Source organism: Hypanus sabinus, unplaced genomic scaffold (assembly GCF_030144855.1).
Source record: "Hypanus sabinus isolate sHypSab1 unplaced genomic scaffold, sHypSab1.hap1 scaffold_377, whole genome shotgun sequence".
NCBI lineage: Eukaryota > Metazoa > Chordata > Chondrichthyes > Myliobatiformes > Dasyatidae > Hypanus > Hypanus sabinus.
In genome coordinates, this window is record NW_026781269.1 from 1564 (window position 1) to 113310 (window position 111747).

Here is a 111747-nt window from a genome sequence, read left to right on the forward strand (position 1 = left end):
CAAAAGTCGGGAAGTTGTGTTGCGACTGTTACTGTGACTGTTTCTTTAAGAGCGCCGGCGTGAGGAGGAGGGACTATGACGTCAGTCACAGGCTGGCAGCGCTGACTGTGGACTGAACAAGAGAGAGAGAGCGATCTGCAGACAGGCAGTCGGCTAGTCTAAAGAGAGAGAGAGAGAGAGAGAGAAAGAGAGAGAGAGAGAGAGAGAGAGAGAGAGAGAGAGAGAGAGAGAGAGAGAGAGAGAGAGAGAGAGAGAGAGAGAGAGAGAGAGAGAGAGAGAGAGAGAGAGAGGAGAGAGAGAGAGAAAGAGAGAGAGAGAGAGAGACTGGAAAAGCTGATCGCTTCAGTTAGTCGCAGCTGAGGCTTGGAACTCTCCTATGCCCACAAGAGTGGGTTGATCACCGGTACACGGAAACACAACGAATGTGTGTGGCTGTCACTTCGTATAATCCATAGGAGTGGGTTGTGGAATACCTTGTGTTAACCCTTGCCTGGGTATGTTGTGTGGTAACCCCTGGAAAACGGTATTCCTGTGACAGGTCACTTTCGCTGATAACTCGTATGTGGACGGATTCAACGGATAAGAACTTCATCGACGATTATTTTGAAGTAACGGCCGTTTCTCTACGTTTCACCCTGGATCACAAATATCTCTCTCCCATCATTTACTAGGTTACTGAACTTACCTACTTTTTTGTTCCCTCAGGCTCGATAGTCTGGGAATTATATTTACACATAACACTGCTAACTTTCCTTTATTTCATTAAGTTACTATATTATAAGTAGACACTAATAAAGAGAATGGTTTTAACATCAAAACCAGACTCCAGTGTGAACTCTATTCCTGCTGGTTCGTTTCTGAAACGTTACAGTTCGTAACACAGTTTTATAAAACTAGTTAGACCACATCTGGAGTGTTTCATACAGTTCTGGTCGCCCCCATTCTCGGAAAGATGTCGGGGCTTTGGACAGGGCGCAGAAGAGGTTTACCAGGACACTGCCTGGATTAGACGGCATGAACTATAACGAGAGGCTGGACAAACTTGTGTTGTTTTCTCCAGAGCGGAGCAAGCTGGGGTGAGATTGGATGGCCGTTTATAAGATTACGAGAGGAATAGATAGAGTGGACAGACGATATATTTTCCTGGGAGTTGAAATGTGTAACACATTTAAGTTGGAAGCAGTTGAGAGCGGCAAGTTTTTTTTGTTTCCACAGAGTGGTGGGCAGCTGGGGTCACTGTCTGGGGTGGGAGACCCTCCACCGTCACGTGATCCGTCTCCTGTTCACGTTTTTCTGCAGATCTGTAGCGGGTCACTGCTCTACGTGTCCGTGTAGCTTCATCTTTCCCCGTTCAGACAAGTCAGTGAGATCCTCTGTCACGTCCTCTCATTGTGGGTGGACAGTATATTTTTTTTCTGCAATATTTTCAGCATGTTTCATTCCACTGTTTTTATCTGCTGAAGTGCAGCCAATGTTTCTGGGTGTCTGATCCGTTTATGTGAGAATTTAGCCTGTTCTATTTATCTGAGTTTCTCATAAATGTGTACAGTTCAGTTAAGCTTCACTCCACTACTTCCAAAGCAACAACCCGGTCAGTCAAATCGTTCCACACAATTAAAATAGCTTATTACATTTCTTATTTTTTTAATTTTTGTCCTATTTATATAATTTAACAATGTAATATTTATATTCTTATTTTAAATCACAATTGTGAAAACCTGTTCTTATGAATTAGATTCTACTGCTGCCGCAGAGACAACGAATTTCATGACATATGCCGGTCCTATTAAACCTGATTCTGATATTGATATGGGAGACCCACCACCAGTCACCTGATTCCAGTTACCGCAGATCGTAATGTGAGATTGAAGCCTTTTCCATATATTTGCTTTCCACAGAAATGACAACAGTTCAGTTTCCTTCTGAGGTTCCAGAGCAGAAGCTCAGTCTGTCTAATATGTCCACGTAATTAAAATGGGAAATTTGTTTATTCTCATAACATACTGAGCTACAGTGTAAATCTTGCCTGCCGTACCATCCACACCGATCGATATATTTCAATAGTACATTAAATAGGTTATGTTCGTCCTGTTATTTCTTCCTTTATTTGGAACAATAAGATTTAATAAGTATCACTTAGAAAAATCCAAAAAAGATGGTGGACTTGCACTTCCTAATTTAAGACTGTATTATTGGGTGGTGAAAATTAGACAATTATGTTTTTGGTTATATTGGCTTGATAAGAACTAAAAATCATTATGGGTTGATTTGGAATTAAAAGCTGTTAAACAATTTTATTTAAATTCAATTTTAGGAGCTCCATTACCTTAACAGCTCTTTAAAATTCCAAATTTAAATCTTTACCCGGTTATTAAACAATTCCTACGGATTTGGGTTCAGATCCGTAAATTTTTAAAATTTTAAACAATTTAAGTTGTCTAGTTTTTTTCATCGAAACTTTCCATTTAAACCTTCAACAACTGACTCTATTTTTCTCCCATGGAAAAATAAAGGATCCATTCTTTTACAGATTTATTTTGTAATGGTCTATTGATGACCTTTGAAGAGTTAATTAACAAATTTTCTCTGGCTCATACACATTTTTTGCAATATGTTCAGGTGAAATATTTTTTACACAATGTTTACCTAAGATTCCATATTTACAAGAATCTGATTTGTTGGAAACCATTTTGAAATTGAATCACGTAGTGTAAGTTTCCATTAGCAGAATTTATTATTTATTTTTGTTACACAAAAAGGACCTATCACTAAAGAATAAACAAGATTGGGAGAGAAAACGTAATATGACCTTTGTTAATGAAGTTTGGCTTCGAGTTTCGAGAAAACGTAAATTCTTCTTCTGTATGTGCCAACTATTGTTTATTTCAATTTAAAGTCGTTCACCGTTATTATTTAACAAAGGAGAGACTATCTAGAATATTTCCTAATATAGACAAATGCTGTGTTAGATGTAAAACTGAAGTAGCTACTTTGTCACATAAGTTCTGTTCATATTTTTCATTAAAATCGTTTTGGAAATCTTTATTTTCTGCAATTCCTAAAGCTCTGAAAATTAATTTACAACCTAATAGATGGACTGTTCTATTTGGAATAGTTCCACATCATATTCAGGGTATTTCATCCTCAGATCAAAATGTAATTGCATTTGTTACACTACTGACAAGAAGGGTTATTTTCTTAAAATGGAATGATATTTCTTCCCCTACATTAACTGAATGTTTATCTCAAGTGATGTTATGACTTAGTTTGGAAAACAAAATGGAAGTAGAACTTTTTGATCCTCGATTCAATTTTGAGAGAAGATGGGGTTCTTTTGCCAAATATTTTCATTTAATTTGTATTATGCTATATGGTTTCCGTCCGGGTTGTTGGTTCCTAATGGTTTTTCCCCTTTTGTTGTAGTTAGTGGGTTTTTTTTCCTAATTAGATGGGGTTCTTCTTTTCCTTTTTTATATTTTACGATCAGTTTTTTCAGCTTTGTTAATTGTATACATATTAATCTATAGGTTTTGTCTCATTTTATAGCTGTAGAAGATTATGTACCAATAAGAACGATTCTAAAAATGAAAAATGAAAATGATAAAACAATCACTGTAACAAAGCATTATAGCTGCAGAGAAAGTGCAGTGCAGATATACATATGGTGCAGGGTCACGTCGAGTTACATTGTGAGGCCGAGTCCATTTTATCATTCATTTGGTTTATAGACACAGACAGGAGCCGACCTTGAGCCGGGTGTTACCCGCTTTAAGGCTTTTGTATCTCTTCCCCGATGTGGGAGCAGGTTTGCAGCAAGAATGTCCAGGTTATGAGGTTTTTGTGTACATGGACTGCTTTTCCGAGGCAGGGGAAGTGTAGGGAGAGTACATGGAGTGGAGGCTTGTTTCTCTGATGTTCTCTGCTCTCCAAAGTTCTCTGCAGTTCCTTGCAGTCATGGGCAGAGCAGTACCCATACGAAGGCGTGAAGTATCGACAAGAAGCTCAGAGACCTCGGCCTTCACCCTGCCTTGTGTAGCTGGATCCTGGACTTCCTGTCAGATCGCCGGCAGGTGGTAAGAGTGGGCTCCATCTCCTCTGTCTCGCTGACCCTCAGCACACATACCCCACAGGGTTGTCTCTTTGGCCCTGGCATTTACTTTCTGTGCACCCATGACTTGTGTTGCCACCCACAGCTCCAATCTGCTAATTAAATTTGCTGACGACACTACACTGACTGGCCTAATCTCAAATAATAACGAGGCAGCCTACAAAGAAGAAGTCATCACCCCGACACAGTGGTGTCAAGAAAACAACTTCTACATCATTGTGACAAAAACAATGGAGCTGGTTGTGAATTACAGGAGGAATGGAGACAGGAGCACATTCAACATTTCCAAGTCTGTTATTGACACGAAAAGCACATTTAATATTATTCATGACACAATGCATTTTATATATTGTTAATGACATAAACATATTTATAGATTGTTACTGACACAGAATCATATATGGACAGGAAAGGAATGGAGGGTTATGGGCTGAGTGCAGGTCAGGGGAATTAGGTGAGAGTAAGCGTTCGGCATGGACTAGAAGGGCCGAGATGGTCTGTTTCTGTGCTGTAATTGTTATATGGCTATAATTTGTGTTTCGTGTGTTATCTGAACGTAATTGCCCGTGATGCTGCCTCAAGTAAGTGTTTCTCTGTACTTGTACCTTCCCGTACTTGTGCACTTGGCAATAAATTCAACAGGACCTGAGAAATCTCAGTGAGATTTGATTAGTGATGATCATCTTGGCAGCTCGGTAGGTCGAATGTATGCGACAGTACACTGTTAAATGAAAAAACTCTGAACAGTGTCGATGATCAGAGGGATCTCAGACTCCAAGTCCATCGCACCCTGGAAGAGACTGCACAGATTGATCGGGTGGTTAAGAAGGCAAATGACATGGTTGTCTTTATTAGTTGAATCATTGAGTTCAAAAGTCGGGAAGTTGTGTTGCGGCTGTTACGAGCCTGCGGTCGTACTGTGACTGTTTCTTTAAGAGCGCCGGCGAGAGAGAGAGAGAGAGAGAGAGAGAGAGAGAGAGAGAGAGAGAGAGAGAGAGAGAGAGAGAGAGAGAGAGAGAGAGAGAGAGAGAGAGAGAGAGAGAGAGAGAGAGAGAGAGATGTTTGAGGCTGTCACTTCGTATAATCCATAGGAGTGGAGTTTGGAATATATTGTGTTAACCCTTGCCTGGGTATGTTGTGTGGTGTCCTCCGAAAGACGGTATTCCTGTGACAGGTCACTTTCGCTGATAACTCGTATGTGGACGGATTCAGCGGATAAGAACTTCGACGGTGGTTGTTTTGATGTAACGGCCTTTTCTCAATGTTTCATCCCGGATTAAAAATATCTCTCTCCCATCATTTATTCCGTGGATTACTGAATTTTCCTACTTTACCATTCAAGACTCTAAGCTTTGTTCCCTCAGGCTCGATAGTCTGGGAATTACATTTACACACATATACACTTAACATTGTTAACTTTCCTTTATTTCGTTAAGTTACTATATTAGAAGTAGATACTAATAAACAGAGTGTTTTAACCATCAAAACCAGACTCCAGTGTGAACTCTATTGCTGCTGGTTCGTTTCTAAACCGTCTCAGTTCGGAACACAGTTTTATAGAACTAGTTAGAGCACATCTGGAGTGTTTCATACAGTTCTGGTCGCCCCCATTCTCGGAAGGATGTCGGGGCTTTGGACATGGCGCAGAAGAGGTTTACCAGGACACTGTCTGGATTAGAGGGCAAGAGCTATAACGAGAGGCTGGACAAACTTGTGTTGTTTTCTCCAGAGCGGCGCAGGCTGGGGTGAGACTGGATGGACGTTTATAAGATTACGAGAGGAATAGTTAGAGTGGACAAACGATATATTTTTCCTGGGGGTTGAAATGTCTAATACATTTAAGGCGAGATGAGATGTGAGCGGCAAGTTCGCTTCTTTCCACAGACTAATGTGTAGTTGGAGTCTCTGCCTGGGGGGAGGGGGGGGAGGTGTCACCAATCCTGACACGTGACCCCGTTTGCCCCTCCCATTTAACCGCAGATGGGCAGCATCTGCGCGTCTGTTTCCGAGGCCCCGCCTCCCGATGATGTAACAATCTCTTCGCGCATGTTCACCGTCCCCGGGTGGACGGTGTTATCCTCTCCGCTCAGAGCTGAAGTGGGTCGGCTGTGTGTTCGGGAAAGACTTTCGTCTCTTCCGTCGGGATCACTGTCTGCGGGCCGAAGATATCACTTTCCCATCGGTGAGTACTGAGACCGATCCCGAGCGGGGAGACCCGATGTTGGCCGTGAGCCCCGAACTGAGGGCCAGGAACTCATTTTTTTCCCAACTATCTGGGCTCGTCAGAAATGTGTCGACTTCACTTAATCTGCATTGAACGATCCAAACCAGGAGCCCAGGCTGTCTGTTTCCGCAGAATTGAAATGTAAGTCCCGCCGACAGGTCACGTGAGGCTGTGTTCCGCATATTCGCCCCGCCCTCCGCTTTGTGACGCCGAATCACGTGGTGTGATTTTAGCCACTGAGTCCTATTAACTTTCCCGAACTTGCTTCCTGAGGCTCCTCACATTTGTCCTGGAGCTCTATGGCTGTTGTGTCTTCTCCCGGGTGGGTGAGAAAGGAGAACGTCCTCGGTTGTGGGAATCTTTAATTTCACTGCCTGCTTTACCGAGGGACTGGGAAGTCCAGAGGGAGAATGGTTCGAGCCTCAGCTCCACGCAGCAGAGCTGAGCCACACGTTACTCCTGCAAGTTTATAGTCCAGTGACGGCGGTCGGTCCAGTATAGACAAGACAAGATCTGTATCCTAGGATCTGTAATACAAATTTCCTGAAATGGCCCTTATTTCACCTGGAAATGGAGTGATAGTATAACAGTAAAGGAAGCACAACTTTTCCTTGTAAATTATCCTGGAACCATTTTGTCTGTGTCAGAAACACACTGAGTCTCAGCAATTTGCAGAACGGTAAACTTTATTTTTCGAGTTTGCAGAGTCGGACCCAACCAGCTCCTGCTAGATTGAGTGCCGAATTACACTTTGCACAGTTTTTTATACCCTACTTGTTTACTTTGTGAGTTGCACCCATGTGAGGTGCAGACATTCTTCCTTAATCTCATTACAAAATTACAAATGTGATAACCCTTTGGCCCACTTATCAGCCTCAGCGCATTAACACCGTTATTGTTCAACCGTTAAGCATGTCTTCCCGTTACCCGTATCGCTTCTTTAATCAGCAAGCTATTGTTTCATCCTGATTTTGCAAATTGGTTTATACGTTGCCCTGCAAGTTGCTTTGCACGTTCTTTCTGTGTCAGCACATTCTAAATGGACTCCTTAAGAATCATTTCTCTCAGTCTGTTATTCCTGGAAATGTGTCCGGTACAGTTGTTGCTAATGAGGTTCACATGAATAATCTCAGGAATGATCGGCTTTATGTGTGAGGAGCATTTGATGGTTCTGGACCTGGGCTCAGTGGGGTTCAGAGGGACGGTGGGGGTGGTTGAGGGATGTATGGTTAAGTAAACCTACCGAATGCTAAAAAGTCTGGATACAGTGGACATGGAGAGGATGTTTCCATTAGACCAGGGGGTCAGCAACCTTTACCACTGAAAGAGCCACTTGGACCCGTTTCCCACAGAAAAGAAAACACTGGGAGCCGCAAAACCCGTTTGACATTTAAAATGAAATAACACTGCATACAACGTTTTTTTTTTGCCTTTATGCTATGTATAAACAAACTATAATGTGTTGCATTTATGAAATTGATGAACTCCTGCAGAGAAAACGAAATTACATTTCTGCATGCAACAAAAACATTTTGAACTCCGAAAAAAAGACGTTGGGTTGAAAGTTACTTTTAAGTAAAATACTCAATGTCTATTTGAGTCCTTCTTGTATTTATGAAAAACGCCGAACTTAAATTTTCCGCCAGCAGCAAACCAAAAATAACATCAGCCAGCTGTCAGCCTGAAAAATAAAAGGACTATTTCACTGAACAATGAAAAAATATGAATATACATAAAATAATAGGCAATTAAAATATTTATCATACTTGGTTAATGGGATTTCTGCTCCTGGACCTCAGCGCACAGCGTCTGCACATCAGGGCTGTATGACGTCACCTTCATCTTTACACAGGATCGCAAGCTGTCATCTGTGAGGCGTGCGCGATGTTTGTTTTTAATAAAGTTCATGTTGGAGAACACCTGCTCACATACATATGTGGATCCAAAGATCGACAGGACTCAAAGCGCATACTTTTTAATGTTTACATAAATGTCGGGCATAGCATTCCATGTTTCGAACACAAGTTTGTCCGGTTTTGGAAGGTTTTCAATATCACTCCATTTGTGTTTCTGAGCAAGAACGGCCTTCTGACGGGCAACATCTTCAAGGTCTGCTGTCAAGCGTCTAAACTTGGACACCCATATGTCTTTGTCGGCTATGTCGGCCAGTTCCATCTCAAGATCAGGTTGACTCACACCTGCCAATGCAGTCGTATTCAGTAGGGAAGGATCGATGCTTAAGGGAGTGACCGGGAAGGATAATGTGTTTTTTTTTCCTCTCTGAACTCACAGAAGCGTTTCCCAAACGATGTTTGCATTGCGATGATTGCAGAATGTAAATACTCCGAAATTATCATGTCGTGACCTTGTTTGAACTCTCTCAAATTGGGGAAGTGAGACAAAGTGCCTTTCTGTAAATCTCTGGCAAGCACTGTCAACTTGCGCTCGAATGCCAAAACATCCTCCAACATGTGCAGGGCTGTGCGTCCTTTCCCCTGAAGAGCTGTGTTCAGCGTGTTCAGGTGCACTGTCATGTCTACCATGAAGTGTAGCTTTTCCAGCCACTCTGGCTGTTCCAGCTCAGGAAAGGTGAGCCCTTTGCTGCCCAGGAAAGTTTTCACTTCTTCCAGACACGCGACAAAGCGTTTCAGCACCTTCCGTCTGGACAGCCAGCGATAAAAACACGTTGTAGCGGTGTCAGTAAACTGCAGTCAAAGATAGCTTTATTCGAACTAAACAGCCTTGCTTTTAAGCCTCCCTCAACCCAGCCCCCATGGACGCAGATGCTGCAAAAGACGCGTACTCACAAACCCCCGTAGGCTATCTCCCTTAGCCGGAATGCTGGCTAATTGTGAGCCGTTTCGGATGTGCCAAGAAATGTGTCGCCACACTTAGATTGTACAAGATCACCATAATCTTCAAATTTAGAATTACATTTCAAAAGCTAACAAACTAACATAAAATACATTTTAATTAAATACTGACCAATTATTTCCCAAAGCCACAGGGAGCCGCAGCACAGAGGTGAAAGAGCCACAAATGACTCGGGAGCCGCAGGTTGCCGACCCCCGCATTAGACAGAGAGTCTGTGATCTGACAGCACAGTCTCAAAATAAAGATGCTTCCCTTTAAAACTGAGATAAATTTTTTTTTTGGCTAAAAGATGTCTGATATGTGGAATTTGTTGCCACAGAATTTGTTTGAGGCTGCCATTTGGGTATATTTGTGAAGATTAATATATTGATGATTTGCTGAGTAGCTTCAGGGTTACAAGAGGAAGGCAGGAATATGGTGTTGGAATAAAAATCAGCCCTGGTTGAATGGTGGGCAGACCAGATGGATTGAATCACCTAATTCTGTTCCTGTGTCTTATGTCTTACCGTGAGTGAATGATGGATCCTTCTAATCCCGTATCGTCTGTGACACGTGAGGGACAATAAAAGATTGTTCACTGAGATCATTATATTTGCCTTCAATGTTTAAATTTCAGTGAGTTTTGTTCCTAGTAACATTAAACTGATATGTTTGGTCCTCCTTTTCATTGTTAACGTGCTTCATTATCTTTTATGTTAAAGTTAGACCTGCAGTGAGAGATTTATTGGAAACAAACCACAACTGAAGACGTGGGAACAGCAACAAGTGAACCAGCCCGAGGACTGAGAGCACCGACTGGAGAGAACCCATCTGACTCGGAGATTCCAGTGATTCAGTCAGGAGAAAGTTGGTGAGTGTCATTACTCAAACACTGGTCCTTTACACATTACATACCTGTGCAAAGGAAGGTACAAAATAGTTGGGAGTGAGACAGAATGTGCCCAGAAGAACCAGTTATGCTTCTGTCAGACCCAGTTGTGAAGAAGCCCCCCCCCCCCCCCCAATATTCCCTTTAAACTTTTCGCCCTTAACCCATGTCGTCTGGGTTTTTTTCTCCCCTAGCCTCAGTGGAAAAAGCCTGCTTACATTCACTCTATCTATATCCATCATAATTTTATACACCTTTATCAAATCACCCCTCATACCCCTATGCTGCAGGGAATAAAGTCCTTTCTCTGTATCTCAGTTTCCCAAGTCCCGGCAACATCCTTGTAAACCTTCTCTGCACTCTTTTGACCTTATTAATATTCTTCCTGTAATTCGGTGACCAAAACTGCACACAATACTCCAAATTCCCCCTCACTAATGCAATATACAACATCACCATTACAGCCCAACTCATATACTCAGTACTTTTATTTATAAAGGCTAATATACCAAAAGTTCTCTTTACTACCCTATCTACATGTGATGCCACTTTTAGGGAATTTTGTATCAGTATTCCTAGATCCCTCTGTTCTAGTGCACTCCTCAGTGCCCTACCATTTATCTTGCATATTCTGCCTTGGTTTGACCTTCCGAAGTGCAATACCTCACACTTGTCTGTATTAAACTCCATCTACCATTTTTCCAGCTGGTTCAGATCCCTCTGCAAGCTTTGAAAACCTTCCTCACTGTGCACTACACCTCCAATCTTTGTATCATCAACAAATTTGCTAAACCAATTTAACAAATTATTATCCAGATCATTGATACAGTTGACAAATAACAATGGACCCAGCACTGATCCATGTGGCACATCATCAGTCACAGGCCTCCACTCAGAGTAGCAATCCTCCACTACCACTCTCTGACTTCTCCCATTCTCAATTCCCATTCAAATTTACTACCTCACCATGTATACCTCGTGGCTGAATCTTCCTAACTAACCTCCCATGCAGGACCTTGTCAAAGGCCTTACTGAGGTCCATGAAGACAACATCCACTGCCTTCCCTTCATCCACTTTCCTTGTAACCACCTCGAAAATGTCTAATATATTTGTTAAAGTAGACCTACCATGCACAAAGCCGTGTTGACTCTCCCTAATACGTCCCTGTCTATGTAAATAATTGTCGATCCTATCTCTTAGTACTCCTTCCAATAATTTACCCATGACTGACATCAAACTTACCAGCCTATAATTTCCCAGTTTACTTTTAGAGCATGCTTTAAACAACAGAACAACATGACATTTAAATATATCTGTTAGGGTCCCTGCAATTTCAACATTAGTCTCCTTCAGGGTCCAAGGGAATACCCTGTCAGGTCCTGTTGATTTATCTACTCGCCTCAAGGTAGCAAGCACCTCCTCCTCTTCTATCTGTATAGATTCCATGACTTCAATACTTGTTTGCCTTATTTCCATTGATTCCAAGCCAGTTTTCTTAGTAAATTCAGACACAAAAAAACCATTTAACATCTCCCCAATTTCTTTTGGTTCCATGCATAGTCGACCACTCTGATCTTCAAGAGGACCAATTTTATCCCTTAACTATCCTTTTGCTATTAATATACCTGTGGATGCTCTTACTATCTTTCACCTTGAATGCCAACGCTACCTCATGTCTTCTTTCAGCCCTCCTGATTCCTTACGTAAGTATTTTTTTGCACCTTTTATACTACTCAAGTACCTTCTTTGCTCCCTGTTTCTCATATATGCCATACATCTCTCTCTTCTTTATCAGAGTTCCAATATCCATCAAGAATCAAGGTTCCTTATTCTTATTCACCTTGCCTTTAATCCTCAGACTTTGTTCCTAGTGTGTCCTGATGGGCCATCCGGAAATGATTTAAGCTGGTGACAACCCTGTTTTCCCCTGTGGGGTAACTCTCATGTGGAATCGGGCTAATGGTCGGACCTTCAACCAAGTGAGTCCAGTCTCTGCTGTTAGTCTGGCCAGTTTACTCTTCAGAGTGCTATTGGCTCTTTCCACTCTGCCAGCCTGTGGGTGGTGTACACAGTGGAATTGTTGCTTGATAGCTAGTTTGTTACATACCCCTTCATTTACTTTCACCATAAAGTGTGGGCCATTGTTGAACTCAGCATCTCTGGCTTGCACCTGGGAATTATTTCCCGTAATAATACCTTCACAACAGTCACAGCAGTATTAATGGTAGTTGCTATAGCTTCAATCCATCAACTGAACAAATCTATAATAACTAAGCAGTATCTATCGCAATGTACTCTAGGCACCCCATATGGGACCACAGTTTTCACTCCTCCTCAGAGGCATCCCCCTGAGAAGAACAAAACTCGAGGTAGCTGTAGAGCGGTGGGTAAGTTGTTTACAAAGGTGGCATTACTAATGGGGTGGCAGGAGGAAGTCAGGAATCCCCACATTCCCAGAGAGCCCTGTAGTCATGTACCATTCCAAATGCATAACGGGAGTCTGTGTGAACGTTCCCACTTTAGTCTGTTGCTGGGATACAGGCACGAGTCAGAGCAAACAGCTCAGCCTTCTGGGCGGAGACAGCTGCTTCAAAAGAGGCCTGTTCAGTTACTTCACTGTCCGTCACTATCGCATCGTTTCCCTGCTGGATCCACAAAAGACATTCCATCCTCATAAAAAGATTCCTCAGGCTAGAGGGGGTATTGCAGAATGGATGGGAGAGTCTGTTCTTCTTTCACAGTGATCCGGACGGGCTAGAGGGGGTATTGCAGAATGGATGGGAGAATCTGTCCTTCTTTCCCAGTGATCCGGACGGGCTAGAGGGGGTATTGCAGAATGGCTGGGAGAGTGTGTCCTTCTTTCACTGTGATCCAGATGGGCTAGAGGGGGTATTGCAGAATGGATGGGAGAGTCTGTCCTTCTTTCACTGTGATCCAGATGGGCTAGAGGGGGTATTGCAGAATGGATGGGAGAGTCTGTCTTTCTTTCACTGTGATCCAGACGGGCTAGAGGTGGTATTGCAGAATGTCTGGGAGAGACTGTCCTTCTTTCACTGTGATCCAGACGGGCTAGAGGGGGTATTGCAGAATGGATGGGAGAGTCTGTCCTTCTTTCACTGTGATCCAGATGGGCTAGAGGGGGTATTGCAGAATGGATGGGAGAGTCTGTCCTTCTTTCACTGTGATCCAGATGGGCTAGAGGGGGTATTGCAGAATGGATGGGAGAGTCTGTCTTTCTTTCCCAGTGATCCTGACGGGCTAGTGGGGATATTGCAGAATGGATGGGAGAGTCTGTCCTTTCACAGTGATCCAGACGGGCCAGAGGGGGTATTGTAGAATGGATGTGAGAGTCTGTCCTTTCACAGTGATCCGGATGGGCTAGAGGGGGTATTGCAGAATGGATGGGAGAGTCTGTCCTTCTTTCACTGTGATCCAGACAGGAGGGCTGACTTCATGGACTGCAATTGCCCAGAGATGGGGTACAACGTCTTGGGTTTGGTCAATATTAAAAGGATGTCTTACCAGATGTCCCGTTTTCACCTCAGACTCCTTCCCGTATCGGAGTTGGCCCGCGGCCAAGTCTTGCCAGTCTCCCTCGGCTCTGGAGGCTTGTTTCGTCAGGGTACAGGCAAGGAACCCTTAGCTCTTTGGCTTGAACCCAGGGCAAACCCACTGGTGGTATTGGGAACCACCAGTCCTGTCTGTCACCAAAAGAAATCTGGAACTTCGGCCGGAAATGCAGTACTGTCTCTTCCTTTAACCTCTCCTATCACCGTGACTGGGAACTTCTGTCCCTCGAGCTGGCCACTGGCAGAAGGGGTTTAAATGTACTGGAGTCCAGATAAAGTGCCCACCACTGGGTGGTCACGGGAAGCTATCAGTTGTTCACAGTTCCAGCGTGATATCCTTGTCCATGTATAGAATCTTGACTTCCAACGGACAGAGCAAGTCTCTCCCTACAAGATTTCACCCCCCGTCTGGTAATGACTGTAAATGAAACCTCACACTGGTTCCCCTGGAATTCCACCTGCAGTGGCTGGGTACGTGAATACGTACGTTCCATGCCTTCGAACCCAGACAGAGTGATTGTAGCGTCTGATAGTTGGAATCCCTTTTGATAGTATTTCCTGATCGAGAGTGGTTTTGGTTGCCCCATATCAATCATAAACGGAATTGAAATTCCAGCAACTGTCAATATTACATTGGGCTCTTCCTGAGGGATGATACTCACAGTAGGAAACATGTTTGCTTGTGAATTTCTAAACGGGTTGTTGCCCCCACCTGTCCCTTGGTAGGTTTTTGATCCCATTTCTGATCCCAAGATATAGCCCGTTCGCATCCTTCTTCCCGCTGAACATGTTCACTTTAAATATTAGTTCATTTCGGGGTTGATCAGGAATCGAAAATCAAGTTCCAATAATATGTCAAAGCTCGTCGCATCCGATTTCGGTCATTGTCAGGCCAATCCATATTATCTGTTTTAATCATGTTGGCTTAGTTGGTAAGTTTTGGAGCAGTAGGGCATTAAACTGCGGGGACAGATTCCCATTAATAAAAGGCTTGGTCTCCTGTGAAAGTGCCATAGCAGGCCACAAATCACTGCCAATAGTCTAGTCCTGATTCCCCAGGGTTAGGTTTGCATTCAGGTACTTTAGTGATGATTACAGGTTGCTGGAGAGCCCTTTCCAAGGCTTGAATAATCTGGTCTGTCCATTCATTCTCAGTATGGTTTCCAGCCTGTAACTCCTGATAGGATTGGTATCGCAATTCTGCCTTCCATTTCCACCCCTCATCAGCTGAGAGAATCATGCAGCAGAGACTGAATAAATCTTGCGGAGTCGCATTAGACATTTGTGTAGTACTGTGGACACACTGAGCAAACTGTGCTGGTTTTTCTTTTCTATCTGGGGCCTGATTCATGATCATTACCGTTTCTTGAGGCTTCCAGGGAGCATACACAGGAATCACTGAGGGCTGTCCCTCCTCCTCCTCATGGATTGGGCAGCATTTGGGTGGGCAGTTGTCTTTGTGGAGCCACTAACTCTGGGGATTTATTGGATTCTTCCCTCCCTGTCTCGGAATAATCCTCGGTATTCCCTTTTGGGATCTCAGGGTGTTGAGACATCCCCTTCCCTGTGCCACTGTTTTACCTGAGCGGCCACCGTATCTGGGTCCTGGGAGGATTGGGGTTCGGGGGCACTGGGTGAACTTGGCCGCTGGTAAGGTAGGAGAGGTACGGTGGGTGCCCACTCCTCATCACGGTCACTGTCCTCAAACAGGGTCGGTATGACAGACATGTGTTTGGGATCCCTTCTTTCCCTGTAAGTTCGAACTTTAGACTGATATTCCTGCCCTTCTCTCCTATCTGGACCAACCTCGGTTTGCTTACGTTGTTTCTCCTGCTCTTGATTTTGGTGCCCATCCACCCATTCACGCTCCACTTTTAGCATCTCCAACCTTTGGCGTTCCTTCTGCAGTACATACCTCTATCCCTTTCTCACATGCATTATTCCTCCAACTTGCTGATAATATACTGTTCCACTTTACATCTTCATTCAGCCCATCTGCTCAGCACTCCCTGTATTGGGATCGTGTTTGTGACTCCAAATGTTGAAGTTGAATAAAACTCGGCAGACCAGCTTCTTATCATCACCACAGTTCATTTTCCAGCAGGAGTTTGAGACCATGTTGTTAAAGGGAAGGCACATAAGCACTGCCACCATCTGACAAGTGGACTGACTTAGTCAGGTTACAGCCATATTATTTATACATAGTAAGCCCCATACATTCCTATTGCAAGATGTTATTTGAACTGGTATGCCCACCAAGTCTGTTGGCTCCAAACTTAATTAGATAAGAGAGTTTGCTAAATGAAGGTTTTAATTACAGATGGATATACTGTCCAGTCCTTATCAGTTACTCCCTTTGCAAGGCCCTGACTTAATTACAAACAGATGTTTATTCCTGTCCTTATCAGTGAGTCCTCCTCCCTTTACTCAAAAGAGGGTACAATGTATAATGTTATCAACTAACGAGTGTACTGTGTATAATGGTATCATCTCTCAGTGTGTCACTCTGCAAGCCACAGAGAACTGGTTATGAACCTGTCCTGGCTAACCACTGAAGACAGTGTTTGCTTCGGTTCAAATTTTCCTATTCAAACCCAATTATTCCTTTAGCCAGAGGTTACATAGGTTCAAAATGATTGTTTTTATATATATCCTTAATTCAGTAGGAGGGTTCAGGGGAAATGTTTTTGTCCAATATAGAAACTGGTGACACCTGTGTGTATTGTGGCGATGAAAAGTTGCTGTAGAATTTACAAGTGGGAAGAAGTGGAGTGATATTTGGAAATCTGACTTTTTGAAGCGTAATTGAGCAAGCAAACCACTTATGGACAATGTGCAAAAGCTCTGGTAAGAAAGTCCTTCAGTACCTGTTACAAGCCTGCTGCATAGGTTGTGTGAGAGTGCAGATGAACTCGATTGAGCCCAGAGAACATCATAGTTCTTACTGACAGTGATTTGCTAGCTGTTAAAATGAGTACCTCACTATATAAAAATCACTGTGCACATGTTGTCACTTGGTAAAATTAAGCACAGTACATGATTTATGTGCACACTGGTCATTAGAAATTAGAGGGGGTATTGGAGGGAAGGTGCAGAGACCGCCAGTGTCCCTGATGCTCTCACCTACAAGCTGTGCATCCAGCTGCAGCTTGTAGCCCTGAACTTGAAGGAGCTGGGACTTGAAATTGATGAATTCTCGATCAGCTGGGAGTCAGAGGGGGTGATAGATGTGACATGAAGAGAGGTGAGTTACACCCAAGGTGCAGGACACAGGAAACTGGGTGGCAGTCGGGCAGGTGAATGAGGTTAAAAGGCCATCGAAGAGTACTCTTGTTGCTATCCAACACAACAGCAGGTGGATGACTTTAGAAACTGTTGGGGTGATTACCTGGCAGTGGAAAGTCAAATAAGTGATAGGGAATTCATTAGTTATGGGAATTGAACAAGAAGGGGTCTAATATCCTAGTATTAAGGCTTGCTCGAGCTAGTGTGGTCAGAGGGTGAAGTGGATAAAATAAGTTGTTGGGGGAATGGGAGCCAGAGTGACAGAACGGATAGTGGAGAGGCTGAATTGTGTCGAATTGAATTGACTTTATTACATACATACTTCATACACGTGAAGAGTAAATATCTTTACGTTACTCTCCATCTAAATGTGCAATGTGTAATTTATAGTAACTTATAATATATTGTTTATACATAGAACAGTCAATATAAAATCAACATGCAATTGTATCGGCATGAATTAATCATTCTGATGCCCTGGTGGAAAATGACGTCACAAAGCCTATTAGTCCTTTTGTTGTGGTATTGTTTCTTGGATGGTGGCAGTAGGAACAGTTTGTGGTTGTGGTGAATTGGGTCCCCAATATCCTTTGGGCCCTCTTTACACACCTGTCTCTGTAAATCTGAATAGTGGGAAGTTCACATCTACAGATGCACTGGGCTGTCTGCACCACTCTCTGCAGGGTCCTGCGATTGAGGGAAGTACAGTTCCCATACCAGGCAGTGCTGCACCCAGTCAGGATGCTCTCTATTGTCTCTCTGAAGAAAGTTCTTAGGATTTGGGGCCCATACCAAGCAACTTCAACCATCTGAGGAGAAAGAGGTGCTGCTGTGCTCTTTTCAAAACACAGCCGGTATGTACAGAGCATTTGAGATCCTTGGTGATGTTTATGCTGAGGATCTTAAAGCTGTTCACCCTCTCAACCCCAGATCTATTGATATCAATAGGGGTTAGCCTGTCTCCATTCCTCCTGTAGTACACAATCAGCTCCTTTGTTTTTGTGACAACGAGGGAGAGTTTGTTTTCTTGACACCAGTCAGATGTTGTTCACACCTCAGATATCGATCACTCAGCTCCTGAATTGCTCCCAGAAACTCCAGCCATTGCTGCTCTGTTGTCACTCCTATCTTTTCCCTTCCAAACAAGTTTGGCCTGCTTCTCTGTCACAGAAACATGGGGGAGTTCAGTACGGAAACAGGCTATTTGGCCCAGCTAGTCAATGTTAAAAAAACATTTAAGGTATCTATTGCAACTACCTGACTGGGACCATCGCCCCCCATACCCCTACCATCCAGGCTCCCATCCAAACTTCTTTCAAATGGTGAAACTGAGCTCACATGCACCCCTTGTGCTGACATCTCATGCCACGCGCTCACGACCAATTCAGTGAAGAGCTTTTCCATGTGCTCCCATTAAATGTTCACCTTCCCCGCTTACCCATGCCCTCTAGTTGTCATCCCACCCAACCTCAGTGGAAAAAGCTGCTTGCATTTACCCTATCTATACCCTCATAATTCTGTATACTTCCAACAAATCCTCAAAGCAATGTGTAATTACCTTGTTTATGTTTAGTTCATTTTTTAGGTGTATAAGAATATGAGGGGCATTGATCGTGTAGATAGCCAGAGGTTTTATTCCCAGGACTGAAATGGCTAACATGAGGGGGCATAGATTTAAGGTGCTTGGAAATAAATACTGAGGGGATGCCAAGGGTACGTTTGTTACACAGGTAGTGGTGGGTTCGTGCAATACACTGCCGGCTATTTGTGTGAGAGTGTTTCAGTTACTGTGGGGCCAGGAACCCATGCAGCTCAGTGGGAACAGGGAATAATAACAATGGAGAGAGAGTCAAACTGAGGCAGGTCACAGATTGGAGGTGGCAGAAATGCCCCATTCTTTTACAGACAGGTCGAGCATCAGAGAGTTTGATGGTCATTCCAGCACTGTGCCCAGTTAGATGATTTCTCTCTCCAACTTGGGTTGAACTTCACTGTAACTGTGTGATTCCAGATCACATCTTGACAACTCATGTAATTTCATCTGAAATGTTGTTCTACACCCACTGATGGATTTTGTAAATCTTTTTACAGGTTAAAAAATGACAAGGAATTTGTCTACAGGAATCTCAAACAGAACATACCAGTTTTGCTGTCTCTATCCAGATATTTAAGAAGTGGAGCAAGGGATTCACTCGATCATCCTTCCCGCTCAGACTGTGGGGAGGGATTCACTCGATTATCATTCCCGCTCAGACTGTGGGGAGGGATTCACTCGGTCATCCTTCCCACTCAGACTGTGGGGAGGGATTCACTCGATCATCTGACCAACTGGCATGCCCGTTAATTTGCAGAGGGTAGATGCCATTCATCTGCTCAGACAGTGGCAATGGATTCACGTGGACATTTCAACTGAAGGTGCATCAGCAAGTTCACACTAGGACAAGGCCATTCACCTATTCTGTGTGTGAGAAGGGATTTAGTCAGCGTTCCCACCTGTGGACACACCAGTCAGTTCACACTGGGCAGAAGTTGCTCATCTGTTGAATTTGTGGGGAAAGATTCACTCGGTCATCTGACATAATGGCTCAACAGCGAGTTGACACTGGGGAGCAGCCGTTCACCTGCTCAGACTGTGGGAAGGGATTCACGTTGTCAGCTCATCTGCAAGCACACCAGTCATTTCACACTGGGGAGAGGTCACTCACCTGCTCAGACTGTGGGAAAAGATTCACTTCATCATCTCAACTTAAGATACATCAGCGAGTTCACACTGGGGAGAGGCCGTTCACTTGCTCAGTCTGTGGGAAGAGATTCACTCGGTCATCTGACCTAATGTCTCACCAGCGAGTTCACACTGGGGAGAGGCCGTTCACCTGCTTGGACTGTGGGAAAGGATTCACTCAGTCATCAGCACTGAAGGTACACCAGCGAGTTCACACTGGGGAGACGCCATTCACGTGCTCAGACTGTGGGAAGCGATTCACTCGGTCATCTCACCTAATGTCTCACCTGCGAGTTCACACTGGGGAGAGGCCATTCACCTGCTCATACTGTGGGGAATCATTCACTTGGTCATCTGACCTAATGACTCACCAGCGAGTTCACACTGGAGAGAGGCCGTTCACTTGCTCAGACTGTGGGAAGGGATTCACTCGGTCATCTGAACTGAAGATACATCAGAGAGTTCACACTGGAGAGAGGCCATTCACCTGTTCAGACTGTGGGAAAGGATTCACTCGGTCATCTAAACTGAAGGTACATCAGAGAGTTCACACTGGAGAGAGGCCGTACACATGCTCAGACTGTGGGAAAGGATTCACACAGTCATCCTCCCTAATTGCACACCAGCGAGTACACACTGGAGAGCGGCCGTTCACCTGCTTGGACTGTGGGAAGAGATTCACTCAGTCATCCCATCTGAAGATACATCAGCGAGTTCACACTGGAGAGAGGCCGTTCACCTGCTCAGACTGTGGGAAGGGATTCACTCTGTCATCCACCCTAATGACACACCAGGCAGTTCACACTGGGGAGCGGCCGTTCACTTGCTTGGACTGTGGGAAGGGATTCACTCGGTCATCTGAACTGAAGATACATCAGCGAGTTCACACTGGAGAGAGGCCGTTCACCTGCTCAGACTGTGGGAAGGGATTCACTCGGTCATCTCAACTACGGAGACACCAGCGAGTTCACACTGGGTAGAGTCTGATCACCTGCACAGACTTTGGGAAGAGATTCTCTCAGCCAGATCAACCAACTGTGCATCATTGAGTTCACACTGGGGAGAGGCTGTTCACTTGCTGTTAATGTGGGAAGCGATTCACTCAGCCAGCTAACCTTATGTTAACTCACTTTGGCTGGCAACTTAAGTTTGGAGTTGATAGTCCCCAGCCCGGCCAAACTTAAGAAATCTTGTTTGGGTGGATGCTGTGTGACATGTCCCCTGTTACAGATCAGTACACTGAAATTACAAACAGTACACAATATGTGATTAAACAATTGAGCTTTATAATTCTTACTTTGACTGTAGGGTTAGTAAAATAAACAAACAAAAAAAAAGGAAAAGGGCCCACTCTCTCCATTCACGTCTTCTCATCTCTCCCCAGCAAATGACCACAAAATCTCTCCTCCAGACTCACAAGAAAGAAGATTTCTCTCATCGGATAGCCCTGCACTCCAAAACCCTGTTTTCTCTGGTCTTAACCTAAACATTGCTGCTTACAGAGAAACCATTGCCTCTGCAGTGAAACCTTACAGCATATTATACTTGTGACACACTGCCTTGTTCACACAGGGGAGAAAGTTTCAATAATCTGCATGCTGGATATTTGTCCATCACCATTGCTGAATGCAATTTCGAGAGTGACTGTTGGAGCTGACTTACTGCTGCTCACTATATCCAGTTCTGCACCCTGGTCTCTGGGCATGGGAGGAGTTTCTTCTGCTGCACATACACCTTTAATGGGACTGGAGTTTAATATTCTGGATCTGAGACAAATAAATAAGTTTATTTTAAACTCTGTCTTTGGTACTTAAGTGAATTTGTAACACACCTAGTGTACAGTAGAGAGTCGACCCTGGCCAGCTGGACCCTGCCAGTGATTCTGTTCCATTAGATTATGAGGACACTCAGTCCTCGTTTATTGTCATTTAGAAATGCATGCGGGCATTATGAAATAATACAATGTTCCTCCAGAGTGATATCACACAAAAAACAGGACAAACCAAAGACTCACACTGACAAAAAAAACACATAATTATAACATATCGTTACAGCAGTGCAAATCAATGCCATCATTTGATAAAAGTAGAGCATGGGCACGGTTTAAGAGAAAGTCTCAAGTCCCGATCGACTCCAATAGTCCCGATATCAGGCAGAAAAAGGGAGAAACTCTCCCTGCTATAAACTCTCAGGCACCGACAAACTGATGCCTTGGAAGCACCCGACCACAGCAGACTCTGAGTCCGTCCGAAAACTTCAAGCCTGCAATACAGGCTCCGAGCGCCATCGACATCGTCCTGGCCACCGAACCAAGCAAAGCCGAGGTCTCGGAGGCCTTTTCATCCGGAGATTCCGGACCGCACCGCACAGTAGCAGCGGCGGCGAAGCGGTCATTTCAGAAGTTTCTCCCGAAGTTCCTCCGCACACTCACGTGTATCTCCATCAAATCAGGGTACTTATTATACAATAATATTATACTTAATGTACAGATACAAATCTGTACTTAACAAGTAACAGATAACATTCTCCAGAGAGGCCGTGAGCGCTGCGTTGTGCCGCCATCTTATTCCCCATCTACATGACAGTTCGCTTGAATCCTCCCCTGTATGGCCAAAGTCGGCATGGTTTTCTTCAGTAGAAATCTTCCCAGACAAATCTGTTGGAATCCTTTGTGGAAATAAGAAAGGCGGTGGGTGTTGTTTGTTTGGATTTTCAGATGGTCTTGAACCAGGTGCTGCAGCTGAAACTGCTAAACAAGACCACAGCTCATGGTATTTGATGTCTCTGTGCCTGTTCCCGCTGGAGTTTAGAATTATGGGGGGGGGGATGTGTTGGTGTTGCGGGGTGGGGTTCCTGAATACTGAAAAACCGAGGTATGGAGGTTAGGAGATGGTGTTTCCCATAATGCGGAGCCCAAGACCAGGGATAAACCCTCAAGACTCCAGGGAAATCAATTCAGAAGAGAGATGAGGAGGAAGTCTTATGATATTATGTTCATTCAACACGGCCGTGTCTGATCTATGCTTTTGTTCCCATCCCCGTCTATCTCCTCCTCAAATGTGCCCACCCACCCGCCTACACTCAGATAGATAGATGGACACTTCACTGATCCTGAAGGAATTCACATGGAAGATTTAGAATTTTAGAGATTTCTATATGTCTCCATTTAAAATGAGTGGCCCTTTTTGATCCTTGTCTGTTTCTCTCTCACTGATGTTACGTACTCTTGACACATGACAGTGGTGCCCTTGTCATGTGACTGGGGTTGAAGCTGTACTGGACTTGAGGTGATGGTCTTGTGATGGTGGAATGACGTCATTTTCCCGCCAGTAGAGATCATGTGACGGGTTTTTTTTACAGGTTATAAAAGGTAGACCCCACCCTGTGAGGAGGGGCAGTTCGTGGCTGGATTTGCCAAGTTGACTTCATGCCACTGCGTGTTTGAAGTGATGACGCAGTTTAGTTGAAGGATGAAGTTTTTATTTAATGCCTAAAGTTTAAAAGGTCATTGCCAGCAGGTTCTTTATGATTCTGTTAGTTTGAGAATTAAAGGAGAGTGAAGATTCAAGGTTGGAAGTTAAAGATCGAGGAGAATCGCTTTCTACGGTGAAACGGGGGCGACCTTTGTTTGATCCTTATTTGGAAGGATTTCGTTGACTATCTTCGTGTTAATCCCTAGGACGTTTACCTAGAAAGGATTGAAGGTAGTGGAGAAGGAAAGGTCAGTGCCTTTAAGCCGTTCTGTTTCGTAAATTCTTCGTGGGAATTTCGACGTCGGGGATCGAAGCAAGCGACGTGAAAGAGAACTTAAATCGTCCTGTAAAGTCTCTCCTTTGAAGTGGACTGTGAGCATATCGAACTTTTGGCAATATCACTTTAAGAACTGTTTTGGAATATCACTTTAAAGAACTGTTTTGGAATATCACTTTACGAACTGTTTGAACAGCCGCTCAGCTGCTGTTTCCGGTTACGGTAGTGTTTGTTTACTTTTGGGGGGTTTGTTTTCTGTGTTTAATAAACGTATTGTTTGTTATAAGAAACCCTTGCCGAACTCATATATTTATTGTTGTCTGAATACGTAACATTAAATATGGGGGCTGCGTCGGGATTGAATTTTTTGAGTTTACATGCTTGCTAACTTTTAAATCGGTGTTTTGGAAACGGGGATTACTCGGTTCTTTTGTTTGGCTTGTTGTGGTATTCGGCAGCAATGAATATTGATGAGTTTCTGGCTTCGCTAGCTGCAGAGGTGTTGGCGAAGGCGAAAAAAACTGAGGTGTTTGAGCTAGCTAGTAGATTGCAACTTAAAGGTATTTTGCAGACTACTTCTAAGGCTGTAATACAGAGGAAAATCGCGTCACACTATGTGGATTCGGGTGTTTTTGATGAATCGATTTTAGAGTCGTTTCAAATATGTAAACTGGAGATGCAGTTGCAAATCGAACAAATGAAATTGGAACAAAGTAAAGCTGATTTGGAGAGGTGTAAATTGGAGGCAGAACAAAAGAAGAGAGAATTTGCATATGCAATGGAGGAATTAATGTTTGGAAATCAGTCTTCTGGTTCTAAAAAAACGTTTGTTGCTAGTCAAGAAATTAAATTGGTCCCTCCATTTAGTGAAACAGAAGTGGAAAGGTATTTTCAACATTTTGAAACTATTTCTCTGATGTCAGAGTGGCCGAAAGATAAATGGTCAGTGTTGTTACAGAGTGTAATTAAAGGCAAAGCACAACAAGTTTACACAGCTTTAACAGCTGCAGAAGCTCTTGATTATGATATTGTAAAGAGTAATATTTTAAACGCATATGAGTTAGTCCCAGAAGCATATAGGGAAAGATTCAGAAGTTTGAAAAAGTCTGTGGAAAAAACTTATGTGGAATTTGCCTATGATAAAGCTATGTGTTTTGAGAGATGGGTTTCTTCTAAAAATGTAAATGGGGACTATGATACATTGAGAGAGCTGATTTTAATGGAGGAATTTAAAAGAAGCATTCCTGTTGAAGTAAGGACCTACTTAAATGAGAAGGATGCTGATAAATTGCAGGACTGTGCTAGATTAGCTGATGAGTATGTTTTGATCCATAAGAACAAATTTCCTCAAGGCAGAATTTTTAAGAGGAAAAATAACATGGAGACTCCAGATAAATTTGAAATTAAATCGGGGGTTAATGAGAAAGTTGATGAGAAAGGAAAGCCAGTGAAGGAAAGACAGTTTGGTCTTACTTGTAACTATTGTAAGAAGCCTGGCCATGTAATAGCTAACTGTTTCAAATTGAAAAAAGAAAGAGAAGGAAGCAGTTCCAGATGCTTGTGTGCAACATACTGAAGCACCTGTAAAGTTACAGGGTTTGATAAAAACAAATGAGGCTTTGTTAGAGTCTGACCAAGTTAGAAAGGGATATGATCATTTTATAACTGAAGGGTTTGTATCCTTGAAGGAAGGATCTACTCTGGTGCCAATAAAAATCCTTAGGGATACTGGTGCTTCTCAATCATTGATGTTAGACAGTGTGTTGAAGTTTAATGAAGAGTCTGATACTGGTGAGGTAAATTACATAAGAGGTGTTGGAAGTGATTTTATGCCTGTACATTTACATAAAGTAAATTTAAAGTCAGGGTTAGTTACAGGATTTGTTAAAGTAGGATTACAGCATAGCTTACCTGTGAATGGTATTTCTTTATTGTTAGGTAATGACTTGGCAGGTGGACAAGTTTTTCCTGAAGTGCATTTGACAATGGAGTCAGAGGAACCAGAGTTGAATTCTAACACAGATTCTTCCTGTGTTGTGACTAGAGCTATGGCTAAAAAGATTGATGCGCAGAATGAGGTTGTTATTCAGGACTGTTCAACTCAGGATTCGAGTTTTGAGGATGTGTCAGAGACTTTCTTATCTTCGTTGTTTGAACAAGATTCTGGGAGTAAGTCTGACTATAAAGATTTATCTTTGTCTAGGAAGGAGATGATAGCAGAGCAGAATAGAGACTCTGAGATTATAAAATTAAAAGAGCAGGTTTTACTCGATAGTGAAATTGATAAAGACGCTAGGATGAGGATGTTTAAGCCTGGAGATAAGGTGTTGGTTCTTTTCCCAGTGCAGACAAATCCTTTACAAGCTAGATTTCATGGTCCTTATGAAATTGTGTCTAAAATTAATGATGTGGATTACGTGGTAAAAACTCCAGATCGTAGAAGGTCAACACAACTTTGCCATATAAATATGTTGAAACCATATTTTGAGAAACAATCTGATGCTGTGACTGTTGTGGTTAGTGAGAATGAGTTTGATTTTACTAGGAACATGATGGATGATTCATCTGACTTTCATTCTAAATCCAACATTGTTTCTGTTAGGTTACCAAATTCAACCATTCTGGAAAATATTGATGAAAAATTAGCACATTTACAGTTAGAGCAGAGACAACAGATGAAGGAGTTGATTTTTAAATATAGGGAGTTGTTTCCAGATGTTCCGAGAAGGACTTCTATAGCTTCACATGATGTAGATGTTGGGGATGCCAAACCTATTAAACAACATCCATATAGGATGAACATGGAAAAATGTGAACTTGCTGAGAAAGAAATTGAATATATGTTAGAGAATAATATCATTAGACATTCTAACTCGAATTGGAGTTCACCATGTGTTATGGTGCCAAAGCCAGATGGTAGTATTAGGTTTTGTACGGATTATAGGAAGGTGAATGCTGTAACGAAAACAGATGCATATCCAATTCCTAGAGTAGATGATTGTGTAGATAAAGTTGGAAAGGCAAAGTTCCTTACAAAGATTGATTTATTGAAAGGGTATTGGTGTGTTCCATTAACGGACAGAGGTAGAGAGATTTCTGCATTTGTAACTCCATCTGGATTATATGAATATAATGTTCTTCCATTTGGGATGAAGAATGCCCCAGGTACTTTCCAGAGGATGATTAACTTTGTGATTCAGGGATTGAAAGATACTGATGCTTATATTGATGATTTAGTGACAGGAAATGATACTTGGGAAGCACACATTATTGCGATGGAGAAATTGTTTGAAAGGCTTTCAAAAGCTAACTTAACTATTAATTTAGCTAAGAGTGAATTTGGACATGCCACTGTGACTTACCTTGGTTATGTTGTGGGTCAAGGTAAGGTAGCTCCTGTTCAGGCAAAAGTTCAGGCAATTTTAGAGATTCCCACTCCAACGGGGAAAAAACCTCTCAGAAGGTTTTTGGGAATGGTAGGATATTATCGGAAATTTTGTAAGAATTTTGCTAATGTTGCCCTTCCATTAACTAACCTTCTGCGGGAGAATGAGAAGTTTGTATGGACGGTGCCTTGTCAAGAAGCATTTGAAAAATTGAAAACAATGATATGTCAACAACCTGTGCTTAAGGCACCTGACTTTGGAAAACCTTTTTCATTGGCTGTGGATGCTAGTGATGAGGCTGCAGGAGCAGTATTATTGCAAAGGAATGAGGGTGATGAGGTTGATCATCCAGTAGCTTACTTTTCTAAGAAATTTAATAAGCATCAAAGAAATTATTCGACAATAGAGAAAGAATTGTTAACTCTTGTTTTAGCTTTGGAATATTTTGAGGTATATGTTAGTGCAACTCAGAAACCACTTATTGTTTACACTGATCATAATCCGTTAGTTTTTCTGAGTAAGATGAAAAACAAAAACAGAAGGTTATTAAATTGGAGTTTGATGTTACAAGAGTACAATATTGTGATAACTCATATTAAAGGTAAAGATAATGTGGTTGCTGATTGTCTATCTCGATGTTGAATGTACACTGTAATTTTTTTTTATGGAGTGTTTTTTTTTCAATTGTAACACTCCTACTGTATTGTGACTTATAAGCTGTTATATGATGGTGTTGTGTATTGTATATGTTATAAAATTTATACCTTTGTTTTTCTTGTAAGCAATTGTTAAAAATTTTTGTTCTTGTCAGACCAAAAATGTTTTTTTTGGAGGGAGGTGTTACGTACTCTTGACACATGACAGTGGTGCCCTTGTCATGTGACTGGGGTTGAAGCTGTACTGGACTTGAGGTGATGGTCTTGTGATGGTGGAATGACGTCATTTTCCCGCCAGTAGAGATCATGTGACGGGTTTTTTTTACAGTTTATAAAAGGTAGACCCCACCCTGTGAGGAGGGGCAGTTCGTGGCTGGATTTGCCAAGTTGACTTCATGCCACTGCATGTTTGAAGTAATGACGCAGTTTAGTTGAAGGATGAAGTTTTTATTTAATGCCTAAAGTTTAAAAGGTCATTGCCAGCAGGTTCTTTATGATTCTGTTAGTTTGAGAATTAAAGGAGAGTGAAGATTCAAGGTTGGAAGTTAAAGATCGAGGAGAATCGCTTTCTACGGTGAAACGGGGGCGACCTTTGTTTGATCCTTATTTGGAAGGATTTCGTTGACTATCTTCGTGTTAATCCCTAGGTTTACCTAGAAAGGATTGAAGGTAGTGGAGAAGGAAAGGTCAGTGCCTTTAAGCCGTTCTGTTTCGTAAATTCTTCGTGGGAATTTCGACGTCGGGGATCGAAGAAAGCGACGTGAAAGAGAACTTAAATCGTCCTGTAAAGTCTCTCCTTTGAAGTGGACTGTGAGCATATCGAACTTTTGGCAATATCACTTTAAGAACTGTTTTGGAATATCAATTTAAAGAACTCTTTTGGAATATCACTTTACGAACTGTTTGAACAGCCGCTCAGCAGCTGTTTCCGGTTACGGGAGTGTTTGTTTACTTTTGGGGGGTTTGTTTTCTGTGTTTAATAAACGTGTTGTTTGTTATAAGAAACCCTTGCCGAACTCATATATTTATTGTTGCCTGAATACGTAACACTGATCAACAGAGATATCAAAGAGCCTGTCACTTTCCCTCGTATATCTCCCCCGTCTCGATCCTTGGTTTCTATCCCAGTTTAACTCCCCATCTCTCTTCCTTCCCCATTCGATCCAATCTCTCTCCTCCGTTATTCTCTCCCACGCCTCTTTCTGCCCCCTCACTCGCTCCCCTTTTATTTCTCACCCACATCCATCCCCCTTTCCGCCATCCCTCACTGATTGTCGCCCCCCGTCTCTCCCCTCTGTTTCTTGCCTCCGCCACTTCCCTCCTATCCCTCCTCAGTCTGTCTCGCTAACACTCCAGCAGCCTCTTGTTGCTCTCTCTAACTCAGTTTGTCTCTCTCAATACCATTAAAAGCCTGTCTCTCTCTGTCTCTCTCTCCCACCCCCTCTTTCTCCCACTTCCCTTCTCTCCTTCTCCCTCTTCCTCTATGTTTCTGTCTCTTTCCCTCCTCTGCTTCCTCCAACTCTAAATGCCAGCAAGTTCCGATGTGCAAACAACACCAAGGCTACTTATCTTGTCGATGTCACCGTCGCACATTGAAACGGACGGGATGCTATCCTGGAGTGAACACGGGCTGAGATTCAGTGTCGGGGTGGGGGTGTGGTTTGTAGACAGAAAGGGGAGAAGAGAGGTGAGAGTGAGAGAAAGTTGGGTTGAGCAGAGTAAGAGAGGAGGCGTGGAAGTGGGAGAGGGTGTATTAGGATAAGAGGGGAGAGGAGGAAAGGGAGAGTGAGAAGATGGAGGAAAGAGAAGCAGTGTTTTGAGGAGTGAGGAGGGTGAAGGGTGGGGAGAAAGGGAGTGACAGATCATGTGAGCGCACTGTGGAGAGAGGAGGGTGCAGGATTTTGAGGGAGCTGCACACACTCAGTGTTGAGGGAGTTCCATTCCCTGTGTCCCACTCACAGAAACTCTTCTAAGGATTTACTTTATACTTTATTTTACTTTTTTAAAAATTTACTTTTGACGTTGATGTATTTCCATCAACGAAAACCGGGTTCAACACACTGCATGTGCTATTTTGAACTGAAATGAAACCCTAACCCAGAAAGATGAAGAAAATATCGCAATGGAACAGTGATGCCCTCTGGGGGCAGTAACGTGTCCTCAGATGGCTTTAGAAACAACAACACTCGCCGGGGGTGGGGGGGGGGGGCGTTCAGTATTCTTGGTGGGGCGGTAAGCTGCCTCTAACCAAAGAAGGACGTGGCACTGGGACGCGGTAAGAAGCCAAGCACTGCAGCCTTGAACATTCGTCATCACAACGCGTCTGACACTCGGCAATCTTACTAACCTAACAGTCGTTGTTGGGGATGCATAAATTAGCAACCAGGGTGTTCGATATTTCCACTTGTTTCGCGGCACGAAAAGGTCTAGAATAGGTTGGGAAGCACTGCTGTAGAAGAAAGAGTTAACCTGGATGAGCATAATTGTCCTGGGATGAGATCCCCACCACCTGAGCAGACCAGGTGTCAACTAGAAGCTTCTGACGCCAGGCTAAAAGTTGGAGATCTCTTCCCAGAAACTGAGTTGTTCCTTGTGGCAATACAGGACCAGGTAGCTGAAAAAAAGGTAACAGAAATGCTCGTTAAAAAATCTGACAAATTCAAGACAAAGTGTATTTTCCTGTGTTGTGCCTCTCTCGGGTTGTAAAACAGAATACAGTATGTTGTTTCAAACTATCCAACGCATTACATGATACAAGAACGATTTACTTCAATCTGTTTCCTTACACAGTGGGAAGCATCATTCACCAGAATCTCGCTTGAAGATGCAGATTTTGGCAAGATCCTATAGATTAGTATAAGTATGCGCGTAATGCCGTTTTAAGGCGGAATCTGACGATTATATTATGATCGATCCATTGTTTGGCAAGCAGTAAGTACATGATACACCGTCCGGATATAATATCACAGGATAAGCATGCAAAGATAATTTACTTGATTGGAATAGTCATTCCGACACATACAACACACAAACATCAGTGTGAATAACATATGAAATATGCCGACTTGAAAAGGAAAATGAAAGTCTGCGATATTGTCCCAATTGTAATATATACAGCAGGTATAATCCCAAAGTCAGTACACTGAAACATTAGACAATTAGAGCTGCAGGACAATAATAAACACCGCTAGAACAGGCAGAAAATCCGTCGCAATTGAGAAATGAGATTTTTGTCTATGTCCAGACCTCACGTTTTACCAGTTTTAACTGAGAGAAAGGGAGGCAAAATAGACGTTTGGTTACTCCATGGAAATTCGCACAATTATGGACCATATCCAGGAGCTCTGTAGCGTTAATCATTTCTCCATGACAGGTTTATTTAAAATGAAGGACAAGTGCAAGGTTTACTGTGAGTTCGTGCAGACTGTTGACTCGCTTTCTCATTTCATTCTGATGCAAAAGGCTAACGTAACAAATGAGATGCAATTTTGCCGACTAGGACTTGAATGCCCCCGGATCCTCTCCCGCTCCATCATTACCGAAAGGGTTGTGGCGGTGACAGGAGCCGGAATATGGTGGGGAATAAACAAAAGGTAAGGTGAGTTCAGTAATTGACAGGAGGTGGACGTCGCTGGTTGAAGGTGTGAATGTGTATTTTCCCGTGTTGTGCCTCTCTCGGCACTAAAGCAGTTTTATTCTCCCCGCTGCCATGTTCTCCGATGTTAGTTCTGCAGTGTTAAGATGAAATCACCATAACCCCCTCTGAGAAGAGCTTAGATACTTTGTTTATTGATTAGATGAATAATTGACGAGAGTGGATATTTCGCTGCGCTGATGAACTGCTCTCTGAACTTGGACTGAGTTACCCCATAAATAAACGTGTTTGTGCAGCAACTTAATAACATCAGCATGTATCCGGTATGTTGAAAAATGTATTCCGACACATTGTAATTATTTTTATCCAATCCAGAAAGGGATTCAGAAACTTTTACCGACCACAGGATGATGAAGCTTCCGGAGATGGTGAGAAGTAAGATCACAGACCTCCTCCTGCTCTCCATCTCCGGGTCACTGCGGTTCTTCACCTTGTTCCGACCCCTCAGCCCCTTACGGACGCGACTAGTCACTAAAATATGTCTGACTGTCAGAGCGTTGAACAGGAGTATTAACACGAACGGAAGTAATGGCGATAGAGCAGTAGTAAAACAGTCATATCCCAACCACCCGGCATCCGTATAGTAGCTCGGCTTTGGAATGCAGTCCCAGGGTATATTGTCAATCACTTTCACAGGTTGCAATATGAAGAAGTAGGGCACATTATTCAAACACAACACAACACCGGTTGTTGTCAGAACCACAGCCGCAGTTTTCCCGGTGCAATACTTTGCTCTCCATTTCTGACAACAGATGGCGACAAACCGATCAAACGTAAAGCTGACGGTGAACCAGACAGAACAGTCTGTGGCTGCCTCTCCCAGGACAGAGATCGTACTGCACACGGGGGTGATGTCCAGGAAAGTCCCGGGGAAGTAATAATAACTGACCCGCCACAATATCACCGCAAACACAATGGTCAGTAGATCCGCCGTTGCCATGGCCACCAGGTAGCGAGTGGTGCAGGTGGATAGGCCGCACTTTCCCCGGGACAGAATCACTATCGCCACTAAATTCACTGGGGGGGGGGGGGAGGTGGGGGAGAAGGAAAGCAGAAAGATTGAATGAATTACTCTCTCTGGGTCTTTGTGCCGAGATAAGCTGAAAAGAGAGAAAAATCAAACTTTGCGGCTGCTCATTACCGGGGTTTAAATGTTGTAAATCAGATTTTGCAGACGCCTCAAGCAGGGAGAAAGGTCACGGCACTCGGTACCGAAAGAGAAGCAGGATTTGGGAAGGAGGCATTGCCAACTAATCGCAAAGGGCTCTTTTCGGCCGATATGTAAAGTTTGAATACCTTGGCAACTTTCACGGCCATTGTGATTCCCGCGACCCCATCATCTATCTTTTGTCTGGCTTGGCATATCACCCAGCCCCGCTGCCTGACTTTGTCCATTTACAATGTTCAAAGTTTGAAGCATATTTACTTCCTCTGTTCGCAGGCATTCATCTCCTCCTCGACTTCCCGTTTGTCACCCGTCCGCACGGGCCCAGCCTGGCTCGCTGTTGTTAAATTCCGCAGCTACCATTGGCCGCAGTTCCTTCACACTCTCTGATGGGATCGGATCTGGAAGTTCCCATTTTCATTTTTTGTTTTGCATATTCTTCCTGACCTGCTCCAAATTACAGAAGCATTATTCCAAATGGATCAATGTCCATTGTTCCAGAGCGGAGTATCCCATGTATCACACCGTCAGGCATCTAACGGACTCCTCTGGGTTGGCTAACCCCCACTTCACTGATAATATGGCGTGGAGACAAACCCTTGTAAATTGAAACGCACACCGACACTATTTCAATTTTCGAAACTCACGATGTTCCGAGATCGAACACACAAGTGAATCTCACCTGGGTTTCGCTTACCGCGTTCCCTTCAAACTCGCAGTATTTTTTTTCAAACAAATCCCTTAAATTTTAAATTAAAGCATCTTGAACTATTAATGCTGAAAAAAAATCAAGTAGTCCTTAAAGGTGCCGAGCGCGCTGAATTATCGGAGTTTACTTCGAAAGCGTGTTTCTATTGATAAATCAAAACAGCTTGCCATGGACCCACGATATATATCCATCGCCCCGATCTTACACTCTGCATCTGTTTCAATCTTTTCTTTTGTTGTTTTTTTTCCCGCGCGCATTGAACAGCAAATGTTCGTTCGCGTCTGTTCTTACCAGGGACACCAATAACGGCAACAATCAAGTAATATATCTTCCTCACGCGGTAAATAATTTCAAGCATGTTGTGTGAGACTCAGCCTGTATTCCAGCTGCCCGCGATCACGCTTCAGATACTCTGAGCTAATGAATCTCCACGGCCATTCATTTATACCCGCTCCAGAACGCTAAATATACTAGGCTGACGTGTTTTCCAACAGCTGGGGTAAAAATAAGCATGATTTCATTCAAATAAAATCCCAAATGTGATGAGGTATGGAGAGCTTCACAGGAAATTGCAAAATCACACAGATGAAGAAATGACGATTGGAGAAGTCAGTGAATGTTGTTGTGAGACACTCTCAAGCTCGCCTCTCTGTTTCAAGATTCTCCTTGTTGATCTTGTCCATTCCCAGACTCGATAGACTTTGTCATCGCAGACCAATTCGATACTGACACTGGGTTGCTCTGTTCCACTCTGGAAATTGTCTCCGTTATAGATCTTTCAAAGGAAATATACAAAAGAATATGTTGTCTGTGCGTTCCTGTAATATAGTGAACAGCCATAAGCTGATATCGCATCCAGGCTTACAAGGCAGGGAACGCACGCGAACTGTTAATCACAATAATCACAACACGTACAAAAAGCTGGAAGAACTCAACAGATAAGGCAGCATCTACGGAGAAGAATAAAGGGTCGACGTTTCATGCCGCGACGCCTTCTTCAAATTAATTAACTCTTCGTCGAGGACCTCAGCTCCAACAACAAAAAGCCCAATTTCCCAGTGGCCAACCATTTCAATTCTAATCCCCATCCCCAGTCCGAAATGTCGGCCCATGCCACACGAGCCCACCCTCAGGTTGGAGGAGTAACCTACAAATATATTCTCTCTGTGGAACCTCCAATCTGATGACATGAACACAGATATCTGAAACTTCCTGTGTTTACCCTCTCCCCCGTCCCTCTTCATTTCACTACTCTGGCCTGCTGCTCTTCTCCTCACCTGCCAGTCACCTCTCTCCGGACCCCGCTACTTCCCTTTCTCCCGTGATCCACTCTGTCCTATCAGATTCCTTCTTCTCCAGCTCTTTGTTTTTTCCCATTATCAGCCCAAGCCACATTTCGCTCCCTATCCAACTTATCTGGCTTCACCTATTAGCTTCTAGCTTGTTTTCTTTCCAGCTACTCCCAACGTTCTTATTTTGGCATCTTCCCCCTTTTTACTCCATCCCGAAACTGGGTCGCAGCCCGAAAAGTCAACTGTTTATTCATTTTGATGCATGCTGCCTGACCTGGTGAATTCCTCCAATATTTTGTGTCAGCATAACATTGATTGCAGACCATCACGTGGTAAACCAGGAACAGGCAATGTTTGTACCGATATGAAGCAAATAATTCAATCACCCTCAAATTGGTGTAACTGCTTAAATTGACAGAGTTTCTGCATTCATTACATTTGTCCCAACAATGACAATTGTTTTGCAGATGCACTGAATTGGTAGCGCTGTTAACAGTGAGGTAGAAAGTCGTAAGAGCACAAGATTATAGGGGCAGTAGTAGGCCATTCAACTTCGAGTCTGCTCCACCTTTCAATCATCGGCTGATCCAGTTCTTCCTGTCATCGTCACTCCCCTGCCTTCTCCCCATACCCACTGATGCTCTGCCTAATCAAGAACCTATCATCTCTGCCCTAAATACACCCAATGACTGGGACTCCACAGCCGCTCCTGGCAACAAATTCCACAGATTTACCAGCCGCTGACTAAAGTGATTTTTCCGCATCTCTGTTCTAAATGGACGCCCTTCCATCCTGAAGTTGTTCCCATTTCTCCTAGACTCCCCTACCAAGGGAAATAATTTCGCCACGTCTAATCTGTTCAGACCTTATTAAGATATGGAATGTTTCTATGAGATCCCCCTCATTCTCCTGAAATCCAGGGAATAAAGCGGGAGAGACTTTATATGCCAGACTTCCCTCATATATTGCATTCGCCTTCTTCACAACCGACTCAACCTGGAGGTTAACCTTTAGAGTAGCTTGCACAAGGACGTCCATGTCCCTTTGCATCTCTACATTTTGAATTATTTCCCAATCTAAATAATAGTCTGCCCATGTATATCTTCCAGCAAAGTGCTTGACCAGGCATTTTTCAAAATTGTATTTCATTTGTCACTTCTTTGCCCATTCCCCTAAACTGTTTAAGTCTCTATGCAGTCTCTCTGTTTCCTCAACTCTGCACGCACCTCCACCTATCTTTGTATCATCCACAAATTTAGCCAAAAATCCGTTAATCCCATGGTCTAAATCATTGACATACATAACGGTCCCAACACCGACCCCTGTGGAACTCCACTGGTAACGGTCTGCCAGCCAGAATAGAATCCCTTTATTTCCTCTCTCTGTTTTCTGCAAACCAGCCAATGCTCCACCCATGCTGGTAACTTCCCTGCAATTCCATGAGCCCTTAACTTGCTAAGCAGCCTCATGTGTGGCACCTTGTCAAAAGGATTTCTGAAAATCCAAGTACACCATATCTACTGCATGCCCTTTGTCTACCCTGCTTGTAATTTCCTCAAAAAAGTGTAATAGATTAGTCCAGTAGGATTTTCCATTCAGGAATCCATGCTGGCTTTGGCTTGTCTTGTCATGTGCCCACAGGTATTCTGTAATCTAATCCCTAACAATCGATTCTAACAACTTCCCAAACACTGACGTCAGGCTAACAGGTCTATAGTTTCCTTTCAGCTGCCTCCCACCCTTCGTAAATAGCGGAGTAACATTTGCAATTTTCCAGAAATCCGATTTTTGAAAGATGATTGTTAATGCGTCCACAATCTCTCCACTTATTTCCTTCAGAACCAGACGGTGAATTCTATCAGGTCCAGGAGATTTGTCCAGCGTCAGAACATTATGCTCCCTGAGCACCTTCTCTGTCGTAATTTCCACTGCACATACTTCACTTCCCTGATACTATTCAATGTCCGGTGTACTGCATACATCTTCCATTGTGAAGACTGATACAAAATTCGCATTCAGTTCCTTTGCCATCTCTGCGTCTCTCCGTCTCTCGTCACAATACCTCCAGCGTCATGTTCTATTAGTCCTCTATCTACCCTCAATTCACTTTTCCTCTTTATATAGTTAAAAACGTTTTCGTCTCTTCATTGATATTAGTCACCAGCTTCCTTTCATAATTCATCTTTTCCTTCCTAACGACATTTTTGGTTTCCTTCTACAAGTTTTAAAGTTTCCCAATTGACTATCTTCCACTGGATTTGGCTTCCTTGTATGCCCTCTCTTTTGCTTTTGTTTTATCTCTGAATTTACTTGTCAGCCACGGTAGTGTCCTTCTTCCATTGGAAAATTTCTTATTTCGAATATATCTGACTTACACTTTCCTCATTTTTCGCGGAATCTCCACTGCTGTCCTTCCTGCTAGTGTCCCTTTCCAGTCCATCTCGGCCAGTTCCCCTCTCATGCCATTGAAATTTCATTTATTCCTCTGAAGTACCGACACGTTAGCATTTAGTTCCTGCTTCTCAAATTTCACAGTGAACTCGATCTTACCGTGATCAATTTTCCCTAATGGTTCCTTAACCTTAAGCTCTTTTATCACCTCCCCATCATTGCACAACACCCAATCCAGCACAGCCGAGCCTGTTTTGGGTCCAACAACAAGCTGTTCTGAAGAGCCATCTCTTAGACATTCTTTAGTTTCTGTTTCCTGTGGTCCAGTGATGGCCTGGTTTTTCCAAATCACTTTCATGTTAAAATCCCCAACGATTATCATGACATTGCCCTTCTGACTCGCCTTTTCCATGTCCTGCTGTAATTTGTATTCCACATCCCGGCTGCTGTTTGGAGGCCTGTATGGAACTGCCATTAGGGTACTTTTACCATTGCCATTTCATAACTCAACCCATAAAGTTTCTAAACCTTCTGATCATGTGTCATTCCTTTCGAATACACAGAGCCACACCAAACATTCTGCCTACTAACCTATCTTTCCGATATCGTATATCCTGGGACTTTCTTCTCCCAATGGCAGCCATCTTTTTTCCAAGTTTCAGAGATGGCCACAACGATGTACTTGCCAATATGTAGTTGAATTTAAATATCATCCGTTTTATTTCTTATTCTGCGTGTATTCAACTGCAACACTTTCAGTCTATTATTTGTTGCTTTCTGTTTCAACTGCACCACGACTCCATCGCCCTATAACTCAACCCACTGGTTGTGATTATGCCTCATCTGCTGTCTTTCCTTTCTATGATATCTGTTGCAATCTATCTGTGATTTATTTCTGTTTTCCCCTTCCTAATGCAGATCACTCCTGTTACCATCTACCTGCCAATCAGTTTAAACCCTCCCTTATGTCTCTATTAAGTGTGCCCGCTAGGCTATTGGACCCCTTTGGGTTCAGGTGTAATTCGTACTTTTCGTACAGGTTGTACCTCCCCTGGAAGATGTCCTAATGATCCAGGAACTCGAAGACCTGCCCCCTACACCAGTCTCAGATACTCATCAATATGCCCGATCGTGCTATTCTTGCCCTCGTTAGCACGAGGAACAGGCAGCAGTCTCGAGGTTACTACCCTGAAGGTCCCGCTTTTCAACTTCCTACCCAATTCCTTGAATTCTTTCGTCAGGACCTCCTCCCTGTTTCTACCTAGAGTATGTCATTAGTACCAGCGTGTACCAAGAATTCTGGCTGTTCACTCTCTCCCTTCAGAATACTCTGCACCCGATCCGAGACATCCCGTACCCTGGCACCTGGGAGGCAGCACACTATGCGGGTCTCTCTAATCAGGCTGACAGAACCTCCTGTCTGTTCCCCTCACTACAGATCCGCTATGAATGCCGCATTCCTCATTTTCCTCTTTTCCTTCTGCTCCACGGAACCAGACTCAGTGCCAGAGACCGGATCGCCGTCCTTTGTTAGGTTATCCCCCTCAACTGCATCCAAAACGAGATAACGGAGGGGGATGATCACAAGGGAGCTCTCGACTATGTGAGCTCTTTCCCTCTGTCCCCTAACCATCACCCACTTATCTAACTCCTGCGGCCTCGGGGTGACTAATTCCCTGTAGCTATTCTCCATCTCCTGTTTCCTCTTTTAAGTAAACTGTAGTCATCATCCCCAACAGGGTCTCTCAGGAGCTGCATCTCGGTGCACCTGGCGGAGATATAGCCATAGGGGCCACTGGAAGATTCCCAGGATTCCCACCTGGAGCAAAAGTACTACCCTACCAGCATGCTCGCTATCCCTCAAAACGATCATGTCTGGGTAAGTCTGTACCCTCTTCACGCTACGACTCTGATACTCCTTCTATGACGTCTGTTCCACGCACATCCTGCGGTTCTCCACACTAAGCATTCCCAGAGTCCTTTGCTGTCGCCAGTTTCAATGGATCACTATTACAGACACGTCTGCCACCCTGCCGTCGGATCCGAGATGGAAATTAAACCCATGAAACTATCTCATTTTAAAAATATACATTATTTCTATTTTTGCACTTTTTTATCTATTCAATACCCATATACTGTAAGTGATTTATTTATTGAATTTTATTTCACTTTTTCTTCTATATTATCTATTGCATTGAACTGCTGCTTCTAAGTTAACAAATTTCACCACACATGCCGGTGTTAATAAATCGGATTCTGATTCTGATATTTAATGGAATTTATGTTCGGCGGTGTTTGTATTTGACGTACCACAGACCACTTTTCCCTCACCACTTACGAAATTGCCTAATCATCAGTGATTTTAATCAGAGTTATTCACTGCTAGCTAATTCGCAGATGAAAACCGGACACAAGCTGTTGTCCCGGGTATCGTTGTGACTATATTAAGGATTCCAGAAGCAGCTAGAAATCTCAGTATGAACGAGTTGCAAATTCGATGTTCGTGCTGTGGATATGAGAATGCCAATCCAGAATATAAGTTGCAGTTGCTTTAGGATTTTTTTTTTTTGCCTCAACTTGGCCTGAAGTGAACTCCAAGGGCAGGATGTCTCGGGATTTGCATGTGACGGAGTGTCTCACACGGCACGGCTATTTGAAGGCCCTGCTGATGGTTAAGGGAAGAGGTGTTTTCACAGCTGTTTCACTTTTATTTGTCTTTTCCAGCTATATTTCCCCCGGCCTCACCCTCGTGCCTTGTATATGCTGAATTTCAAGCGTGGACGTTATCAGGTTTTATCCAATGCGTAGTCAGTTAATAACAGCCGAATCTTGTCCGTTATTGGTTAAAACAAGATAAATAAATAACAATAACAAAGTGTAACATTAACAGAGCAGGTAATTAGCATGTAAACAAGTCGGTGCAAGTCCATAAGGAGGGAGATTGTGTGGCGAAGATTTAATCTGATTGGACTATGGAACAACTTAGTTCTCTTAACAGAAGTGACAGAATTTTTTACTGAACCTGGTGCCGGGGCATTCATGGTTCTGTGGACAGTGACAGTGGTCAGCTGGTTAAGAAACTGTTACTGGTATTTTCTTTTCTGAAAAGTATTGTACAATGATATTTACTCCATTTCTTTGTTTGCCTTCTGTATATTATTTGTCCTTATCTTTCGCGATTCCAATGAACTTATTTAATTGCATCTTCACCCCTGTAATCCCATTCCTGTTGGTTCTCCTGACGAATGGATTAACCGCCGGACACGTTTTAGTCACCAGCAGAGGGCGGAGGAGACTCCGGTGTGCTGACAAGGGGCAGGGTGTCAGGGGCTCGGAGATGGAGAATCCCTCGTGCAACGAGATGCATAATCAACGTAAGAAATGCAAGATTACTCTTACGACAGAAAGCTGAAGAGTCAAAAGAAGGCACACGATGATGCCGTAGCAGACAATCTGAAGAAGATTCCTCGGGGTGCTGCTGATATGTTAAGAGCTACGGGATTGCAAGAGACTGACTTGGTCCTCTGGGAGGACAGAATGGTAAACCGTGTGTGCGGCCAGAGAGATGCATTCAACGTGCATCTGTATTTACTTGGGAGACGGAGAGAGAGTCTACAGAGGTAAGGCAAAACGGCATCAAGTCCATGGACTATGCAAATTAAAGAGGAGTTGTTTGCTGCCTTGATTACGGGGTTAAACTAGGGATCGTCCCCAGCTGTTTTCATCGATATGCACGATCTGAATGATTATGTGGTTAAACGCATCTGGACAGTTTCGGATGACGCCAAACGTAGAAGTGCGTTCGGCGGCGGGAATACGACAGCGGCTTGCAGCGGAACGTGGGCCAGCTGGCAAAATGACGTCACAGATCAGAAGCAAGCTGCCGGTACACAGGCCAAAGTACCGAGTACACGGGACGGGATGGTAAGCTGAGGTTGTACAGGACTCTGTCGGTGTCTAATCTGAAGGGTTGAGCACAGCTTTGGCCAGCTCCCCTCAGAGAAAACGTGAGTCAGGTGGAAAGAAGGCAGAGGAAGTTTACAAGGATTTGGCCGGGTCTGGAAAACGTGAGTTATAAGGATGGACTGAATAGATTAAAACTGGTTCTTTAGAACATAGAAGATTGAGAGGAGATTTCATAGTGGTATACAACGTTATGAAAGACATAGATAAGGTAAATGCAAGCAGGCTTCTCCACCAATGTTGGTAGGACCACAACCGGTGCTTCCCAGAACCGGTGAAGGGTGAAAGGTGAAGAAATTAAGAGGGACATGAGGTAAAACCTCTTCACTCAGCAGGTTTGAGAGCGTGGAACGAGCTACCAGCACCAGTGGCGCATGCGAACTGGATTTCAACGTTTAGGAGATAGTTTAGAAGGTAGAGCTAGGGTAGATACCGCTCCTGTGCAGGTTGGTGGGAGAAGGCAGTTTAAATAGGCCTGTTCCTGTGCTTTACTTCTCCCTGACACTTTAACTCTGTGACTCTGTGGCTCCTTGGTGGCTGATTCACAACAGTCCACGGGTTGATTACACAAAGATCGGAAGTAAATATCAGAAGTTGTATTATTCACTCCTAAATTCACCAAGTATATTCGCCGATATTCGTGGATATTTTTTCAGGTAGTTAAAACTGCCCCGCCCACGACACCAAACGCTCCCTCTCGCCAGTCTGGGAAGAGGCCGGGTTACTGATTGATTCGGAAGGTTCGGATTGTTATTCTGAGAAACTTGGGGCTCAGGTCTGTGTGACAGCAGCGGTCTGTCCGCCCACATTCCTCAGAACAGGGAGCGGCCTTTCTGCTGAAATCAGATCCTACCGATTCGACGATTCACTCTCATTCAGGTGTGAACAACGCCACTTTAATATTGTATAATTTCTGCTGCAGGAAAGAGTGATAGGATGATTAACGTGATTCAAGGAAATCTACCTGGGGTCTTCAACTCGCAACTTTACCAGTCACTCTACCCCGTTCGCAGCGAGTTTCCAGCATTTTATTTTTACTCCAGACTCGCGTCATCTGCATTATTTTAAAATATTTTTAATTATAACAAACAACAAATTTTAGAAAAATGAGTTGTAAGGAAAGATCAAGTAGGTTCGAACTTTATTCCTTTGAACGAAGAAGATCGAGAGGAGATATAACAGAGGTAGAGAGAATTATGAGGGGGATTGAGAGGGATTGAAGGGTTGAAGATGAAAAGTTTCAGGGGATCATGAGGGGACTCATCTTCACTCAAAAGGTCCAGATAGTGCGGAACGTACTGCTGGCTACACATGTTACAAGCCAGTTCGATTTCAACCATTAAGAGACAGTTTGGATGGGAGGGGTGTGGAGGGGTCTGGAGGGTTTTGGCCCCGGTACAGCTCGAAGGGATTAGGCAGTTTAAATGGCTCAGCCGAAAGACCTGTTTTTGTGTTGTACGTTTCTATGTTACCTTGATCTCTGATTCAAAACAGAGAACGGGTTAACTAAACAAAGATCAGAAATAATTACCAGAAATTTAATTTTTCACAGCTTAATTCCCCAAGAATATTCTAACAAGGAGGACATGTTCTGAGGAATTTTCAAGCTGCCCCCTTCTCTCTGCCCCACCCGCTGATCTTTCGTAACCATGGCAACGCACAAAATGCTGGAGGAACCCAGCAGGACCGGTAACATCTTTGGAACGGAGAAATAAGTCGAGCTTCCGGGCCAAGACCCTTCAGTGGAACTGAAAAGGAGGGTAAAAGAGGGCAGACCATGGATGCGGGTGGTTGTTCTGTGAAACTCGGAGCTCAGGGTCTGTGTGGAAGCATCGGCTGGAGCCCACATTCCTCGGAACAGGGAACGGCCTTTCTGCTGGAATCAAATCCGACCGGTTCGACAATTCACTGTCATTCAGGTGTGTAATCATTCAGTTTTATAATGTATTTGACCATTTCTGCTACAGGGAAGACCGATAGAACCATTAATATGTCTTTAAGAAATTTACCTGGGGTCTCGAACCCGCAACAATACCCTTTACAGGGCTGCGAGTTTCCAGCATTTTATATTCCCCGAGGACTCGCATCATCTGCAATTATTCTACAAGTATTTTCTGGATTCCTTCAAATAATCAGTCCGTGGCATTCCTAACCGCATCATTAACCTGGCTATGTTCCCAGTTCCGGCTGCCAGTAATTTTTAAATGTTTCCTGTAACCGCGAGGGTGAGGGGGAGGGAGAGGCTGATGGAAAGGAGGAGAGTGCGGGTTTAAGGGGTGAGCAGGCGGAGGAGGGGCAGGATGAGTGTGTGGAAGTTGGAGAGGGGTAAGATGAATTTGTATCAGGAGCAGGAAGAGTGGGAGTGTGTTAAAGAGACGGGAGACATGGAGAGGGCGAGAGAGAAGGGGGAGACAGAGAAAGAGGGGACATTGAAACAGATGGGTGGAAAGGAGAGAGAAAGGAAGGGACAGAGAGAGGGCGGAGAGAGAGGGAGAGTTTGAGAGAAAGGGTATGAGGCATAGGGAGAGTGTGTGAGAGGGGCAGCAAGCGCGACTAGGAGAGAAGAGAAAGAGATGGAGAGAGGGTGAGTCACGTGTAAGGAGGGGAATAGGATATGAGAGAGTAAGGTGGTAAAAAGGAGGAGAAGGGAGAGTGGAGGGAGAGGGTTCAGCAGAATGGGAGAGACGATGATAGAGAGGGCTGGGTGAGAGAACGGAACGGGTGTGGAGGAGGAGGCGAGTGGGAGGAGTGAGAGACAAGCGCAGTGAGCAAGGAGGGTGAGTGACCGGGAAGTTTCGGAAAGAGGAATGAGCGAGATGGGCGTCAAGGAGTGTAGGGGAACTCTTTGCATGTCGTGACCACAATGACACCAGATTCAAAGGAAATATGGAAAAGGGTATCCGGGTTGAGATTAAAGTATGGAAATGACAATTTTGATAGTATCAGAAAACACCTGGCTTTTTTTTTTGGCAAAGTCATTCTAATAGGCGGGAGACCTTCAAAGGTCACCAGATTCAAAGGAAATATAGAAAAGTGTATCTGCATGGTTTGAGATTAACATTTGGAAAACACAATCTTGTTGGTGTCAGGAATGTCCTGGCCACTATGGAGTGGGGCAGGCTGTTTTCTGGCAAAGCCGTTCTTATAAGGAGGGGACCTTTAAGTGTGAAATTTTGAGCATGAAGTTTCTATGAGCCTATCAGAATAAAATGCAAAGACAAATGGTTTAGGGAACCTTGTTTTTTTGAGAGATGTTGAGGCTCTGTTTACGAGATAAAAGGAGTCCCACGGTAGGTATAGGCAGATAGGTTATTATCGAGTATACGAAATGCAAGGTAACACTTAGAAAAGGATCGAGTGTGCTAATTGAACGCTTTGGGTGAAGGCCAGTACTAACGGACTATACAGATCAGACAAAAGGACCGCAAGGGATAACACTGGTCCTCTGAAAGATCTGAACAATAAACCATACATTGAGCCAAAGGAGATGGGGAGATGACGAGATGGAACAGACGGATATTCTGCATTTGAATTTACTCCGGAGATGGATACAGAGTCTGTATAAGTACTGAGGTCCTGGATCTGTGGATTAGAGAGGATCCTCTGTTTCAGAAAAAGTTTAAAACTCTGTGAGAATGTTATAGGCAGGTGAGTCTGATATCAACAGTGTGAAATATATTAGGAACTATTCTAATCGATAGGATATGTGAATTATTTGATGGACATTGACTGATTATGGATAGTCAGCATGGCGTCGTACGTAGTTCGTCTCGTCTCAGAAAACTTATAGATATTTTTGAGAGTGTTACCACGAAAGTTGATGAAGATAAGGCAGTGGATATAGTCTTCATGGTCTTTGGAAGAGAATTGCCAAGATCTCGCATGGGAGGATAGTCAAGAAGGTTCAGTCACACGGCATTCAATACACTGGATAAAACATTGCCCTGGTGGGTGAAATCAGAAAGTATCAGTCGATAGTCACCACTCTGACTGGAGGCCTGGGACTAGTGAAATGCTGCAGAGATCAGCGCTGGCTCCGTTGTTCTTTGTCATCGAAGACAACAATCTACATTATAATGTCGTTAACTGGGTCAGCAAATTTGTAGAGAACGCCAAGATTATGGGTGTAGTGGATAGCGAGGAAGGTTATCATGACTCTCAGCGGGAATTGGACCAGCTGCAAAAGTGGGCTAAAAAACGTCAAAGGAAATTTAACGCGGACAAGTGCGAGGTGTTACCCTTCGGTAGGAACAGCCAGGGTACGACTTTAGCAGTGAAGGGTAGGGTACTGTGGAAGAACGAAGGGATCTGGGGTGACAGGTCCATAATTCATTGAAATTAACGTGACAGTTAGATAGGGTTATAAAGAAAACATTATCAAACATTCGCCTTCATAAATCTATGTATTGAGTACAGGAGATGGGATGTTATGTTGAACTTGTATAAGACTTTGGAGTACAGTGTGAAGGATTGGTCACCGACCTGCAGTAAAGATGTGAATAGGGTTGTAGGATACTGAAAAATTGTAGAAGGGTGTTGCCGGGTCTGGATGACTTGAGTTATAAGGACAGGTTTATGAGGTTGGAAGATTGAGAGGAGATTTGATCGAGGTATACAAGATTATGAAGCATATGGGTAGGGTAAGTGCAAGCAAGCTTTTTTCACTCAGGGTGAGTGGGACTGCAACCAGAGGGCATGGGGGAAGGGTGAAAGATGAAAAGTTTAAGAGGAAGATGAGCGGAAACTTCGTCACTAAGAGAGTCGTGGAATAAGCGGCCAGAAAAATCAGTGCATGCGCACATGGCCTCACTGTTTAACTGGTCGTTTATGGTAGGGGTATGGTGGACTATGTCCCCGGGGCGGGTCGATGGGATTAATCATTTGGATGGTAGGGATATGGTGGACTATGGACCCGTCGCGTGTCTATGAGATTAATCATTTGGATGCTAGGGGTATGGTGGACTATGGCCCCGGCGGGGGTCGATGAGATTAATCATTTGGATGGTAGGGGTATGGTGGACAATGGACCCGGCGCGGGTCGATGAGTTTAATCATTTGGATGGTAGGGGTATGGTGGACTATGTCCCCGTGGCGTGTCGATGGGATTAATCATTTGGATGGTAGGTGTATGGTGGACTATGGATCCGGGGTGGGTCGATGGGATTAATCATTTGGATGGTAGGGGTATGGTGGACTATGGACCCGGCGCGGGTCGATGAGATTAATCATTTGGATGGTAGGGGTTTGGTGGACTATGGACCCGAGGTGGGACGATGGGATTAATCATTTGGATGGTAGGGGTATGGTGGACTATGTCCCCGGGGCGGGACGATGGGATTAATCATTTGGATGGTAGGGGTATGGTGGACTATGGACCCGGCGCGGGACTATGAGATTAATCTTTTGGATGCTAGGGGTACGGTGGACTATGGCCCCGACGCGGGTCGATGAGATTAATCATTTGGATGCTAGGGGTATGGTGGACTACGGACCCGGCGCGGGTCAATGACATTAATCATTTGGATGGTAGGGGTATGGTGGGTTATGGCCCCGGCGCGGGTCGATGGGATTAATCATTTGGATGGTAGGGATATGGTGGACTATGGACCCGGCGCGGGTCTATGAGATTAATCATTTGGATGCTAGGGGTATGGTGGACTATGGACCCGGCGCGGGACGATGAGATTTATCATTTGGATGGTAGGGGTTTGGTGGACTATGGACCCGGGGGGGGGGACGATGGGATTAATCATTTGGATGGTAGGGGTTTGGTGGACTACGGACTCGGCGCGGGTCAATGAGATTAATCATTTGGATGGTAGGGGTTTGGTGGACTATGGACCCGGCGCGGGTCAATGAGATTAATCATTTAGTTGGTAGGGGTATGGTGGACTATGTACCAGGCGCGGGTCGATGAGATTAATCATTTGGATGCTAGTGGTATGGTGGGCTATGGCCCCGGCGCTGGTCGGTGGGATTAATCATTTGGATGCTAGGGGTATGGTGGACTATGGACCCGGCGGGGGTCGATGAGATTAATCATTTGGATGGTAGGGGTATGGTGGACTATGTCCCCGGGGCGGGTCGATGGGATTAATCATTTGGATGGTAGGGATATGGTGGACTATGGACCCGGCGCGTGTCTATGAGATTAATCATTTGGATGCTAGGGGTATGGTGGACTATGGCCCGGCGGGGGTCGATGAGATTAATCATTTGGATGGTAGGGGTATGGTGGACAATGGACCCGGCGCGGGTCGATGAGTTTAATCATTTGGATGGTAGGGGTATGGTGGACTATGTCCCCGGGGCGGGTCGATGGGATTAATCATTTGGATGGTAGGTGTATGGTGGACTATGGATCCGGGGTGGGTCGATTGGATTAATCATTTGGATGGTAGGGGTATGGTGGACTATGGACCCGGGGCGGGTCGATGGGATTAATCATTTGGATGGTTGGGGTATGGTGGACTATGGACCCGGCGCGGGTCTATGAGATTAATCTTTTGGATGCTAGGGGTATGGTGGACTATGGCCCCGGCGCGGGTCGATGAGATTAATCATTTGGATGCTAGGGGTATGGTGGACTATGGACCCGGAGCGGGTCAATGAGATTAATCATTTGGATGGTAGGGGTATGGTGGGTTATGGCCCCGGGCCGGGTCGATGGGATTAATCATTTGGATGGTAGGGGTATGGTGGACTATGTCCCCGGGGCGGGTCGATGGGATTAATCATTTGGATGGTAGGGGTATGGTGGACTATGTACCCGGCGCGGGTCTATGAGATTAATCTTTTGGATGCTTGGGGTATGGTGGACTATGGCCCCGGCGCGGGTCGATGAGATTAATCATTTGGATGCTAGGGGTATGGTGGACTATGGACCCGGCGCGGGTCAATGAGATTAATCATTTGGATGGTAGGGGTATGGTGGGTTATGGCCCCGGCGCGGGTCGATGGGATTAATCATTTGGATGGTAGGGATATGGTGGACTATGGACCAGGCGCGGGTCTATGAGATTAATCATTTGGATGGTAGGGGTATGGTGGACAATGGACCCGGCGCGGGTCGATGAGTTTAATCATTTGGATGGTAGGGGTATGGTGGACTATGTCCCCGGGGCGTGTCGATGGGATTAATCATTTGGATGGTAGGTGTATGGTGGACTATGGATCCAGGGTGGGTCGATGGGATTAATCATTTGGATGGTAGGGGTATGGTGGACTATGTACCCGGCGCGGGTCGATGAGATTAATCATTTGGATGGTAGGGGTCTGGTGGACTATGGACCCGAGGTGGGACGATGGGATTAATCATTTGGATGGTAGGGGTATGGAGGACTATGTCCCCGGGGCGGGACGATGGGATTAATCATTTGGATGGTAGGGGTATGGTGGACTATGGACCCGGCGCGGGTCTATGAGATTAATCTTTTGGATGCTAGGGGTATGGTGGACTATGGCCCCGGCGCGGGTCGATGAGATTAATCATTTGGATGCTAGGGGTATGGTGGGTTATGGCCCCGGCGCGGGTCGATGGGATTAATCATTTGGATGGTAGGGATATGGTGGACTATGGACCCGGCGCGGGTCTATGAGATTAATCATTTGGATGCTAGGGGTATGGAGGACTATGGCCCCGGCGCGGGTCGATGAGATTAATCATTTGGATGCTAGGGGTATGGTGGACTATGGACCCGGCGCGGGTCAATGAGATTAATCATTTGGATGGTAGGGGTATGGTGGGTTATGTCCCCGGCGCGGGTCGATGGGATTAATCATTTGGATGGTAGGGATATGGTGGACTATGGACCCGGCGCGGGTCTATGAGATTAATCTTTTGGATGCTAGGGATATGGTGGACTATGGCCCCGGCGCGGGTCGATGAGATTAATCATTTGGATGCTAGGGGTATGGTGGACTATGGACCCGGCGCGGGTCAATGAGATTAATCATTTGGATGGTAGGGGTATGGTGGGTTATGTCCCCGGCGCGGGTCGATGGGATTAATCATTTGGATGGTAGGGATATGGTGGACTATGGACCCGGCGCGGGTCTATGAGATTAATCATTTGGATGCTAGGGGTATGGTGGACTATGGACCCGGCGCGGGTCGATGAGATTAATCATTTGGATGGTAGGGGTATGGTGGACAATGGACCCAGCGCGGGTCAATGAGATTAATCATTTGGATGGTAGGGGTACGGTGGACTATGGACCCGGTGCGGGTCAATGAGATTAATCATTTGGATGGTAGGGGTTTGGTGGACTATGGACCCGGCGCGGGTCAATGAGATTAATCATTTGGTTGGTAGGGGTATGGTGGACTATGTACCAGGCGCGGGTCGATGAGATTAATCATTTGGATGCAAGTGGTATGGTGGGCTATGGCCCCGGCGCTGGTCGGTGGGATTAATCATTTGGATGCTAGGGGTATGGTGGACTATGGACCCGGCGGGGGTCGATGAGATTAATCATTTGGATGGTAGGGGTATGGTGGACTATGTCCCCGGGGCGGGTCGATGGGATTAATCATTTGGATGGTAGGGATATGGTGGACTATGGACCCGGCGCGTGTCTATGAGATTAATCATTTGGATGCTAGGGGTATGGTGGACTATGGCCCCGGCGGGGGTCGATGAGATTAATCATTTGGATGGTAGGGGTATGGTGGACTATGTCCCCGGGGCGGGTCGATGGGATTAATCATTTGGATGGTAGGTGTATGGTGGACTATGGATCCGGGGTGGGTCGATGGGATTAATCATTTGGAAGGTAGGGGTATGGTGGACTATGGACCCGGCGCGGGTCGATGAGATTAATCATTTGGATGGTAGGGGTTTGGTGGACTATGGACCCGGGGAGGGACGATGTGATTAATCATTTGGATGGTAGGGGTATGGTGGACTATGTCCCCGGGGCGGGTCGATGGGATTAATCATTTGGATGGTAGGGGTATGGTGGACTATGGACCAGGCGCGGGTCTATGAGATTAATCTTTTGGATGCTAGGGGTATGGTGGACTATGGCCCCGGCGCTGGTCGATGAGATTAATCATTTGGATGCTAGGGGTATGGTGGACTATGGACCCGGCGCGGGTCAATGAGATTAATCATTTGGATCGTAGGGGTATGGTGGGTTATGGCCCCGGCGCGGGTCGATGGGATTAATCATTTGGATGGTAGGGATATGGTGGACTATGGACCCGGCGCGGGTCAATGAGATTAATCATTTGGATGGTAGGGGTACGGTGGACTATGGACCCGGCGCGGGTCAATGAGATTAATCATTTGGATGGTAGGGGTTTGGTGGACTATGGACCCGGCGCGGGTCAATGAGATTAATCATTTGGTTGGTAGGGGTATGGTGGACTATGTACCAGGCGCGGGTCGATGAGATTAATCATTTGGATGCTAGTGGTATGGTGGGCTATGGCCCCGGCGCTGGTCGGTGGGATTAATCATTTGGATGCTAGGGGTATGGTGGACTATGGACCCGGCGGGGGTCGATGAGATTAATCATTTGGATGGTAGGGGTATGGTGGACTATGTCCCCGGGGCGGGTCGATGGGATTAATCATTTGGATGGTAGGGATATGGTGGACTATGGACCCGGCGCGTGTCTATGAGATTAATCATTTGGATGCTAGGGGTATGGTGGACTATGGCCCCGGCGGGGGTCGATGAGATTAATCATTTGGATGGTAGGGGTATGGTGGACAATGGACCCGGCGCGGGTCGATGAGTTTAATCATTTGGATGGTAGGGGTATGGTGGACTATGGATCCGGGGTGGGTCGATGGGATTAATCATTTGGATGGTAGGGGTATGGTGGACTATGGACCCGGCGCGGGTCGATGAGATTAATCATTTGGATGGTAGGGGTTTGGTGGACTATGGACCCGGGGTGGGACGATGTGATTAATCATTTGGATGGTAGGGGTATGGTGGACTATGTCCCCGGGGCGGGTCGATGGGATTAATCATTTGGATGGTAGGGGTATGGTGGACTATGGACCCGGCGCGGGTCTATGAGATTAATCTTTTGGATGCTAGGGGTATGGTGGACTATGGCCCCGGCGCGGGTCGATGAGATTAATCATTTGGATGCTAGGGGTATGGTGGACTATGGACCCGGCGCGGGTCAATGAGATTAATCATTTGGATCGTAGGGGTATGGTGGGTTATGGCCCCGGCGCGGGTCGATGGGATTAATCATTTGGATGGTAGGGATATGGTGGACTATGGACCCGGCGCGGGTCTATGAGATTAATCATTTGGATGCTAGGGGTATGGTGGACTATGGACCCGGCGCGGGTCGATGAGATTAATCATTTGGATGGTAGGGGTATGGTGGACAATGGACCCGGCGCGGGTCAATGAGATTAATCATTTGGATGGTAGGGGTACGGTGGACTATGGACCCGGCGCGGGTCAATGAGATTAATCATTTGGATGGTAGGGGTTTGGTGGACTATGGACCCGGCGCGGGTCAATGAGATTAATCATTTGGTTGGTAGGGGTATGGTGGACTATGTACCAGGCGCGGGTCGATAAGATTAATCATTTGGATGCTAGTGGTATGGTGGGCTATGGCCCCGGCGCTGGTCGGTGGGATTAATCATTTGGATGCTAGGGGTATGGTGGACTATGGACCCGGCGGGGGTCGATGAGATTAATCATTTGGATGCTAGGGGTATGGTGGACTATGTCCCCGGGTCGGGTCGATGGGATTAATCATTTGGATGGTAGGGATATGGTGGACTATGGACCCGGCGCGTGTCTATGAGATTAATCATTTGGATGCTAGGGGTATGGTGGACTATGGCCCCGGCGGGGGTCGATGAGATTAATCATTTGGATGTTAGGGGTATGGTGGACAATGGACCCGGCGCGGGTCGATGAGTTTAATCATTTGGATGGTAGGGGTATGGTGGACTATGTCCCCGGGGCGGGTCGATGGGATTAATCATTTGGATGGTAGGTGTATGGTGGACTATGGATCCGGGGTGGGTCGATGGGATTAATCATTTGGATGGTAGGGGTATGGTGGACTATGGACCCGGCGCGGGTCGATGAGATTAATCATTTGGATGGAAGGGGGTTGGTGGACTATGGACCCGGGGTGGGACGATGGGATTAATCATTTGGATGGTAGGGGTATGGTGGACTATGTCCCCGGGGCGGGTCGATGTGATTAATCATTTGGATGGTAGGGGTATGGTGGACTATGGACCCGGCGCGGGTCTATGAGATTAATCTTTTGGATGCTAGGGGTATGGTGGACTATGGCCCCGGCGCGGGTCGATGAGATTAATCATTTGGATGCTAGGGGTATGGTGGACTATGGACCCGGAGCGGGTCAGTGAGAATAATCATTTGGATGGTAGGGGTATGGTGGGTTATGGCCCCGGCGCGGGTCGATGGGATTAATCATTTGGATGGTAGGGATATGGTGGACTATGGACCCGGCGCGGGTCTATGAGATTAATCATTTGGATGCTACGGGTATGGTGGACTGTCGACCCGGCGCGGGTCGATGAGATTAATCATTTGGATGGTAGGGGTTTGGTGGACTATGGACCCGGGGTGGGACGATGGGATTAATCATTTGGATGGTAGGGGTATGGTGGACTATGGCCCCGGCGCGGGTCGATGGGATTAATCATTTGGATGGTAGGGATATGGTGGACTATGGACCCGGCGCGGGTCTATGAGATTAATCTTTTGGATGCTAGGGGTATGGTGGACTATGGCCCCGGCGCGGGTCGATGAGATTAATCATTTGGATGCTAGGGGTATGGTGGACTATGGACCCGGCGCGGGTCGATGAGATTAATCATTTGGATGGTAGGGGTACGGTGGACTATGGACCTGGCGCGGGTCAATGAGATTAATCATTTGGATGGTAGGTGTATGGTGGACTATGGATCCGGGGTGTGTCGATGGGATTAATCATTTGGATGGTAGGGGTATGGTGGACTATGGACCCGGCGCGGGTCGATGAGATTAATCATTTGGATGGTAGGGGTTTGGTGGACTATGGACCCGGCGCTGGTCGGTGGGATTAATCATTTGGATGCTAGGGGTATGGTGGACTATGCACCCGGCGGGGGTCGATGAGATTAATCATTTGGATGGTAGGGGTATGGTGGACTATGGACCCGGCGCGGGTCTATGAGATTAATCTTTTGGATGCTAGGGGTATGGTGGACTATGGCCCCGGCGCGGGTCGATGAGATTAATCATTTGGATGCTAGGGGTATGGTGGACTATGGACCCGGCGCGGGTCAATGAGATTAATAATTTGGATGGTAGGGGTATGGTGGGTTATGGCCCCGGCGCGGGTCGATGGGATTAATCATTTGGATGGTAGGGATATGCTGGACTATGGACCCGGCGCGGGTCTATGAGATTAATCATTTGGATGCTAGGGGAATGGTGGACTATGGACCCGGCTCGGGTCGATGAGATTAATCATTTGGATGGTAGGGGTATGGTGGACTATGGACCCGGCGCGGGTCAATGAGATTAATGATTTGGATGGTAGGGGTACGGTGGACTATGGCCCCGGCGCGGGTCAATGAGATTAATCATTTGGATGGTAGGGGTTTTGTGGACTATGGACCCGGCGCGGGTCAATGAGATTAATCATTTGGATGGTAGGGGTATGGTGGACTATGTACCAGGCGCGGGTCGATGAGATTAATCATTTGGATGGTAGGGGTATGGTGGACAATGGACCCGGCGCGGGTCAATGAGATTAATCATTTGGATGGTAGGGGTACGGTGGACTATGGACCCGGCGCGGGACAATGAGATTAATCATTTGGATGGTAGGGGTTTGGTGGACTATGGACCCGGCGCGGGTCAATGAGATTAATCATTTGGTTGGAAGGGGTATGGTGGACTATGTACCAGGCGTGGGTCGATGAGATTAATCATTTGGATGCTAGTGGTATGGTGGGCTATGGCCCCGGCGCTGGTCGGTGGGATTAATCATTTGGATGCTAGGGGTATGGTGGACTATGGACCCGGCGGGGGTCGATGAGATTAATCATTTGGATGGTAGGGGTATGGTGGACAATGGACCCGGCGCGGGTCGATGAGTTTAATCATTTGGATGGTAGGGGTATGGTGGACTATGTCCCCGGCGCGGGTCGATGGGATGAATCATTTGGATGGTAGGTGTATGGTGGACTATGGACCCGGCGCGGGTCTATGAGATTAATCATTTGGATGCTAGGGGTATGGTGGACTATGGACCCTGCGCGGGTCGATGAGATTAATCATTTGGATGCTAGGGGTATGGTGGACTATGGACCCGGCGCGGGTCAATGAGATTAATCATTTGGATGGTAGGGGTATGGTGGGTTATGGCCCCGGCGCGGGTCGATGGGATTAATCATTTGGATGGTAGGGATATGGTGGACTATGGACCCGGCGCGGGTCTATGAGATTAATCATTTGGATGCTAGGGGTATGGTGGACTATGGACCCGGCGCGGGTCGATGAGATTAATCATTTGGATGGTAGGGGTATGGTGGACAATGGACCCGGCGCGGGTCAATGAGATTAATCATTTGGATGGTAGGGGTACGGTGGACTATGGCCCCGGCGCGGGTCAATGAGATTAATCATTTGGATGGTAGGGGTTTGGTGGACTATGGACCCGGCGCGGGTCAATGAGATTAATCATTTGGTTGTTAGGGGTATGGTGGACTATGTACCAGGCGCGGGTCGATGAGATTAATCATTTGGATGCAAGTGGTATGGTGGGCTATGGCCCCGGCGCTGGTCGGTGGGATTAATCATTTGGATGCTAGGGGTATGGTGGACTATGGACCCGGCGGGGGTCGATGAGATTAATCATTTGGATGGTAGGGGTATGGTGGACTATGTCCCCGGGGCGGGTCGATGGGATTAATCTTTTGGATGGTAGGGATATGGTGGACTATGGACCCGGCGCGTGTCTATGAGATTAATCATTTGGATGCTAGGGGTATGGTGGACTATGGCCCCGGCGGGGGTCGATGAGATTAATCATTTGGATGGTAGGGGTATGGTGGACAATGGACCCGGGGCGGGTCGGTGGGATTAATCATTTGGATGGTAGGTGTATGGTGGACTATGGATCCGGGGTGGGTCGATGGGATTAATCATTTGGATGGTAGGGGTATGGTGGACTATGGACCCGGCGCGGGTCGATGAGATTAATCATTTGGATGGTAGGGGTTTGGTGGACTATGGACCCGGGGTGGGACGATGTGATTAATCATTTGGATGGTAGGGGTATGGTGGACTATGTCCCCGGGGCGGGTCGATGGGATTAATCATTTGGATGGTAGGGGTATGGTGGACTATGGACCCGGCGCGGGTCTATGAGATTAATCTTTTGGATGTTAGGGGTATGGTGGACTATGGCCCCGGCGCGGGTCGATGAGATTAATCATTTGGATGCTAGGGGTATGGTGGACTATGGACCCGGCGCGGGTCAATGAGATTAATCATTTGGATCGTAGGGGTATGGTGGGTTATGGCCCCGGCGCGGGTCGATGGGATTAATCATTTGGATGGTAGGGATATGGTGGACTATGGACCCGGCGCGGGTCTATGAGATTAATCATTTGGATGCTAGGGGTATGGTGGACTATGGACCCGGCGCGGGTCGATGAGATTAATCATTTGGATGGTAGGGGTATGGTGGACAATGGACCCGGCGCGGGTCAATGAGATTAATCATTTGGATGGTAGGGGTACGGTGGACTATGGACCCGGCGCGGGTCAATGAGATTAATCATTTGGATGGTAGGGGTTTGGTGGACTATGGACCCGGCGCGGGTCAATGAGATTAATCATTTGGTTGGTAGGGGTATGGTGGACTATGTACCAGGCGCGGGTCGATGAGATTAATCATTTGGATGCTAGTGGTATGGTGGGCTATGGCCCCGGCGCTGGTCGGTGGGATTAATCATTTGGATGCTAGGGGTATGGTGGACTATGGACCCGGCGGGGGTCGATGAGATTAATCATTTGGATGGTAGGGGTATGGTGGACTATGTCCCCGGGCGGGTCGATGGGATTAATCATTTGGATGCTAGGGGTATGGTGGACTATGGCCCCGGCGGGGGTCGATGAGATTAATCATTTTGATGGTAGGGGTATGGTGGACAATGGACCCGGCGCGGGTCGATGAGTTTAATCATTTGGATGGTAGGGGTATGGTGGACTATGTCCCCGGGGCGGGTCGATGGGATTAATCATTTGGATGGTAGGTGTATGGTGGACTATGGATCCGGGGTGGATCGATGGGATTAATCATTTGGATGGTAGGGGTATGGTGGACTATGGACCCGGCGCGGGTCGATGAGATTAATCATTTGGATGGTAGGGGTTTGGTGGACTATGGACCCGGGGTGGGACGATGGGATTAATCATTTGGATGGTAGGGGTATGGTGGACTATGGCCCCGGCGCGGGTCGATGGGATTAATCATTTGGATGGTAGGGCTATGGAGGACTATGGACCCGGCGCGGGTCTATGAGATTAATCTTTTGGATGCTAGGGGTATGGTGGACTATGGCCCCGGCGCGGGACGATGAGATTAATCATTTGGATGCTAGGGGTATGGTGGACTATGGACCCGGAGCGGGTCAGTGAGAATAATCATTTGGATGGTAGGGGTATGGTGGGTTATGGCCCCGGCGCGGGTCGATGGGATTAATCATTTGGAAGGTAGGGATATGGTGGACTATGGACCCGGCGCGGGTCTATGAGATTAATCATTTGGATGCTAGGGGTATGGTGGACTGTGGACCAGGCGCGGGTCGATGAGATTAATCATTTGGATGGTAGGGGTTTGGTGGACTATGGACCCGGGGTGGGACGATGGGATTAATCATTTGGATGGTAGGGGTATGGTGGACTATGGCCCCGGCGCGGGTCGATGGGATTAATCATTTGGATGGTAGGGATATGGAGGACTATGGACCCGGCGCGGGTCTATGAGATTAATCTTTTGGATGCTAGGGGTATGGTGGACTATGGCCCCGGCGCGGGTCGATGAGATTAATCATTTGGTTGCTAGGGGTATGGTGGACTATGGACCCGGCGCGGGTCGATGAGAGTAATCATTTGGATGGTAGGGGTACGGTGGACTATGGACCTGGCGCGGGTCAATGAGATTAATCATTTGGATGGTAGGTGTATGGTGGACTATGGATCCGGTGTGGGTCGATGGGATTAATCATTTGGATGGTAGGGGTATGGTGGACTATGGACCCGGCGCGGGTCGATGAGTTTAATCATTTGGATGGTAGGGGTTTGGAGGACTATGGACCCGGCGCTGGTCGGTGGGATTAATCATTTGGATGCTAGGGGTATGGTGGACTATGGACCCGGCGGGGGTCGATGAGATTAATCATTTGGATGGTAGGGGTATGGTGGACTATGGACCCGGCGCGGGTCTATGAGATTAATCTTTTGGATGCTAGGGGTATGGTGGACTATGGCCCCGGCGCGGGTCGATGAGATTAATCATTTGGATGCTAGGGGTATGGTGGACTATGGACCCGGCGCGGGTCAATGAGATTAATCATTTGGATGGTAGGGGTATGGTGGGTTATGGCCCCGGCGCGGGTCGATGGGATTAATCATTTGGATGGTAGGGATATGCTGGACTATGGACCCGGCGCGGGTCTATGAGATTTATCATTTGGATGCTAGGGGTATGGTGGACTATGGACCCGGCTCGGGTCGATGAGATTAATCATTTGGATGGTAGGGGTATGGTGGACTATGGACCCGGCGCGGGTCAATGAGATTAATCATTTGGATGGTAGGGGTACGGTGGACTATGGCCCCGGCGCGGTTCAATGAGATTAATCATTTGGATGGTAGGGGTTTGGTGGACTATGGACCCGGCGCGGGTCAATGAGATTAATCATTTGGATGGTAGGGGTATGGTGGACTATGTACCAGGCGCGGGTCGATGAGATTAATCATTTGGATGGTAGGGGTATGGTGGACTATGGACCCGGCGCGGGTCAATGAGATTAATCATTTGGATGGTAGGGGTACGGTGGACTATGGACCCGGCGCGGGTCAATGAGATTAATCATTTGGATGGTAGGGGTTTGGTGGACTATGGAGCCGGCGCGGGTCAATGAGATTAATCATTTGGTTGGTAGGGGTATGGTGGACTATGTACCAGGCGCGGGTCGATGAGATTAATCATTTGGATGCTAGTGGTATGGTGGGCTATGGCCCCGGCGCTGGTCGGTGGGATTAATCATTTGGATGCTAGGGGTATGGTGGACTATGGACCCGGCGGGGGTCGATGAGATTAATCATTTGGATGGTAGGGGTATGGTGGACAATGGACCCGGCGCGGGTCGATGAGTTTAATCATTTGGATGGTAGGGGTATGGTGGACTATGGACCCGGCGCGGGTCGATGGGATGAATCATTTGGATGGTAGGTGTATGGTGGACTATGGACCCGGCGCGGGTCTATGAGATTAATCATTTGGATGCTAGGGGTATGGTGGACTATGGACCCGGCGCGGGTCGATGAGATTAATCATTTGGATGGTAGGGGTTTGGTGGACTATGGACCCGGGATGGGACGATGGGATTAATCATTTGGATGGTAGGGGTATGGTGGACTATGTCCCCGGGGCGGGTCGATGGGATTAATCATTTGGATGGTAGGGGTATGGTGGACTATGGACCCGGCGCGGGTCTATGAGATTAATCTTTTGGATGCTAGGGGTATGGTGGACTATGTACCAGGCGCGGGTCGATGAGATTAATCATTTGGATGCTAGTGGTATGGTGGGCTATGGCCCCGGCGCTGGTCGGTGGGATTAATCATTTGGATGGTAGGGGTATGGTGGACTATGGCCCCAGCGCAGGCCGATGAGATTAATCATTTGGATGGTAGGGGTATGGTGGACTATGTACCAGGCGCGGGTCGATGAGATTAATCATTTGGATGCTAGTGGTATGGTGGGCTATGGCCCCGGCGCTGGTCGGTGGGATTAATCATTTGGATGGTAGGGGTATGGTGGACTATGGCCCCAGCGCATGCCGATGAGATTAATCATTTGGATGGTAGGGGTGTTGTCGGCTATGGCCCCAGTCCAGGTCGATGAGATTAGGCAGTTTAAATTTCTCTGCCTACAACGGGCTGATTAAATGATGGTCCAAAATAAATATCAGAAGTTGAATTATTCACACCTAATCACGCCCCCCAAATAAAATCCAAAAGCGTGGATGTGTTTTGAAGTAGTTTCACACTGCCTCGCCCACTGCCCCACACGCTCCCACTCGCCGATCTCTCGTAACCATGGTAGCTCAAAAAATGCTGCAGGATCTCAGCAGGTCTGGCAGCATCTGTGGAACTGAATCATTAATCGATGTTTCGCACCAAGACCCCTCAGTGGAATTGTAAAGGAATGAGGAAGAGCACAGATCATTGATTTGGAAGATGCGGGTTGTTGTTCTGTTTGACTCTGAGTTCAGGGCCTGTGTGTAAGCAGCTTCCTGTCCGGGCGCATTCTTCAGAACAGGGAGCGGCCTTTCTGCTGAAATCAAATCGGACCAGTTTGATAATTCACCCTCATGCGGGTATGAAAAAAGTCGCTTCAATGTTGTATTTAACAATTTCTGCTGCAGAATAATACGATTAAAAACTGCAACGTGATTTATAGTAAATTGCCTACAGTCGTGAACGCGCCACGCTACCAGTTACAGTTGCTGCCCCGTTTTCTGCGAGTTTACAGCATTTTATGTTCACCTAAGACTCACATAATCTGCTGCTGTTTTAAAAACTATTTTTCATGATGCCTTTAAATAAATCAACCCTTGGCATTCCCAACCTCGACATTCCGCAATATAAAGAACATTATCATGTATCTTGAACATGGTTCAGTCCCAGTTAGAGTTACCAGTAAACTTTTAAATGGGTTTGGTGCACAGCTGAGAGAGAGGAGAAGGGACACGCTGATGTGGATGGTCAGAGGGTGATCAGGGCAGGGGAAGGGTAGGATGTGGGTGTGGAAGTTGGAGAGGGGAAAGCTGAAGATGTGTTTCACTGTTTGGGGCAGGTAGAGGAGGAGAGAAGGAGGAACGAAAGAGAGCTAGGGAAAGAGATGGAGAGAGAGGAGAGAGGAAGGTGAGGAGAGGGAGAGCGGAAGACAGAGAAGGGAGTGAGGGTGAGTTAGCGGAGGAGATTGTGAGAAAGGATTTACAGGATGGTGAGAGAGTGAGTGAGAGGTAGAGAGCGTGTGAGTGGGATAAGAGAGAGAGGTGGAGTAATAGGGGGATAGGGGAGGGAGTACTGAGTGGGGAGAGAATGAGGAATCAAATTTTTAAGTATGATATGATAATGTCCTGATAGTGATATAACTAATATTTCAGTGTAATAATTATTGTCGGACAGGCAGATCAGCTACTGTAGCCATTATGCGTGTTTACAGGACGGCAGGCCTGGCAGCTCAGAATTTCGGGGTTCCGTTGCTTTAGACGCAATAATGTGGACGGGATTAAAGGGGGGTTGCGGCGTTACTAGTCAGGGAAAATGTCACGCCATTGCTCAGTCAGGACAGACTGGAGAACTCTTCCACAGAGAACACAGAACAGCACATCACAGGAACTGACCATGTGACCCACAATGTAGTGCCGAAGCACCTGAGAAGCAAATCAAAGCACACCGACACTAATCCCTCCCACCAACACCATGTCCATATCCCAGTATTCCTTACATCAATGTGCCTATCCAAACGTCTCTTAAACACCTCTAATATCTTTGCCTCTCCCTCCAAACCAGGCAGCACATTCTCTGAACACGACTCTGAATAAAGAAGCTTACCCCTCAAAACCCCTTTGAAGCTACCCCCTCCTGCCTTCAATGCATGCACTCTGGTATCAGACATGCAACCCTGGGAAACCGATAACCCCTGCCCACTCCATTTAAGCCTCTCGTAATAGTTTAACCCTCTATCAGATCTCTGCTCAACGTTGTTGCCCATTTATCCAGCTTCTCATGATAACTCATACCCTCTGTACAGGGCAGCATCCCTGGAAGCCTCTTCTGCACCCTCTCCAAAGCCTCGACATCCTTTCAACGTGGAATGAAAGGAAATATAACTTTTCACCAGATGTGGCCTTACTAGAGTTTTAATAAAATTGCAATACTATCTCCTAACTTTTGAGCTCAATGTCTCGACTAATATAGACAGGCATTCCATAAGCCTTCTTAACCACCTGATCGACCAGTGTAGCCAATTTCACTGAATTATGAATCTGAATTACAGATCTCTGCTCAACAATACTGTTAAGGATCTTGATTCTAACAGTGTACTGTCTCCTTGCATTTTGCCCTACCGACGTGCAACACCTCATATTTAACTGGGTTAAACTCCATCTGCTATTTCTCAGCTACATCTGTGACTGTTCTACATCACGTTGTATTTATTGCCAGTCTTCTACACGATTGACGATTCCACCCGCCTTGGTATGATCCACAAATGTACTAATCGATTTCTATGCATTTTCATGCAAATCGCCCAGATACAGCAGAAACAGAAAAAAGGTCTCAAATGCAGACGCCTGCGGACCTCCACTAATTACAGCCCACCAGCTCGAATCACTCTCTTCAGCACTACCACCTGTCGTCCATGCACAAACCAGTTCTGAATTCAAACAGCGAATCTACTGCGGATCCCGTGCATCCTCCTCTTCTGGATTAGCCTCCCACGACGGACTGTCAAATGGCTTACTAATATCCATGTAGACACCGTTCAGTGTCTCACCCTCATCAATCTTTCTCATCGTCTTGTCAAAACGCTTAATTTGGTAAGACTCGTACTAATAAACACATAGCCAAAATGGCTCTCCGTACTTAGGCCATGGTTTCCCAATGCTCAAAAATCCTAACCCGAATAATGTCCTTCAGCAACTTCACTCCACCTGACGTGAGACCCATCGGTCTACAGTTCCCAGGACTTCTCCTTACCCCTTTCATAAAGAGCGTTGCAAAATTATCGGCTTGCCTGTTCTCCGGGACCTCGCCGGTGGCTGGAGAGGACAGAAACATACTGAGCAAGGGGCCGGCGATCTCATCTCTTACCTCCTTCAGTGAAATGGAGTAAGCCCCATAAAGCTCTGGGGACAAATCCACCTATCAAATGTTATGAGGAGCAGGCCAGGGAGTGGGATTGAGGAGGGGTTAAAAAGGACCAGACATGAGTAAATGGCGGAGCAGACATGATGGGCCGAAAGGCCTAATTCTACTATGTCTTATGGTCTTATAGTCTTAATACGCGTTAGGAGGCCCAACATCCCCTCGTGTGTTCTTGTGTGATCAAAATTTCTGGAGATTAACTTTTCCTTCCTGACTATTTTTGACCAGATTTATTCCAGTTGAGTGTGAATACATATAGCCGAACGTGTTTGGTTTAATTTCAGAAGAAAGACAGCTCCCTGTACCTGAACAGGTAAGGAACGTTTGAACTGAACCTCTACCTACTCCAGGCAGTCCAGTTTACAAACGGGGCGGAGCTCAGATTCTCCAAGAACCCGGGCTTGATCAAATCCGCAGTCCGGGGCTCGCTGAGTTAAACATAGAAACTCCGCCCCACTGGTTGCTATGAAAGAAAAAGAAGGGAACTACACGGAAATCCGGACAGAAAGCAGGTGCAGTAGCATTGTCGCTCAGCCGGGATGTCAGACAGTGATTTCCCGGGACCACACTGAACACCGTCCGGTTACAATACCAGAGGTAAGTGTTGTCTATGATTCTGTACAATTATTCATCTTTTACAGCGAGGCTCAGCTTTGGGTCGGTATCGGGAGAGAATTGCGTGGGAGAAGGAAGTCCTGACATGTTCATGCTAACGAGTCAATTACTATCCAAATGGATTAAGAGAAACGAGAGTGGTTGCTACTGAGTGCGAGCAGAAAAAAAATCTTTCCCACTGGTAGTAACATGAGAAATATCCCGCGGGGCAGTGACCCCGTCGCCGATCTCTCTGAAACAAGAGAAAACGGAAAATGCTGGAAATCCGAGCAACGCACACAAAATGCTGGAGGAACTCTGCAGGCCGGGCAGCGTCTATGGAAAAGAGCACAGTCGACGTTCGAGATCCCAGTAATGTTCTTTACATTGTGCCTTTGGTTCTACTGCTCTTCCCTGTAGCAGAAAGGGTTAAATACGATAATAAACTCTCTTCACACTTGAATGACAGTTTGGATTTGATTTCAGTGGAGCGGCCGCTCCCTGTTCAGAGGAATGTTCTGACACGCACGCAGACCCTGAGCACCGAGTCTCCCAGAACAACAAACCGCACCTTCCAGATCAGTCAATCGTCTGCCCTGCTCCCCTTTCCAGTCCAGTCCTGATGAAGGGACTCGGTTCGCAAAGCCGACTGTTGACGCCGATCAGTAAATGCTGCCTAACCTGCTGAGTTCCCCCAGCACTCTGTGTGTTGCCCTGGTTACGTGAGATCCGCCTGGGGCAGTGGGCGAGGCTATTTGTCAGAAACGACACACGGTATCCACACTCTCAGAAAACCTTGGGAATTGAGTTGAGAATAATTCAGCTTCTGATATTTATTTCGGATCTTTATTTCCAAACAACCAGTTGTCTCTGCATTGAATCAGCGATCAAGGAGATATTTTGTTTTTGAACCACTTCTCGCGGCTGTGCTTTTTGTGTTCCTACTGTTAGAATTATTTGAGGATGTGACTAAACACATTGATGAAGGATGCAGTGTATATGGATTTCAGCAAGGCATTTGATAAGTTACGCCATACAAGGCTTATTGAGAAAGTAAGGATGTTTGGGATCCAAGGGGACATTGCCTTGGGAACTGTCTTGCCCACAGAAGGCAAAGACTGTTTGTAGCCGGGTCATATTCTGCATGGTGACCAGTAGTGTGTTTCAGGGATCTGTTCTGGGACTCTTGCTCTTTGTGATTTTTATAATTGACCTGGATGAGGAAGTGGAGGGATGGGTTAGTAAGTTTGCTGATGACACAAATGTTGGTGGTGTTGTGAATAGCGTAGTGGTCTGTCAGAGGTTACAGCGGGACTTAGATAGGATGCAAAACTGGGCTGAGAAGTGGCAGTTGGAGTTTAACCCAGATAAGCGTGAAGTAGTTCATTTTGGTAGGTCAAATATGATAGCTGAATGTAGTATTAATGGTAAGATCCCTCGCAGCGTGGAGAATCAGAGGGATCTGTGGTCCGAGTCCAAAAAACGCTCAAAGCAGCTGCGCAGGTTGACTCTGTGCTTAAGAAGGCGTACGGTGTATTGGCCTTCATCAATCGTGGAAACGAATTTAGTAGCCACGAGGTAATGTTGCAGCTATATAGGACCCTGTGCTCAGTTCCGGTCGCCTTACAACAGGAAGGATGTGGAAACCATAGGAACGGTGAAGAGGAGATATTCAAGGATGTTGCCTGGTTTGGGGAGCATGCCTTATGAAAACAGTTTGAGTGAACTCCGCCTTTCCTCCTTGGAGCGACGGAGGATGAGAGTTGACCTGATAGAGGTGCATAAGATGATGAGAGGCATTGATCGTGTGGATAGTCGGAGGCTTTTTCCCAGGGCTGAATGACTGGCACGAGAAACCACAAGTTTATGGTGCTGGAGAGTAGGTACAGAGGAGATGTCAGGGGTAAGTTCTTACGCAGAAAGTGGTGAGTGCGTGAAATGGGCTGCCAGCAATGATGGTGGAGGCAGATACGCTAGGCTGTTTTAAGATACTCCTGGACAGGTACATGGAGTTTAGAAAAATAGAGGTCTATGTGTAACCCTGGTAATTTCTAAGATAGGGATATATTCGGCACAACGTTGTTTACCGAAGGGCCTGTATTGTGCTGCAGGTTTTCTATGTTCCATGTCTTTCTATGTTACCTGTTTGCACGATTGACATTTTCCACAGGCTTAGTAAAGATTAAGAACAGCTCCAGAACAATGGCCACCTGCTTCAAAGCGAAGGTGCGGGATCTGTACAGCAAACATCCGTTCCCTTTTCAGAATTTCTAATTTCAGACGGATACATCTACTGTTCCTGTGTTGACTGAGGGTGTTTTGAACTCTTCTCCTCAATGGCCAGTGGAAGCAAAGCATGTGATTCTGTGAAAGGCCGAGATTCCTGATAAACAGTGGGTTACAGGGATGGACATGGGGGAATACGGAATGAAATTTCAGATCAGATCAGCCATGATTTCATTATCTGCAGCATCAGTTTTGAGGGACGTGTAGTCCAGTTTTGGGTACAGTATTGGTAATTTGACTGGAAAAGCTCTGACAATTTAAATAATGTAACCTTGTATAATGACTGCATTCGAAGAGAGATATAATTTTATTTATATGGTGAGCTGAAAAAAATCATTAAATTGATGAACGATTTACATCCAACTTTGTGCTTTACGTATGTGCCCCAGCTACGTCAGGGGATGGAATTTATGAGTAACTCGGTGAGCTGGACATCACAGTGTTGGACCGAGAGACAAGCTCCCGATTCCATATTAATCCTGCTGCAGACTCCATGTGTCTTTCCACGACCCCAACACAGACCCCTCAGCACCACGAGTGGTCAGGGGACCTCGGGTGGCCCCGAGTGGCCGGAGATCCCCGCAGACCCACCATTTGTCGGCAGCCGGATGGACAATGGAGAGGGATCGTCTGTCCAGTCCTTTCTCTGTGACACTCCCGATCTCCACATCAACTCCATCCATCCGACTCTGGGCGAATTTTACCAGTTAACAAACATAATTCCTCTCAGCGACCAGCTGTCCGAATGATCCCCTGGCTCCTAGAGGAAGGATACCTATTGTTCACATTGTCAGGGTGTTGAGATTATCAGGAGACAAAGTCTACAGGGACGAGAGGGTTTCTGTTGTCTAATACACTGTGTGGGGACCCAGCTGGCAATTCTGGTTTACATTTGTAAAACAGATGTTCTTTTTTCCAAAATACTGAACAGCAAAACTCTGCATTGATTAATTTACTCGAAACCAGATCAGCCTCGATAGTTCTCCCAAATCAGTCGGGACTTTGTGACCAAACTCGAGAAAAAAAGCACGCTGCCTACCCCAACAACGGCACAGCCGGGCGAATCCCATGGTTGATTTTTTTGTAGCTCTGAAACCAGAATAAACGGCCACCAGGACCTAACGATACGTGTGCGGTACTTTTACGTCACACACACAGAAACATAGTAAGCCTACAGCACAATGCAGGCCCTCCGGCCCACAGAGCTGTGCCGAACATGTCCTTACCGTAGAGCTACCTGGGGTTGCCAATAATCCTCCATCTTTTTGAGCTCCGTACCTATCCAGGAGTCTCTTAAACAACTGTCTCGTATGCGCCTCCACCACCGTCGCCAGTAGCCCATTCCACGCAATCACCCTTCTATGTGCAAAAAACTTACCCCTGACATCTTCTCTGTACCGACTTCAAAGCACCTTAAAACTATGCCCTCTCGTTGTAGCCACTTCAGCCCTGGGGAAAAAAAGCCTCTTACTATCAACAGGATCAATGCCTCTCATCACCTTATACACCTCTATCACTTAACTTATCCTCCGTCGCTGCAAGGAGAAAAGGCCGAGTTCACTCAACCGCGCGGCGAGGCTCGCATTGAGACGGGTTAACGGCTGAGGGTCCAATCACGACCCCACCCCCCGACCCCCACCACCGGCGCTTTCAACAGAGTATTTACAAGCTACGTTATTCTCATTGATGCGAAGAGATGTCAATTACTGGTTACACCCAATAGTAGAGGAGGGCCAGTCGAGAGGGTGGTACCACCACAGACCGGTCTCCCGCTCGCGTTCCGAACTCTCTGTCAAAGCGGAACAAACCTCAAACTAAATGTCCCCCTTTTTTATTTATCTCCATTTCCGTCCGAGGGAAGTTGGGGGCGTTTGTGAACCGTCTTCTGCAGCAGGTGTCTGATGTATGGCTGAAAAGCAGGGGGAGACCGCTTGGTCCATCGGCTTGTTGCCGGCTCCTCGAGGTGGGAGCGATCCCGCCTGAAGAAGTGGGGGGAGTTTAATTGAAATGATAAAGATGGTGTGAGACGGGTCGGACAGGATGTTTGTCTCGGTGGGGACAGGAGGGACATGTCTGTGGAAATGTCTGAGCCCAAGGTGGTGGTGAGCAGAGGATTTCAGCATATTGGTGGACATACATGGGCAGACTGTTGACCTGTAAGTGGGGCTAATGATCCGGGCAAAGTAAGGATATGAGTGGTGTTGAGGGGGTGCAAGAATGGACAGGTATGGGGTCTTATTGAATGACAGGACCGGCTCGAGGGGTCGAGGGGCCTGCTCCTGTTCCTGTTGTCTGTATGTTTAAAGAGAAGGAATAACCAGACTGCTCTTGGGCCTGCAGGAATTCCCAGTCGGTGTTATAGGGACAGCTGCTTATAGTCCAGTAGATCACAAACTGTGTCAACAATTTGACTGACAGATCAAGTTCAACATTTCTAAATTTTCTATCAATACATACCGTATATTTATAAATTGGTCACTTCACAAAACTCTATATATTGTTAATGACATTAAAACAATATTTTATATTGTTACTGACATAGATTTTGTATAATTTATGTTTGTGTGCCATCTGGATGTACTTACCTGTGATGCTGCCAGATGTCAATGTTTCTCTGTTCCTGTACCTTCCCGTACTTGTGCACATGGAAATAAATTCAACAGGACCTGAGAAAACTCAGGGAGATTTGATTGTGATTATCATCTTGGCACCTCGGTAGGTGGAATGTAAAGAGACAGTACGCTGTTAAGTGTAAGACCCTTATCAGTGTCGATGAACACAGGGATCTTGGAGTCCAAGTTCATCGCTCCCTGAAAGTAGCTACACAGATTGACAGGTGGTTAAGAAGGCAAATGGCATGTTTGCCTTTATTAGTCAAGATATTGCATTCAAAATTTATAAAACTCGATTAGACCACATCTGGAGTGTTTCATACAGTTCTGGTCGCTCCCATTCTCGGAAGGATGTCGGGGCTTTGGAGAGGGCGCAGAAGAGGTTTACCAGGACACTGCCTGGATTAGAGGGCATGAGCTGTAACGAGAGGCTGGACAAACTTGTGTTGTTTTCTCCAGAGTGGCGCAGGCTGGAGGGAGACTGGATGGACATTTATAAGATTATGCGAAGCATATATGGAGTAGACAGAAAATATCTTTTACAATGGTAGCAATGATTAACACCAAAGGCCATACATTCAAGGTGAAAAGGGGTAGTTTGAAAGGAGATGTCAGGGGCAAGTGTTCCTTACAGAGAGAGTGGTGGGTCGCTGGAATGTGCTGTCTGGGATGGTGGTAGAGGCAGATATTTGGGGACTTCTCAGGGACGTTTCGATAGGCAGACGGATCTGAGGGAAGTAGAAGTATTGTGGACATTTTGTAGGCAGAAGGGATTTGATTGGTTAACATTTCGGTAACAAATTTAATTGGTTGAGTACAATATTGTGGGCCGAAGGGCCTGTTCCTGTGCTGTACGGTTCTGTGTCTGTTGTCGAGAGATTTCAGCATAACTGAAGCAAAAGGAGTGAGTGGGAACAACAGGTCGGCTGGTCCAGTGTTGGAAATGTGAGATCACCCACTTCTGTAGGAGAAGCAGAAAAACAGGGTATAAGTAAATGGTGAGGGACTAGGGTGCAGTGGGTAGGGAGGAAGGTCAAAGCTACATTGAATTTATTGTGTAAGTTATTGGATATCAGAGTGAAATGACTTTAACAATTATTTGTGCTTTGTTGAGTTTGTACTTGAAATATGGTGTAAAATCCCGCTCCCCATACTAACACGGTTATACAGACCAAAGAACAAACTGAAGGAGGAACTCAGTGGGTCGGGCAGCATCTGTGGAGGGAAATGGACCGTCAACATTTCGGGCCGAGACCTTCCCTCTGGACTGAGAGTGGACGGGAAATAGTCAGAGAAAAGAGGTGAGGGGTGGGGATGGGGCAAGAGCTGGGGAGTGAGAGGTGGATCCAGGTGAGGGGGGAGGTGGGAAGGTGAAAATAGTGACAGGGATGGGAGATGAGTGGCAGGGGCAACACGGAGCTGCAGAAGATGGAAATTAATTCCATGGAGGATTAACAAAGATGCTTGATAATATTAGTTATAGAGAGTAATCCCTTGAGTGGTGGGGTCATCGTTTGAAGAAAGATTAAATGTGATAACCCTTTCATTTGGAGAATCGAGGACTGAGAGGTGAACACATTGAAACGCAGAACATCATTACCGGTTGAACCAGGGATCCCAGTCTCTGAAAAAGGTGGTGGGCTGTCCGGGACTGAGATGAGGGGAAATGTCTCCACTCCGAGGGTGGTGAATGTCTGTAAATCCCCACCACCGAGGGCGGTGAAGTCTCAGTAATCATCCTGACGTAAAACAGACTTCGGCAGATGAGGATCGGGCAGAAACATGAAGCTGAGATGGGAGAGCAGCCGCCATCTTGTTGATGGTTTGAAGGGCTGAATGTGAACTGTAACAAACCAGCATCAATAGATCACAAATGAGTCAGGATTTAAGGTTAAAACCGCTGTCTTCATTAGTATCTACTCGAGAAAATAGAAAATTAAACGAAATAGACAGAAGTCAACACTGTTATGCATGTGTGTGGCTCACAAAAAATCAAGCTTTGGAGCATTTACTAAAGTCTTAAGATGGCAGAGTAGAAAGGTTCAGCAATTCAAGGAATGGATGAGGGGAGAGATTTGTAAATCCACGTTAAAATGTAGAGAGAGGGGATCACGCAGTTCCACGGGATCCACGCTGGGGAAGTCGAAGTAACAGTTGCCGAAGATCTTATCCGCCGAGTCGTTCCGAAATCCACGTAGAACTACCACACGATGACAGTCACAGAATATCCCTTCGCACAAGTGGTTACCACATAGCACACCCGGATCCAGGTAAAGGTTAACAAACGTGATTGCCACAGGATACTCCAACAGAATCCACGTATGGATCATACGAGTGACAGTCACACATCCGATATATTATGTGCCGTTGATGAATCCAATCCTTTGGGTATTGGAAAGTATCAAACTTTACCCATTGTTTCAGTAAAATACCGCCAGCAGCTTGCAGTCCAGTCTCTCTCCCTCGCTCTCTCTCTCCCTCGCTCTCTCTCTCTCTCTCTCTCTTCTTATGGCGAGTCCCAGCGGTCTCTTACAGCTTGTTACACTGACATCATAGTTCCGCCTCCTCCAGGCGTTTATAAAGTGACACTCACCGTAAACTAAACAGTTCACCTCTTGCCGTTTCTCAGTTAATGATATTTCAGTGTTCCCGTCCAGTGAGACCGGAGGAATGTGAATAGAAATCAGTGTTTGTACACAAAAGTGATTTAAATGAAACCTGCACATCTCCCATTTGGGTCTGAATTGTGTGTTGGACTGGGATGTGAAGAACTCATAACTCTATGAACCGGTGGAGGAGGGAAGGGATCAGGGAAGATACGGAGGGAATAATTTAAAATGTAGCTGGTGTAACTGAAATAATTTGGAAAATGCAGCGGTGGGTAGGTAGTGTTTGTGGGGGAGGAGCAGAGTCACCGGTTCAGGTGGGAGACCTTCCACCGGTCACGTGATACCATTCCCTGCTCCCGTTTTACAGGAGATCTAGATCCTGATATCAGTTTTTGATCCAGGTAAAATCGACCCGAGCATCGGGCCACTGAGGTTTTAACGTGTTGAGCGAGTGTTTCTCTTCTGGGCTCAGATATTTGGTTCTGAAGTTCCTTGGGAAGCAAAGACTGCTATTCTGAGGAGAGGATAAGCTCCAATTCCAAATGCTGAGATTAAATGAGCTGTTTCGTGTTTACAACAGTGAAATGGACACGGTCGAGTGTTCAGACTGTATGTGGATATTACCCCCTACTGTCACCTGTCTGTCAGGGAGCGGAAATCATAAAGAATCTCCAGTTAACACACACAAAATGCTGGAGGAACTCCGCAGGCTAGGGAAAATCTATGGAAAAGAGAAAACAGTCTACGGTTCGGGGCTGGGATGGCCAGCTAAGATCTTGCACTAGATTGTGTGTGTTATATTTCGATTTGAGAAAGTCGGAATGCGGGTGATCTGCACTAAAAGTGGAAAATGTTTGAAGCCATTCTGTGAAATTTGTGTAACTGAATTGTTTCTTTGTTCCTCTCCCAACAGCTTTTCCTTACCTGCTGACCGTCTCAAATAATTTCAGTTTTTTTAAAATTACATTCACCCTAGAATTGTTTAATCTTCTGATAAGTAACCTGAGCATAGGTGCTCAGTTTGGGATAGTTAGTAGAACAGTAAAAAATAAATCACAGTTTTTCACCGTAAATTATCCTGGTACCGATTTGCCCGTTATTCCTGAAAATGTGTTTCAGTACAGTTGTTGCTAACAATGTTCACAAGAATGATGACAGGAATGACAGGCTTTGACTACGAGGAGCGTTTGATGATTCTGGTCCTGTGCTCAGTGGAGTTCAGAGTGACGGGACGTGGGAACTTACTTAAACCTCTGAATATTGAATAGCCTGAATTGAGTGTACGTGGAGAGAATATTTCCATTGGTCAGAGTCTGAAATCCGAGGGTGCAACTTCAGAATAAAGAAACTTCCCTTTAAAACTGAGATGAGTGGAATTTATTCAGCGAATGAGCGGTTAATCTGTGAAAGTTGTTGGGAGCTGTCAGTGTGGTAGAGCAGAGGCAGCGATTTTCTTGATTGTAAGGAGATTGAGGGTTTAAGGAGAAACGCAGGGTGAGACTGGATGGGCCGAATAGCCTCATTATACTCGTTTTTCTAATTGTCTTACTGTGAACAGAAAGATAAATCCTTATCATCCCCAGGTGTGGCGGTGTGAGGGACGATTATATATTTGTTCACTGAGACCATTATACTTGCAAATTTCAGTGAGGTTTGATTTTAGAATCAGTGAGATCTGGTGATTTTCGAGGTTCTTTTAGCAGTCCGGGAACGACTTGAAAACTTTTTGCTGCGCGACTGTACATTGAAAGTTTAGAAATAGAAATGGGCACAGCGTTGTGTCCTAATGTTGTTCTAAAATCTCCTATTAGTGTTTACTATTAGCGTTCTCCAAATAGTGTTTTCATCAATGGCATGATCAGGCATATTAATGCGTGGCTGAGAGACTGGTGTGGGGGACAGGATTACTGGGATCACTGGGGTCGCTTCTGGGGGAAGGGACGACCTGTACATAAAGGACGGGATACACCTGAAGCCAAAATATCCGAGTAGGCAGGGTTAATAGAGCTGTTAGGCAGGGTTTCAACTATTTATCCGGGGGTGGGAACCGGAGTGACAGGGCTGAGGAAGGGGAAACAGAAATAAATCGAAGATAACCTTCAACAGAGATGACAGAAACAATAGGCAGGAGATGAGGCATAAACACAGATAGTGGTAAGATTTAAATATTAATAGAGGCGAGGTGCAGTTAAAACAGTAAATACTGGACTCAAAGTGTTGTATTTGAATGCACGCCTCATAAGAAATAAAATGGAAGTTCTTGAAATTCAGCTGCAGATTGGAGAGAATGAGGTTGTGGCCATTTCTGAAACTTGGCCAAAGGATGGCTGCCATTGAGGGCTGAATGCCCAAGGATATACGGTGTATCAGAAAGGTAGGTTAGTAGGCAGATAAGGAGGTGATATGGCCCTGTCTATAAGAAATAATATTAAATCATTAGAAAGGGCTGACATACCATCGGAAGGTGTAGAGTCTATGTGGGTTGAGTTAAGAAAAGGGAAAGGGTAGAAGTACTCTAACTGCAGTTGTAAACAGGCCTCCAAACTACAGCCAAGATGTGATTACAAATTATAGCAGGAGATGGAAAAGGTGTGTCAGAAAGGCAATGTCATGATAATCGTTGGGGATTTTAACATGAAAGTGGATTGGGGAAACCAGGTCAGTAATGGAGCTCAAGAGAGAGAATTGGTAGAATGTCAAACAGATGGTTTTTAAGAACAGCTTGTTGTTGAGTCCAGTAGGGCATCGTCTTTGCTGGACTGGGTGCTTTGCAATGATCCGAAGGTGATAAGAGAGCTCAAGGTGAAGGAAACCTTAAGGAACCGTGATCACAATATGATCGAGTTCACACTGAAATCTCAGTGCGTCGGCTGATCGGCAGAATACAGAGAGTCAGAATAAAGTGATCCTATTCTGGTTGGCTGCCGTTTACCAGTGGAGTTCCACAGTGGTCGATGTTGGGGCTGCTGCTTTTTACGAAGTATGTCAGTGATTTGGACTACGGGGTTAATGGATGTCTGGCTAAATTTACCGATGAAACAAATGTAGGTGGAGGAGCTTGCGGTGTTGAGGAATAAGAGAGCCTGCAGAGAGACTTAGATAGTTTAGGGGAATGGGCAAATAAGTGGAAACGAAATCAAATGTTGCAAAGTGGGTACGGTCATGCACTTTAGTGGAAGAAATAAACGGGCAGGCTATTATTTAGATGGGGAGAGAATTCAAAATACGGAGATACAAAAGGGAGTCCTTGTGCAGAATACCCTAAAAGTTAACCTCCAGATTGAGTCGGCGGTGAAGTAGGCGAATGTAATGTTAGCATTCATTTCTAGAGATACAGAATATAAGAACAGGGATCTGATGTTGAGGCTCTATAAGACAGTCGCGAGACCACACTTGGAGTATTGTGTGCTGTATTGGGCTCCTTATATGAGAAATGATATACTGACATTGGAGAGGGTTCAGAGAAGATTAACGAGAATGATTTCAGGAATTAAAGGGTTACCGTATGAGGAACGCCTGACAGCTCTTGCGCTGTATTTATTCCCGGGAGTTCAGGGGAATGGGGGGGGGGGATTTTATAGAAAAATTCCAAATGTTAAAAAGCCTAAACAGATTAGATATGGCAAAGTTATTTCTCCTCGTAAGGGATTATAGGACAAGAGGGCACAACTTCAGGATTTCAGGGCGTCCATTTAGAACAGAAATGCGAAGAACTTACTTTAGTCAAAGGGTGGTAAATCTATTGAATTTGTTGCAACGAGCGGCTGTTAAGGCCGTCAATGGGTGTATTTAAGGCTGAGATATATAGATTGTTGATTTGCAAGGGCATCGAAGGGTATGGGTGAAGAAGGCAAGGAAGAGGGGATGATCAGTCTTTGATTGAATAGCGGAGAAGACTAGACGGGCCGAGTGGACTCCCTCTGCTCCTCTATCTTATGGTATTATATTTAAAATAATCGTCAGTTTGAGAAACATTTTTTGAGAATGTAGCCAAACCAAATTGACATTGTTGGCGACCCCCAGGGATTTGTTATAGTTGTATGGCGTGCCTTCAGGTCCAATATTGATTGCAAGAGTTGGTGATTGTGAAGGTTGGTGTATTCGATCCTTTATTAGTAGTCAGAAAACATACAACCTTGTAGCGATGAGACTAAAGTCTACACAAGAGTAACTTCATGTATTTGAGTGGATGATAATAAAAGATATATATCCGTTAGTCCCCAGCTGTGTACTGCACAGGACAAAGCACAAATATGTAACTGATTCCCTTCGCTTTTACCCGCCCCCACCCCAGATCATAAGAAAATCATAAATACGCAACACAGAATACAGATAGAGAGCAGAGAGTTAGAGGCTGCTGCAGACAGGCTCAGCTTTGATTACACCGTCTTCGACCCGAAGTATCAACGTACTGTCTGTCGTGTTCAATAATTCCAGCATTTTATTTTAGTTATTGTAAATCTGATTTTGCGTTTGCTGTTTTTGATGTCTGGTGGGTCTACATTGTGTTCAAAAAGGTGTCATGTAACTATCTGATAATAGCCAGATGAATGCGTAAACAAATCTTGACCGGAGGTTAGGTCCTAATAATGATCTTAAAATCCTGCCGGAGAAAATGTCGTAGTTCTGGATAAGATGTCGTGATACTATGGGTGGGATTGCATTGTTCAGGATGTCAGAGTGTTTCTATGTAGACTGAAATCATATTTTGCCATAGGTGCCAATGCTAAACTGCAAGGAGACCGTGAGATTCAGGTGTGACTGAGAAATCTGTATAATTCAGTGACGTGAGGAATAGATGTCCCATTGGTCAGCAGAAACGTTTCAGCCCACACTGCTGTAACAATCGTCCATTACTCACCATAGCGCCACCAGTGGTAGGAAGACCAAATGCAGTGTGTGTTGTCTGCTTAATCTGCCTTGCCATTCCATTGACGCATTACTCCAGGTCCAGGACACAAGATTGGTTCCTAAAATCGAGTTGCCATCAATACAGCGAGTAGATACTCTGGGAAATGCTGGAAAGGTGTTCGATCCAGGGATAGGGGAAATGGGTATTGTGTGACTGTGGGTGGATGAGCGCAGGTATATTTGGTCGTATCAAGTTTTCAGTGTATAGACCCAGGATATTTGGAAGTGTATCGTTCTGTTTAAAACAAAACAGTGTTCTCTTTTATAATTGAATCAGTCCTTGACGCTCTACTGTCAACTTTATTTGTTACAGAGCAGCAAAATCTGACCACAGCTGTCCTCAACATGGCTGAAAGGACGGGTAGTGGAGGAGTTCCAGTGATGTCAACATCAAGAGAGGTTACGAGTATGTCGGCAATTGCCTTGACTCTGTATCTGAGTTTAATGCAGTGTCTGCACTTTGTGAAAGCTGCAGAGAGATGGCGGAGAGAGATAACATCTCTGGGGTAACACAGTCACAAGTCGAATGAGTGCAATCTCCTCTCCATCTCTCCCCACTCCTCCTTCATCTCTCACCACTACTCTATTCTCTGTCTCTCCCCACCACTCGCCTCCCGCTCTACGTCTCTCCCCACCCTTCTCTACCTTCCTCTCCTCTCCATCTCTCCCCACCCTCCAATCCCTCTCTCCTTTCCGTCCATCCCTACCCGTCTCTTCCCCCTCTCCTCTCCATTTCTCCCAACCCCTCGTCCTCCTCTCCTCCGTCTCTCCCCACCCTTCCATTCCTCTCCTCTGTCTCTCCCCACCCCTCGTCCCCCTCTCCTCTCCACCTCTCTTCACTCCACCCTTCTCTCTCTCCTCTGCGTCTCTCCCCACCTCTCCCTTCCACCTCCACTACCGCCTCTCTCTCTCTCTCTCTCTCTCTCTCTCTCTCTCTCTCTCCCCAGCTCCCCCTGCCCTTCTCTCCTATCTCCAGCTTACTCCCCCTACCACCGGATCTCTCACCCCTCCCTCTTTGACTCCCTCTTCATACCCCTCTCCCCCTACCATATATATTTCGGACTGTGTTTGGTGACCTGCCACACCATCTTTAGGTTCCAGAGAGAAAGTTGCTGCCCAATATGGGGACAGTAATTTCTTTAATTTTCCCCACTGTCTTTCACAGGTCCGAGCTCAGCAATCACCGAGCTCCTGGCAAGCTGGAACGATTTCCAGTTGCTGCAGCTGACTGACTTCTACCGGGACAGGCTGGAGCAGGCGATGGAAGGAGGGGTGCACGGAGTGAGCCTGGCGTTAACGGCCGAGAATCAGTTCAGCGGAGAGGAACATCGGGTGAGTGGGAGGGAGAATGGGTTTGAATTTTCACACATCACAGGACTGATGGGTGTCGGAACTCTCACTCATCAGATATTAAATTAGATAAAAGAATGACTGGGAAATAAATACTGTACCTGCAATCACAAAAATGTGAATCTGAACCAGTGATAGAAAGGAGTGAAAAGACCCCGCAGACTGGTGGGTGGCTGCTCAGTGTTCAGAGTGAGTTGAGCAAGTAACAGTTGTCTGGACTTACAGTATTGAATGGAAATATGACGGGAGGTTTCGGTTTGGGAAGACCGTGCGGCGTGACGGCAGGATGTCAGTGAGAACAGGGGAATCATCTGTGGGTGCCACAGGAGCTCCAGTGTGTTCTGTTCTGGGTGGAGATGATTGTGTTACAATCTGTAACTGCAAAGAGTGTCGATCGGGGAATACTGCCATTTTGTAATGTGGAATCATTGAATAACCCTCCACTGGAAAAGGCAAAGGAAAGGCATCGGGTGTCAGCCGGTAATCCGCTGTCATGTTGGACACTGGCGGACTGAGGAGATGAATCATCTTTTCTGTAACTTCTCCGAGACTGTTCACGCTGATGCAAAAACCCTCCTGATTTCTTTCTTCATCTGTGATCATTATTTTCTGATTTCTGCTTTACACGGTCAGATCTGGTGAGGAATTACTTATGGATTTGGAGCCACGTCAATGAAGAGGTCACAGACCAGCCAGGATCTCGTTGACTGGTGGACCAGGTTCACGGTGAATGTCCCTCCGTGTGCTCTGCACTCAGAATGTACAGTCCATGTCCAGACAGGATCAGCACCCGTCCGGGTGACTGCTCAGTGTGATCCCGTTACAGAGCACATCATTTACTTCTCATTCTCTGTGTGAATCTGTCAGTCCCCAATATGTTCACCGTTACTCTTCACAGAAAATCTCTGATCTCGCTGATAAGGGAGAGCGGGCGGACAGTTCTAAACTCCTCCTGAGCCTGGTGATGGAGAAAGGCTCCCGCGCCCGGAGGGTGATGTGGGAAACCTTTGTGAAAATGCGGATTGCTGTCCCAAAGTTTGATAAAATACTGAAAGAAATACAGGAACATGGTGAGATAGTATCAGAGATTAATTTAATTTTGGATTCAGTCATTATGTACTTATAATTTGAGGAATTGAAACGTGTGAAATTATTTTAAATCTGAACAGGTTGTGTTCCGGTCCAGCGACCTGTACCGGAGATTCCCAGGGAACTGAAAGGTGAGTGAATAAACCGCTGTTTCCACCGAAGGTTGATGTTGTGTAGGGCCATGTCGTTGTTGAGTCACGGGGATTTGATCAGGTAAATGTTCCACCGTGATACAGAGTACAGTGAGACACAGGGAAAAATGTTTGCTGGAGGGAGAGTTTTCACAGGACAGCATGAGGAACAGCGCAGAGAGATGGGTGCTTTGCTGAAAGTGATCACTCCTCTCTGTGTCCCGCAACTGCAGATCCCTCCACCCAAGTCAGAATGGAGAAGAGGGCAATCTGAGGACCGAAATTATGGGAACTGTCTTACTCCGAAAGGTGAAATCATTTCCCTATAACCACCCATCCCCCTGTACAGCCCTCATCTTAATTCCCTCAAATCCTACAGGAAATCATTTTTAGAACTGGTAGTCCATTGAAGTTCTCGTCACAGATTAACAATGATAATTTAATGAGAAAAGCAGGTAGCACCCCAATTCCTGTTCAACCCCAAAGCAGCATATGAAATCAACTATATTCACATCTGCGCCCCCTTACTGCAAACACTGCTACAGTTATCCAGTTTAATATCCCACTCAATAATAGTGTGCATTTCATCAGGAGTCAGTTTTAATGAGGGTGTGATGGGGACATAATCCTCAGCTCAGTCCACAGAAGCTGAAATTGCTGTGATGTCTGATGGACACTGTGGAAGGGTGAGAAATGGGAAGTAGGACAGAGAAACCGAGAGTTGTGGGAGGACTGAAAATACCTATAAATAATATTGCAATTAATTAAATTGTGACCATCTGGATAGGAAACCCACTATTGTACAACTGCAAGCACAATGTGTCTGTAAAAATGGAGCCCGAGGCAGTGCATGGGCGAAAGAGATTGCAAGGCTTCATAATTGCAGACTGAGTTGGATTACTCAACTGCACATTTAACAGAGGAGACAGCGTAGTGAAGACAGATATCGTAAAAATTAATAATCTTACAGTAGCCCATGTTTTAACTGATTTTTCAAAGCCCTTCAAAAGAAATATAAAGGATCTAGACCACAACCCTCATTCAGCCTGTCTCATTTCCAAGAACAAATTCCAAAGTTGTTAATATTCAAACTGCACCAGAGGAAGTTTTCAAAGTGCTCACGTTTCTGTCACATGTGTTAATGCTTTTCCAGTCCACATTCAGAGAATAAAACCCCTCCGTTCCCCTGCGCTAAGGATTTGGGAATTCTCGACAATTCCCCTGCAAACTTATTCTTCACTGTTCTTCATGCTGTTTGCTGAGCGAACAGTGACAGCAGTAAAATTCCCACATCTAATTCTGAATACAGAACAGACCTCTCCCTGATTATTGAAGAAATTTATTTCTCCCACTGTCACATTCTCTAACGTAAACATTACAACAATCAATGTTTTCCTACGCTCCCCGTTTCACCCGAATACGTTGCCTGGAGAGCCCACACACTCCCTGACAGGTCCTGACACTTTGTGAGACCCCTCAGATCCCTGGCAGGTTCCTGACACACTGTGAAACCCAACACACCCCTGACAGGGTGCTGACACACTGAGACTCCACACACCCCTGACATGTTCCTGACACACTGTGAGACCTCACACACCCCTGAAAGGTTCCTGACACACTGTGGACCCACACACACCTTATTGGTTCCAGACACACTGTGAGATCCCGCACACCTCTGGCAGGTTCCTGACACACTGTGAAACCGCACACACACCTGATGGGATATAGTCACAGTGTGAGACCCCTCACACCCCTGACAGGGTCCTGACACACTGTGAGACCACACAATCCCCTGACAGGGTCCTGACACACTGAGACCGGACACAACATAGAACATAGAACCATTGAAACACAGAGCACTACAGCCCAGTACAGGCCTTTCAGCCCTCCATGTTGTGCTGACCTAGATACCCTTAAAAAAGTACTAAACCAACCCAACCCTATAGCTCTCCATTTTTCTTTCATCCATGTCCCTATTGAATAGGCTCTTAAATACCCTTAATGTTTTAGCATCCACCTCTGACAAGGTCCTTACACAGTGTGAGACCCCACACACAGCTGACATGGTCGTAATGAACAGTGAGCTCCCACACACAGCTGACAGGGTCGAGACAACCTGAAAGACCCAATACACTCCTGACAGGGTCCTGCCATACAGTGAGACCTCACACAACCCTGGCAGGTTCCTGAAACACTGTGAGACGCCACACACCCCTGACAGGGTCTTCACACACTGTACGACCCCAGAAACACCTCATAGATCCGGACACACTATGAGACACCACACACCAAACAGGGTCCTCAAACACTGTGAGAACCCACAAACCTCTGGTGTTTCCTGACACACTGTGATTCCACGAATAAAACCCTGACAGGTTCCGGACACACTGTGAGACCTCACACACCCCTGACAGGTTCCTGACACACTGTGAGACCTCACACACCCCTGACAGGTTCCTGACACACTGTGAGACCCCACACACCCCTGACAGGATCCTGACACACTGTGAGACCCCACGCACCCCTGGCAGGGTCCTGACACATTGTGAGATCCCGCACTCCCCTGTTAGGGTCTCGACACACTGCCAGACCCCACACAAACCTGACAGGGTACTGACACACTGTGAGATCCAACACAACCACTGACATGGTCGCGAAACACTGTGAGACCCCACACACCCCTGACAGGCTACCGACACACTGTGAGACCCCACACATCCCTGACAGGGTCTTTACATATTCTGAGACCCCGCAATCCCCTGTTAGGGTCCAGTCACACTGTGAGACCCCACACAACTCTGGCGGGATAGCGACAAACTGTGCGATACCATACGCCAATGACAGTCTCCTGATATACTGTGAGACCCCACACACCCCTGACAGGGACCCGACACAGTGTGAAAGCCCACACACGCCTGACGGGGTCGTGACCCACTGTGAGACCCAAACAAACCTGACCGTGCCCTGACACACCGTGAGACCCCACACACCCCTGACAGGGAATTGACTCCACAAACACCTCATAGATCCGGACACACTGTGAGACCCCACACACCAAACAGGTTCCTGACACATTGTGATACCCTACAAACACCTCACAGTTCCTGGCACACTGAGACTCCACACACCTCTTGTGTTTACACAAACACAACCATGACAGGTTCATGACACACTGTGAGACCTCACACAACCCTGTTATTGCCCTTACCCATTGTGAGACCCCGCACGCCCCTGAGAGGGTATAGAAAAACTGTGAGACAACACACATCCCACACTGCGTCCTGACACACTGTGACACTCGACATACCCCTTTCAGGGCGCTGACAAACTTTGAGACCCCACAAAAACCTGACCGCGTCCTGGCACTCTGTGAGACCCCACACACCCCACACAGCATCCTGACACACTGTTAGACCGCACACACACCTGACAGGGTCTTGACACACTACGAGACCACACACGTCCCACACAGCGTCCTGACACACTGTGAGACCCCACACACTCCAGACAGGGTCCTGACAGACTGTGAGATCCCATACACCCCTGGCATGGTCCGGAGATGGTTTGCGATCCCAGACACCCCTGGCAGGGTCCCTACTCACTCTGAGTCCCCACACAACCCTGACACGGTCTGGAAACATTGTGAGGCCACACACACAACGGACAGGGTCTTGTCACACTGTGATACCCCACAAACACCTCACCGTTCCTGACACACTGTGGGACACCACATACCCCCGAAGTTTCCTGACACACTGTGATTCCACATACACAACCCTGACACGTTCCTAACACACTGTGATACCTCACACAATCCAGATATGGTTCTTACACATTGTGAGACCCCACACAGCCCTTACATGGTCCTGACACAGTGTGAGACCCAACACACCCTTGACAGAGTCCTGACACACTGTGAGACCACAAACACCCCTGGCAGGGTTCCCACACATTGTGAGACCGCGCACTCCCGTGTTAGGGTCCCGATACAATGCCAGATCCCACATACACCTGACAGGATCCTCACACACTGTGAGACCCCACACACACCTGACATGGTCCCGACACGCTGCGAGACCCCACACGCCCCTGACAGGGTCCTGTCACACTGTGAGACCTCACGCAACGCTTTTATGGTCCTTACCCATTGTGAGACCCCACAGACCCCTGAGAGGGTCTTGAAAAACTGTAAGACCCCGCACATCCCACACAGCATCCTAACACACTGTGAGACCCCACACAACCGACAGGATTCTGTCACACAGTGAAACACCAGACACCCTGACAGGGTCCTGTCACACTGTGAGACCCCACACACTTCATTGAATCCTGACAAACTGTGAGACCCCACACACCCCTGTCAGGGGGCTGACACACATTGAGACCCCAAACAAACCTGACCGTGTCCGGACGCACTGTGAGACCCCACACACGCCGGACAGGGACCAGCCACACTGTTAGCGCCCACACACACTTGAAGGGGTCCAGACACACAGTGGGACACCACACACCCCTGTCAGGGCGCTGCCACACATTGAGACTCCAAACAAACCTAGCCGTGTCCTGGCATATTCTGAGACCCCGCACTCCCCTGACATTGTCCTGACACACTGTGAGAACCCACACAGTACTGACAGGGTCCTTACACATTGTCAGATCCCACAATCCCCTGTTTAGGTTCCCTTCACGCTGTGATACCCCACACAACCCTGGCCGCGTCTTGAAAAACTGTAAGACCCCACACATCCCACTCAGCGTCCTGAAACACTGTGAGACCCCACCTACCCCTGACAGGATATTGCACATTGTGTGATCCCCATACATACCTGGCAGAGGCCAAACACAGTACAAAACCCCCCACACACATGACAGGAATTGAACGCACTTTGAGATCCCACGCAGCCGAACCACCCACTCTCAGTGCACGTGCTGATCAGCAAAGCTGCTTCTTTGTATTTTGAATCAGTGACGGTGGAGGGGCGGGTGAGCTGTGATTCCCCGACCTGTTCCTTTGACAGAATGCCCACCACCTTCTTCTCTATCTCCATACGCCACATCACTGGGGATGAAAAGATCCTTCCTCAGGAGCAATGATATCTGTGACAGTAGTGAGAGGTTGCCCAGTACAGGACAGTCGGGGTCAGAAAGCTACCAGGGAAATACGCACCTTCACACCACAGTTAAAGTGGAAATGTGATGACCTGGTGTTTATCTGGACCAGGCCTCTCTGTTCAGTCAGCGGTCTGTAAATTGAATTTACTTTACTGTACGAACATCCATTGGTGAATCCAATCAATACAATAGCTCTGAGCTAACTCTTGTGTGCTTAAATACTGAGTTCTGAGTTGAGGCATCTAACAGTTTTTCCACTGTCTGTTCCCATGGAAGATGTTCAACAGAAACACAAGGAGACTCTGCGGGCACAAACTGAAACACTGAGAGTGAACACGATCCTGATGAGGGAGAAGGTGAAGGTTTTCCAGCTGGTTGATCGATACGCTGAGCTCACGGTCATTTCTGCTGTTCGAGATCGGAGACTGGTGGAACATGAGCTGCTGGCAAGAGGCAGAGACCACGAGGAGTGGAGAGAGAAACGTCTCCGTGGAGAGCTGGAAAAAATCCAGATGGATCAGTTATTCCAGAGCAGCTTTTCCCGGAGTAAATCCAAAACTAGGAATTCAGCAGCAGTGGCCGGAGTCCCAGGGATCGGGAAGACGACAATGGTACAAAAGATTGTTTACGACTGGGCCACGGGGAAAATATACCAACAGTTCCAGTTTGTCTTCAGTTTCAAATTCCGGGATTTAAACTCCAGTAACAACAGAATAAACCTGAGGGAACTGATTCTGGATCAGTATCCCTACTTTGGGAATATCCTGAGAGAGGTCTGGAAGAACCCAGAGGGATTGCTGTTTATATTCGATGGTTTGGATGAATTCAAACACAGAATCGATTTTGCTGACAGTCGGAGAGACACAGAACCCAAGCACCAGTGCCCAGATCCCGAGTGGTGGTGTGAAGTGTCTGACATTGTGTACAGTTTAATCCAGGGCAAGCTGCTCCCAGGGTGTTCAGTGCTGGTGACCACCCGCCCCACTGCGTTACATTTATTGGAAAAGGCAGAAATCAGTGTCTGGGCTGAAATCCTGGGATTTGTTGGTGAAGAACGGATGGAATATTTCAGCAGACATTTTGAAGATCAGACGGTGGCAGAAGCTGTTTTCAAACACGTGAAGGTGAACGAGATCCTGTACACCATGAGCTACAACCCCTCCTACTGCTGGATCCTCGCTCTGGCACTGGGACCCTTCTTCACACAAAGAGTCAAGGACCCACAGCGAGTTCCCAAGACCATCACCCAACTGTACTCCTACTATATTTACAACATCCTGAAAAACCACGGCCGTGAGATTGAGAACCCCCGTGATGTGTTACTCAGGGTTGGTCAGATGGCCTTCAGAGGTGTATCCGAGAAGAAGATTGTGTTTACAGATGGAGATTTGATCAACTACAAACTGCAGCCTTCCCAGTTCCTGTCCGGGTTCCTGATGGAACTTTTGGAGAGAGAGGATTCTGCCCGGAGCGTGGTGTACACATTCCCACACCTCACCATCCAAGAGTTTGTAGCTGCAGTCGCACAATTCCTGAATCCACATCCCGGGGATATCCTGAACTTCCTCACTGAAGTCCACAACACGACAGATGGACGATTTGAGGTATTTCTCCGTTTGGTTGCTGGTCTCTCCAACCCAATGACAGCTCGGGGCCTGGAGGAGTTTCTGGGTCCATTTCCTAATGAAACAACCTGCCGGGTGATTGACTGGGTGAAGGAGGAGGTTAAACGCCAGAGTGAAAACACAAGTGAAGCTGGTAAAAAGAGCCTCTTGAACACATTGCACTACCTGTTTGAGTCTCAGAATCGTGGACTGGCTCAGGCCGCACTGGGATCTGTGGAAAAACTAGCATTCCGTGAAATGACACTGACCCCGATTGACTGCGCGGTCCTGTCTCATGTCATCGGACTCTGTGATACAATAAAACACCTCAACCTGGAGAAATGCCACATTCAGTGTGAAGGAATCCAGCGGCTGGGACCCGGGCTGCACAAGTGCCAGGAGTTGAGGTAACTTGATTTATCTCTCACTCTGAACTGTGAAACTGTTCCATTGTGTTGTTTCAATATAAAGGAATTTCGGTAAATTTGTAGTAAATCAGATTGTGATGAATTGTGACAAATGCCCAGGGGATCGGTCAGTAACTCCCCAAGGAAGGGACGGTTCTGTGGTTCCTTGTGAAGGGATGTTGGAGACTTCATCAGTGAACAACGGCCATTGGTTTAATGGTAGTAAATCAAAGGAATGGCCGTGTTTCTCGCTGCCTGTGACACGTCCATTGACAATCTTCCTTCTCACTGTTACTGACACCCAGACCGATACTGATTGCAGCAGATGGGTCAGAGATTCACACCCCCTTCCCGCTAAGGGACAAGTGACCGTCAGCAGATTGCCCCAGTGAGGCAAGAAATACCATTGTGAGATTGTCCTCCCATTGCCCTTCCCCGCGTGTGACTTTGCTCACTTCCAGATACGCAGAGAGCGAGGGCACATCTCCTCTGGGATTCTGGTCAGACCCAACACACACGTACAAAATAATTCTGCATCCTCTCGTCTTTTAAGATTATCGTTTACCCTTCGAATTCTCCTGTGGGACTTTTCATCCCAATCCCCCTTCCATTCTTTGGAATCTCGCCACCATCCCCATTCCTGCTGTGGGATCTCTATTACTCTTTCCTCATCCTCCTGTGGGATGCCTTTTCCACCCCCCTTCCTGTGAGATCTCTCTTCCCCATCCCTCTTCCTCCTGTGAGATCTCTCTTCCCCCTGTCCCTTTCACCTATGAGATCGCTCTTTCCCATCCTCCTTCCTTCTATGGATTTCTCTTCCCCATCCCTTCCTGCTGTTGGAACTGTCTTCCCAATACAATTTCCTCCTGTGGGATCTCTCTTCCCCCATCGACTTCTTCCTGTCGGATCTCTCTTTGGCATGCCTCATCGTCCTGTGGAATTTCTCTTCCCCAACGCTCTTCCCCCTGTGAGATTACTCTTCCCAATCCCACATCCTCCTGTCGGAACTTTATTCCACATCCCTCCTCCTCCTGGCCGATCTCCAAATCCCTTCCCACTTCATCCTGTTTGATCTCTCTCTATATCCCCCATCCTCCTGTGGGATTTCTCTTCCTCATCCCCCTTCCTCCTGTGGGATCTCTCTTCCCCATCCCCTTCTTCGTTTCGCCTGTGGGAACTCTCCTCCCCATAGAATCATAATATCATAGAACACTACAGCACAGAAAACAACCCATTCTGTCCTTCTAGTCTGTACCAAAACCTTATTCCGCTCGTCCCATTGACCTGCACCCAGTCCATAACCGTCCAGTCCTCTCCCATCCATGTATCCACCCAATTTGTTCTTCAAGCTTAAGAGTGTCCACTTTTGCCACATCAGATGACCGCTCGTTCCACACTCTCACTGCTCTCTGAGTGAAGAAGTTCCGCCTAATGCTCCCCCTAAACTTTTCCCCTTTCACGCTGAAGCCATGTCTTCTCATATTTATCTCTCCTAATCTATGTCGAAAGAGCCTATTCGTATTTACCCTGTCTATACCCTCATAATTTTGTAAACCTCTATCAAATCTCCCCTCATTCTTCTATGCTGGAAGGAATAAAGTCCTCACCTGTTCAATCTTTCCCTGTAACTCAACTCCTGAAGACCCGGCAACATCCTAGTAAATCTTCTCTGCACTTTTTTTTAAACTTACTGATATCCTTCCTATAGTCAGGTGACCAGAACTGCACACAATACTCCGAATTTGGCCTCACCAATGTTTTATACAACCTCACCATAATATTCCAAATCCTAAAATCAACTTTGATTTATTAATGCCAGGCTGCTAAAAGCCTTCTTTACAACCCTGTCTACCTGTGACGCCACTTTGCCGGGACTTATGTATCGGGACCCCCAGATCCCTCTATTCCTCCGCACTCTTCAGTGCCCTACCGTTTATCATGTATATCGTACCCTGATCTGTCCTTCCAAAATGGAACACCTCACACTTGTCTGCATTAAATTCCATCTGCCATTTTCTGGCCCATTCTTCCAGTTGGTCCAGATCCCTCTGCAAGCTTTGAAAGCCTTCCTCGCTGTCCACAACGCCTCTATCTTAGTGTCATCCGCAAACCTGCTGATCCAATTTATCACATTATCATCTAGATCATTGGTATAGACAACAAACAACAATGGCCCCAGCACAGAGCCCTGAGACACACCACTAGTCACAGGCCTCCAGTCTGAGAAACAATCATCCACTACCACTCTCTGTCTTCTCCCACACAGCCAATTCGAATCCAGTTTACAACCTCTCCATGGATACCTAGTGTCTGGACCTTTAGAACTAACCTCTTATGTGGGACCTTGTCAAAGGCCTTACAAAAGTCAATGTAGACAGCATCCACAGCCTTTTCTTCATATGCATTCGTGGTAACATCCTCGAAAAATTATACAGGGTTCATTAAACACGATCTACCACAGAAAAAGCCATGCTGACTATCTTTAGCCAGCCCTTGGCTGTCCAAATCCTTGTATATCCGATCTCTCAGAACACCTTCCAATAACTTACCTACTACTCATATCAGGCTCACTGGCCTGTAATGACCTGCTGTACTTCTGGATCCTTTTTCAAACAACGGAACTACATGAGCTACCCTCGAATCCTCCGGCACCGAACCCGTAGCAGAGGACATGTTAAACGTTTCTGCCAGGGCTCCTGCAATTTGTACACTAGTCTCTCTCAAGGTCCGAGGGAATATCATGTCAGGCCCGGAGATTTATCTGCCTTTATTCGCTGTAAGGCAGCAAGCAGCTCCTTCTCTTTAATCTCTATATGTTCCATGACACTACTGTTTGTTTGCCTTAATTCCATATCCGCTATGCCAGTTTCCTGATTAAACACTGACGCAAAAAAACTGTTTAAGATCGTCCCCATCTCGTGAGGCTCCACACATAGACGACCACTCTGATCTCCTAGGGCACCAATTTTGTCCTTTACTATCCTTTTACTCTCAATATACTTGTAGAAACCCTTTGGGTTTACCTTCACATTATCTGCCAAAGCAACCTCATGTCTTATTGCTTTCAGAATTTCCTTCTTTCTTAATCCCTTACATTTTCTATACACTTCAAGTACCTCATTTGTCGCTTGTTGCCTGTACCTTCTAAACACCTACTTAATCAGATCGCCAATATCCCTTGAAAGCCAAGGTTCCCTCTGCCTGTTAACTTTGCCTTTAATCCTGGCAGGAACATGCAAACTCTGCACTCTCAAAATTTCACCCTTGAAGGCGTTCCACTTACTGAACACATCCTTGCCAGAAAACAACTTATCCCAATCCACTCTTCCCAGATCCTCTCTCATTTCCACAAAATTGGCCCTTTCCAATTCAGAACATTAACTGGTGGACCAAAATGTTTGCTTATACATAATTCTTTCACCTGACCTGTCTGGTTCCCTAATAGGAGATCAGGTACTGCACCCTCTCTCGTTTGTACCTCAATATATTGATTCAGAAAACTTTCCTGAACACAGTTGACAAACTCCACGCCATCTAACCCTTTCTCAGAGTGGGAGTCCCAGTCAATATGTGAAGTTAAAATCCCCTACTATTACAACTTTCTGTTTCTTACATTGGTCTGCTAACTCTCTCCTGATTTGCTCCTCCAATTCTCTCTGACTATTGGGCGGTCTATAATACAACCCTATTAGTGTGGTCACACCTTTCCCGTTCCTCATCTCCACCCATTTGGCCTCTGTAGATGAGCCCTCCAGGCTGTCCAGTCTACGCACAGCTGTGATATTCTCCCTGACTGGTAATGCCACTTCTCCCCCTTTCATCCCTCCCCATATCTCATCTGAAACAACGGAACCTCGGAACATGAAGCTGCCAGTCCTGCCCCTCCTGCAAACAAGTCTTGCTAATAGCAATAATGGCGAAATTATCACGTGTCAATCCACGCCAGAAACTCATCTGCCTTACCTATAATACTTCTTGCATTGAATTAGATGCGCCTGAGTACATTTCTATCACATACAAACCTTTGATATCTGTCTATACAAGCAGTCCTCGCATGTCCCTTATCCTCCTCCACATCACTATCTGCACTAACACTCTGGTTCCCAACCCCCCCTGCAATCTTGTTTAAACCCCCGGAACAGAACTTACTAACCTACTGGCAAGGATGTTAGTCCCCTTCCAGTTCAGGTGCAAACTGTCCAATTCGAACTGGTCGCACCTCCCCTGGAAGAAATTCCAATTGCCAAAAACATGAACCCCTCCCTCATGCACCATCTCATCAGCCACATATCTAGCTGCATTATCTTCCTATTTCTAGCCTCACTAACACGTGGATGGGTAGCAATCTACCTGTCAGATCTTGCTTTCCCATCCCCTTTTCATCCTCTGGACTCTCTGTTCCCGCCACCCCACCTTCCTTCCAACTGTTGGATCTCTCCTCAGCATCCACTTTCCTCCTGTGGGATCTTTCATCCCCTTCCCTCTTCCTTCTGTGGGATCTCCCTTCCACATTCCTTCCTGCTGTGGGGTCTCTCATCCCCAACCCCCTTATTGGTGTGGGATTTCTCTTCTCCATACCCTTTCCTCCTCTGGGCTCTCTGTTCCCTATACACCTTCCTGCTGTGGGGTCTCTCATCCCCATCCCCCTTCTTGCTGTGGGACCTCACTTCTCCATACCCCTTCCTCCTGTGGGCTCTCTATTCCCTATACACCTTCCTCCTTTGGGATCTCTCATCCAGCTCCTTTCCTCCTGATAAATCTCTCTTCCTCATCCCCATTCCTACAGTGGAATCTCACTTCCACCCCCCATGTTCCTGTGGGGTCTCTCTTCCCCAACCCCTTTCACCCTATGGGGCCTCTGTTCCCATCGCACTTCCATTTGTGGGATGTCTCTTCCCCATCAACTTCCTGCTGTTGGTTTCTCTTCTGCATCCCCCTTCCTCCTGTGGGATTTAACCTCCCCACCCCTTTCTTCCTGTGGGATCTCTCTTCCCTATCCCATTTCCTACTGTGCGATCTCTCTTCCCCATCCACCATACTCCTGTGAGGGCTCTGTTCCCATCGCTCTACTTCCTATGGGATATCGCTTCCCCATTTCCCTTCCTCCTGTCGCATCTCTTCCCCACTACCCATCCTCTTGTGGGATCTCTCTTCCTCAATCACTTCCTACCGAGGGATCTCTCTTCCCAATCCCCTACATCGGGTGGGATCACTCTGCCCCATCCCACATCCTCCCGTGGCATATATTTTCCCCATCCCTCTTCCTCCCATGGGATTTCTCCTACTCATCCCCAACCTCCTGTATGATCTCGCTTCCCCACCCACTTCCTCCTGTCTCATCTCTCTTCCCCATGCCCCATCATCCTATGGGATCTGTAATCCCCATTCCACTTCCTTCTGTGTGATTTCTCTTCTCCATCCACTTTCCTCCTGTGGGATCTTTCGTCGCCATCCCCCTTCCTCCCGTGGGAACCGTCTCCCCCATCCCCCATCCCCCGGTGGGATCTCTCATCACCATCCCCCTTCCTCCTGTTGGATCTGTCGTCGCCATCCCCCTTCCTCCCGAGGGATCTCTCTTCACCATCCCACTTCCTCCTCTGGGATCTCTCTTCCCCGTGCGCCATTCTCCTATGGGATCTCTGCTCCGCACCCCCCTTCCTCCTGTCGGATCTCTCTTCCCCATCTCTCTTACTCCTGTGGGAACTATCTTCCCTATCTCCCTTCATCCGGTGGGATCCCCATTCCCCAACACCCTTCCTCCCGTGGGTTCTCTCCTCCCATCCCCATCCCTCCTGTGCCATCTTTCTTCCCCATCCACCTTCCTCCTGTGGGGCCTCTGTTCCCATCCCCCATTTCCTGTGGGATCTCTCCTACTCATCCCCGTTCTTCCTGTCGGATCTTTCTTCCCCATCCCCCTTCTTTCTGTGGGATCCTTTTCCCCCATCCCCCATCCTCCTGTGGGATCCCTCTTCCACATCCCTCTTCCTACTTTGTGATCGCTGGTCCATCCGACTTCCTCCTCTGGGCTCTCTCTTCCCCATCCCACTTCCTCCTGTGGGTCATCACAATGGCCTCTCTTGCTGCGGGATCTGTCCTTTCCCTCCACAATTCATCCTGATGTATCACTCTTCTCCATCCCACATCTTCCTGTCGGATCTCTCTTCCCCATTCTCCTTCCAACAGTAGGATATCTCCTCCCCACCATCTTTCTTCCTAGGGATATATCTTCCGCAACCCCCTGCCTTCTGTGGGATCTCTATTCGCCATCCCCTTCCTCCTGTGCGCTCTCTCCTCCCCATCAACTTCCTGCTGGTGGATCACTCTTCGTCATCCCCCTTCCTCATCTGGGATTTCTCTTCCACATCCACCTTCTTCCTCTGGGATCGCTCGTGCATCTGACCTCCTCATGTGTGCGCTGTCTTCCCCATCCCCCTTCCTCCTGTGGATCTTCTTTTCCCATGCCCCTCTTCCTGTGGGATCTCGCTTTCCCATCCCCATACTCATGAGGTATCTCTCCTACTCATCCCCCTTTCCCCTGTACCATCTCTCCTCCCCATCCAACATCCCCCTATGTGATCTCTCTTCTCAATCCCACTTTATCCTGTGGCATCTCTCTTCCTCATCCAGCTTCATCCTGTGGGATCATTCCTAGTCATCCCACATCCGCCTGTCTGATCTCTCCTGTGGGTTTCTCTTCCCCATCTCCCTTCCGCCTGTGGGATCTCTCTTCCCAATTCCCCTTCCTCCTGTTGGATCTCTCTTCTGCATCTCCCTTCCTCCTGTGGTAACTCTCTTTCCAATCTCCCTTCTCCCTGTGAAAAATCTCTTCCGATCTACTACTCTGGTGGGATCGATTATTTTCCCCTTCCCCATTCACCTTCCTCCTGTGGGATCTATCTTCCGTTTCACCCATCTTATGTCGGATCTAGCTTCCCCTTCCCTTTATCTCCTGTGGGCTCTCTCTTACCCATCTCCCTTCTCCAATGAGATCGCTCTTCCTTATCCCCTTCCTCATGTTGGATTTATCTTCGACACACCCTTTCTTACTCTGGGTTCTCTTTTCCCCAAACCCCATCCTCCTGTTGGTCCTCTGTTCCCATCCTTCACTCTTCTTCTGGGATCACCCTTCTAAATCCCCAGTCCTGCTTTTGGTTCTCTCGTCCATCCGACCTCCTTCTGTGGGCTCTCTGCACCATCCCCCTTCCTGCATTTGGGCCTCTGTTCCCATTACCCTCTTCCTGTGGCATCTGTCTTTCTCACCTACCTTCCTCCAGTGGGATAACTCTTCCCCGTCCCCCTAACTCCGGTGGGATATCTCATCCCCATCCACATTCCTCTTTGGGATCACTCGCCCATCCGAAATAGTCCTTTGGGCTCTCCCTTCCACATCCCGCTTCCTCCCATGGGATCTCTCCTACTCATCCTCCATCCTCCTGTCTGATCTCTCTTCAACATGCTTGATCCTCCTGTGAGTTTCCCTTCTCCATCAACTTTCCTCTTGTGGGACCTCTCTTCCCCATCCCCCATCCTCCTGAGGTATCTCTCCTACTCATCCCCCATCATGCTGCATGATCTCTCCTCCTCGTCCCCCTTCTTCCTGTAGGATCTCTCTTCCACATGCCCTTCCTCCCGTGGGATCTCTCCTACTGATCCCCCATCCTCCTGTCTGATCTCTCTTCACCATTCTCAATCCTAATGTGGGATTCCCTTCCCCATCCACTTTCCCCTTCTGGGATCTCTCTTCCCAAACCCCCATTCTGTGGGATCTCTCTTTCCCACCCCCTTTCCTCCTGAGGTATCTCTCCTATTCATCCCCCATTCTGCTGTATGATCTCTCTTCCTTGTCCCTCTTCTTCCGGTAGGATCTCTCTTCCACATGCCCTTCCTCCCGTGGGATCTCTCCTACTGATCCTCCATCCTCCTGTCTGATCTCTCTTCACCATTCTCAATCCTCCTGTGGGATGTCCCATCCCCATCCCCCTTTCTGCTGTGGGCTCTCTCCTCCTCATCAAAATACTGCTGTTGGATCCCTCTTCCTCACTCCCTTCCTCCTGTGGGATTCCCTTCCCCATACACTTTCCACTTGTGGGATCTCTCATCCCCAAACCCCTTCCTCCTGTGGGATCTCTCCTCTCCATCCCACTTCCTCCTGTGGGATCTCTCTTCCCCATCCCGCTTCCTTCAGTATGAACTGTCTTCTCCGTCCCTCCTCTTCTTGTCGGTTCTCTCTTCCCCATGCTCTTTCCAGCTGTGGGATTTATCTTTCCCACCCCCTTTCTTCCTGTGGGATCTCTCTTCCCCATTCCTTCCTGCTGTTGGATCTCCATTCCCCTTCCCCCTTCTTCCTGTGGGATCTCACTTTCTCAAACCCCTTCCTGCCTTGGGATTTCTCTTCCCCATCCCACTTCAGCCTCTGGGATATCTCTTCCCCACCCGCCTTCCTTTTTTGGTATCATTCGTCCATCCCCCTTCCTCCTGAGGGCTCTCTCTTCCCCATCCCCCTTCCTCCTGAGGGATCACTCGTCCATCCGACTTCCTCCTGTGGGATCTGTCTCCCCCATCCCCCTTCCTCCAGACGGTCCTCTGTTCCCATGCCCCCTCTTCCTGTGGAATCACTCTTTCCCATCTCCATTCCTCCTCAGGTATTTCTCCTGCTCATCCCCCATCCTACTGTATGATCTCTCTTCCCGTCCCTCCTCCTCCTATCGGATCTCTCTTCCCCATGCTCCTTCCTCCTGTGGGATTTATCTTCCGTACCCCCTTTCTTCCTGGTGGATTTCCCCCCCCCCCTTCCCCCTTCCTCCAGTGGTATCACTCTTCCCCATCCCTTTCGCTCGGGTGGGTCTATTTCACTGTGGCCCATTGACATTTCTGCAATTTGGTCAGGAACACTTTTCTCTCCATCGGGGAATGGGACAAAATATGTGGGGTTTACAGGGTCACACCGACAGACGAAATTACTGACATTCGGAGAATACCGAGGTGCTGGGCAGTGAGGGACATTGACAGTGCTGGGAACTCCGATCAGTGATTTACTGAAGGGTTTAATGTTTCCTGAAATACTTGATTGAGAGTAATTCCCTTGGACCCTCATCAATTCATCAATCTGTTCAGCAATCTGTCTGTTTGTGTTTAGACTTGGAGGGAATGAACTGGGAGATTCAGGAGTGAAACTGGTGTCTGCGGCTCTGAGGAACCCAGAGTGTAAAATACAGAAGCTGCAGTAAGTACCAGACTGTGGGAGATTGTCGTTACAGTCACTGGGTGTCTGACACTGAACAATAATGTGATCAGTAATTGTGTTACTGATAAACTCTGGGGATTTGTACCGTCTCCTGTCTCTCTGTGTCCTTCACCCTCACTCTCTCTCATCTCCAGGCTGAGGGATGTCGGTCTCACAGATTCTGGTGCCGAGGATCTCGTCTCCGCTCTCAGTACAAACCCATCACTGACGGAGCTGAACCTGAGTGGTAATGAACTGGGAGATTCAGGAGTGAAACTGGTGTCTGCGGCTCTGAGGAACCCGGAATGTAAAATACAGAAACTGTGGTAAGTACCAGACAGTGGAAGATTGTCTTTACGGTCACTGGGTGTCTGACATTGAACATTAATGTGATCAGTAATTGTGTTACTGATAAATACTGAGGATTTGTACCGTCTCCTGTCTCTCTGTGTCCTTCACCCTCACTCTCTCTCATCTCCAGGCTGGGGAATGTCGGTCTCACAGATTCTGGTGCGGAGGATCTCGTCTCCGCTCTCAATACAAACCCATCACTGACGGAGCTGGACTTGAGTAGTAATAAACTTGGGGATTCAGGAGTGAAACTGGTGTCTGCGGCTCTGAGGAAACCGGAGTGTAAAATACAGAAACTGTGGTAAGTACCAGACTGTGGGAGATTGTGTTTACAGTCACTGGGTGTCCAACACTGAACATTAATGTGATCAGTAATTGTGTTACTGATAAACACTGGGGATTTGTACCGTCTCCTGTCTCTTTGTGTCCTTCGCACTCACTGTCTCTCATCTCCAGGCTGAACAAGGTCGGTCTCACAGATTCTGGTGCGGAGGATCTCGTCTCCGCTCTCAGTACAAACCCATCACTGACGGTGCTGGACCTGGGATTAAACTCGCTGACAGACCGATCTGTCCCCTCTCTCAGCCCCCTCATACTGACCCTCCCGTGTCTGGAGCTGATCTGGTGAGTATTTGTGTTTATGTTCAATGTAATAATATATCAGCGGATCCGCTGGTTTTCTGGTGATATTTGTCTGTGAGTGTTGTTGAAACATTAACCCCAGTCCCCTGTTACTGACACTGTTGTGTAATCTGTTTATTTAATCTTTATTCTGCCATCTGTTTCAGGTTGGTGGGGAATCGGTTCAGTGAGTCCGGGGAGAAGGAACTGAGATCTCTGCAGGAACCCAGACCCGGACTGAGTGTGCGCCTGAACATCTGAATATGTGAACATCGCCGCCCGCGGGATGGGGACATATTGGCCAATTCCCCGCCCTCCCCTTTAACTCCCGCCCTGACCTTTAATGGCCGCGCGCCAGGTTTAATTCCCAACGGTTCTAACGGAACCGACTGCAGACTCGCGCTCTGTGACATCGGAAGCGGTCCCGCGGTGACGTATTTCCGCTTCTAGTCCAGTGGACGAGCTTCCGCCGGATGTGCGGTTCTGAGACACCCCACGTGAGGCCCCGGGGAATTAGCCAGACAGGAAGAGCCCGTGGCCCGGGGCTCAGTCTGGGACACCGTTGTCCCGGGGTGGAGTTATCCCGGGAGAGAATCCTTTTGCTCCCTTTGCTGAGGACGGCGCATTCGGCAGTCTAGCCGATATAATGATGTTAAATTGACAAATCCCTCGGCAGTGACCCTGGATCTGCAGCGATCTCGGACACGGCCCTGAAGTGTGATTTTATAATCATCGGTTCCCCGATGCAGAGTGACAGTGAGAAACGGGACTGATTATTCAAACTGTCACTCATTGTCGCTGGTCAGTTAATTGTGTGTGACAATGAGTGAGTTGGGAGCAGTTTATTTATTCCCGCACGTCAGCAGCTCACATATTGTTTAATTTACATTTGTCATGATGAAATCAATAAACCGTTGTAACTTCCTGTCTTGATGTCGGACTCGAGTTTTATTTGAGGTTTCTGCTGCCCCCCGCACCCTGTGCACTGCAACAGTGGGTCGGATCTCCTCACACTGACACAGAGGCGTCTCAGCTCCAGGCTGAGGGAGGTCGGACCGGCAGAGTCTGGTGCCCAGGATCTTATCTCCACCCAACCCCCCTCCAGTCCGCCGCAGACAGTTAAAATCGAATAACAGACTTGAGTCCACTGAGGTCCTGAGTTCTCGAGTTGAAACAGTTTACAGAGGAGACTCTCATTGTGTTCACCTTGGAACTGTAGCCACACACACACACACGCACACAGACACATAATAAATATATGTAGAAGTGGGCACAGAGACGGGGAGGGATGCAGTATGAACAGACCAGGAGAGGGTGGGGGTGTGCACAAACGGGCAGGGGAGTACAGATGGCAATCATAACCATAGCAGTTAACAATCACGTTTGACTTCTGGGGTCGAGAAGTAGCCCAGGATGAAATCGAAGTTGAGGATAATTTTGCAAATCGGGTCTCCACCCCTTCCCGTCCTCTCTCACTCTTCACAGGACGCCGTTCCTTCCCGTCTCTGTATCGACACCAGGATTATTAACGGCACACGTTTCCTGGTGTCTGTATCCTCCTCTCTCCACGACACTCGGAGTGATGACGCACAGGATCCGGAGATGAGGGTGTCGGATCGGTCTCTATTGTTTGCGATATATTTATTATTTGTGATAAACAGTCTGCGCAATCGAGTGGAGGGTGGTCGACATTGTCTGTCCTGCGATCTTTGATGTCTTACTGTGGCGGGTCAGTTATTACTGCTTCCCAGGGACCTTCCTGGACATCACCCCCGTATGCAGTGTGATCGGTGCCCTGTGTGTTGCAGCCACGGACTGCTCTGGTTCACCGTCACTTTTACGTTTGATCGGTTTGTCGCCATCTGTTGTCAGAAGCTGAAAACAAAATATTGCATCGGAAAAACTGCGGCTGTGGTTCTTACAACAACTGCTGTTCTGATGTGTATTAAAAACGTGCCCTACTGCTTTCGATTTCGTCTTCCGAAAGTAATTGACAATATACCCTGGGACTGTATTTCCAAGGCGGACCACTATACGGATCCCGGTTGGGTGAGGTATGAAGTGTTTTCTACCGTTTTCACGCGATTACTCCCGTTCGTGTTAATACTACTATTCAACGCTCTCACAGTCAAACATATTTTAGTAACGAGTCGCGTCCGCAAGGGGCTGAGGGGTCAGAGCAAGGCGGAGGAAGGCAGAGACCCGGAGATGGAGAGCAGGAGGAGGTCTGTGATCTTACTTCTCACCATCTCCGGAAGCTTCATCATCCTGTGGTCAGTGAATTTTGCCGAATTCCTTTATTACACAATTGCCGGACGGGATCCAAATAATTACAATGATTCGGAATACTTACTTGAACACTCCGGATACGTGGTGATGATATTAAGTTGCTGCACGAACACGTTTATTTATGGAGTAACTCAGTCGAAGTTCAGAGAGCAGTTCATCAGCGCAGCGAAATATCCGCTCACGCCAATTATTCAACTGATGAGAAAACAAGATATTTAAGCTCTTTTCACAGAGGTGGTCACAGTTTATCCTATCATAACTCTAAGAATGGCGGTCATCGGAGAACGTGGCAGCGGAGAGAATATAACTGGTTTCGAACTTGAGAGGGACAGAGTACGTGACCGCCAACTCCTACCAATTCCTACACTCAACTTTCCTTTGACTTTTTACATTGTTTGCACCATATCTCCGCCTTCGTCACGGACCCGGGCATTTCCATAATGAATCACGCACCCCACCCTAAATGATCATCAGTCATGTGACCTATAAAATCGTTGCTTCACCATAACGGAGAGGAATCGGTACATCAAGCGGAAATATTGCCGTTACACGTAAAGAGGCGAAATTCACACGAAGCGCCCGGAGAGCAGATCGGGGTTGGTCCCACTCTGCGCCGCAAAGTGATTTCATGATTGCATCTCATACCGCCACGTCCTTCAACACGCTGTGAGCAGACAACTTCCCGTTCACCACGATCCAAACGTCAACTCTGACTGTATCTGCATCCGGTGACTTGGTATCAACGTTGCGATGCCTTCAGCTATATGGTGAATATTGGTTGAAAGTTCAATTACCGTGTGAAAAAGTCCATTTCTAAGGAGAGCTTCATGAATGTGTTGCGAAGGAGCCTTTCTTCCACATTTCCCTGTGTGCATGCTTTAGAACGTAACAAAGAAGTTTAATGAATGCAACATGTTAGGAGTCGGCGAAAGGCACTTTACAGCTTTGGGATAATGTCTAATGGTTAATGTAGACGGTCAAATCGTGTGGGATAAGGGCATAAACACACTGGATAATTCCTCACCAGCAGTCGGAACTTTTACTACAATCAATTGAAACACCTTGACTGCACACAGGTGATCGCCATTTAACTAATAACGTGACTTCTAAAACCAGTTGGCTGCACCAGTGATGATTTGGTGTGTCATATTAAAGGGGGTGAATAATTATGCAATCAATTATTTTGTGTTTTATATTTATTATAATATTAGATCACTTTGTAGAGATCTATTTTCACTTTGACACGAAATAGTCTGTTTCTGTTGATCAGTGTCGATGAAGCCAAATTAAATCCAAGGTGATTTTGTTGTAAACCAATAAAACATGCAAACTTCACCGGGAGGGGGATGAATACTTTTTATAGGAACTGCAGGTACACTGCCTGAGATATTTGCACAGTCCTGTATTTGTCAAGGTGGAGAGGTAAGAGAGATTGGAAATCTTTGTTTCCAGCAATTCCCTTTGCATTTCGAGTCCCGATGAAGGGTCTCGACCCGAAGCATCGACTGTTTATTCACATCCATAGGTGTTGCCTGACATGCTGAGCTCCTCCCGCACACAGTGTATACAGCTCTAGGACAGCTACTGTATCTCGTGTCTTTGTAAATCTGTCGGGGACAAAGAATATCGAGAGCACCACTGCAGGGCAGAGGGCAGGAAAGGGCGGCCATGGGCGAGGGAGAGGGTGGCACAGATGCCGGTCCAGCCAGCACTGTGACTTTAGCAGAAGAGATTTGATTGCAAAGAATTAGCTCATTGATCATTACAGAATGTCGCTCTGGTGTTTCACACTCACCCCCTTTTCCCTTCTCCCTTTCCCTGTTCCCTTCCCAATCTCCCTCCACAACTTGCATTGTTTTCCGGCAGTAACTTCTGCATTCGCGCGGGATCGCGGTGAACAGCGAGGGAGGTTACCGGAAAATGCAGCGGGATCTGGACCAGCTGAGAGATTACGCTGAAAATAGCTGAACATGGCTAATCGATAGTAGGAATAGCCGACCAGCCCTGTGGGGCATTGCTGCTTTTATAGAGATGGAATAGAGGAAAGATGTAGTATGGTCTGGGGAGAAAATCAGGGTAGTTCGTAGGAGGTACGTATATCACAAAGGAAGGAACAACATGCGACGTTCTCTGGAGAAACTTAGAAATACAAAATATGTGATCACAATGATAGGATAACAGAACAGGACCGTTTGCAAAAGTTAGAGATGGAAATATGTAGCGAATTCAGAGATACGCGTGCAAGCAACAATAGGGTGTAAAAGGGTGAATTTCCCCTCCAAAGTAATGCTTGGAACTGCCTAATACCCATCTATTTAGATTGGGTAGAATTTGTGAAGTACCTCCAGGAATAATAATGGCACTGAAAATCAAATGGTTGCAATCAATTTCGTTTGAGAGAATAATACTTTGGGCTTATGTGGTAGTGGAGAAGTCGTTCGGAACGAATGAGTGATGTTTGTAAGTTCATTTTGCCTGTAAGTAACCAAATTGAATCAGGCTGCTCCAGGATGATGGAATGCAGTGAATTGTTTCTGGTTTCTTTTAGTATTTTCGGCATTTATCATCTTTAATCTGTTGGGCTTTAGTCTTTTTCTGATAATATTTCATATCTGCATTTACATTTCAGAACTAGAATTTCGACGCTTCCATGCTGAAGTCTAGACGTTGATTAGCTTTACTGAATTTATTGTTCATAAACTTAAGAAAAGGAATCCCACTTTTGTACGTATATGGTGCCGTGCAGTTACTTGGATAATAAATTTACTCAGAATGTGATCATTCCGGTTTACATCTCTTCGAGAAGCCCAGTTGGTTGTTCTCTCCAAGTCGATATCCTCCCTATGAACTACGGTAATGTTATCCATACTCAATGGTACAGACCTTTCTCTCACCTAATGTCCTCTCTTTCAGCGCATTCATAACCAGGAAGCTGGAGATGTCAATAGACCCATCCATCGGCCACATGTCCATAACCAAGTTTCCATAATCGTTAGCATTCGTTACCACATGCATATTTAAAATAATCTGTTGGTCAAACTCTCTCAGGATGAAGAAAATAATGTTCGCAGTTTTAAACTAAACCTGCTAAAGTTCAGTAATTTAAAGAATGTTTCGGAAAGACAATTGGACAACATCGCTTTGCTTAACAATACACTCTACAAAAAGCACGTTCTCGTTAAAAATTGACTTTGTAATTTAAACAAGATTATAATAAATACATTTTTCCATCACGTTAGACGCGGGACATGCTTTATTCACTCTCCATTGAACTGCATTGGAGTAGAAAACGGAATCGATAGAGGTACCTGTCTGGAAGTGAAGTACCTGTGTATTACCTTTGGGCTCTGTAAGCATGTATTTCATCCACGCATTGTAGCTAAATAAGCAAATACATTCAGATTCAACAATTCAAGCAGAAATCGATTCAATTTCATCTACTGAATGTGTGTGTGTGTGTGTGTGTGTGTGTGTGTGAGTTAACAAGAGCGGTCAAGGTGATTGCCAATGGTGACGGGGTGTCGCAGCGTGTAAAAATGCGACCACGTTGTTTCAGCGATCATATTAGAATTTAATCGCGGTCTTTCGCCGTGTGGCATGTTCGACGTGCCACATTCTCTGTTACCCACTTACGTTCCACTTTTCTCCAAAGTTCAAAAGACTTGCGAGGGGCAGTCAAGGTTGGTTCGTTCCCGTCCACGAATCAGATTGCTGGTCGAGCTCCATTCAAAAGTCCTCCACTTCCTAGACAAATATTGTGTCCGTTGCAAGATGAACGACTCAAGGATCTCGTGATTCGGTGAAATACTGTTGGACCCTGATGCTGTTGTGAATGCATCGAGTGAACAGTGGATGGCGGTGACGGCAAGTGCGGAGTAATTTCGAGAATGAACTCAGACTCAGGCTCCATTTAAACAAGACGACCAAACCCAATCGAAAGGCAAAATCACTAACTGTAGAACTAGATATTGATCTCTTACGATTAAGCACTTATTTCTCAGCACGAGCCCTTTAAGTACATACCTTCCATGAATGAATGCGGCAGACAATAATTAGCCGAATGGGTCTTAAAGTTCAAAGTACAGAATTCAAAGTACAATTTATTATCAGAGTACATATATGTCACCACGTACAACAAGGAGATTCTCTTTCTGCGGGCATACTCAGAAACTCTATAGAACAGTAACCGTAAACAGGATCTGTAAACTATAAATCTCAAGAAATGTAAACTGTAAACTTCTTTTCAGAGTGGTCATTTGAATCGGGAGCAAGTTACAGCTTGTAATTCAGCTGGGAGCTCAGAGAATTCGACCGTGCAGGTAGGATTTAAGCCGACCTGGTCAATACCTGTGGAGGAGGGGGAACTGCGCAGGCGCGAGTGACGTCAGCGTCGAGCGCGCACTTTAAAAGGCAGGACTTCTTTTCAGAGAGGGCAGCGTCGAGCGGGCAGCGGAGTCCGTGGAAGCAGAGTCCTGGGCTTTGGCTAAGTGGGCTTCGGCCTAAGGGGACTTCGGTAAGACTGTGTGATTGCTCGCTGAGGGGAAGAAGGTAAGGTCGCTAGGTGCTTTTTAGACATTCTATTAATCCAGTTCAGGTATGGGGGAGACAGTCAGAGCAGTGGTGTGCTCCGTATGCGGTATGTGGGAGGTCAGGGTCAACACAGTTGTCCCTGATGACCACACCTGCAAAAGGTGCGTCCAGCTGCAGCTCCTATCAGCCCGAGTTAGGGAGTTGGAGCAGGAGCTGGATGAACTACGGATCATTCGGGAGGTGGAGGCAGAGATAGATAGGAGTTATCAGGAGGTAGTCGCACCAAAAAACCAAGAAGTAGGCAGATGGGTGACGGTCCAGAGAGGCAGGGGGAGCAGGCAGAGAGAGCAGAGCACCCCTGCGGCCATTCCCATTAACAATAAGTATACCGTACTGGATACTGTTGATGGGGATGACCTACCAGGAATGCGTTGTAGTGGTCCTGCCTCTGGCACAGAGGTTGAACCCTCAACTAGAAAGGGGAGGAGGGAAGAGAAGAGAGCGATAGTTTTAGGGGACTCTATAGTTAGGGGGGGCAGATAGGAGATTTTGTGGGGCAGATCGGGAGTCTCGGACGGTATGTTGCCTCCCTGGTGCCAGGGTCCGGGACATCTCAGATCGGGTGCAGGCTATTCTTGAGAATAAGGGCATGAACCCAGATGTAGTGGTCCATGTAGGGACCAATAATGTAGGTAAGGTGAGTGAGGGGGTCCTGCTTAGAGAGTTCAGGGAGTTAGGTGTGAAGCTGAAAGGCAGGACCTCCAGGGTGACAATCTCAGGATTGCTACCTGTGCCACGTGCGAGTGAGTCGAAGAATAGAATGATTATGCTCATTAATACGAGGCTGAGAGCATGGTGCAGGAAGGAAGGGTTCAGGTTTTTGGATAATTGGTCTTTGCTCCAGGGACATTGGGATCTGTTTCGATGGGATGGTCTACATCTGAACTGGAGGGGTACTAACATTCTTGCAGGAGTATTTGCCTGCTGCTCGGGGGGGGGGGGCGGGGGTTTAAACTTGATGTGCAGGGGGCAGTGATCCAGATCCAGAGGGTTGGTCAGAAGGTGCATGGGGTTAAATGTGTACAAGGTTTGGGTGATCTTGAGAAGGTCATCAAAATTCAGGGTGCAATTTGCCCGATGGAAGTTCAAGGAGCTGGGTTAGGTACAGTAGACAGTGTTTTAAGCAAAGAGAGGAGGAATGGGCTAAGAATTCTATACTTGAATGCGCGTAGTGTCAGAAATAAGACAGATGGGCTTGAAGCTCAGATGAAAATGGGGAACTACGATATTGTTGGGATAACGGAGAAATGGCTGCAAGGGGATCAGGCCTGGGAATTGAGTGTACCAGGGTATACGTGCTATCGTAGAGACAGAAATATGGGAAGAGGGGGTGGGGTGGCCCTGTTGGTGAGGAATGAGATTCAGTCCTTAGGAAGAGTTGACTTGGGGACAGGGCAAGTAGAGTCTGTGTGGATTGAGCTGAGGAACTGTAAGGGTAAAAAGACACTAATGGGTGTTGTCTACAGAACCCCAAACAGTAGCGTGGATATTGGGTACAAGTTGATTAGGGAGTTAACATTGGCATGTGCTAAAGGTAATGCAGTCGTTATGGGAGATTTCAACATGCAGGTGGACTGGGAGAATCAGGTAGGTGCTGGACCCCAGGATAGGGAGTTTGCGGAGTGTCTAAGGGATGTATTTTTGGAACAGCTTGTGCTTGAGCCAACCAGGAACGAGGCTATTTTGGACTTGGTGATGTGTAATGAACAGGAATTGATAAGTGAACTTGAAGTAAAGGAGCCATTAGGAAGTAGTGATCATAACATGATAAGTTTTTATCTACAATTTGAGAGGGATAGGGGCAGATCAGAGGTGTCAGTGTTGCAATTAAATAAAGGAGACTACGGGGCCATGAGGGAAGAGCTGGCCAAAGTTAAATGGGCGGATGCCCTGGCAGGAAAGACAGTGGATCAGCAGTGGCAGATATTCTTGGACATAATACAAAAAATGCAAATGCAGTTCATTCCAATGAGAAGGAAGGATTCAAAGAGGGGGAAGGGGTCACAGTGGTTGACAAAGGAAGTCAGAGATTGTATAGCATTAAAGAAAAAGAAGTATGACAGGGCTAAGATGAGTGGGAATACAGATGAAAGTTTTAAGGAACAGCAGATCTTAACTAAAATAGCAATACGGAGAGAAAAAATCAGGTATGAGCTCAGTCTAGCCAGGAATATAAAAGGGGATAGCAAAAGCTTTTTTAGCTATGTGAAGAGAAAGAAGATAGTTATGAACAATGTTGGCCCCTTGAAGAATGAATTGGGAGAAATTGTTATGGGAAACAGGGAAATGGCAACAGAATTTAATGCATACTATAGATCTGTCTTCACCAGGGAGGACACAAGCAATCTCCCAGATGAATGGATGGGCCAGGGTCATAAGATATCAGAGGAATTGAGACAGATTGACATTAGGAAAGAAACTGTGATGAGTAGACTGGTAGGACTGAAGGCTAATAAATCCCCAGGTCCAGATGGTCTGCATCCGAGGGTTCTAAAAGAGGTGGCTCAGGAAATTGCGGATGCATTGGTAATCATTTTCCAATGTTCCTTAGATTCAGGATCAGTTCCTGAAGCTTGGAGAGTGGCTAATGTTGTCCCACTTTTCAAGAAGGGAGGGAAGGAGAAAACGGAGAACTATCGCCCTGTTAGCCTAACGTCAGTCGTGGGGAAGATGCTTGAGTCCATTATTAAGGACGAAATAGTGGCACATCTAGATGGCAGAAATAGGATTAGGCCGAGCCAGCATGGATTTACCAAGGGCAAATCATGCTTGACTAATCTGTTGGAGTTTTTTGAGGGTGTAACAAGGATGTTAGACGAGTGTAAGCCAGTGGATGTTGTGTACCTAGATTTTCAGAAGACATTCGATAAGGTGCCACATAGGAGATTGGTGAGTAAAATCAGAGCTCATGGCATTGGGGGCAGGGTTTCAACTTGGATAGAAAACTGGTTGGCAGATAGAAAGCAAAGGGTAGCAGTGAATGGGTGTTTCTCGGACTGGCTGGAGGTGACTAGTGGGGTACCACAGGGCTCTGTATTGGGACCACAGCTCTTTACGATTTATGTCAATGATTTAGATGAGGGCATTGAAAACTATATCAGCAAGTTTGCTGACGATACTAAACTGGGTGGCAGTGTGACATGCGAAGAGGACGTTAGGAGATCACAGGGAGACTTGGATAGGCTGAGTGAGTGGGCAGACACTTGGCAGATGTCATTCAATGTGAATAAATGTGAAGTTATCCACTTTGGAAGCTGGAACAAGAGGGCAGAGTATTGTCTGAACGGTGTAGAGTTAGGTTAGGGAGAAATGCAAAGAGACCTAGGAGTCCTAGTTCACCAGTCAATGAAGGTGAATGAGCAAGTGCAACAGGCAGTAAAGAGGGCAAATGGAATGTTGGCCTTTGTTACAAAGGGAATTGAATACAAGAGCAAGGATGTCCCTTTGCATTTGTACAGGGCCCTGGTGAGACCACACCTGGAATATTGTGTACAGTTTTGGTCTCCAGGTTTAAGGAAGAACATTCTGGCAATTGAGGAAGTGCAGCGTAGATTCACTAGGTTGATTCCTGGGATGGCAGGGCTGTCTTACGCAGAGAGATTGGAGAGATTGGGCCTGTACACGCTGGAATTGAGGAGATTGAGAGGGGATCTGATTGAAACGTTTAAGATAATTAAAGGATTTTATAGGATTGAGGCAGGAAATATGTTCCAGATGTTGGGAGAGTCCAGTACCAGAGGGCATGGATTGAGAATAAGAGGTCAGTTATTTAAAACAGAGTTGAGGAAGAGCTTCTTCTCCCAGAGAGTTGTGCAGGTGTGGAATGCACTACATCGGAAGACGGTGGAGGCCAATTCTCTGGATGCTTTCAAGAAGGAGCGAGATAGATATCTGATGGATAGGGGAATCAAGGGATATGCGGACAAGGCAGGGACTGGGTATTGATAGTGAATGATCAGCCATGATCTCAGAATGGCGGTGCAGACTCGAGGGGCCGAATGGTCTACTTCTGCACCTATTGTCTATTGTCTATTGTATCTCTCTGTAAGTGAAGTAGATTGGGCCGTTTTTCAGAAAGAACGGACCGCTAGATGGCGCTAGAACCACGGCCGCCGTTCTCCCCGTGCAGGACTTTGTTTTCAGTGTCTGACAGCAAATGGCAACAAACCGATCGAAGGTGAAAGTGACGGTGAACCAGACGGAACAGTACACGGCAATGCGGGGCAGGACACGGAGAACAGTGCACACAGAGGTGACGTTCAGGAAACAAACGGGAAAATAATGATAATTCAGTTGATATAAACCGACCTCAGTGATAATGACCAGTAGATCCGCCGCTGCCATGGCCACCATTTACCGCGTGGTGCAGAAGGAGAGGCCGCACTTTCCCCGGGACAGGATGACAATCGCCACTAAATTCGCTGCAGTAAGAGAACGGAATGACATAAAATATATGATTCGCAATCAGGCACCCACGACTTAATCGCCCTCCACTACCCATCACGGGTAAGGTTGATTTACTGTTAACCTCAGATTCACTGCTATCGGATTCCAATGATTCACGAGCGGTAAAGAATGTCAACTGATATCCGTCGTGAACAGTGTATTCATTCTTCTGAAATTTTGCCTCCTAGGCTTCGACTGGACGGTACAGGATACATATTCCCTGCACCCAGACTGTCAATCATAGAATCATAGAAATCAGCGCATTTTTGGCCCTTCGGCCCACAATGTTGTGCCGATCATGTAATCTCAGATGGAGATTATCCGCAATATTTGCAAATCATTCATCTTGCTCAGTGTGAATGAATGCACATGTCATTGTTTGAATGAAGCAGCTTCGTGACGGAGCGTCCAGTCCACGTGATCCAATCCCCGTCACAGTACAGCCACGTCAGAAGCCAAGATGGTGAACATTCCTCTATTGCGAGTCGGTATTTCTTAAACAAGGAGCACAATTTGCACGCAACACTCCAATTTTTGCCTCATAATGTCCAGACGAAGTTGTAGTAGGAAAACATGACTCTGACGAGGATAAAAATTACTTGCTGAGAATATCAACTGACCATCTCTGAATCTGACTGGTCGCCCTGTTTACACGTGAACAGAGAACAGTGTTCCAGTCGACCGGAGAATTGGCACACGAGAAATTTCCAATATATTATGCAAGTCGCTGTTTTGGTAACACTTCGCTTTTAATTTTCCCCATACAGTACATTTACCCACGTTATTTTTTAATTGCCAAGGATTTTCGCACACATCGAGATTTACAAAATGGCACTGGTGCATCCCGGTGTCCTCATTATTCTCCACATCGCCCAATTTCACCCCGCCCGGGACGCCAAATAAATATCTCTCGTCCACATAATTCTCACATCAACCAATGTCACATCGCGGGAACAATAAAACCCGTCCTCATAATTCTCCACATCGGCCAACTTCACCTCACCGGGAACGCCAGAAAAGAATAAAACGCCCGGTACCGATCTAATCGACATAATCGATGCAGTCTATATCGTGACAGACGGGTTCCGTTCTGTCCGGTACCACACATGTCCTGCTAACCTAAAACGGAATAATTTCTTGCCAATGTCTGTATTTTTTCGTCTGATAACGATTGTTTAAATGCAAACTCGCACATCACTGTCTTTTACACGAGGGAATTTATCCGAGATAATACCTATAATTTCATACTTTATCGGGGATCAGAGAATCGTTCCTGTTATTGCTGATGGACTAGACAGTTCAGAGAGATGGGGCAGAACAGAAAAGGAATAAAAGGGTGGGGAGAGGGGTGGAGAGGGGAGCATAGGGTGTGGAGAGTGGTGGATAGGGTGGGGAGAGGGGTGGTGAGATCAAGATAGGGTGGGAGAGGGGTGTAGAGAGGATAGGGTGGGGATAGGGGTGTAGATAGGGTGGGGATTGGGGTGGAGAGAGGAGCATAGGGTGTGGAGAGGGGTAGAGAGAGGATAGGGTGGGGTGGAGGGGAGGATAGGGTGGGGAGAGGGGTGGTGAGAGGATAGGGTGGGGAGAGGGGTGGAGAGAGGTTAGAGTGGGGAGAGGGGTAGAGAGAGGACGATAGGGTGGGGAGAGGGGTGGAGAGAGGAGGATAGGATGGGGAGAGGGGTGGAGAGAGGAAGATAGGGTGGGGAGGTGGTGGAGAGAGGAGCATAGGGTGTGGAGAGGGGTGGAGAGAGGATAAGGTGGGGAGAGGGGTGGAGAGAGGAGGATAGGTTGGGGAGAGAGAGGTGGGGGATGTGATGGAGAGAGAAGAGGGGACAGGGAGGGAGAGAGAGGCTGAGGGAGTGGGTAGTGGGACTCATCTCTCCTCATCTTCACTTTCTCCCCTGCCCGCCACATTCTCCCCTCCACTCTTCAATCTGATCCTTCCCTCTCCCCCACCCTGCAGAAAATGGTGGTGATTCACGCCAACCAGCCCGCACCGCCAGAACTCGCCTCTGTCTTCTCCGGCAAGCCAGCGCGCACTCCTGCCTTTGACGGGCCCCAGTGACGACACGTCACCGTACTCCGCGGGACAGCCTGAGGGATTCAGGCCGTGCGACCTGAGGCTCGGCCCGAAAGAAAAAATCAAAGCGGGATTTTGGAGACGGAGGGGGAAGGAGGGTAACGGGGCTGAGCACGTTCCTCCCCGTGGGAATACTCCCTCCCGTTCCTGCTCCCTTGTTACGAGACCCCCTTTCATACCCTGGGCTCCGATCACTCCTGAAGCACTCCACTCTCTGTCCCCTCGCTCTCCCCTCTATCACCGCCCATCTCACCCTGGCTGGCGGCAATTTTGTGATGGTTACCATTGACAACCGCTCTCCCACCATGGTAGAATGGGGCACACCCTTTTCCTCACCTTCCACTCACTTCCCTCCCTGTTTATTTAATCTCAACTCCGCACCCCTCCTCTCCTTTCCCTCCGTGCCCGATATCCCGACTCTTCATTTAACCTTCTGCCGACAGCCATTTTGTGACAGTGTGAGACCCTCCTTCCCACTTCCTCCACCACGAAGTGCGTCACTCTCTCACACTCACCACCTTGTCACCATACTTCCCATCCCATCACTCGCAAACACCTTCCCTCCCTCCCTTCGCTCTCCTCTCCTCACCACCTCGATGCTCTGCATCGTATGCTGGTTGGCTGCCATTTTGCGATGCCAATCTTCACCTCTCCTCATCGCCCTCTCTCTCTATCTGTTACCCAGTGATTCACTCCCTTACTCACCCCGTCACTCCTGACACCCTTTCCCCTCTCTGACCCCTTGCCCTTTCTTCCGCCGTCCACCACATCCTGGGTGGTGAACATTTTCTGATGGGAAATTCTGCTCCCGCACCCGATCCCTTCCCTCCGTCGCTGAGTGAGTCGCTCCTCTCTCCCTCTGTTGGGACACTCAACTCTCTGTCTCATCAGCTCTGACCGCGTCCCAGACCCCACCCCCCCGCTCCCCCTTGTCTCCGAGCACACCCCCTTTCCTGCAGCTCGTCTTATTTGCGAAGGCAATTGTCACCACCCATTCATCTTCCACTATTGAAAAAGACAATCCCCCACACTGTCTAATCAGACCACTCCCTCCCGTCCCATCAGTCCCGCTCCCTTCCTGTTGTTACTCTCCTCCTCACCCCGTCTTTATCTTCTCCATGTCGGCCACCAGTTTGTGACAGGAACTTCCGCCCCTCCCCTCTCCGTCCCATATTGAGTCAGTGACTTCGCCACGCTCACCGTCTCATCAGTCCACTCCTCGTCCCATCACTCCTCTTCCTCCCAAACCCCTCACCCCTCCTCCCCAAAACCCACATGTATATGCGTATGTGTGAATATCTCAGATATATACATTAGTTTATTCAATGACATCATTAGAATTAAATCCTATATACCGTAAGTAAAACTATATAATACATAAATTAAAATACTGTTATTACAATCAATAACACACTCGATCCAGGGATTGTATCCATGGGCACCGCATGTTACTTCGCCATAGATCCTGTGTATGACAGTGGCCATTGTAAGTCAGTGTCTCACTCCATCCCTGGCGGCCACATTAACCAAGGATTCGCCCATTTTAAATCAGCGCGTCCCTCCCAATCTTGTGCTCACTTCGACCAAAGCCGTCACTCCCTCCCCAGCGGCCATTTCAAGTGAAGCGTCGGACATCCCACCTCTCCCGGAAGTTCCGGGAGTCTTCCGCATATTGATAGCAGTTCCCTGAGGCCCGCGAATTGCATACAATATCCCGGAAATCGATTTTTTGAGAACGAGAGAGAGGGTGGGAGGGAGGGAGAGGGAGGGAAAAGAGAGAGAGAGGGGGGGGGAAGAGAGAGAGAGAGGGGGGGAAGAGAGAGAGAGAGGGAGGGGGAGGGAGAGGGAGAGAGAGGGAGAGAGAGAGAGAAAGAGAACACGAACGAATGAACCATGGCAGAGCATTCCAAAAAATAAAATACAAAACGTACTTCACCCCAGACTACACTAAAGTGTACCCCTGTCTAATAGGGGTCAAAAATAATGACAGTGTTGCTCGATGCACTGTTTGCAACAGTGACTTTTCTGTTGCCCATGGTGGGTTAAATTACTGATGAGTGTAACAGGTGTCATTCGTTCATTAGCATAGCTAACGTTATTTAAACTAAGGAGCTGCTCTATTGCAGACATCACACCTCTCCCGGGAGTCTCTCGCAAATTGATGGTGCTACCTCCCTGAAATGAGATTTTGCAGGGTAGAAATTTTTGAGTGATGGAATGGTGCAGACGGATCTTCACTGTGTGTTTGGCATTGCAAGTGTTTGATGGGACAGTGTGGAGGGAAATTCACTCTGTGTATGACCCTACAAGTGTGTGATGGGACGGTGTGGAGGTAGATTCACTCTGTGTGTGACCACAGGAGTGTGTGATGGGACGGTGTGGAAGGAAGTTCACTCTGTGTCTGACCCGGGTGTGTGTGACAGGACGGTTCTTTGGGAAATTCACTCTATGTCTGGTCCCGGCAGTGTGTGATGGAATGGTGTGGAGGGAGATTCACTCTGTGTCTGACCCGGGTGTGTGTGATGGGATGGTGTGGAGGGAGATTCACTCTGTGTCTGACCCCAGCAGCGTGTGATGGGATGGTGTGGAGAGAGATTCACTCTGTGTCTGACCCCGGGAGTGTGTGATGGGACGGTGTGGAGGGAGATTCCCTGTGTCTGACCCCGGGAGTGTGAGATGAGATGGTGTGGGGGAAGCTTCATTTTGTGTCTGACCCTGAGAGTGTATAATGGCATGCGGTGGAGGGAGCTTCACTCCGTGTGTAATGTCGGTATTCCATCCCCCATCCGTCTCTTACTCGGGGCCTCAGTGGTTTACAATATACTTTAATGATTTAGATAAAGGGATTAAAAGTAACATTAGCAAATTTGCTGATGACACAAAGCTGGGTGGCAGTGTGAATTGTCAGCAGGATGTTATGAGAATGCAGGGTGACTTGGACAGGTTGGGTGAGTGGGCAAATGTAGAGCAGATGTAGTTTAATATGGATAAATGTGAGGTTATTCACTTTGGTGGCAAGAACAGGAAGGCAGATTACTATCTGAATGGAGTCAAGTTAGGATCTAGGTGTTCTTGTATATCAATCAGTGAAATCAAGTTAGATCTAGGTGTTCTTGTATATCAATCAGTGAAAGCGAGCATGCAGGTACAGCAGGCAGTGAATAAAGCTAATGACATGCTGGCTTTTATAACAAGAGGAATTGAGTATAGGAGTAAAGAGGTCCTTCTGCAGCTGTACAGGGCCCTAGTAAGACCCCACCTGGAGTATTGTGTGCAGTTTTGGTCTCCAAATTTGAGGAAGGACATTCTTGCTATTGAGCGAGTGCAGCGTACTTTCACAAGGTTAATTCTTGGAATGGTGAGACTGTCATATGTTGAAAGATTGGAGTGACTGGGCTTGTATACTCTGGAATTTGTAAGAATGAGAGGGGATCTGATTGAAACATATAAGATTATTAAGGGATTGGACACACTGGAGGCAGGAAGCATGTTCCCGCTGATGGGTGAGTCCAGAACTAGAGGCCACAGTTTAAGAATAAGGGGTAGGCCATTTAGAACAGAGATGCGGAAAAACGTTTTCACCCAGTGTGTGGTGGATATGTGGAATGGTCTACCCGGACTCTGCCAGTCCGACCTCCC

At 46.7% G+C, this 111747-nt stretch overlaps 2 protein-coding genes and 1 long non-coding RNA gene across 9 annotated transcripts; 2 read left to right on the forward strand and 1 right to left on the reverse strand.

Annotated features, from left to right (window-relative positions):
• Positions 1–6100: 6100 nt before the first annotated feature.
• Positions 6101–28431, forward strand: LOC132388676 (zinc finger protein 239-like). 7 transcript variants are annotated; one of them, XM_059961050.1, is made up of 4 exons: positions 6120–6290; positions 9908–10056; positions 12376–12458; positions 19021–20638. In XM_059961050.1, the coding sequence occupies exon 4, from the start codon at positions 19510–19512 to the stop codon at positions 20629–20631; it is 1122 nt and encodes a 373-aa protein (XP_059817033.1). In that variant the 5' UTR covers positions 6120–6290; positions 9908–10056; positions 12376–12458; positions 19021–19509; the 3' UTR covers positions 20632–20638. The 7 variants fall into 7 exon arrangements, 4 of the variants coding, with proteins under 4 accessions (XP_059817033.1, XP_059817032.1, XP_059817031.1 ...); XM_059961049.1 differs by lacking the exon at positions 12376–12458 and adding an exon at positions 16345–16491; XR_009510309.1 differs by lacking the exons at positions 12376–12458; positions 19021–20638 and adding an exon at positions 23331–23623 and having other exon boundaries at positions 6101–6290.
• LOC132388677 (uncharacterized) lies at positions 22113–33374 on the reverse strand. Its single transcript, XR_009510311.1, has 3 exons — positions 33264–33374; positions 29791–30057; positions 22113–22318 (listed from the first exon to the last, which is right to left on the reverse strand). It is a non-coding gene; the product is annotated as an uncharacterized LOC132388677 (long non-coding RNA).
• Positions 33375–40036: 6662 nt separating this feature from the next.
• Positions 40037–95028, forward strand: LOC132388670 (NACHT, LRR and PYD domains-containing protein 3-like). Its single transcript, XM_059961044.1, has 12 exons — positions 40037–40195; positions 40358–40541; positions 44677–44862; positions 75981–76147; positions 77064–77235; positions 77335–77385; positions 82774–84508; positions 93645–93731; positions 93887–94057; positions 94213–94383; positions 94539–94706; positions 94871–95028. Exons 1-12 carry the CDS (start codon positions 40037–40039, stop codon positions 94962–94964), a joined length of 3345 nt encoding a protein of 1114 aa, XP_059817027.1. The 3' UTR covers positions 94965–95028.
• The last annotated feature ends 16719 nt before the right edge of the window (positions 95029–111747 follow it).

What these genes read in the sequence shown, in the direction of transcription:
- LOC132388676 (XM_059961050.1), top strand. Translation starts at nt 19,510, where the DNA reads ATGGCTCAACAGCGAGTTGACACTGGGGAGCAGCCGTTCACCTGCTCA.
- LOC132388670 (XM_059961044.1), top strand. Translation starts at nt 40,037, where the DNA reads ATGCAAGATTACTCTTACGACAGAAAGCTGAAGAGTCAAAAGAAGGCA. An exon ending in GAAAGAAATACAGGAACATG is followed by an intron (nt 77,236 to 77,334) that starts GTGAGATAGTAT and finishes AAATCTGAACAG; the next exon opens with GTTGTGTTCCGGTCCAGCGA. An exon ending in CACAAGTGCCAGGAGTTGAG is followed by an intron (nt 84,509 to 93,644) that starts GTAACTTGATTT and finishes GTTTGTGTTTAG; the next exon opens with ACTTGGAGGGAATGAACTGG.